The sequence below is a fragment of the Phyllostomus discolor genome, chromosome 11 (assembly GCF_004126475.2).
Source record: "Phyllostomus discolor isolate MPI-MPIP mPhyDis1 chromosome 11, mPhyDis1.pri.v3, whole genome shotgun sequence".
Taxonomy (NCBI): Eukaryota; Metazoa; Chordata; class Mammalia; order Chiroptera; family Phyllostomidae; genus Phyllostomus; species Phyllostomus discolor.
The window spans coordinates 94,991,307-95,102,039 of NC_040913.2; the positions used below are offsets into that span (position 1 = coordinate 94,991,307).

The 110,733-nt window shown below is 55.1% G+C and overlaps 4 protein-coding genes and 1 long non-coding RNA gene across 8 annotated transcripts; 3 read left to right on the plus strand and 2 right to left on the minus strand.

Annotated features, from left to right (window-relative positions):
• The first annotated feature begins 222 nt into the window (after positions 1-222).
• ERICH1 (glutamate rich 1) lies at positions 223-21,651 on the plus strand. Its single transcript, XM_036011804.1, has 6 exons — positions 223-333; positions 8,668-8,799; positions 13,709-13,852; positions 18,957-19,397; positions 20,491-20,682; positions 21,224-21,651. The coding sequence occupies exons 1-6, from the start codon at positions 309-311 to the stop codon at positions 21,391-21,393; spliced, it is 1,104 nt and encodes a 367-aa protein (XP_035867697.1). The 5' UTR covers positions 223-308; the 3' UTR covers positions 21,394-21,651.
• Positions 21,652-33,209: 11,558 nt separating this feature from the next.
• LOC114508959 (testis development related protein) lies at positions 33,210-43,763 on the plus strand. Of its 2 annotated transcripts, XM_036011805.1 has the most exons (4): positions 33,210-33,342; positions 33,788-33,832; positions 42,298-42,401; positions 43,082-43,763. In XM_036011805.1, the coding sequence occupies exons 1-4, from the start codon at positions 33,238-33,240 to the stop codon at positions 43,425-43,427; spliced, it is 600 nt and encodes a 199-aa protein (XP_035867698.1). In that variant the 5' UTR covers positions 33,210-33,237; the 3' UTR covers positions 43,428-43,763. The 2 variants fall into 2 exon arrangements, with proteins under 2 accessions (XP_035867698.1, XP_028382858.1); XM_028527057.2 differs by lacking the exon at positions 33,788-33,832.
• A 2,616-nt stretch (positions 43,764-46,379) lies between these two features.
• On the minus strand, positions 46,380-63,210 carry FBXO25 (F-box protein 25). 2 transcript variants are annotated; one of them, XM_028526735.2, is made up of 11 exons: positions 63,068-63,210; positions 58,550-58,690; positions 57,257-57,360; positions 56,291-56,340; positions 53,962-54,054; positions 53,202-53,295; positions 51,968-52,152; positions 50,734-50,913; positions 48,732-48,875; positions 47,235-47,261; positions 46,380-46,600 (listed from the first exon to the last, which is right to left on the minus strand). In XM_028526735.2, the coding sequence occupies exons 2-11, from the start codon at positions 58,681-58,683 to the stop codon at positions 46,511-46,513; spliced, it is 1,101 nt and encodes a 366-aa protein (XP_028382536.1). In that variant the 5' UTR covers positions 58,684-58,690; positions 63,068-63,210; the 3' UTR covers positions 46,380-46,510. The 2 variants fall into 2 exon arrangements, with proteins under 2 accessions (XP_028382536.1, XP_028382537.1); XM_028526736.2 differs by lacking the exon at positions 47,235-47,261 and having other exon boundaries at positions 63,068-63,207.
• Positions 63,211-66,746: 3,536 nt separating this feature from the next.
• ZNF596 (zinc finger protein 596) lies at positions 66,747-77,761 on the minus strand. Of its 2 annotated transcripts, XM_028526256.2 has the most exons (5): positions 75,109-77,761; positions 73,350-73,476; positions 72,766-72,861; positions 71,311-71,402; positions 66,747-70,848 (listed from the first exon to the last, which is right to left on the minus strand). In XM_028526256.2, exons 1-5 carry the CDS (start codon positions 75,118-75,120, stop codon positions 69,610-69,612), a joined length of 1,566 nt encoding a protein of 521 aa, XP_028382057.1. In that variant the 5' UTR covers positions 75,121-77,761; the 3' UTR covers positions 66,747-69,609. The 2 variants fall into 2 exon arrangements, with proteins under 2 accessions (XP_028382057.1, XP_035867699.1); XM_036011806.1 differs by lacking the exons at positions 72,766-72,861; positions 73,350-73,476; positions 75,109-77,761 and having other exon boundaries at positions 66,747-70,845; positions 71,311-72,662.
• A 10,212-nt stretch (positions 77,762-87,973) lies between these two features.
• Positions 87,974-92,357, plus strand: LOC118497470. The gene is made up of 3 exons (XR_004899992.1): positions 87,974-88,121; positions 89,583-89,586; positions 92,348-92,357. It is a non-coding gene; the product is annotated as an uncharacterized LOC118497470 (long non-coding RNA).
• Positions 92,358-110,733: the final 18,376 nt, after the last annotated feature.

Sequence of the window (110,733 nt, forward strand, 5' to 3'; positions counted from 1 at the left end):
GGGCCCCCGCGCCCGACCCACTCTCCCCCCCCACCCCGCCGCTGGGATGACCCTCTCTGATGACCCCTCTTGCCGCTGACCCCTCAGCAGCCGGGTCGCAGCGCACCCGGGACTGCAGGCGCCCAGAAGCCACGCCCACAGATTTCCTATAGCCAATCCGAAACCGCAGCGCCTCTGATAGACATCAGCGGCAGAGACCCTGGATCCGGATTGGGCACGCCTGCTGTTGTGGGCGTGACTACAGGGGCGGATGCGGAAGCGGCAGGCAGTACTCGGTCCCGGAAGGGGTCGGGGGTCGTCGGACCCACATGGCGGCGGCGCGAAGGAGGCACGGTAGGCTTGATGGGGCAGCGGGGCACTCGGGGAACCGGGGGGACTGGGGACCCGCCGACTCAGACACAGCTCTCGCCCCAAGTCCTCGTCCCGACACCCGGCCGCTGGCAGGGCGAGGGGGCGCCCCTGGTCCCGAGGTACGTCCGGAGCCCGCAAGCGCCGCCCTGTGTGTCCGGGGCCCTCGGGCAGGGCCTGGGGGCTGTGGGACCCCCGAGGCGGCGAGCCCCTTCCGGAGGAAATACGGAGTTTGCAGGCGCTCCCGACAGCGACGCGAGGACTGACCGACTGACCCCGTCACCTTAAACACAAAAGAGCAGCAGCCTCGCTGCGCCTCGGCGTCTGTATCTGCACGGCGGAGGGATGCCATTGACCCGCAGCTTTGTACATTGCAGGGCCTTCACGGATGCTTATTAAATGACAGTGTTTTTAACCAGGACCAAAGGCAGGGCGTTATGCGTTCTTACCCGGCGGTGCCTTAGGACTGCATGTCAGAGGCAGGGAGCTCGGTTCCTGCATAAAGCCCTTGAATGTTCCCCGGTAACCTGTGGGCTGCGCAGGACAGACTTGTTAGCCAGGGCCACCGGCCGGTGTGTGACTCCCCGGGACTGACTGGCTTTGTATCAGGGACCCGTCTCCCATTGCACCCACCCCCCACCCCTGGGTGCTTGGAAACGCCAGTCTCCCCTGTCTCCATCAGTGTAGGCTGTTTGTTGTTTTGTTTCAGATTCCGCATACAGGTGAGATCACATGGTGTCTGTCTTTCTCTGACTTGTTTCATTCAGCACAGTACCCTCTAGGTCCATCCCTGTTGTCTCACACGGGAAGATTCCCCTTTCATGGCTGAGTAATAGTCCATTGTGTGTGCGAGCCACATTTTCTTTTTTTTTTCTTTTTTTTTTTTTGCTTTGCAACTTCATACAATTTATTTAACCTTTTTGAGCATAATGTTACATGAGTAGCATAAAAATAATCGTTCTCAGCACATGGGGTTACTATAAGAATTAAATGAAATAATAAATAGCAGTGTATGGAGCACATATTGGTAAATACTAGTTTTGTGTATAAATGTTTGTTTTATTTTGTTTCTTTTCTGATTTTTTTTTGTGACCCACATGGTTTATTTCCAAATTTCTTTTTTTTTAATATATTTTATTGATTATGCTATTACAGTTGTCCCATTTCCCCCTTCTCTCCCCTCCCCCCTGTACCCGCCTCCCGCCCACTTTTCCCCCCTTTAGTTCATGTCCATGTGTCATACTTGTGAGTTCTTTAGTCTCTACATTTCCTGTACTATTCTTGCCCTCCCCCTATCTATTTTCAACCTACATTCTGTGCTACTTATTCTCTATACCTTTTCCCCCTCTCTCCTCCTCCCACCCCCCTGCTGCTAACCCTCCATGTGCCCTCCATTTCTGTGGTTCTGTTCCTGTTCTAATTGTTTACTTAGTTTCTGTTGGTTTTGCTTTAGGTGTGGTTGTCAATATTTGTGAGTTTGCTGTCCTTTTACTATACATGTCTTTTCTTTATCTTCTTTTCTTAGATAAGTCCCTTTAGCATTTCATAAAATAAGGGCTCGGTGATGATGAACTCCTTTAACTTGACCTTATCTGAGAAGCACTTTATCTGCCCTTCCATTCTAAATGATAGCTCTGCTGGATAGAGCAATCTGGAATGTAGATCCTTGTCTTTCATGACTTGGAATATTTCTTTCCAGCCCCTTCTTGCCTGCAAGGTCTCTTCTGAGAAATCAGCTGACAGTCTGATGGGAACTCCTTTGTAGGTGACTGTCCCCTTATCTCTTGCTGCTTCTAGGATTCTCTCCTTCGTTTTTACCTTGGCTAATGTAATTATGATGTGCCTTGGTGTGTTTCTTCTTGGGTCCAACTTCTTTGGGGCTCTCTGAGTTTCTTGGATTTCTTGGAAGACTGTTCCCTTTGCCAGATTGGGGAAGTTCTCCTTTATTATTTGTTCAAATACATGCTCAATCTGTTGCTTTTCCCCTTCCGATTCTGGTACCCCTGTAATTCGGATATTGGAACGTTTAAAGGTGTCTTGGATGCTCTTAATCTTTCCCTCAATTTTTTGAATTCTTATTTCATCATGCTTTCCTGCTTGGTTGATTCTATCTTCCTTCTGGTCCACTGTATTGTTTTGAGACTCATATTCCTTCCTTTCACTATTGGCTCTCCTCCTCGTATCTTCCTGCATCTCTTTTATGGTAACCTGCATCCTTTCATCTAGATTTCGTCCAAAATCTACCAGTTCCGTGAGCTTTCTGATCACCAGTGTTTTGAACTGCGCATCTGATAGATTGGCTAATTCTTGGTCGCTCAAAAGGATGAGTCCTGGGGGACTGATCTGCTCTGTTGAAAACATATTTTTTTTCTCCTGTCTCTCCTTTTTTTTTTTTTTTTCGGTCTGGTTGCTCTTGTTACGGTGGGAGGCGGAGCCTTAGGTGCTCACCAGTCGCTAGATTGTGACGTTATATATGGGGGCGCGGTGGGAACGGGAATGGGAGCGGGACGGGAGAAAACAATGGCATAGTTCCGTTCTCCTGGACTCAGACCCTTGTCTGGGCTTCCGGGCCGCGAGTTCTGCCCTGGTCCACAATCACTACCCCTCTGAGTCTGCCAGCCGCAGCTTGCGTACTCAGGGATCACTGCTGCCTTCTTGCGCCCCTGGATGGCTTTTGCACCGAGTTTGCACCAAACTTTCCCCCGACCTCCTCGTGCCGCCGACCCGAGCCAGCCCTGCGCCCGCCCGGTTCGTCTTCTCCTACCAGTCCGGATGAACACGTCTACTTCAGCTTCTTGGCTGCTTGACTTCCATTCAGATAAATCCTCTGCCGGATCTGGGTGTTATTCTGATAGTAAATTATTGTTGTAAATTATTGTTTTTCTAATCTTGGTTGTACGAGGAGGTACGGTGCGTCCGCCTATTCCTCCATCTTGCCGGAAGTCGAGCCACATTTTCTTTATCCACTTTCCATCCATGCACACGGAGGCTGCGTCCAGACCTGGGCTATTGTGTAAAGCTGCAGCGGACGTGGGGTGCAGATAGCTTCCCGGGTCAGTGTTTTTCACTCAGATCAGTACCCAGAAGTGGGGGTGCTGGGTCATATGGCAGTTCTCATTCTAGTATTCCGAGGAACCTCCATGCTGCTTTCGCCAGGGGCTGCACCACTCACCTTCCCACCAGCAGTGCACAGGGCTGCCTCTTCTCCACGTCCTTGCCAGCACTGGTTGGAGGTCGTCTTTTCGATGACGGCCATCCTGACAGGTGCGAGGTGGCGTCTCACTGCGAGCGAGCAGTGCACTCTCCTGATGGTGAGTGACAGGCGCCACCTGTCTTGCACCTGCTCGTCACCTGGGCGTCTTCTTCAGGAGAAAGTCTCTTCAGATCCTCTGTCCATTTTATAATCGGACTGTTTTTCGTTATTGAACTATCTGAGTTCCTTCTGCATCTCGGACACGAACCCCTTATCAGACATGCGGCTGGCAGGCATTCCCTCGTGTTGGACGGGTTGCTTTCATCTTGTTGCTGGTTTCCTTTGCTGGTCAGAAGCTTTTTAGTTTCATGTGGTCCCACTGGCTTACCTTTGCTTTTGTTGGTTGTTCCTTGGTTGTCAAGTCCAAAAAGTTATCGTCAAGACTGATGTCAGGGAGCTTTTTCTGTGTGTTTTCTTCTAGTTTTACGGTTTCAGGTACGTTTCTCACGTTACTTGGAATAGTTTGGGCCATGATGTTTTTCTCCTCTGCATTTAAAACAGGGGATTGTGGTTTTGCCCTTTGAAATGAAAAGCTGACTGGCAACCGTAGTTAAGCATTTGCTTAAAACAAGAAAAGGAAACTAATTGTCGGCAAGGGAGAATATGGGGAAAGTGAGGTAGTTCCCACGGTGCGGCTTCCTTCCTGGAGAAGCACCGTGCGGGTGCGTCCCTGCCCCTCCGGTGTCACTGAGTCCTGGCTATTGTTGGTCTGGGTGGGTGTCGGGCCCCAGGGTGGCCGCAGCTGATGCCAGGGACACCCCCTGCCTGTCTGTCCCACTGTCAGCTGCTGACAGGCCGTCTCCGGGGTCTTCGTGCTGACGGGGTCGCCCCCTTCTGCTCTCCTGCGTGGCGAATGGGGCTCCCCGTGCTTGGCGCGAGTGTCCCTGTTTCTCTAACGCCGTCCTTGTTTCTGCACCAGGGCTGTGCCCTGTGCTGGGAGCGACCGTGTCACCTGGAACACAAACCGTCTGCTTTCCAAAGCCGTTGTCAGCCCCGCAGGAAGATGAACGGAGCCTTTTCGTCGTGCGCCCAGTCAGGACACACCTTCCCTGGAAGCTGTCGCTGATGGACGTGTGACAGGGTGTGAGGGGAGCTTGGCGGTTTGAGGGCATTGTGTTTGGCTGGGGGAGGCGGTTGCTAAGTCCTGACAGTGTCGGGGAACAGAGCATTAGTGCGGTGTGTCCCCTCCTGTTCCTGGGACCTGGCAGGGCCCTCCGCTGGGACCCGGAGCCCTGAGCCACTTGGGGGGGGTGGGTTGGAGCTGGGAGAGATTTGAGTCCTGAGCTGTGGGAGCAGGACACCAGAGGCCTCCCGGCTTCCGCCCTCGCACCTCAGTGACTTGGGGTGAGTGTTGCAATTAGGGAAACGCGGGGCAGGTGGCGAGGACGGTGGCCTGGGGCCCCCCTCCCTCTTCCTCACGGTCCAGCTGCCGTTCTAGAACCCGGGGCCGCCTGTGCGTCTGTGGGAGGGAAGCGAGCGTGAAGGGGACACGCAGGACTCTTCCTCCGAGCTCGTCCTGCAGCTCAGGCCCTGAGCTCTGCTGGCCGTGGGACAGCTCAGTGGTGCTGGGGGTGCTGCGGGCTGGCCTGGAGCCTCAGCTCCGGACATTCCGGGCCGTTCCCTTGGGCCAGGGTGGGGGTTGCATCTCGGGACGGTCCGTGTGTGTTTGGAAAAGACTCAGCCCATCTGCAAGTGCAGGCTTGCAGGGGTCGGGCAGTCAGCCCCCTGCGATGGTTTGTAACACAGTCCTTGGGGTCACGGGAGAGCGTCCGACTTTGCAGCCACTGCCCTTGAGTACAAAGTGAATTTCTCTTTTTGAAATGCGCTCTGTTTCATGTGGAAAGTGTACTGTTGGTTCTGGGAGGGGTGTGTCTTGGGCCAGAGCTCGGGAACCTCTGGGAGGTGACTGAAGTGAACCCAGGAGGGCCCCTGCTCTCAGGGGACACTGGGGAGAACCCGACAGCCCTCGAGCTCAGTCAGGTAGGCCCTGGGCCGGTGCTGGCTCGGAGGAGGAGGAGGCAGAGCTGAAGGAACCTGCCCCGCGGGGACAGTCTGGGGAGGTGAAGGGTGGCTGGCCTCCACTCCTGCTGCCTCGAACTGTCAGGTCCCCTCTGGCAAAGTGCTGACCCTCGGGGACCACACAGACACCTGTGAAGTCAGTGACCCAGCGCAGCATCTGCTGCTCTATCCCAGGCCTCCTGTCCGGACCCCTGTTGGTGGCGCCTGTCTGTCTGGAGAAAGCCGCCCGTCTCCCTTGCCCTCAACACAGCTTTGCTGCTTGGGTGTCCTCGGAGCTCGATGGCCGCTCCTTTCATCCTGCCCCACCCCGCTCCCTGGCTCCCTGCTGCTGAGGCCGTGTGGCCAGCCGCTCCTCCCCAAGGCCACTGAAGGGCACTCCCGGACAGGCAGGACTTGAGTCCCAGGGTTGTCTGGGGAGCATGGGGTGCCCCCCTCCCTGGGCGAGCCCTGGGACGGCTGCTCGCCGCACTCACGAGGGCACGTGGTCGCCGCCGTCCCCGTCACTGCTGCAGCTCCTTTGTTCCGGGGCTGGTGGCGGAGAGGGTCACTGCACAGGTGCCAGCCCAGGGTGCCCCACCTGCGGGCTGATCCCGTGACTTAGTTAACTGTCACCCAGAGGGAGATGGTGACGAGCCTCTGGTTACAAGGATTAAATGACGCCGCCCTTCTCACCGCAGACCGTGGTGATGGAGGCCCTGGATCTGCCTGCACCAGGCGCGGTGCACGCTGGGGACCGGGTGCTGGGTGCAGCTAGGCCACCTGCCTTTTAGTAATTTGTTCCTGCCAGCCGCCAGGCTGGGCCTTCCCAGGGCACCGTCCCGGGAGCTGGGGGTGTGGCAGCGAGGAAGAGGGCAGCCGAGCCCTCTAGTCTGCCGGGACCCGTGGGTGCGCTCAGATGGTCAGTGGGCCTCCGTCCCAGCTGGCCGACCAGCCCTTGTCCCCTAGGCCCAGCGTCTTAGGCCTGGAGGCCAGTGTGGCGGGCCCCTTACCGTGGGCTTCCTGGGGGTGGCCACCAGCACGCATGGTCCCCGAGCAGCAGCGGTGGGACGGGGTCTTGGGGTGTCTGCCTGTGCGTGTGTCTCGGCGGGGTGTGTGTGTATGTGTGTGTGTGTGTGGGTACACACGTGTGTGCATGTGTGTGACTAGTTAATGATACAGTAAATGCTCCCCAAGAGCCCTACAAGGAAAAGCTTTGGACAAAGTTCAGAGTATTTTTTAATGTTGATGTTTGTGGAGAAAATGAGCGTGAGTGAATTTCTGCTCCTTCGATGGGGACACCACACCAGGTGGGCTGTGGTGCAGGATTTCAATTGTGTCCCTTTGAGTACTGTTTTCCTTCTAATGACTGTTTCAGAAAGTTGGCCGACTGTTGCTTCAATCTTAGCTAATTATTTTTCCACTTATAACTCTATTATGAAACCCATTAAGAAGCTATCATTACTGAATTACGAGCTATTCTAAACTCCATCTCCACGAACTGGTGCGGTGCTGTTAACTTCTTCCTCTACTCCTACGTTACCAGCGACGGCTCAGCGCTGTGCCTCGCCGAAGGATACAGTGAAAACACACACTGAACGTTGTTTTTGAGAGAGCGGTGGAGGGGCTGGCGGGTATTCAGCAGGCATTTAAATATGAGAAGAGAACACCCAGAACGTGGGATTCTGAGAAACACAGTGACCTCAAGAAGATCTGGATTTAAATGCGTAGCCCTGGTCAGGTGGTGCAGTGGGGTAGGTGTCGACCCACAGAGCAAACGTCCCCGTGTCCCCCGTTTGACTCCGGCCAGGTCACGCGCCTGGGTTGCGGGTTTGGTCCCCGGCCGGTGCACACGGGAGAGGCAACCGGTCGGCACTTCTCTCTCGCACCGATGTTCCTCCGTCCCTTCTGCTCTCTCCAAAAAGAAATGAAATCTCTGCAACAAACGAGCCAGCAAAACGGGGAGCTCAGAGGCCAGGCCCGAGGTGGGGGGCACAGGGCCGGTGCCAGCAGGGACGGGTTCTCTGTCCTCTTCTCACCGCAGGGGGGTGGGGAGGGGGCTGCTCAGGGGCAGGCTTGGAAGGGTTCACTTTCACCCTGCGGTTGGCTGTGGTAGGAGTTTGTGTTAATGTCCATTTCTGGTCTTATTTTCAGGAGTTTTTTTTTTTTTTTTTTAATGCGATGTCAAAAAAGCCAGCCAAACTCCTGTTGCACCTTCTAGATGATCTCCCTTTTCCGTTCGTGAGCCGGCTCACCGGGCCCTCTGCATGGCAGGCGGTGCACCTGCCGGTCCTGTGTATTTCTCTCTCCACGTGAGACACGACGGTCAGTGGCTGTGGTCTCTGTCGTCACGCGTGTCCTGTGAGCGCGTGGCGTCCTGCCCTCCGTGGGCATCACCTCGAGGCCCAGTTTCCGGGCTACGTCCATCCTCGTGTCCCTGCCTCAGCTCTGCCTGTGCTCCTGTCCCCGGGCCTCCTACCTCCCCAGGGGCTGTGGGTCACGCTCCTGAAGACAGGGCCACGAAGGAGCGAACTCCATCCCGTCTCTCGAGAGGGTTTCCTGTCGTTCAGGGCAGCTCTGGTGGCGGTGTTTGCTGGACAACATTCCAAGCCCCGCTCGGTGCTTTCCCTGGGGAGAGCCCCAGAACCCAGGGTCCTGTCAGCCAGGGACAGCATGGTCAGGGGAGCCCTGCCCGGGGACCCGGCCCGGGAGAGCCCCTCTGCTCCCAGACTGGTGGGCTTGCTGGGCTTGCTGGGCTTGCCCCCGAGGGGGAGTGTGGGCTGGTCAGAATTGGGCGCCTGAGGAGTGGAACCGCCTTCAGAGCCCACGTCGGGTCCGGGAGTCCGGCTCCGGCCGGTGCACAGCGGGCGGCCCAGCGCTGGGTCCCAGGGAGGTGGCCAGGAACCTCTGGGCATGGCGCTGGGGGTCCCGTCAGGACAGTCGCTTTGCTTTCTGGTGGTAATCGTAGAGCAGGCCTTTGTTGTAAGTGGACTGCGTGCGATTTGAATGAAACTGCTGTAGCCGTAACTAATTCCTTCTCTCTCTCTCTCTGTCGGTCGGTCGCACCTCAGTGTTTGTTGGAAAAGTGCTGAAGAGGCTGTTCCCTCGTGAGCCGCGGGACCAGGACGAGCGCACACCGCTGCCGGCCGCCCCCGAAGCCCCTCTGGAGAGAGCCAGGTGCCGGCGCGTCCCCCTGGTGGCAGGTGAGGGCTGTGGGTGACAGGAGTCCCAGCCGCACGGCCGGTCCCATCGCCGCCCTGGGCGTCCGCTGACCGGTCAGGTTGCTGGAAGCACGAGCGCCTGGACCAGTCCTGAGGAACCAGTGACCGCCGTTGGCTGGGCCTTCCCTTTCCAAAGGTCAGGCCTGCTGGGCCGCGCCGTGTCTCCCGGGGTCTGTGTGTCCGTGTCCTGGCCCCTGACCCCCGAGGGGCCGTGTTTGGAGATGGGCGCCTGGGGAGATGAGGTCACACAAGGCTACCGGGCGGGCCCTGACCCAGCAGGACCGCGTCCTGTAGGAGGAGGGGCCAGGACACAGACGCACACACAGCGGGCGGCTCTGTGAGCACACGGGGCGGGGGCCCCAGCACCCAGCACCATGGGTCTGCACCCCTGGCGCCGTTCGGGCCGTGGCAGGGAGGGGGCGCCGGGGAGGCGGCTTCCGTCTCCAGGAGCAGGAGCAGCCGGTGGGTCGCTGCGCTCCCTGCTGCTCTGGGAGCCTCACTGAACCAGCGTCCTTGGCCGTTTTGGAGGTGTTGTGTTTGGGGTCTGTCTGCGCTTTCTCCTCTCTTCCAACTCGACGGCTCTGATCGGCGAGGAGGCGGTGGGAGGCCGAAGCTCCTGCGTGAGGGCTCTGCCCTGCCAGAGGGTCGTCCGCAGACCCCAGAGCCGGCCCCCGGGGAGACGAGGCACTGACCGCTGTCCTTCTGTGAGGCGGACAGACAGTTCTGCCTCAGTCTCACATGGTCTCTCGCCTAAAGTAGGGGACTTTTCACTCTTTGCATCACTGTTTAAAAATAAACGCTTCTCTTCCCAAATATGGTCGTGAGGCAGCTCTCTGCATCGCTCTCCTGGTTACCACGGCAGGGTCCTTCCATGGTGCAGATGACTAACGAGAAGTTCCGACTCAGTCTGGAAGGTGTTTCATTTTACACCGCCGCGTCCATTCTGATTCTCTCAGCCACTTGGCTTCTTTACACGTGTCCCTGGCCCCCAGGTGTTGTGCAGTGGGCGTCTGCCAGGTACTGTGTTTTCTGTGGAGGTGTAGAGGCAGAAATCACAGCGCTGACCCAACGTTGATTTCAGGGGTGCTGGCAAGATTCAGAGTGTGTTTGATCAGGGAGATGCCTGGCATGAGGGAGAGAGGGGGGCACCCCACCCTCTGTGCTGGAGGCGGGGGTGCCCCACGGGCCCCCTGCCAGCCTGAGCTGTGGCTGGGCAGCCAGGGACCGTGCTGCCGGCTGGAGCTGCGTGCTGTTGGGCTAAGTGCTCACGGTTGGCTCTGCAGAGCAGTTGGAGCGCCATTGCCTGGTGCGGGGTCACAGGGGCAGGGAAGAAGACAGGGTCGCTGCATTCCCAGGGTGGGGAGCGACGCCCCAGAGGCCAGGCACGGGCACGGCCGCCGCCCCTTCCTCAGCGTCCAGCCCCAAACGGGGACTTGGACTCCATGCTGCAGTGCACGGGCCAGGCGCCCGGGTGGTTTAGGGTCCAGTCACGAGCAGCCGGGACCCGAGGGAGTCCAACCCAGCCCCCGCTCCCGGGGTTCCTGTATCCGGAGCAGCCCTGGGTTGCATGTAGGCTCAGCCCCTCGGCCTGGAGGGGCGTCCCGAGTCCTGGTCCCGTGTCTCCCACATCCTGTGTTCCCGAGGTCCCTGCTGCTGAGAGGCCTCGGCGTGTCAGTGTTGTGGGGACCCATGTCAAGGGTTGCTCAGAGCTCGAGAGGTAGGAACAGCGGCTGGAGGAGATGTGGGGAGACAGGAGCCAGCACAGCGCGCTGGGGACCCTCTGACAGCCCCTGCAACGCCGGTGCCCGTTCCCCTGCGCCCCCAGCCCCGCTCCTCGGCTCTCGGCACAGCGGAGATGGGCGGGCGTCCAGGGGGCTTCCGCACAGGTGTCCTGGGCAAAAGAGGAGAACCAGCCACGAGTCCCCGGGGGTGTGGGTGGCAGGCTCTGCCGCGTCCGTGCGCTGGAGCCGCTGGTGGGTGTGGCAGCGTGGAGTGACCACCGGCGGCCACGAGGACCGCGGCCTTTCTGGGCGTGCGTGTGTCCGTGCTGGTGTGGCCCGCAGCTCCGTGAGCACACTGGGCAGCCAGGCGTCACACGCTTGAGATGGAGGACCTTGCCCGTGGAACTTACGTCTCAGCCGAGCTGCTAAAAGAGAAAACCGTTGGGCCGTGGACGTGTCCAGACGCCCGTCCTCGCCTGCTGACCTGGGTCTGTCCTCCCGCCACTCCGTCCCAACGACGACGGCGGCTTTGCAAGGGGCTCTGGCTCCGGAGAGTGAGCCTCGCCCTCGGCTCCTTCTCGAGGTCGTTTCGGCCCTTCAGGGTCCCGTGCGGTTCCACGGGGGTCTGAGACCAGGCCGTCCGTTGCCGCAGAAGTGCCTGAGTGAGTGAGCAAGGCAGCTGGCACTCCGGGGCGACCTGTGCCGGGCCCGCGGGGCACCGGGAGGTGTCGCCGTCCCGGCAGCAGTGAGTCGTCCGGCCTGAGGCCAGGGCGCCGTCCCACCGCCCTGTCCGTGGTCTGTGATTTCTCTCACGAGAGGTTATGGTTTGGGGGCTGTTGCTTTCACGCTTGAACGTGCTCTACTCTGTGTGAGGCCGTGGTAGATGGCATCGCTTTCGTGTGTGTGTGTGTGTGTGTGTGTGTGTGTTTCCAGAGTGCTCAGCGCCAGTGCACGGAAATGCACAGAAACCTCTGACCCCAGACGAGGCATGGCTTCTGCGGTGTGGGCACACAGACTTCTGTTTGTTGGCTGTGTCCTGCGTCCAGGCCTCACATTGCTCTCGCAGGTTTGGGGGGGGCGTTCTTCAGGGTTTTCTGTGGTTGAGACCCTGTCGCCTGTGAGTAGAGACGTTTTGCCTCCTCCTGTCTGATCAGGGTGCCTTTGATGTCTCATTTTTCTTGACGAGTTTTCTTGATTTCCCCAGACAGAACTCCAGTGTGACTGGTGTGTCCGGTCTCACTGCTTGTCCTGGGGAAGCGTCCAGCCCCTGTCCCCTGAGGGCAGTGCCTGCCAGCCCTGGGTTTTCATTCACGCCCCTTGTCCCGCTGAACTTCCTTCTACTCCTCGTTCGTTGTGTATTTTTTTCTTCATGAAAGAGCAACATGCGTGGGAAATTCTGAAGGAAATGCATTATAATTTATGTGCAGCTGAAAAAAAGCATCTGGGCTAGAAGCAAAACGAGGGAATCACAATCAAATAGACGAAGAGAATCTGTGTGAAGCCACAGTGCCCCGCGGCTGCTGCTGCTCAGTCAAGTCCCGTTGTTCCCCTGCTTGCTGCCACCTGAGCCAGGAACAGGCGTCTGCCTTGTGACAGGGGACCTGCTGTCACAACACAGCCCCCCAGGAAGGGGGGAGCACCTGCAGCTGGAGGGACGCTGCTCCCCAGGGCACACCGAGGCCCAGGGGGACCTCGTGCCTTCTCTCGGTGACATTTCGTTAGGACAGGACCCTCATAGCCCCAGAAGTCAGCCTCCTATAGCCTCCTAAGGGGTGTTCTCAGTTGATGACAGGTGAGCTTTTCCCACCGCAAGACCTTCTCTGCCGGCCCTGAGCTCGTCCTGAGCGCAGAGGGCGCAGTGCTCTTCTGAGTTCCACGCGGCTGTCTCTCTGGGGAAGATCGATCTCACTGAAGGCTTCCCAGCGTCGTCCTGAAAAACGGTCAGACAGTCCATGCTCCCCGCAGCGGAGCTCTGTGGGGGCCTGTGTCCACCCCCACACCCTCCCCCATTCCAGCAGGGAGACTGTAATTAGCCACCTGCCGTCGGTCAGACTCGGGGTGAGAAGTAGCATCATAGCTTCGGAAAGGGAAACATTTAGTTTTTTAGTTACAGCTGACAGGCGGTGTTGCTTTGTGTCGGTTTCAGGTGCCGGCGTAGTGCTCAGATTCTGTCGAGTGCTCCCTCAGCCCTCCCGGCACCCACCCGACCCCGCCTGCGGACGACACAGGGTTCCCGACACCCCCTGTGCTGCACTTACATCCCCACGACGGTTTTGTGATGACGGGAACTGTATCGGTGGCGGAAGAATTTGACAGCGTTTCAAGGTTTTTACAGTTTAAATGCCTTGAAACCAAATGCCTGCACAGGAATTAATGATTTTGTGCCGTCCTTGTTTTTAAAGACTTATTTTTCTGTGCAGGATCGGGGCATCTGCTTGTGTTTGCCAGTGCTGAGTGGAATGTGACAGTTGAGGGGGTCGGTCCTGCCTGGCGTCGCGTGTCAGGGAAGCGGGGAGAGGGTGCGCCCCTCCCACCAGCGTCCCTCTCCCAGGCCCGTGTTGGAGGGGGCCTGGGTGAGCAAGGGTGCAAAGTTACCTGCAGCACGGCAGTCACAGCAGTTGTTTGTCGTGTGGAAATTTAGAATCGACCCCACGTGCAAACTTGAGGTCGGTGGTTGTTACTGGCCAATGGCACGGGCTCTTGTAGCCGTTACAAGACTGCGGCCCTCAGTCTTGGGGGCCCAGCTGGCAGGAGCGGCAGGCTGGATCCCGGTTGGGGCCCACAGTGCCCAGGCCACGGGTTCAGTCCCCAGTCGGGGTGCAGACGGGGGCAGCTGCTCGGGGCTTTCCACATCGATGCTCCTCTCTCCCTCCCTTCCTCTGTCTCTAAAATCAGTAAGCATAGCCTCCGGTGGGGATTTTTTAAAAAGACTGTAGTTTAAATATATCTTAGTGTGTTGTTTTACCCTAACATTCACCTTTGAGTGGTATTACCTGTGTAACATACAAATGTGTGATGTTCAGGTGTTTCATAATAAACCACGTGAGCACGATCCTGTGAAGACATTGCACTGAGCTGAGTGGTGCCCGGACCCTCGAACGTGGCGCGGGTGAGGGTCCCAGGACACGGTGGCACTGACTGCTCCCTGTCGTGCCCGTTTCCTCCGGCAGGTGGCGGCACTGAGGCCCCGCCCGGCAGGAGGCTCTACACCGCCGCTCCACCGCCAGAGGGCTATGTCCCCGCCCCCACGCCGCAGGAGCCCCCGGGCGGCTCGGGTTCCGAGAGCACCTGCAGCAGCGAGGAGGGCGCCGGAGGTAGGAAAGCGCTTCTCCGGGCTGATCTCACCGGGTTCAAACCTAGAGGGCAGAGCAGGCCCCTGCTCAGGCCCGTGGGGGCGGGGGTGGTCTGTGGCCCTGTTCAGATCTGGAGGTGGAGTGTGATTTTGACCGGAGACACGGCTGGTGTTAAATGCATCCAAGTGGCAGCAGTACTGGCCTTGGTTTAGGAGAACTGTTTCTTTCATTTTCCAATGTCTTCAGAATATTCTGGAATCGTCTATCGATTTTTCTAATCATGGAAATAAGTTACTTTGCATGTGTTTTGCAGAAAAATGAAGTCACTTGACTTGCTTTGTTGACTGGCGCTTTGGTCGCACATTAAGTATCTACTTTGAAAAATGAGATGGTAGTGATTTTGTTTTAATTGATTTCAAAACTTCCTTTAGAGGAATATGAATTTTAAAATTATACCCAGAAGATTTCTACCAAGCATATAAACTGAGAAACTGTATGCTTTTAATCTTAATTAGCTTGAATATCAAGAAAATGTGGTTTTCTAGCACATCGATCTTTCTGGCTTCCTAATTAAGGGGTCAGAAACTGCCCAACCAAAAACGGGGCTGTGCGGAGGGACGCTGGCGTCTTTGGAGCCTGATCACAGGTAAACAGACTAACACAAACCTGAACTGGATTCACAGCGAGCCGTGGTAGCCAGCCTGCTGCACGGCGTCCACAGCACATGTGGGGAGAACGTGCCGGGCTCTCTCACGTGCCGGCGTGCTCGGCTCTGCTGAGGACACTGGCAGGCTGCGCGGGCTGCTGCTGCAAGGACGTCTGTCTGTCCGTCCGTTCCACGGCCAGGTGCCGCGCCCCAGCCTGTTCTGTGGGGACCCAGCTGGAGTGCCATCCTCAGGAAGTGGGACGATGACGGTGCCAGCGGACAAAGGTCTCTCACAGACGGTGCAAGTCTCCCTGCCCTGAGGGCCCAGGCCCACCTCCCCGGAGAGTGATTGGCAGGGGCCTGGTCTGTGTGAGAGCAGGGAGCTGTCTCTAAAACACAGCGAAAAGGGGAATTGAATAATTAGGATCCATTCCATTTAAATTGCCATGGTAACCTGGCAGAGTTAGGGGTAACTTTTATTTATAACTTTGACTATACATTATTACAAGTTACATTTTTATAAGCCGTTTGTTAGACAAAACCTTTATGTTAATTCATTTCCTCCTCGGTTGCCAGGTTCCTGGGAGCAGCCATGCTGAGAACCTTTGGCGTAGTGTCTTTTTTTCCGGGGAGGGGTGATGGTCCCCATGGGGGCCGCCCCTTTCTCTCCACACAGAGCTCCAACAGCTCTGTGCAGAGACTGGGCTCCGCTTAGACCTGGTCTTCTGTCCTGACTGATGTCTGAGGGTCACTGCAGCCCTGCCGCCTCCCGCCCTGGCCCGCGTGCTTCTCCTGTGTTCGTGTGGCCCTCGTGTTCAGGTCAGCCAGAGTCGTGAAAGTCGAGTCCTTTCTGTGGAAAGCTGCTGCGATTATTTTAACAGCAAGCACCCTTCGAGTTTATGGCTCTTGGACACGTGTGCTCCTGCACGTTCCTAGTGGATCGTGTGTCTTAGATATCCATCCTTTCGTGCATGGACAGACCTGGGCCCTGGTTCCAAGTAGGTGGCTTCAGACCCTGTGGGCGCTGGCCGGACTGGAGAAGTCTGGTCTGTGGTCGCTGAGGCCTTTGGGGGCCGTCATTGGGAGCATCTCAGGGCAGTGCCGCTCATCTGACCAGTCATGTGTGGTTTTACCACTTGCGGCCGAGCCCAGACCAGGCCCTGGGTGGACACTCCCTCTAGTCTGCTGACCGGGCAGCCCCTGCACGGCGCACTGGCTCAGGGTGTGACGAGGTCAGGGTGAGAGTGCACAGTCTTTCATTTTTATCCTGATGGTTTTCTGAAGTGGCACTTAAAACATGACGCACGGGCAAGGGTCTCCCTCCTCGGGGGTGAGTCGGGGGGGCTGACGGCCCCCGCTGTGTCCTGCCCTCAGACTCTGAGCCCCAAGAGGGTGAACATGAGCGGTGAAGGCATCTCTCTGAGTGCATGTGAGCGACGCCTGTGTGAAATGAGCCGAGGCGACGGGGGGCTGATGCCTGCATCCAGCCTTCCGGGCGGTGCACGGGCCGGCGTCCAGGTGACAGAGGGTCCCGCAGAGGGAGGCGGTGGCTCCCGCGCTCACCGCCTGCGCACGGGTCGCTGTCAGGGCAGCAGCAGGGGGCAGCTCTGCCTCCCAAGCTCTGGGCTCAAAACCGGGGCCTGCACTTTAACCCAGCGCCCTTGTGGCCACGCTAAAGGGCCACACAGGGCAGGGCCCGCACAGGTTTACAGTTGTCCATGTGGAAAACGATGCAGTAATTCGTAACAGTACAGGAGTGAGTCTGAGTTTCGCGTGCTCACAGCCGAGGCCTACATTTGGCCAGCCTGTCTGTCCTCGGGTCACTTGGATTGAAAAGCCGCATCGTGTCCTGATGCTGGAGTGAAGTGCCAGGGCCAATTTGGCCGAGCCTGGCTGTCACAGCCCTGCTGCTCGAGCTCTCCAGATGTCCCGCTCGAGAGGTCAGAGGAGGAAGAGCATCCGTTCTTTGAAGGCAGAGTCTCCTCGCTCTGCGCCTGGCCAGGCACCCCATCCCCAGAGGCCACTGCCACTGGAGCTCCCAGCGGGAAGGTTCTGTCCTCAGCACTGGCCCCGCCCCCACCCCCGCCCCTCCACGCCTTGGTCTGCTTTTCACCTTCCGAGCCAAACCAAACCCATCCTCCCTTCTCCCAGGCCTGGCCCCCTGCTGGCTGTCCCACGGCCTGGACGGACATGCTTCTGTCGACAGACCATCATGCCTGGGCACGAGACTGCAAGTCTGAAAGTCTCACCTTGCTCAGTGTGCTCAATTGGTACTTGTTAGTACAGTGTCCTGAATTTTAGGCAGATAGTACTAGGGGTGTCCAACCTTTCAGTACCTTGGGGCCACACTGGAAGAAGACCTGTTTGGGCCACACCTTGAGTGCATTGTGACACAATCACAAAAAGCCTCAATGTTTTAAGTAAATTTACAATTTCATGATGGGCCGCATTCATAGCCATCCTGGGCCTCAGGTTGGATGCCCAGACTATAAGCATCTGATATTATTTTAACTCTTGACCTTATATGCATGACTTAGGTCAAGGTTAAATGTAAGTTACTCCCCATTACTTAGCACCTGGATCTCATGGATATTGAGGGTGATCATCTCGTTTGTAAGCCTTAGCATTGATTCCACAGTAAGACTCCTGTCCCTTTAAAACATTAGCTTGCTTCCAGGTGGTGTGGCGCAGCTGCACAGCCGGAGGAGCTGGAGACTGTGGCTGTTTTGGTGTCTGTTTCCACGACAGCACCTCATTGGGACGTGGGTGCCAAACAGTGGTGGAGAGGGTTTTGACAAATGGTGGTTATTTTTGAAATCAGCATGTGTGAAAGGAAAGGTACACTTTGGGGATGGCAGCTTCTCAGATTTGAGGTAGTCAAACCTCTGGTTCCCCAGTGCAAATGTTCTGCAGCTTTTCTCGTGCCCCGGGGGTCTGAAGCAGGTTCTGGATGCTGGAGCCGTGGGCTGCCCGGCCTGGCACAGAGGCAGGCTCCACCTGCGCGCCAGACCAGACCAGGGACGAGGGAGTCCCGCAGGCCCAGCACTTAGGCACTTGGCCACGATGCAGCCGTGTGTGTGTGAGGAGCAGGGCCCTCTCAAGAACGGAAAGCAGTCCTGAGCTAGAGATTTTGGAGGTGCCCCCACCACACTGTTTCCTCTGCACTCCCTTGTTGGGCTGTCCCGGCCACGCACAGTTCACTCCTGTCGGGGACACAGAGCCGCTGTGTCGGGACAGAAACAGTCTGTCTGCAAGGGTCATGGTAACGACTTTCCTCAGTGCTGCCTGGATCCTGATGATAGCACTTGGAGGCATTGGGCGGGGCCTCCACGTTGGCCCTGTCAGGGGAGGGGCTCGGGGACCGCTGTCGCTCTGGTCTGCTTTCCAGGGTGGCTGCTGTGTCCTATCAACGTGGGTCAGGCCAGGCAATAACTGCAGAGAACAGGGAACCACCGAGCCGCCACTGAGCTGCTACAGCCCACTCAGCTCCAGGTTGTGGGTGTAGAGGTGTCTGAGCTCAGGACAGGACCCGGAAAGACAGCGTGTTGTTTAACACGTGAGTCTCACCTAGACTCGGAGCTGAGGAGGCAGCATCATTCCCACCTTGCGGATGGTGAGACTGAGACTCAGGGCTACCTCGTATGTTGGTGTTACAGCCCTCCATCATTCCGGGGTAGGCTGGCCATAGGGGCTGTCGCTGGAGTCAGCTCGACACCAGCAGGAGCCTCCACTGTGAGTGCAGTGCAGAAAACAAGCTCACTGAGCACAAACAGCTCCGTGGTGACACAGCTCCCCCAGCCCGGCTGCAGCCAGGGAAACACAGCTCCCAGAGCCCCCGCAGAGCTGGCTTTTATGGACAGAAGTCCTTGTCCCTGGCCCCTGATTGGTCCATTCTCATGCAAATAAGGGCTACAAATTCTTGCGCTTTGGTTGGTCCAAAGGGTACTGTTTTGATTGGCCAGAATAGAGCAACTCTGATTGGCTGGAGCTGCACAGCTCTGATTGGATAGGGAAAGCCTCAGTCCTATTGGTTGAAGTAGGATTCTAGGAGCTCCTATATAAGGGCTGCTCAGCTGAGCCACAGCGCAGGTGGGTAGTTCAGGGTGGGCTGCTCTCTGGGGTGCAGTTGGTGGGAGAGGGTCCTGGGCAGAGGTGGCTGCTAGGCTCTTTCTGTTTTGTTTCATTTCACTTCAGTTTGAGCCCAATTAGTAGGCGTCTTTTTTCCCCAGGGTTCACAATCTGTACCTGCTTTTTCTTTTTAAGAATAAGTAAACTGTTAACTTTATTGTAAGTCTCAGAATCCTTGGTAGTGTAATTATTTGAAATACAGTTGAGAATCACTGTATTCTTATAAAATCCCTTTTCTACTAAAACTACAAGATCCTAATGGGAAAGTGTATTTAGGTTAATATGTTTGCTGTGGGTTACTGTGCAAACAGTATACAGAAAATTGTTGTATTAGCATTTTTGCCTTTATAGATCAAGATCCTCATGATCAACCAAAGAGGAGAAGAAGAAGGAAGCAAAAAACAAAGAGAACATTAAAACCCAACAGCGTTCACGTGGAACAAGCAGAACTAGAGAAACAGCAGACTTTCCCACAGGAAACATTGCAGCCATGTCACACAGGTGACCCCACGATGAGCAAAAATAAGAAAAGGAAACTGAAAAAGAAACAACAACTGAGAAGGAAGAAAGCAGCCGGCTTCCTCACGAAAGCCTCCGGCATCAGCTTCCTGTACGAGCCCAGGGAGGACAGCTGTGAGCCGAGTGACGTGGGCGAGGGGGACCTGGGGGACTCGGGGGACGCAGGGGACGCAGGGGACTCTGAGGCCGAGGAAGCCGGGGCGGACGCCCAGGAGAAGGCAGATGGCATCCTCGATTTTTTGAAGTCCACACAAGAAATGTATCTTTATGATGGTATGACTTTTTCTGTTTTTTTTTTTTTAATAGTAGCATCTATTTATTTGGGAATAGAAACAAATATAGTATCGCATTTAAATGTTTAAAATACAAGACGTTAAATGTTTATTATTCAATACGAACCGTTCGTTTTGAGGCACAAATGAGAGTTCGGCTTCATCTTGCCAGGCTCTGACCAGCAGTAGCTCAGGCCTGGGGGGGGGGGGGGTCAGCGTAGCACCCTGGCCGCAGCGGCCGCCTGGCCCTCACGCCCCAGGCCGGCCGAGGGGCACGCTGTGGTCGGCTGTGGTTCTAAAGAAAAGGTGGGCGCCGATCCGGGGCTCTGCTGGGCCCCGGCTCAGACCGCAGGGCGCGTCTCCGAGATGAAGTAAGAGCAGGCTTACACTTGCATCGAGGGTCGGGATCGATGGGGACGTGGGGGACAGAGGGAACACGGGGAGTTTCGCCCTTTCGGTGGCACCTGTTAGAGGACAATGCGACGGAAATCCTAGACCTGGACACGCAGCAACCCACTGAGAACAGGAGTGGAGACAAGAGGATTAGTCCCCAGGGATGCAGGGGCGGACAGGGCATGGGAAGGGCGCGCAGGCGGGAGGGAGACGGAGGGCGGGGCCAGACACCTGTGCCCTGGTCCCGGTAGGCGGGGACGCTGGTTAAGGAGTGGGACTTGGCCGTGTTTCCCAGCCAACAGAGGCCACAAAGTCGGAGATTGAACAAGTCCCGTGACCTCCACGTAGGGTTAGTGCGGCGAACACCAGCCCCTCCCACAGCTCTGTGGTCTGCGGTGGGGACGGTGACGCGAGTCCTCCCTGCGGTGGTCGCCGCGCCTCCCGGTTTCCATGCTGCCGAGGGTGGCCGGAGCGCAGTCTGCAGAGCTCGGTGTCCGTGTCCTGTGCGTCCACCCACAGGGTCCGGTCACGTGAGTAGGCTCCAGGTGCCCGTCATTCACGCGCAGAGTGGTGCTTAGGTTGCCTCTTGGGGAAGCTTCTTCCGCCCCGTCCCCACCGCGGCGTCGGAGGAGCAAGCGCCGGGCGGGTCCTCAGTCCGCGGGAGCGGAGATGAACGCGCGTCTGCGGGGCTGTCTCTGCAGGCGCCTCCCCTGACCCCGACCCGGCCTTCCTGGGCGCCGCCGAGGCGCTGTTTACGGGCCTGGAGGCTCGCAGCGTGTGCGCCGCCGACCTGCTGGGCCTGGAGCAGCTGAAGGCGCTGCTGCTCCTGCAGGATCCGGGGAGGCTGCAGCGCGCCCTGCAGGCGTTCGTGGAGCACTGCGCCATGCCGCCAGGTAGAGCTGCCGAGGGGTGGGAGCTGCTGGGCTGCGCCGCCAGGAGTGCGGGCACCTGCATGCAGCAATGTCCGCCGTGGAACAGCCCACGGCGGGGGTGCGGGAACACCCGCGCACCGACACTGCGGGCTTGGAGCTGCCACCTCTGAGCACCCCGTTTCCTTACTTTAAAGGGAAGTCCCCAGGGCCCGGCCTCCTGAGACGGGGGAGTGCCGCGCTCTCCCAGCACCAGCTCCAGCGCTGGAATTCGGCCGGCTTCTGGCCAGCGTGGGGTGCTTCACGCCAGCCTGTGTGTGGTGTTCCGTGGGCTCGGACGCCGGGCTCGTCCCACTGTGCGGTGGTCCCGAGCCTGGGGGCTCACGCCCACCAGATGAAACAGCAGGCGTCTGTCCCTCTGTCTGCGGAGTCTGTCTGTCACGCGGCATCAGCGTCGCGTCTCAGTCAGTGTTCCCTTATCTCAGAGCTGACCTCGGGCCCCAAGGCTCACGAACACCTGCCGGACAATTAACATTTTTCCCTTTTGTTCTTTTTCGCTCTGCAGACCAGGCTGGCGTGGTCTCAGCGCTCTTCAATTACTGGGCCACACACATGTTCCCCGAGGGAAGCCGGGAAGGGGGCCGGGGCCCCTGGCTGCCAAGAGCTGGGGCCCCGCAGGGAGCCTCGGGCAGCCCGGGGGGCCCGGCGGGGCGCAGAGAGGATGGCGCTGCCTGACCCGTCCTCGTGCCCCATGCGGCCCTCGCGCCTGCGCGTTGCTCCCTCCGCCTGCGTGAGGGGACCAGGCCGTCCGAGACCCCCGGGACAGCGGGGGTAGAGTGGAGCCTGCACTTTTGAAAACTGCCTTTGTCTGGAACCACTGCTCAGGGGTTCTGTTCTTCTAATTCCTGTGAGAATAAAAAATGTACATTCTGTTACGCTGAATAAACTGTATAGTTTGAGGCTGGTGCATGTTTTTATAAAGCTTTGAACCACCCTGTACCTGAAAGTCTGTTTTGGGGGGCACTCCGTGGGTGTTAAGGGGCTGCCGTTTGAGCCCTTGGAGTCCAGTTCCCTGTCCCACCCAGGGAAGGACATCGGGGACGCCCTGCCCCGGTCTCGGAGTGGTGGTTCGGTGATGGCGTGTCCCCCGGACCGTGTGCAGAGTGCGTGTGGGAGGCTGTGGGACGTGACCGTGGGGACGGCCGGTACCGGGAGCCGGGTCCCGTGCACACCAGTGACCCTGGAGCGCACATGGCGCGTCAGGCTGGCGTGGAGTTGCACCTCACTGAAAACACACGGGGCTGAGCCAGGCGTGAGTGCGATGACAGTTAGGGCCAGGACTACAGTGGCCTGAGAGGCTGAGGAATGGCCGTCGTGCCATAGCAAGGGACACGTGGCCCTTTTGTCCCTGCATCCCCTGCGCTCAGCCCGTCACCTTGAGTGGAGACGGCGTGCTGTGAGCACAGGGAGCCAGCCAGCACTGGGCCGGGGGGGCGGCACGGCCCCCCAGCGTTCTGCCGTGGCTCAGAGACCACCCTGCGGCCCTGCCAGGAAGGTCTGCAGGCTTTGGGCCCAGTGCCTTCAGGGCCCGAGTTCCCTTCCAGGGTCTCCCGTGTGCACGTCCCGTGTGAACGGAAGGGGCCCTCGGCTGTCCTGCATCCCAGGGCCCGGGAGCACAGAGGGAGCCTCCCCGCTGCATGCACCAGAGCCCGCTCCCTGCTCTCCTGGTGGTTTTTCCGGCAGGGGAGCGGCAGGTGGGACTGGGCGCTGCTGGGCCCTCGACCCAGACGCTGTGGACGGAGGCTCACGCTAGCCGGTGGAGGGACCAGGCGTCCAGGTTCCTGGGTGGCTACCACCCAACGGGGGGAAGCGGGGCTGTTTCCACCGACAAGGACGGCTCAGCAAGGGCTGCCCTCCCGCTGTCCTCCCGGGCAGCGGCCACAGCCCGGCTCCCGGAAGTGTCCCCGCCACCAGCGCCGGGCTGCCAGCTCACGTGTGGGGTGTCCGACACCCCGGTCCCCAGACCTGCAGGCGGGCAGAGCAGGTGTGCGCGAGCGGCCCAGCCACCTGTGCCCAGGTGACACCACACTGACCAGAGCTGGTGCTCCATGGAGGATGTTGTGGGAAACGCTTTTCTGAGACACGGGAACTAAGACCTGTGCGGGGCACGTGCCAGTGCACTGGCTACCGTTGCGCACTCGCTGTGGCTCCGTCACTAGCACTCTCGCTCCCACACGCCGCGTTCTCCCCGGGAACGTCTCAGTGGCCGCTGCTCCGTGGAGACACACCCACAGGACTCAGGCCAGATTCCACGCCCCTGAGCAGCGTACCCCCACCCAGACAGGGGCGCCCCCACTTTTGCATGGCGTGACCTCTCCAGGGGGTGCCCGTCATGCACTCTCGCCAAAAGCGAATCTTCCGTATGAGCTTTTCTGTGTTTTCATTTAATTAGGAGTTTGCCGGGGCAAATGCGACCTCCACAGCTGGCGGCCGCAGGTGGGGGGTTCGGTGTGGAGACGCAGGGGCAGGGGGACACGCTCGCTGTGACGGGGCAGGAACCAGGGAAGCCCTCCCGGAGGAGGCGGCGTTTGGGATGAGCCTGAGGAGGCACGGCAGCCATCCCCGGGCAGATGAAGTGATTAAATCAGAATTCAGATAATCTTGGAGAGCAGGCCTTGTCGATGGGGAGCAGAGGGGCCTTCGAAGAGACGCTTCAGGGTGCAGCCATCCACCTTTCCACGCTCATTACAGCCAGCAGACTGCAGACGGGTGTAAGTATACCTGCTTCGCATCAGTTTTCTCCGGGATTACTACTTCTAGGGATTCCCTTTTTTTTTTCCTCTCATTTTTCATTTTGAAAGTGCTGCCCTCGTAGCGCCGTTGATGTTTAGCCACGAAGGGGCTTCCTAAACAGCAGAGTGTGTTCAGGCACACAGAGTGCTCCTGTGACATTGTCGATGACAAACAGGCTCAGGCCCGCCCCCGCAGCAGCCCTACAAAGCCCCCTCCTCGGGCAGCTCCCCAGGTGACGGCGGAGGTGGAGGGCAGTGGCAGAGGGGGTGGTGCTGCCCTGTCTCCCTGGCAGCGGCGGTGTGCCGGGGGCCTCCGGACAGCAGGCCAGTCCAGTGCTGACGGCCAGCGGCCCCAGAGCAGGGCCCCCTGCGCCTCAGCTGCACACGGGGACACAGTGGGAGGTGAGTTAGGCGCCTTCTTCCTTAGATCACTGAGTCTCAATCTAAACTCCTCTTTCCCGGAGCCTGTGCTCCGGTTCAGCTGCTTTCCCCCACCCTGGGCGTGGGCTTCGGAGCCTGAGACCAGAGAGTTCTTTCAGGAGCCTGGGCGGGAGAGGGGAGGGGCTGTGACCAGGACTCGCTCCTCCAGACGAGGACACGGGTCCAGAGTGGGCCCCCGCCCTCCGGGCCTGGGTGGCACAGCGGAACGCTGCTCGCTTGGCCCACTCCCATCTGTGCACAAAAGGAATCCGTCCGCGGAATCTCGGCATCAGAGCTCTTGGTAATAACCGAGCTTCCTTCAGCTGGAAACTCAGTCTCTGCCCGCTCCCCAGACCAAAACATCTCAGCTCGCTGAGGAAGGAAGGAAGGAAGGAAGGAAAGGGCTCAGGAAGGACCAGGCACAATGGTTTCAGTGCGGCCGGAAGTCCGCCGAGTTCAGCAGCTCTGCAGCGCCGGCCGGTCGCCGGGTCAGTTGGCCGGGCGGAGCGTCCAGGTGGGAGCCGGCAGCCCCGGCTCTGCGGCTCTCTGGGTTTCTCGGGGTTGTCTGTGTCCCGCCTGCTGGTCGATGGCTGAATGCGTGTGAGCTCTTCCTTGTCACTGCTCTTCCAATTAGCTTCTAACCTCGCCAGTTCCAGTTCGGGGGCAACGCGGCTGGACAGGATGGTTACTTTTTAAAAGGCAGAAAAAACAGCGAACCGAAGAATTCTTACACAGAAACAGAGATTCAGAAGGAGGCTCCCCAATGCAGCGAAGGTCATCTGTGTGTGTCAGCTTGCCGTGGCCGCCGGGACACGCTCCCACAAACCTGGTGGCTAAAAGGACACGTAGGATCTTGCTGTTTGGGAGCCGGGTCTGGAATGGGTCCCGGGGCCTGATGGCAAGGGGGTGTGGGGGGGGAGCACTCCTGCAGGTGCGAGGGCTGGGCCTGCTCCTGGACCCCGGGGCTCCTGGCCGCTCGAGCTGCCGCTTCTCCCTCTGTCCTTGCTGGACTGCCAGCCCCCTTCCTGGCGAGCGGCCCACCCCGCTGGCCCAGCGCTGTCTCCGTAGTCTGAGGTCCACATTAGCCAACAGCCTCACCTGCCGCCTTTCTCCCCTGTGCCCACCCCCTAACACACTTGCAGGTTCTGGGGGTCAGGAGGTGGGCTGCTGGGGGGCCCTGTGCTCGGGGGGGGGCTCGTGTTAGTGCTGCTTTACTTTAGTGCCTTTTCTGTATTCTTCTCTAAATGAACACGCACAGTGTTTGGAGTAAAAGTGTTTGTTTCCTCTCCTCCTAAACCTGGGAGGAACCTTCCTAGACCTGAACGCAGTAAGCATCCTCGTCACATCTTGACGCATGGACGTGCCCTGTGGGTTCTCTCGAAGGGCCGCCCTCCCTGCCCTGCCGTCCGTGTTCCGGAGGAGGGTCCGTCTCCCATCTCGCCTGTGCCCGCCTCTGCTGGCCACCTCTCCGCCTGGAACCGTGGCCCCTATAGGGGCGCCTCGTCACTGCGGATGCCTCGGCCAGCACCTGTCCACCTGCGGGTCTGCCCAACACCCTGTCACGCCTGCACCTGCTGCTGTTGGACGGGAGGGGGCTTTCCAGTCCCCGCTCGCAAGCCGGCTTCTTTGTCCCCGAGGAACTGGAGTGGGTGCGGAGCTTCCTGCAGACCTGGAGGGTCCCCACCACGTTGCCCGTGCACTGCAGTGGAGCACACACTGTCCCCTGCTCCTCTCCAGGCCCCGACTGTCCTCGGCCTCTTCAGACGGGACGCCCGAGCGAGCGCAGGTCTGTGGTCCTGGCTCTGCCCCCACCGGACAAGCAGGGCTCCAGCTCACACTCCACCCCCGAGTCCTTGCACGCCAAGTCCTGGGGTGTCCACTGAAGGAGCGGAACGCGCCTCCCAGAATGTCCCACATGGGGACTCTGACCACTTAGAGTTCAAGGCTCTGAGACGTGCAGGTCATGAAATTTCCATGAGGAACGCCAGTGCCCAGATGGACCCTGGTGTCCCGGTCACGGTTCCACAGGCTGCTCCCCAGCCCACGCCCCCCGGCTCCTCCACACCCCACAAACATGCCTGTGTCACGGAAGTATGTAGTGGGGTGCTCCCCGCCTCTCTGGGTCCCTGCTTTGCTGCTGTGTGCACAGAAAAATACTGGGTTGGCCAGAAAGTCCATTACATTTTCTCCATGAAATAAAGGACACATTTTTTTTTCATTTTCACCAGAAACTTCATTGATTTGGATATTTTGAGTATGTCAGCTATCTCCCGCTATTGGCTTCTAGTGGGCAGAGGCCAGGGGTGCTGCTAAACATCTTCCAGTGCATAATAGCCCCACAGCAAAGGGTTATTTGGCCCAAATGTCAATAGTACCAAGAAACTTTGCAAACCACTTTTTACACACACAGTCCCAGCACCTTCTCCACACACTGCACAGATCTTTTCACATTTCCGTTGCATTTTTACCTTTCTTGAAATAATAAAGCACAACATGCTGAAAATGTTGCATATCTTTTCATCTTCAATATTAAAATGGCTGCACAAAAATTCACCAAAGTTTTTTTTAAAAGCACGCTGATATGACAGCTGCCACAATATAATCTAACAAAATTGTTTGGAATAAAGTTAAAGATGACCAAGCGCTACTAGAGCCAGGGAAACACTGAAGGGACTTCTCAGCCAACCCAAGGGTATGCCCCTAGCGCTTCCTCCGGAGGAGGAAGGGATTAATTAAAGTCGCTGACCTTTCTTCTGGCGACAGAGAGGATGCAGAGTGACTGGGGGTGGAGGGGCAACCAACCCGGAGAAACGGTTGTCCTGGGTGGAGACAGTGAGGGCGGGGGGCCCTCCTGGGAGGGGCAGGTGGAGGTTCCCTCCTCGCCTTCTGCTCGGTTTCCAGGACGGGAGGGGCGAGGCTGTGTCAGCACCTCATTCAGGGCCCTGTGCGGACTGCGGAGGCGCGGGGGTGGGGGGGGGGGGCAGTGGGGGGCCGCTGGCCCGGAGCGCAGGGACCCGGCGGGCTAGTGCCCAGGAGCAGTGGAGCAGGGTGTGCTGGACAATCTGACCTAAGGGGTTTCTGCTGAAGGCAGCCAGTGATAAGATCCATTCGCAGCTGGTGGGAAGAATTTGACCGGACAGCAGGTGGGGGTGTGACTCAGCAGGGTTCCACCTGGCCAGGGCCGGACGGACGCAGCAAAGGTCAACCCTAGAGGGGGAGGCCGAGGAGCCGGACCCTGGGTTTAAGTCTATTAACCCGTGAACGAGTTCGGACCCACAGCGCCGCGTTGCGCGCAACCGGAGCGCGCGCCCGACTGCGCAGGGCAGCAACCCCCAGGCCGAAGTCACCATGGAAACCGAGGCGCAGAGCGTCAGTCCCTCCCCCAACGCCTCCCAGCATGCTCTGCGAAGGCAGCCCTCCCCCGCCCCAACCCCTGCCCTGCCCCGGACCAGGGTGCCGGGTCGCACGTGGCGGTGGGTGGACTCGCCGGGAGTCACAGCTGGTATGCAGAAGGGTCGACAGTATTTGCCAAAGAACATTTTAATTGGAAAAATGTGGGAAAGTAGTCCTGACCCATGTGGCTCAGTGGGTTGGGAGGCTTCCCGCAAACCAAAAGGTCCCCCTTCAATTCCTTTGAAGTCAGGGCACAGGCCTGGGTTGCGGGTTTGGTCCCTGGTGGGGCGCGCGCCACTGCAACCACGCAGTGATGTTTCTTCCTTTTTCCCTTCCCCTGTCTCTAAAAATAAATATTTTTTTTAAAAAGAAAAGTATACAAAACAACCAAAAAACAATTTTACACTATCATACATGGGATTGTTACTCATACCGTGTGCCTTGTGTTTACAGAAACGCGAGCTTGCGGCCTTCAGCGTCTTTCTGTGTGAGTTTGGATACCGTCACTGGGGTGCTGCAGGGCTTTAACGTAAAAATAAGAAAGAACAAATCCATCTAATTTTTATCTGCTGCAAATTCCTATCGCAATGTGCAAATTGTTCATGTTTTACACAGTAGTAACTTTCTTAAAAACTCAAAACAGCGAATGCTTCCTGAGCACTTTGCATACATGGTCGATGTATACATGTCTCGTGTCTGCCGCGTGTCACGGATATACCCACCCGTAGTAATGCATGTGCACAGCCACATGAGCCAAAGTGGAATTTCCCCCCAAGCCGCTTCCCGCAGGTGAGTCTGGCAGGTGCTTGCAAGGCTTGTTTCTTCCCAGCGCAGCTGAGGCTGTAACCCAAGGCGACGTGCTCCGAGTTCCGTGTTCTTTCCGTTACGTGAGACAATGCATGTGAAGTGCTAGTAAAACCACTGGTATGCAGTGAGTACTCCAACGTTGGCTGTGGTTTTTAGTTTTATTTCTACTAATTTTTAAATTAAGAGAATTAGCTGAGGAATTAGTGACTACTTCACACGTATTTTGTCCTCCTCACTATACTAAGTACAGGGCGTATGGGACGTGTTTGAGAAAGTCTCGAGAAGGTTGGAAGGTGCAGAAGGTTATTTTAACAGACACCCAAGGGTGGCGCAGAGGAAGCAGACCGGGAGGACAGACATGAATTTTCACGTCAGGGTATGCACGCCGACCTTCAAAGCCACACTGACCCTAAAGTTTATGGAGCACCTTGCCCCTCCAGGTGTCGGAGAGGAGTGTCCCCTCCACGGGGTGAGTGTGGCCACCAGCATTGGTCAGGCACACCTGCCCAAGGGGTGCTCTGGCCGGGGGGACCGTGTCCCCAGACAGGGGGCCTGGCCCATTGCCTGGGAACACCACCAGTCCCACCCTCCTGTTTGGGAGTGGCCTCTGCCCCCCCTCCTCTGGGAAGGAGCTTGCCACTTGCTGTCTCCTGAGGTTGTTCATTCTGTCCGCAAGCAGCCTGGATTTCTGGAAAGTTCTCTGTGGCACTCCACACTGTACTTGCATTTAAAAGTAACTTTGCCAGAATGCAATCACACTGAGTCCAGCCCCCACTCACAAGTGGCATGGTTGGTTGCTGTTCCGGAAGGAAGAATTTCTATGCCTGCGAATGTTCATCAGCTCCATGAGCCAAGACGGGCAGTTCAGGTTGAAGTCAGCTTCTTCAGGCAAAGGGCGCAGGGAACAGGAGGCTCTTTCACATCCAGAAACGGATCCTCTGTGTGAGGGTGGTGTAACCGAATGCAGGCCCAGCTGCCTGCGCTGCGAAAACCGATACCCGGGAGGCAGGTGCCAATGTAAAGGAAAGGGGTTTACTTTCACTGCTGGCCACCTGGAAGATGGGGACTCGGCTCAAAGCCCATCCCCCCCCCCCCTTCAGTGGAGGCAGAGGCTTTAGGAGGAAGGCGAGGGGAGCAGAACAAGACCATCAAGGGAGGGTCTTGAAACGTTCTCCACCTGCAGACAAGCACCGTCCATCCCGATAAAGGCAAGTGACGGCCCAGTGTGTGTCACCGTGGTTTAGTCATCCTGGCTTGTCATTTCGGCCTCAGGTCATCCAGGCTCCACAGCTGAAGGTCAGCAGATCCCGGAGCTGGGATGCCTGGAGGTCAGAGTCTGTGTCTTCAAGTCAGCCCCTGGGAGTCCTGAACAAACAGGCTGTTCACCTACAAGCCACACATTAGTCAGAATCCGCACTTCCAGAAACAGGGTGGGAAGGATGGTGGGTGGGGGTTCCAATTTCCCACAATTACAATTTTCCACTGTTATAGGCCCCCTGGCCAATCTCTCTTCCATGTCTATGGAAGTTAGAAGGCTTTAGCCAAAACATTTAAGAAAATTAGAAAAAATCAGGATACAGTGTAGTTCATAGGCGAAAAATAAAATTTTAGAGACAATTCACTGAATTAGAGTTTAATATTTATAACTATGCATAATGGATTCTATTGAAACATTTTTCTCCTAAAATCACCCTCATTTTTATCAAAGAGCCAAATCAAGACCAATTCATTTCCTGCATTAAGGCCATTTCGGTCTGACCTGATTATTTGCATGAACTCAATAGCAACTGATCGCACAGGCCTTCCCGTGTACACTTGCTGGGATGCGGCAGGGGGTTTGTGGGCTGAGCTCTCATTAGCCTCTCGGGGCAAAGAAACCAAGCCGCACAGTGGCCTTCGAGCTTTGTCTGCAGTGCCTATGCGTTCGGGTAAACTCAGGTTCTGGAGCTCCTCAAAATGCCTTGGTTGGGGTTCTTCCTTGCCATCTCCCAGGAAAGCAGCCTTCGCCCCTTACCTGAAAGCCGCCATGAACCTTCTGAATAAGCCAGGAGCCAGGCCATGTCTCCAAGGGGCTTTTATTGGCTCCAAAGTAAGTCTGTATTCCTTGAAGCTTTTTGCTGCCATTCAGAGTCTAGGCAGGTCTCTGGCAGACACGACCTTTTGGTCAGAGTCTTGGTTAATAAATCCACAATTGGAAACTGGAAGATATCAGATTTCTATTAGATTCATGCAAATAAATGTACTGCTATGAAAAATAATATACTCATTAAGAGTTTCCAAATTCTGGACAGATCAGGTGGAGAGAAAAATATAAATGCTTCAATATTGCTACAATTTACCAAATTGGTATATGAAAACAAGTTTTTTTTTTAAACATCAACAAGCACCCTGGCTGGCGCAGCTCAGTGGATTGAGCGCGGTCTGTGAACCAAAGTGTCGCGGGTTCGATTCCCAGCCAGGATACATGCCTGGGTTTGCAGGCCATAACCCCCAGCAACCGCACATTGATGTTTCTCTCTCTCTCCCTCCCTTCCCTCTCTAAAAGTAAATAAATAAAATCTTTTAAAAAATTAAAAAATCAACAAGCATCACTTCATTTTACAAAATTTGTAAGTGAATGAATGATGGTGGAATTTCTAGAACTTAAGAGAAGCACTTCTCAGAACTCCGGAATGCCTGAAGCGCCCCTCTCCACCCAGAAATGATGCAGAATGTTGTTTAAAATGGCCTGGAATTTAGCTCTCTGGTATAGGATGCCTGGCTTGCTCCTTCCAGACAGCCCTGGGTTTGCAGGAGCTTGCTCTTTAACTGACAATGGAAAGTTCGGAAGCGCAGGAATGTGGCTATGCCCGAGGAAGGAAGGCAGCGGTGGGCACAGGCCCTGTGCTCTCTGTGTGAATGACAAGACCCGGGTTACTGGCTGAAATGTCCTGAGTTGGTTTTCCGTTTTGTTTGCAGTGTCCTTGAAGGCTGTGCGTCTGGATCCTGGCTTTGTTCTGTAAGCTGTTTCACCGCGCTGGCGCTGAGCGGTGTTTGTGTGACCGCGCCAGCGGGCCTGGGTGCGAGCTCAACACATTCATCGTGTGTTGGTAGTGGGTCCTGTAACACCCCCCACCCCGTCTATGTACCCAGTTCTGTAAGCCCTTTAAGCCCAGAAGGCTAAGCTTATTTGGCCTGGTTTGAAAAGGTGTGTCCATATAAATTTTTAACATTCTTATATATTTCCATGAAGGAAGTTTCTAAATTTAATTTCCACCGGGTAGAGTATTTTTTAGTAGGTATTCTGAGGTTTTACATCTGTGTGTAATATCTGTGCTTGGTGGGTCCAAAGACACTTGGGGTCCTGGTGTGCCCGTGCCTGCATGTCTCACGCTTCTGTGACTCACCGAGAATGTACGCTATCTTTGCTTTCCGGGTGTCTGGCTGGAATTTAAACTTTGACTTCTCCCACTCGGCCCCTTGGCCCTTCCAGGTCCCACCCACACACCCGCGGAGGCCTCTGAGCCCTCCTCACAGGGGTCCGTGCTTGGGGCTCCCGTGGACCGCCCCAGAAACTCAGAGCCTCTTTTCATTTGAAAATTTTTGCTGCTGATCACTTCCGAAAAATAAATTCAAAGGGTACATTATTTTTTTTTAGTAGTAAACTTACAATGCTTAAGAAAAATGTTTCCAGAAACATACAGTTCTGGGATTTCTTTATAAGTGGCGCATGAATATATATATATACTTCGTGTGAAAATGTACACAGTCCTGAAGTACAACGGGTAAAACGCTCTTCCGTAAAGTTAACGGGCTCGACGGGAGGGCGCGCACTAAAACTTGGTAGAAGCTGACTAATAGGACAAATCGGCCTCCGGCAGTGCCAAACGTGGACACCGGTCCCTTTCAGGACACGCCTTCAAAAATCGTTACCACTTTGATGGGCGGGGGAAAGGCATTTCGTTAGTTTGCACTTTTCTTTTTATAATGGAGTTGATACCTCTTTGTATTTTGTTGTCTGGCCCTTTTCTGAGACAGAAACAAGCCATGTTGGGCTTTAGAGCGGTGACCGGCTCCTGCTCGGACGCTCCGGGCGGGGTGCAGGCAGGGGGTATCCGGTTCACTGTGCTGCAATGTTAAGTGCGATCTCGGCCACCCGCGGGTCGTCAGGTTCCCCGTGCCCTGCGCCGCGCTCTTCTCGCAGGTTTGGACACAGGTCACCCACCTACTTGGACCGAAGGCGCAGATGCTGGTGCATCCGACGCACCTGCCTGCTCGCCATTGTGGGGCTCATCCCGCACCTGCAGGTCCCATTCCCCAGGTCTCCGCCGCCCAGACACTGGAAGCCGCTCGGCCTAATCCGGGGGCTCGCTGCGCCACGTGACCACTGGGTCCCAGCCCGGCCCGTCCGGGGCGCACGCACAGCCGGATACCTGGGGCCACAGCGTCGCCGGCGGATGCAGTGAGGCCCCTGCGCGTGGGTGGACCTCGCTCCAAGGACACAGCGGTCAACAGCCTGCGGCGTCGCCTTTCTGAGCGAGCCGGCCGCCTACGGGCCCCTTCCTGTGACCGTGTCTCTAGCCCCCGGCGCCCCCGCCCCCTGCCGACTGTGGGCATGCGCACTGGCCCTCCTCGCGTCCCGCGGCCGTTGCCATGGGTACCGGAGTCCGGGCGCCCCGCCCCCAGCGCCAGCGCCAGCGCCCCGCGGACGTGGCCGCGCCCCAGGCAGGGTGAGGGGGTCGGCCGGGATGGGGGCGGGGAGGTGGTGGGGGCGGGGCCTCTTCCTGGGTGGCCCGGGCGGGGCGGGGCCTGGCCGCGGGGCGGGGGGCCCCTTGTCGGCCCCGGGGGCCTGGCCCTGGATTGGCCCGGTTGGGGTTGGCTCCGGGGCCGGGTCCTTGCTGCGCGGGGTCCAGGGCGAGGACTGTGGGCCTAGTTGGGGGCGGGGACCCCGTCCCGAGTGGAGGTGGGGACACGCGGTGGGTCGGAAGCTTGGCGGGATAGGGGGCGCAGGGCGGGTCCGGTCCGGGAGGGTGATGTGGCCCCGCCCGCCGATCCGCGCCCATCCCTGCCCGTCCCCGCCCCCCTCGCGGCGTCCCGGCCCCGCAGGAGCCGCCGCCCGAGCTTCCGCGCGCTGCAACCAGCCGGACAGGGGCGCACGGACGCGCGGACGCCGGAACCTGGCGGGAGCATGTGGAAGCTGGGACGCGGTCGGGTGCTTTTGGATGAGCCCCCAGAGGATGAGGATGGCCTGGCCGGGGGTCCGCTGCCGGCCGCCGACACCACCTCGGCGCAGGTGAGGGGAGCGCAGGTGGGGGCCGCTCAGGTGACACCTGGGCCGAGCAGACCGTGGCGCGCAGGTGAAGTTGTGCAGGGGCGCCACGCAGGGACGGGGGCGCAACGTAATGGTGCGCAGGTGCGGCCTGGCCCCTGCGGCCCGTTTGTTAGTCTTCCGTGTTGTCCACCCCCACTCGAGATCAGGAACGCTGGGCAGGGGAGGGGCACCTGCGACGCTCGCGCGTGGCTGGGGCCTTGCGGCTGCGGTGGACGCTGCATGGGACTTTGGCAGGTCGCCCACGCGGGGCGAAACAGCGAGCAAGGCCCCAGTCGCTGCGAGCTGCGCGCGCCCGCCTGCGGGACCAGAAAGCTCTTGGCCAGCACAGCAGCGTGCCAAGTGGACGCGACGCTTGTTTGGGTAACAGCTATTTCCCTTTCTTAAACCTTTGATTGTCTGGAGGAAGAAGACAGATGACCTTTCTACAGAAAATGGAGACACTGCCCTGCAGGTTCGGAGACATGCTTGGAATGCTCAGAATTCGTTCCTTAAAGAGGGTCCTAGGTGGATCCAGTGTGCCGTGCCTACCCGCTCCCCCCTTTTTTTCAATGCGCTTAGCATCTTCATTCCCTTTCAAGGGCCCAGGGTTCGGGTCAGAAATTCAGCGCTCTCTTTTGAAGGTGGTCAGAAAATCCCTTTTTTTGCCAAGTGTTTGGGAACTGCAGCTGTGCGAGGAGCTGTTAGGAAGTTAGAGACGACGCGTGTCCTTCTCCTTCTCGCGACTTGTGAGGGCTCCGCCGGCGGCTTCTGTTAACCCGCTCGTGTGAGCAAGCCTTTAAGTACGCTTCCTGCCTGGACTTCTCTCCGAAGTTACTTTGTGAGAGTATCAGTGCTTGCCGCAGTTTTTAACCTTTTAAATCTCAAAACTGGACGATGGGAATTTATATGTGGTTACAGAGTAATTTAACACTCTAAATGACTATATTGATCAGAGATAAGGAGTATTATTCCTGGATGAAATCTTTAAACATTTTAAAATTGATTTTCCTGTGTTCTGCTTCTCTTTCTCCTGATGAAGCCTAAAAACCTGTGGTTTTTCCTCTCACTTTTTATTTTGAAAAACTTATAACACAAGAAACATTGGAAGAACAAGCGATTGAACGATATACTCCGTCTAGATTGGACCATTAGTAACGCATTCATGGAAGGTTTTTTCCGGTCTTCTGGTTGACAGGATGGCCTGTACCCTTTTGCTGTCTTTTTTGTGTGTGTTTTACAGATGACGTGGTAGGTACCCAGCAGAACTGCGCACCCTCTGCCCCCACTGGCACTGCCTCCCCCATCACCACCCTGTCCGTGCGGCCCCGGGACCTGCAGGACAGCCCCCCAGGACAGCCCCCCAGAGCCCCTGGTTTCCCTTATAGTCGTTTTGACGAACATAACGTGAAATGTATCCAAGATTATCATGGCACATAGTTTCACTGCCCTAAAAACTTCCTTGTTCCACTTACTCATCTGTCCCCCAACCCCTGATCTGTCGCTGTCCCCACAGTCTTGCCTTTTCCGGGACGTCACAGGGTTGGAATCATGCAGTATGGCCTTTCCAGACCGGCTCCTTCACTCGGTCACACGCGTGTCAGGTTCCCCCACGTCTCTTCCCGGCTTGAGAGCCGCTCTGTTCTCAGTGCCAACACCGTCCCGCTGTCTGGAGGGACCTCGGTTTGTGTGTCCATCACCCACTGATGGGCATCCTGGATGCTTCGTGTTCCTGCCGCTCTGTGTGGAGCTGCCGTGACCTCTGTGTGCGGGTCTTTGTGTGGACGTGGGGCTGTAACGCAGATACACGCCGGGGAGTGAGCTTGCTGGGCTGTGTGGCAGGGGCAGGTGTAGCTTGTGGGGACCACCCGCAGTCCTCCCAGCCGGCTGCCTGTCTGCGCTCCCGCCGGGACCGAGTGCGAGTCCTGCCACTCCGCGTCCTCGCCGCCCAGGGTGTGGTCAGTGCCCAGTGTCGGTCGTTCCGATGGGGGTGTCGTGGCCTCGCTGTGGTTTTCGTTTGCATTTCCCTGGTGACGCATGAGGCTGGACATCTTTTCATCTGCTTACATGACACCTGTGTATTCTCCGGCGAGGTGCCTTGGAAGATCTTTTGTCCCATTTTTTAATGGGTTGTTCTGTTGTTTTGTTGAGTTTTAAGGGTTCTCCTCATGTTTGGGGGGTAAGCGCTCTGTCAGATGCACGTGTTCCGGGTATTTTCTCCCGGGGCTTGTCCCCTTCACCCCTCAGCCTCGTCGTTTCGGAGCAGCAGGTTTCTGCTCCGGTGAAGTCTGGCTATCGCTTACTCCTCTTGGGAATCAAGAGCCTTTGCTGTTGTGCCTGAGCCGCCTTCCCCAGTGCCTGAGCCGTCTGGGGTTTCTCCTGTCGTCTTCTGGGGTGGGGCGGGGGATCGCCCAGCTGGCATTCGCGTGGCTTTATTAAGGGTATCTGTGGTTTAATGTGCTGAAAGCACTTTTCCACAGAAAAACAGACTAAAAAGTTATTGTGACGGGTCAGTCATACTCTAAATTTAGTTAATCCCTTTGAGAGGACTGGTCCTGATCTGAAAGCCAGTTTCTGTTAGAAATAAATGTGACAGTTCATGACGAGTCGGCCGTGAAACTCCTGCCCACAGAGTTTTACAGGAAACTGGGAAGAGGGACGGACTCACCGAGTGTGCCGTGTTCGGCGTCTCGTCGTCTCATTGGAAGGTGCTCCTGGTTCTCGTCCTCGGACGTCCAGACCCCCCCACACCACACCAGGTCGGCTTGCCCGCCCCGCCCTGCACCAGACACACAGGCTGGGGGTGCATTTGGCCTTGTTCTGCGAAGTGTTCAGTCTGCATTCAGATCTGGTGTGCGCAACTTCCTTGAAAATCAGGTCACACAGCTGTAATCTGTGTTGTTTTTAAAAAGAAAAAACTAGCTAGTGTTAGGCTCTGACAGCTTCGAGAGGTGAGGCGTTCAGAATCCCCGGGACTGGGATTAAGGAGCACTCAGTGTCCCTGAAGTGTGACAGCTGCAGCACCGCGGGGCGTGCGTTTCTGGGAGCATCTCCTCAGGCCGTAGAACTTCTTTCTGACGTGAATACACATCTATCTACCTTTCACTAGCGTGAACCGGCGAGGTTTGCGAGGTGGAGCGGTCGCTGCCATCACTGAGCAGCGAGGAGGGACTGGCGCACGTCAGTTGCGACGAGTCTCGTGTTTGCTGAAAACCTCCGAGCTGCCGTGTGTGCGGGAGGAGCCCCGGGTGGTGGGTGTCGGGCCTCGGCCTCTTTTCTGTGGGAAATGTTGTTACGTTTTTTGTGTGGCTGCCCATGAGACATCTGTGTGCACACGGACGTCTGTGTTTAAAATCACGCATGTGCTTTCCCACTGCCAGCCCCGACCCCATCCCCTCAGCGTCGTGGGTCACGCGCCAGGCCCCAGCGCGGCTGCTGGGTGGCTCGTCTTCCGGCTGTGGGCAGACACCTCGTGCCAGGCTGGGCTCCCTGGGCCCCTCCCGGCGGCCCCCGGGGTTGCTGCCCCCCTCCCCCTCAGCTCTCCGTGAGGCTGGAGAGGCCATGGGTGGCACGGAGTGCACCGGCGGCCCGGTGCCATGAGCCGGGGCCCCCAGCAGCTTCGGGCCAGGGTGCACCAGGATTTAGCAGCTTTAGATTAATGCTTTGGATAACAGACCTCAGAGAATTTTTGGCATATTTTAATGTTAAAATTCTAAGAGGCTTAGACATATTCCATAGGCATTCCCCCCCAAAAAACAACCCAGGGGCCATTTCGTGCCTCCTCAATCTGCTCCGGAGACTGGGGGGGTCGGGGCGGCGGGCCTCGCTCTGGGTCACACAGAGCCACCCTGGCCGGGCACCGGGAGCTGCCGTGCAGGTGGCTGCAGGGCAGGGGGCCGACCTTCTGGCATCTCTGGGTCACGGGGCACGTCCCGCGGTGTGGGCGGAGCCCCGAGCCCCGGGAGGGCGGGCGACGGGCCGGTTTCAGCCTGACGCCCCCTCTCTGCTCCGGGCTCGCAGCTGTGCGTGAGCCTCCCCTGAGCAGGCCGCATTAAGCGTTGAGATTGACGCCCCAGTGCCCACGGGGGTAAAGTCCTGCCTGAGAAGATGTGTTTTTACCGGTTTCTTCTAGCCTAGGATAGCGGGACTCCAGTATTCATTGAAAAACAGAAGCCACTGACCACCAACTTCGAGGGAGCTGACTGGGTTTCCCTGCGTGAACCGCATTGGACAGAGTCTAAGTCACCTGTCCCGGCTTGTGGCCGCTCCCCTGCCCCCGGCCTCAGCTGGCGCAGGCCCCGGCCCCGGGCGGCGAGGCCTGGAGGAGGCATGTGCTCTGTGGGGAGGACGTGCCTGTGCCTGGTGGGGGCGGGTGTGCGGGGAAGGCGAGGAGGCCCCGGCTTCCAGGCTCAGAGCCACAGGAAGCTCAGGAGGACTTTCATCTGCCACTTGAGGGCGGGGCGGGGGGGCAGGCCGCAGACGAGGGGCTGGCTCTGTGGCTTCCTGGCCACAGTTCTCCCGAGAGCTCCCTTCCTCACTGGCCCTGCGGACAGACAGACAGACACTACATGTCGAGGTCTCTGCCCACAAAGTCTGGTGGGGTGCTTTGAAGCAAGACCAACTGTTCTCACTTTGTTCTCACCTTCGCTTCTTCCAGGGGCAAGGAGAGGAGGGGCCCCGCGTGTGCGGGTAGGAGGCAGGCGAGCACTGGGCGGGCCGGGCCAACAGGTTTGCCTGGAGGAGGGGCCAGCCTCGGCCGGGAGCTGCGGGTCCCGTCCCTTCTGCAGAGGGGCACCGCGAGCCCCCCGGACTGCTGCTGTCGGACCGGAGGGGCGGACGGGAACTGGCTCTGGCCTCTGGAAGGCCCCTGGGTCCCTTTGCGAGCGCTAGCTCTCCGGCAGCCGCGGCAAGCACTGTGTTAGCAGGGCCACCGCCGGTCCTCACCGTGCCCTGAAAGTGGGCGCAGCGACGGCGGTTCCCTGGGGACTCGGTGCCCCGGCCCCTGGAGGCCAAGGCGGCCCGGGCCCGCGTCCTCTGCCGCCACTGCCACCGCGTCCCCTGTGGTCCGAGTGCCCGTGGTCCACGCTCGGTGCCTTTTGTCCGTGACGTCGCTGCTTCCAGCCGCCCCCAGGCTCAGGCTGAAGTGGCATCCGGCTGCACTCGGCCAGAAGGCGGGGCGCGTCTCGTGGAGAAAACCCGCGGCCTCCTTTGGGGGGGCCCGGGGATGGCGTGCCGGGCACGAGCTCGGTGGCAGCAGTGAACACTGAACAAGGCGTCTGAGTCCCAGACACGGACGCCCAACAAGGTAGGCCACGTGTCGCCTGAGTGCCGACCACGTCGATTGAGCCCAGTGGCCCCTGCGTTTCCCGGGAGAGCGGCGTGGCCTCCTCACCGGGACCTGGCGACCCATCCCGTCTGGGGCAGGTGGAGGGCTGGAGACTCGGAAGCGGCAGAGCCGCCAACAGGAGCTTGGACCCATGCAGGGAAACGCTGAGGACCCCCGAGTCGGGGCTCCCCGGGGTTTTGCAAGGGCGGCTTGTCCGAGTGGAAGGGCTGGAGGCAGACCACCCGGACAGACACAAGGGTCTGAGCGCACAGCCCTGGTGCACAGGCGAGGACAGCAGCACGGAAATGGGCGAGGGGCGCTGGCTGGCTTCCCTGGCAGCAGCCACAACAGACCTCGGCATACTCGGTCCTGGGGACCAAGGGCCAGCCCACCCTTCAGGAGGGAGGGAGGGAATGGGACGTGCGTCCGGCTTCTGCCTCACCGGCTGGGGTGCTAGCAGGGCTGGCCTGCCCTGGGTGCCTGGGCTACCGAGGTCGCCTCCGAGCTCGGCTGCTTGTTCCGGGGCCCGAGAGCCCGCTGTCCCGCAGACGGACCCCGGGAAGCAGGGGCGCCACTGTGCACGGGCCCCGAGAGGATGGTCCCACAGAAGGTTGAGGGGCTCCGGGGCCTGCAGCCATGCTGCTCGGCCAGAGTCTTCCCCGACAGGGCCTGTCCCCAGGGCCGGGGCCAGGTGGCTGTTCTCCAAGTGCCCCAACCCCAGCCACAAATAAGGAGGCGCACAAAGAAGTGGAAACGTGGACCGACCTAAGGAACAAAATGAACACGTGGAAGCTGAGACCAGTGAGTCCCTGAGGAGCCACGGAAGGGACACGTGAACACAGCGTGAGCGTCGGCAGAGGGACGCACGGTGTCACAAGGAGCTGCAAGGCGGGAGCAGAAGTAAACCGGAGACAATGTGCAGGGGAGCTGCAGCTGCAGAGTCAGACAAGCAGAAGAAGGAATGAGCGAACGGGAAGACGAGTGGTTTGGAATTATTGAGTTAAACGCAAGGAGAGAGGAGGGGACAGGACTCATAAGGCCCCGGAGACAGTGGACCCAGGCAGGCGGCCCGGCGGGGCGTGAGCGAGCGAGGTCCCTGGGGCCCACGCGCAGTGGCTTTGCCGCCTGGACGCCACGTCAGTGACTGTCGACCGGGTCTACAAAGACCCCTTTGTGCCTCCAGGGCCGCCCCCCGGCCCCCCCGCCAGCCCGCCCGGCACATTAAAGTTGCAGAGACAACCTGAGACCCGGGGCGGGGGGGGGGGGGGTGTCTCGGTGTCGGCCTCCCCTCCTGGAAGCGAGAAGGCGCTTTCCACGCCGGCCGGGTCTCGGGTTCCCTTTCCTTTTGTCCGTTTCTCGGCCTGGCCTTTTATAAAGTTTCCTAAAACGCTTGATGCTGAGGATATTGGAATTTTACCATTGCAGATTGAAAACTTCCCTAGTGTTTTGCTGGGGTTTTGTTTGTTTCCCAAGTTCACGAAGAACCATGGAGTTCGTGGTCGAAGGAAGCAGGTCTCCCGGCCCCCTCCCCACGGGGGTCGGCTCTCTGGCTTTCACTCGGGGTTTCAGCTGTTGCCCCACCCAGGCCCTTGGCTTCACTCTTCACTCACGCCCCCCCGGGGGGCGGGACGAGGCCGGGGGAGCAGCTCCCTCCACGCTGGGGGGTCAGGGCCAGGCCCGGGGGCCGTGCTTCCCCGAGCCTCAGAGAGAGAGGCCCCCGAGGGCACGGCACTGCCGGTCTACGTGGCTCGGAATCCCAGATGCAGCAGCCTCCCGCGGCACCGGGACACGGGCCTCGGTCAGCCTCGGCTCCTGGAGGGTGTTCGCTGCTGCGCTGGGTTCTGTGGCGCCGTGGCAGGAAGTCTGGTTTTCTCGCAGTTCTGGTGTTTGCGTTCTGCCCGGTGCCCTGGCTGCGGGCCCCACGCACGCCACCACCGCCCGGGCCTGTGTCTAACTCCGAAAATCCTCACCACTCTCCTGCCCTTCCCGTGGGAGTCGTGCAAGCGCTGGTGTGTCCACCGTCTCACAGCCGCGCTTTCCTTGTCCGCCCCGTGGTGGTCCCGTGCTCCGCCAGCCGCTCCCCCCACTCAGTGTGTTCCGGCTGCTGGGCCCCAGGTGGCCTGGGGAACCCCTCTTCCCTGGGACGAGGGGCCAGACCCCGTCCAGGGACCGGCCGCTGGCCTCACTTCCCGGGGCCTTCGGGGTGCCCCTCCCCCCGCCCCCAGACCGCTGTCCCGGAGCGACGGCCCCTCCTGCTGTGGGCCTCCCCCCCCCTGAGCCCTCCCCACGCCCCAGCTCCCCGAGGTGGGCACGTGGTTGGAAGTGGGTCAGCTTCTCTCCTGTGCATCCGGGGTTGCCCGTGCGTGGCTCCCTGAGAGCGCTAAGAAGGGTCATTCGGATCCTCTCTCGTCTCTGTGGCTCAGGTGAGGGACGCCCAGCAGGAGGACGGCGCGCACCCCAGGGTGGGGGCCGCACGTCTGCGCCCAGACTCGCACGTCAGCCCCGACCCTGTGTGACGGGTCAGGAGTGGGGCCCGTGGAGGCGGCGGGCCACGAGGTGCAGCCCCGGTGCCCTCAGGAGTCCCAGGGGGGCTTGCCCCACCTCAGGGGGGGACACGAGGAGACGTCACCCGCTAACCGGGAACCCTCGCCGGACACCAGGTCTGCCTCCTCACTGACCCGGCCTCAGCCGCCAGGACCGTGAGCCGCTGATGGTGGGTGGCGTCCCCGTCCGTGGCGTGTCTGTCCTGAGGACGGCCCGAGACTCGGGGTGCGAAGCCCAGCACCTGCGGGGCAGGAAACGGTGTGAGCCTCTGCGTCCGTCAGCGCCCCGCCCCCCCCCTCCCCCCCACGGTGGACTCTGGGCCTGCAAAATGAGAACGTGGGCTTCATGGACCTACCACGAAGGGACACGGATCAGTTCACGCGTGTGGTGCACGCAGACATGCGAGTGTGGACCGTGAAGCGGTCACCTGTGTCCAGCGCTGCGTCTGCCCGTGTCTCGGGCCGCGGCCGCTCCCTGGCAGGGCCTGGGCCCCGAGCCCCCCCCCCACTCACCCGGCAGAGACCGTCGCCAGTCTGACCCCCCACCACCTGCCGGGGGCTGGAGCTGCCGCCCTGCGGGGCGGAGAAGCGCGGTCTCTCGCTCACGGGCTTCGACGTGGCCCCACTCTGCTCTGAGTGGGGGCGTCCCTCTCCCGTCTGTGAGCTGGGGGGACTCGGGGGACTGTCGCGGGTGTGGTGTCTGAAAGAAAAGCCATAAACGCGGTTGAACAGGTGAGGAGTAAACCCAGGGACCGGAGTGTGACTGGCAGACACTCGGTGCACGTTTTTGGTCGTGGCTCCCGCGTTCCCGTCCGTCGGAGCAGTCGGTGCCGCCTGCTCGGGGCCAGCGCTGGGCCTCGTCGGTCCCCCGCGGAGCAGCCCCCGAGAACACCGGCCCCCCACCCGGCCCGAGGGGGTCTGCGCAGTCCCCTGCCAAGGGCCCGCCGCACGCCTTCCGAGTGCCTGCTGGGGGGGCCGACGCCCCGCCGGCCCCGGGAGCCCCTGAGGTCCTCCCCTCGCCCCTCCTGCGGCTTTCCTGCATGGAGTTGACCTCTCTCAACCGTTGACCAGGTGCAGGGGGCGAGCTTCCGGGGGTGGAAGGACGTGACCTCGCTGTTCAGCAACGACGACGAGCAACACCTGCTGGGGAGGTGCCGGTCTCCCAAGTCCAGGCGGTAAGTCCCGCCCTCGGGAGGGTGCCGGCCGGCGGCCGAGGGGTGGACAGTTTGTTTCTCAGACCCGCTGGACCTGGCAGTCGGGGTGGACCTGCGAGGCCAGGCCGGGGCCTGCACTAGATGCTTCGTGGTCCCAGAAATTCAAGGAAAAGACTTAAAAGTGCAAAGGATGTAGAAGGCTCTAGGAAATCGAATATATTTAAACTGACGCGTTGCTGCTGGTCAATTACAAATGGTTTGAACATTTTCAAAGTGTGATCAGTCCCCACCACCAGGTGGCTCTCCTCCCTCCATGGCCGATGGGGTTCTGAATTCTCATTTCTGTTCAGCAGACTGCCTGCTAGAGGCCAGAGACCGGCGTGCTGGAGGGGACGACAGGACCGTCCCCGCACCCGAGTCTGGGCCCTGGGTCCCCTCGACCTGCACTGCTCGCACCGGGCGCCCGAGTGTCGCGGCCTCCCCTCCGAGCCCTGGCTCTGCGTGTGGGTCTGTGGCCCTCACACGTGTCATCGCTCACGTGGCGTGCTGAGTTTTCCTCATTTCTCTGTTAAAGATTCACATGCGGATTAGTGTTCAGTTTCTCCCCTGTGTAAAGTGCTGTGGGAGGACTCTTGTGTTTGTGAGACGGGCAGAGGGCGAGGCCTGGTGTCTCCAACACGGAACTCTCTTGTCTTCCGCAGAACCAACTTGCGGTTAAAGGAAGAGTTGAAGACAGAGAAGAAATCCGGGTTTTGGGACAGTTTGGTTTTAAAGCAGAATTTGCAGCCCAAGAAGCCAGATGAGATTGAAGGCTGGGAGCCCCCCAGACTTGCCCTGGAAGATGTGGCGGCCGAGTCGGGGGACGGCCCGAGCTGCCGAGCCCCCCGGCCGGGCTGGGAGGAGGGGGCCACGGGCTCAGGCAAGTACACCAGCCTGGCCGGCCCGGGAAGCAGCTCGCGCTGGAGCCTCAGGGCGGCCGGGAAGCTGGTGGGCATCCGGCGCCAGAGCCGCGGCCACCTGACGGACACGTGGGAGGAGCTGGAGTGACCTCGAGCCACGCCGCCCCCACCGCCCCCGCCTGATGCTGCTGCTTCGCATCTCACTGTGCCCTGACCCCCCGGGTTTGCCGTGCCGGGGCGTGCTCGCCAGTCTGCCGGTCGCGGTCTTTCCCCGACCAAGCAGAGTGGAGTCCGCTCTGCCCGTGTCCCCGTTTGGACTTCTGTCTCGCACGCTGGGCGGTGGCTTCCAAACCCATGGTCGCTGGGGCCACCGCTGCCGTCCTGGGCTCCCCCGGGGAGCCCGCCTCGGAGGTGCGGGTGTTGGGTGCTGCCCCGGGGCACCCTGCGAGACGCCGCCTTCCCCGGCTGCAGCCCTCGGCTCCGAGGCTGGTTCAGCCTGCGACCGACCGAGGCCAGAGCGGAGCAGCTGCGACAGGCGCGCCGTCCCGGCCCCCAGGGAGCCCCGCAGAGGCCGAGTCCTGACCTGGCGCCTGACCTGGCCAGTCAGACTCGTTCTCACAAAGCAGTTACAGCTGGGAAAGCAAATCCCGCCCCCCGGAAGCAGAGGTGGTGTCTGGTCCAGCGCCGGGCGCCGCTGCACAGAGGCCCTCCCTCCGCGGCAGGTGCTGCTGATGTTCAGGGGTTGTTTTTACGCTGGAATTTTACATATCGATCTTTATTTTCTTCTAAGAATTTGTTCTTTTTTGATTACAGATTAAAGAATGCTATAGAGTGTGGATCAATTTTAATAAGCAGATAGTGCTGTGATCTTGTGTGGAAACTATTAACTCCCTCGCTGTGGGGCCGAAACTGCGCATAAAACAGGGGAAATGCCTCTTTTCTGGGACACCCAGGGCTTCGCTTTGAAAACGAGACGCGTGTCGTGTCGCGTCGTGGCTGCTGCCGTGTTGGCGTGGTGGCCCCGGCTCGGGGCCCCAGCAGGGCTCTGCTCCGGGCGCAAGGCCACGGGCCTGTCTCGGGCTGGCGTGGAAGGAGAGGCTGCGTCTCCAGCTGCAGAGAGAGAGAGCCCTCTGGTTACACTCGTGAGAGACGCCGTCCGCGCGTTGCCCAGGGTGCGCTGCGGTGCTGCCACACGTCACTGCGTGTTCGTTTCACGCCCGCTGGATGGGCCAGCACGCTGGGGGCTGGGCGCCTGCTGGGTCCGTGTGTACACAGTCCAGTGTACAGAGGCCGTGGTGCAGAACTGGGCCCCGGAAACCTATATAATCTTACTAGCCAGTGTCACCCCAGTAAGTTCAGTAAAAATTTTTAAAAAGGACGAACACCATGGCCTTTCCCTGGACTGCGTGGTGTCTGGTCTCTGAGCAATTCTGCGTCTTCTGTGTGTGTCTCCCGTGACTCCTGTCTGCTGGGCACCTCCCACCCGCCCGCCCTGCCCCCGCAGGCCCTGGGGCTCCCACCGGAGCACACGGCCGATTTCTCTCCCAGTAGCACAGTGTCGTAATTTAGGGACCAGGACTGTGACCTCACAAGGTTAACGCCCTTTCAGGAAAAGTGCCCCTGAGCCGCAGGGACTGCGAGTCTGACCCCTGGTCGGGGCACATCCGCGGATCAGCCAACACAAGCTCAAGTAAGTGGATTAACAGGTTCATGTTTTTTTCCCTCTGAAAATCCATAACTCAATTTTTTAAAAAAGAAAAATTAATACAAAAAGTACCAAAACCCGAAAGGTAATACAGGCACGGAACACACGTGGGGGGTTAACGAGCACAAACCGAGACCCAGTGCCTGCACACACTCGGAGGGAACGTGAGACCGCGCGGCCCAGCCCCCGCCTCCTGGGCAGCACCCGCGGCAGCAGGGCGGGCGCAGCGCCGCCTCCCCTTCCAGGAGGACCACAGCGACGTGGGCTCTCGCGAGCAGTCCGGAAACACCCGTGCGGGCCGACCCGTTCCCGCGTCCTGCTGCTCGGTCACCGAGGACGTGGGCGGGCACACGAGTGGGCTTCACGATGCCGCCCGTCACAGGTCGTGAGAGGGAGGCGGCGGCGAGGTCGCAGGTGGGGAGGGGCCTCACTCCCGGGCGGCGCGGAGGCCCTGAGCCCCGCCCCCCCAGCCCGTCGGGCGCCTCGGGCGGGAGCCGGGAGAAGCAGGTCCTCCGCCCTCCTGCAGCACCGGCTGGGGCACTGAAAACCCGGAATCGCCATCCACAAACACACAAAGCTACACAAAGCTACACGCGCTGACACGCTGAGAAGGAAGAGGGTAAAGGAAGGAGCAGAAATGAGTCTGCGGGCCCCTGGCCTGCGAGTGCAGGGCTGAAAGCGGGCAGCGGGCGGTGCGTCCTCCTCCCGCGGTGGCCAGCGGCAAGGCCCCCGCTCCGCGGCCGGCAGTCCCTTTGGGCAGCCAGGTGACGGGTGGTTTCACGTTGTGCCGATTTTCCGACATGGCCATGCGTTACTTTAAAGACAAAACAATCTTTAAAAGGTCTGAAAGGTTTAAACAAATGACACTAAAACCGCTCTCTCCCCTTTTCTCGGTGCGACTCAGAGCAGACAGAGTGAGGTCAGCAGGCGCGGCGTGCGGTCCCCGGAAACAGGCTCCGTCCTGGCCGGCCGGCACCCCAGGCTGCCGGAGTCCACGTGCTCCGCCGTCGCCGGCCCCTCCACCGCGCTGCCCAGGGCCCAGCCCCACCGCTGCGCGCACTCACAGCCGGATCGCCGAACGCCGGAGCAGGCCGGAGCGCCTCCTGGGGCTCGCCCTGCGCTCACAGAGGGATCGTCTGACACAACCAGCGCAGCCAACACACATCTTACGAAAAATAAATATTCTGCACAAGGTATTTACACAGATCGAGGGTTCCGTCCCCTCCCCCAAAGACGGCAAAACCCGGAAGCTGTCGCTCTCGAGGAGGGGCCTTGTTGGCCGCCGGTGTCTGTTGGGCAGAGAACCTGGGGCTGGAAATGCAGAGTCTCCTGCCGCCCAGGCTGACGCGTTTGCAAAGCTGTGGATCACCACGTGCTTACGAGAAAGGGGCTTTCTAAAGAAGAAGTTGAGTTTGCGTGGGTCCCCGGTCCGGGGCAGCTCGTCCTGGGCCTGTCCGTGATCCTCGGTCACAGGGACCCCTCGCGGCTCCACCAGTTCCGCGGCCGCTGCGCGGGGCCGAGGGCCCCTAAAACTTGAAGAGGTCGATGAAGTGCTGGGGCGACACGGGCGTGAGGCAGCTGTCGGGGTCGGCCGCGGTGCAGGGGTGGCCCGAGTCCTGCGGACGCAGAGAGAGCGGGTCACACAGGTCGGCCACCGGCTGTTCTCGTGCGCGGTCCCCGGGCCCCACGTCCCAGGCGGCCCGCGGCCGCACAGAGACTTCCGGGCGGATTTCTGCTCCAGCAGATGGACGGGCAGCTGGCCCCGCCCAGAGGAAGGGACGCCCCGTCCCGGCACCGCCCACACTCCCACTGCAGCGAAGGCCCAGGGCCGTGCGTAACAGGTTTCATGGGGGAAGACTGACAAACTTCAGAGAACGCGGCGCCCAGAGACTGCCTGCCAGCGGGCGTTAGAGGCCCGGTCAGGCGAGCGCATTCTCTGGGTGGCTGTGGCCATGGCCATGGGTGGGACGGGCCGCCCCAAGGGGCTGCGTGCTAACCGCCACCGACGGGACGCCACCGGACTCATCCAGAAGTTCCCCGTGAGGCTGAGCCTCCGCTCAGGCGCAGGGCTCTGCAGCATTTCACCAGAACCCCTTGGTGGCGGCTAAAATAAACGAGACCCTCACACTCTGGCCACTGGTCCCAGCTGCGAGCCGCTGGGGCTGCCGCCCAAGCGCACGGCGGCCCGGGCAGGGCCAGGCGGCTGCGGGGCCCACCCCGAGCGGGGCAGGGTGGGGAAGCGTGAGGTACCTTGAGCAGCAAAGCGAGGCGGCAGTCCTCGGGTGCGAAGGCGGCCGGAGGGTGCGAGGGAGGGAAGGGGGAGAGGTTAGAAGGCGCCGGCTGATGCACGCCGTTTAGGGGGACGGCTGGGACCGGCGGGTGACGCTGGGCAGGGACCTCATTGCCGTGAGCACCCCAGACCCCAGCAAGTGCCCTGAAGACCCGGGATGCGGAGACGGGCTTCAGACCCGGACACGTGTTCCGCGTCCCCCCAGGTGTCTCGGGGGACAGCGACGAGGCTGAGGCGGCTCCCCACCCCCGGGCTCGCTGGAAGGGGCGAAGCAGCGCTGGCGTGTCCACACGGGCTGACACGGAGAACAGGTGCGATGGGTGTCTGGGAAGCTCAGCCACAAGCTGCCGCGGTCTCGCCCGTGACCACGGAGCCGGAGCCCTGGCTCAGGTGTCAGCCCCCGGCTGCCCGCGGGGCGCTGGGGACGCGGCGCTGATGGCGACAGGCTATGCTCGTGTTTCTCCCTGTCACTTTCTCGAGCTCTACAACGCCTGCCACCCAACTGCCCTGCCGTGTGGGCGGGAGCCCCCGCCGCCCGTCCTCTGAACCAGACCTGGCCCCCCAGGTAGGCGGCTGCACCATCAGGGTTGTGTGGACGCCTCTGTGGCGTGCCACCAAGTGACACTTCCCACGTGTCCTCGTGTTCAGCGGCACGTCACTTGACAGACAGGTGGGGTGCTCCCAGGGAGGAGCCTGAGGCCTAGGCCAGCGGCCCTCGAGGTGCCACCGGCTCCCCGTGGGGTCGCCCAGGGTCACTGTCGGGCTCGAGGCGAAGCACGGACAGCACCACGGGCAACACAAGGTCAAGGGCGAGGAAACCGGGGTCTACTGCAGAGGGGGCTGCAGGAGCAACCCTGGGGCGGGAACCACCGGTGTGTCTGGGGGCAGCCTGGGCCGCGGGCAGTGACATGGAGGCTGTGACAGTCTGGGAGGAGGAAGGACTGACTCCTCATGTTTGTTCTCTGGGCGCAGAAACTGCCAGAGGTGAGGTTTCCCAGTTCAGGCCTCTCACCGAAGGGTCGGGTGTGTGGGTACGCCAGGGGAGTTGCTAAGTTTCACTGAACACGTGAGAAACTGCATCTTCCCCTTGGAAGCCTGGGGCCCTGGGTGGAGGCCCGTGAATGGGGCCGACCCTGAGGGCAACTGCTGGCGGCCAGGGTCACAGGGGGCAAAGGCCAAGTCTGGGGTCTCCCCTTCCTCAGACTGAGGGCTCCCAGGAGAGCTGCCAGCACGTGGCCTGAGGGCACCAGCCAGACCCATCCTGGGGACGCGCCCCCGACCACGGGGCAGGCCTGCGTCCACGGGGCCCCGGCGGCTGCCCCCGGTCCAGCCTCAGCCCCTCACCACCCTCCTCCTCACACAGAAGCCCCCATTTTTAAGCAGTGCCGCCAAAACACAGCAAAGGGACCACCCCCACTGCCCGCCCCACAGGCCCCGGAGGCGCCCTCGGCCGCTACCTTCCAGAAGAGGATGCTGCAGTGCCGGCAGAAGTGCAGGGTGTCGCCGTACTGCTCCCGCGCCGGGTAGCACTTCCGCAGCGCGAAGTACATCAGCTTCCACTCCACGCGGCCTTGCTCGGAGAGGACCAGGTGCCTGCAACACTGGGCGCACCCAGGGCCCCCCCGCGTCAGCTCCCGAGTCAGCACTCGGCCCCCGCAGCGCAGCGCCAGCGTGGGGGGGGGGGGCTGCTTGCCAAGGCAGCGGGAGCACGACACTCTGAACTGTTGGGACTGAACGTGCTGGGACTGGCTCGCGAAGGGACTAGCGGGAGAAAGCGAGTGTCCGTGCACCGGGGAATGCCGCGCGGCCCTGAACAGAGTTAAACAGACCCGGAAGGAAGCCCGTGAGACGTTACCAAGTCAAAACCACGCTGTTATGAAGTTAACAGCCACCATGCTGCACACAGAAACTGACGCGATGTGGTACGCCAGCTGCCACTGAAAAGCAGATTTAAAAAGTGGCACCTTCCGCACCTCATCTCTCTGACCAGGGGCTTGCGCGTGGGACCGCAGGGAAGACAGCGCAGCGATGGAAGCACAGCCCAGGGGGAAAGTGGGCGGAGAGCGTGAAAGACATTTCTGCAAAAACCCACAAACGGCCAGAGGTGCTCCGCATCCCTGTCCTTGGGGACCCGGGACGAGACGCCACCTCACACGCAGACACGAGGACAGCGTGACCCTCACCAGGCACCGACAGGTGACGAGGGGGAGGCAGAGCGACCCTCACGCACACTGGTGGGAGGGGGGCGGGGCGGCCGCTGCCGACGGCAGGCGGCCTGGCAGCTCCTCAGCAGCACGGGCACGGGCACCAGCTGACCCAGAGCGCCTGCTCCCAGGCCTGCAGCCGGAGACGTGCCACGAATGCCCACACGACCAGGGGGGCCAGGGAGGACGGCGCGCCGGCATGAGCCGCAGCCTGAGTGGCCCTGGGGACGTCACGTGGCAGGACAGCAGCCGTGGCTGTGGAAAACGTCCGGGACAGAAGTGGATGGGGGAGGGGGAGCCTCAGCCACGAGCCCATGGGTGGGGGTGCTCTCCAAAATCGGCTGGGAGCCGCGGCCACGCAGGCGAAGGCGCTTTGACAAGGGTGCAAGCTGGCGCGCAGGCAGCCAGGCGAGCGCTGGGCCTGTGCGAGTGCCCGGACCGCACGCGTGAACGGAAGGACCCACCAGGGCCCCGCCAGGGTAGGGGGGGCTCCTACCCTTCCTCAGCACCTCTGGGACCCCGGGGTTGGCGCAGGCCTCCGGGTTTCCTCTGGGGAGTGGGGAGGGCCCGGCCTGTGGTCCCTGAGGTGCGACCCGCACACTGGAGCCCCGCCCTCCCAGCGCCCCTGAGGGAGTGTCTCCAGCCGCCAGGCCCACAGTGGGGGTGGCGTGGCCTCCCAGGCCTGGTGGCTGTACTGGCCCCACCACGTCCCCGAGCTCACCATGCCCACTGCACACGGACTCTGAGTCCAGACTCCACCCACCACAGCGTGTCACCCACGGGACCCAGAGCTGCTCGGGGACCCTCCATCGTCCTGCCCACCCAAGGGGATGGCACTCACAGGTCTCCACCGCTCCGAGGCGCTCAGCCAAACCTGTCTCTGAGGATGCGGCCGTGTGCCCCCCATCCTCACCGCCCCGACACAGGGGTCAGAAGGTGGTGTGGGCTCTGACCCCGGGTGGTGGCTCCACTGGCGGGACCGCAGGAAGGGGGTGGGGCAGCATGCTGCCGGCCCGTCCCCGGGACCACGGCTGCCGGAGGCGACAGACCCCGGGGCAGAAAGCTCACTCCGGTCCCACCCTGTCACACGGGGTGTCCCCAAGTCACGGCTCTTTCTAAGGACGGACAACTGAGGGAACAAGCCATCGAAGGGAAACCGCTGTGCTTCCCGGAAAGTCTGGCCGCTCCCGGGGCTGCGGGCTGCACCTGTGGCCGAGGGCTCACCTGCTGCTGCGGGCGAGGCCGCTGTGCTCACCTGCTTCTCGGCGAAGTGGTACTGGCAGAGCTTCCTCCACAGCCGCCTGTCCTCGCTGAGCGCGGACAGGGCCGGCGTCACCTGGCCCAGGGTGACGATGTCCCAGCCGTCCGAGAGCCGGTACAGGATGTCGTTCAGCGTGTGTAGCGGCAGGTCGCTGAGCGTGAGCCCGTGGTTCACCTGCAGGCGGGGGCGGGGCACACGGGCCGTCAGCCACGCAAGGCCGCGGTCCCACCCAAACGCAGCTGCCGCTGCCCCACCCAGCGCCTGCGGCCCCGGAGGCGCAGTCACGCCGGGACGGCGGGAGGCGGAGGTGCCCAAGTGGACGAGACTGCTTTGTGGTGACAGTTCCTCCGTGACCGCCCACACAGGTGAGACGCGTCCACCAGGTGGCTGCACTGGAACCGGCCCCAGCTGCGCAAGCCACTCTGCAGGCCTCGGGGGCGGCGGTCGGGCCGTGTGCTGTGCTCCCGTGCCCTGCAGTCTCCACCGGGGCCGGCACGAGCCCCGAGACGCAGCTCGCCTGTCCCTGAGGTGCCTTCGAGCTTGAATCGCCAGGATTTCGAGACTCCGAGCAGAAAGCACCCCCTCCCTTGTGCGAGGGGGTGAGAGGGCAAAGGTGTGCATCCCTCCGGGAGGCAGACATGGCTCGTCTGAGGGCCATGCCCAAGGGGCCCATGTGTGCCGGGGACAGGGGGCCGCCCCTGGGCTCACACTCGTCCCTCCCTCACCGTCCCCAGGAGCAGGCGTCCCCATGACCCTGCCCAGCTCTGGCCCCGCCCCCCACAGGACCTGCCGCCCGACACACGCTCCGGCCCCACCCCCAACGCACGCTCAGCCTAGGTGCACTGTCCCCAGCCGGAAGGAGCCGCAGCCCTGAGGAAGGGTGGCTTCTGTCGGGTCTCTCCTGGAGACTCTCTGGCCCTCGGGTCTCCAGGTGGGGGTCCCTATGAAGGCGCGGGTTCCTCGTGCGGTCCCCGGAGGGCGGGGGGCCACAAGGGGCACGGACAGCCGTGCAGAACCACGTGCCTCCACTCACTGGACTCATTGGAGCCCGACACGCCTAATGTCCTCCAAAGGTGCACACGTTCACGGCCTCGTGACCCAGGGTCAGCTCTGTCCCGGAACCACCGCACTGAAGGGTTTTGGTCTGAACACACCTCGAATCGGGTGGGGAGAGGCACCACGCGCTCACCGAGCCGGGGAGCTGCCATGGCCCCGTGCAGGGTCGCACCTGCGTCACCTGAAGATCCTGCAGCTGCCGCTGCCAGGCGAGGACCGTCTCTAGCCGGCAGGCCCAGACGCCGATGCTGCCGACCAGCACGGACTTGCCGACGCCCCTGAGCAGGGCGCCCAGGGCGGCGCTCAGGTCCTGCAGCAGGTCTCTGATGAGGCGCGGGTTCTGCTGGTCCTCGAGCACTGGGGGGGGCAGGGCAGAGCACTGCTGTGGGCGGGCGCCGTCCCCAGCTGGTCGGCACACACACAGTGTGTCACACGCACGTGGCGGAGTCTCCCTCAGCCAGAGAGGGGGAGAAAACCCGGCCACGCGGCGGGGTGGAGGGACCCTGGAGACCCAGTGCTCAGCGAAGCCGCCGGGCACAGGGGGCAGGCACGGGGTGACCCCCACTGTGCAAGGGCCCCGCGGTCGCCGGGTCCCTGGAAACAGCAGCAGGCGGTGGGCCCGGGGCTGCGGCCGGGCGGTGCGAGGGTCTGGGGGCGGGGTCAGGCTGGGAGAACAGGAAGTTCTAGGGAAGGATGGTGGTGGTCACATGATAGCATGAAGGTGCTGAATCCCACTGAACCATAAGCTTAAAATTGGGTAAAACTGTTAACTTCACGTCATATACACTCAACCACAACAGAGACGACGGTCTGACTCGCTGCGACCCAGACCGGCACGCTCCAGGTGCCACAGATCCGCCGAGACTGAAGCCGGAAAATGTGCCCTGACTGGGCACCTGGGCCAAGTCTTCACCTCGGGCTCGACCCTGTCGGGCCTGTTTCCTTCGTTGGAAAAAGAGCTGGTGTGTCCCAGTGGCTGTGCACACTCACACACCCACGTGCGTGCACACACCCGCACTGGGGAAGCTACAGTTGCACTTGCTAGCCACTGAGGGACCACTGCCAACAGTGAACTGGAGAGAAAACTCCAGGGTTATCTGGAGGCCGAAGCACGTGTGCCCCGCCCTGCCGATCGGGGAAACATCCCTCGGCCAAGGGGCCTGTGCCCGGCTCACCGCCGCCTTTCCCTTTCCGGTGGCGCCCACACAGCGGCACGCTTCTTCCCGCGACACAGCACACCCCTCCCCGTGTCTCCACGGGCACCCCTGCACCCCAGTGGGCCAGCCGTCCCCCCAGCACCGAAGCCTGGAGGGAGCCCACACCACGTGGACCGGCGGCCCCGGCAGCCGGCCCCTGCCCCACCTCAGTGAGGTTCGGACGATGAGAAACATCGGTCGCCCTCTTACCCTTCTGGACGATTTTATCCAAAACGCTGAAGTAGTTCTTCTGCGCCACCCCGCTCAGCGACGTCAGCTGGGACTTCGCGATGAGCTGCAGGAGCTCGAGAGAGAGGGGAGAGGGGACAGCTGCGGCTGGGCCTCCCTCACGGGAACCCGACCCTAGGGACCTGCGGCCCACGGCAGGCGAGCGCCCGTGCCTCCCTCTTCTCCTCCGTGAGAGAGGCCCCATCGCCCCGCCTGGTGCGTCTGCCGCACGCAGCCCACCGCCCAGTGGCTGGCAGCCAGGGGGGTGGCCCTGCGTGTCCGGGTGGTGGCCTGCAGCTCTCACACTGAGACTCAGGCTCCTGGCCTGACCTCTGACCTGTCCCAGGGCCCCGCTTCCCTAGAGGACCCTCCCTCCGTCTGTGCTTCGCCTGACCGTCAGCGGGGGGGTCGGCGCAAACAAGAGCGCAGACGTGGGCTGAGGAGCCCCCTCTGGCACGGGGAGCAGGAGGCAGGTGTCCTCTGAGGAGGCGCCAGGAACGCGACGGGCTCTGTGAGTTCTGTTTCGTGCAGATTTCCCACGTCCTGCTAGCCCTCCGCGCCCGTGTAGCGGGCTCCGCTCTGCGACCCGCCACCTCCTGCACGTGGGGTGCGCCCGCCCGGCCCCCCGCCCCGAGCCCGCGGAGGCCCACCCCAAGTGACGCCGAGTCTGTCTCCTCCCGAACCCACCCCTGGCGGCCCCTCTGCACACGGCAGACGAGCGCGGGGTCACGCAGACACTCACTCGGACCACGTAGCCGAACCGGCGCACGTCCCGCACGGCGCCGCAGAAGTCCAGGCGCGTGAAGGCCTCCCCCAGCGTGCAGTAGCCGTGCCGCTGGAAGACACACGCCCGTCAGCGCTCGCCCCGGGCACGGGGCTGCATCTGCACAACATGGCCGTGAATTCTGGCAAAGCACGTTCGTCGGTGCCGTGGCTCCGTCCCTGCTTAGCGGGGGCAGCGGGGACCGGCGCTCTCCCCAAGGAGAGTGTTCTCGGTCAGCACGCCTGTGGAGGGCGTGACTCCTCTGGGGGTGGGGGTCACTAGGCCTGCAGGCCCGGGGTCTGCCCTTCGCCCTGGGGCGTGAATGCCGGCGCAAGGCCTGCCCAGCACCCCACCCCAGGACGCGGGAAGTGAGACCCGTGGGCACTGAGGAAACCTGAGTCACTCTTCTTAAGGAAAAGGACCCTGGGCCCTGGCCGCTGGCTCGGCCGGCTGGGGCATCGTCTCTCTCGACAGAAGGCTACGGGCTCGATCCCCGGCCGGGCACACACAGCAGCCACTGATCCACAGGAGCCACTGACCCATGTGTCCCCCCGCCCCTGACCCCCCGAGAGCTCACTCTCAGATCAGTGCGCACGTCCCCAGGCGAGGACCGAGTGCAGGAGGGGAACACAGCTCTCCTGCTTCAGATGCCCTCCGCTAGCGAGGACCCTATGTTCCAGGCGGCTGCACAGGCTGGTCTGTGCACTGGGCTCACGCCGCACTGCAAACCTGACCTTCAGTACGCGGAACACAAGAACACGGAGCTGTGCGATGCAGGGTCTCGGGGACGGACCACGTCGGGAGGGACCACGGAGCACCGCAGGTGAGGCGGGGACACCCGGGGCTCGGACAGCAGGCACCTGGGGAGGGCGCTGCGCCTCGTTCCACGTCCCGAGGCCAGTCCCAATGTGCGCGCACACACACCAACAACACGCATGCACTTGCCCGGGGCTGGGGGGCAAAGGTCGACCAGATAGAGAATCTGAAATCAATCCCAGCTGACGTCACTGCTGTGGGGTCCTCTCGACGAGCGAAACTCTATGTGCCGGTGAGGCGACGCCTTCCCAGGCAGCCGCCCGCCTCACGGCAGCCCCCTCCTTTTGGGGGAGTCAAGTGTGACTCACCGGGGGAACGGAAATAGCTCCTTGCAACGGCACGGCACGCCCGCCTGGTGGGGGCCTGGCGCCACACCTGAAGGGCACTCGGAGGCTGCGGGGACGGGCAGCAGAGGCACCTGGTCTGCCCGCTGAGAGGACAGGCAGCCTGACGCTGCAGAGTGACGAGCGCCAGCTCTCGGGTCTGAGCCCTGCTCGCTCCCTGGCCCTGGTCTCACCCTGCCCCTCCGCCCACGGCAGACCCCAGGCTCACAGGGCATTCTGCTCTGCTCCGGTGCAGGCCTGAGCTGCACCTCCTCTCTGTGATCAGCGTGGCAACACAGAGCGGGCAAAGGGTTGAAAAGTCTTAAATAGGCTTAAACTACATCAGGTTCTGCCAACATTCTTCTAAGGGTGCTTTCAACCGTGCAAAGGGTTGGAGCCATGTCACACGCACGTGACGACGTTGGCCGCAACTGCACGGGGCGAGTGAGTTCTCTCAGAACCTGACCCATGAGCGCCCGGGACGCCAGGCGGGGTGCGTCCCTCAGCAGCACGCCCAGAACACGCAGCGTGCGCTGCCAGGACTCAGCCACCGCTCCCCAGATGGTTTCCCCGGCTGCTACAGAACGAGGCAGATGCTGGGTTTCTCCGGCTGCACAAGCAAGGGCACGTCCCTGGACACCAGGCAGAGACACAGGAGGCCTAGGGAGCTGCGGCAGACACACTGCTCTGGGCTCACAGGGAAGCTCCTCCAGCTCAGCAGAGAGGGCACAGGTGGGCACAGGTGCTGCCTGCTGGCACGTTAGCCCCTCGGTGTGTGAGACGAGGGGGTAACACAGGGACCCCCCCCGCCCCGGCCACAGGAGGCCCGCTGGCACCAGGGGCTCTGACAGCTGCTGGGGACGGGGCAGAGGCCACGGCACATGTCCAGGGCCACACGCGTGCTGTCGTCTCAGCCTGTCCTGGGGGCACGACCACACACGTGTGCACATGGACACACACTGTGCACATGGACACACACTGTGCACATGGACGCGCACACACGCACACACACATGCACACAGAGTGACCATTCCCAAGACCCTGGTGCCGCCCTCTGTGGGAGCGTGAACCGCAGACGTGATGCTGCGGAAGAAACGAGGGATTTAACGTGGCGTCACGCAGTCGGCAGAGCCAACACGGAGCGGCGCCTCCTTGTGGTGGACACTTACTTCTCTCGTGCTGTCTTTATGGACATAGATCCACTTTTCACGGTAAAAACCTGGAATGAAAATGAACTTTGTGTTTAAGGTCTGGGGAATCATTTCACAACGAAGTTTCCGGGAACTTGAAACAGCTGCACACGTGGCGAAAGTGTCTGCTGTGTGGATGGGAGCTGCTGCCACTTGGTTTAAACGGAGACAGAGCCGCTCTGCTCCCCAGTGCCAGCCTCGGGCGTCTGGAGCGCGTCTGTGCCGGAGGAGGACCTGGGACGGCAGCAGCGCTTAGTGGCTTAGAGGACAACTGCTGTGACTGACGCCTGCACTGAGGCCACAGCACATCACTGTAGAGATGCAGTTATCACCACGTCACGTAGCTTCTAAGGAGTTCTGCTCTCCTGGCACTGCCTTCATGCTGGATTCCACTTAAACCAACTGTTTCCGTGGAATTCACGGACCACGATGGCTGTTCCCCACGGGACCCCACTTTCCTCCCCGGACTGCAGTCAGGAGAGCCGTCCCCTGCCTCACGGTGGGGCCCTGGGGCAGGGCGAGGCCTCGCACGGGGAGGAGGGGGACCTGCCTCCCACCCAGCACTCCCACCCAGCACTCCCACCCAGGGCCTCGCCCACCTCCCACCTCGTCCATGTCCTTCTCCCAAGGGCAGCATCCCCTGTACAAACGTCCAAAATCAGGACGCCTCAGCCTCAGCCTCCCGGCGTGGGAGGGAAACGCCCGTGACCCCATTCAGGCGTTCCGACACGCGGGCTCCTCTGTGGGCTTGCTGTCTTTTGTGTGTGCAAACCTCACTGAGACAGCGGCGGGGCCTCGGAAAGCGTGTCCCTGGGCCTGTGGACAGCACTGGGCGAGGCTGGCCATCACACACCTGTGCCGTCCTTCCTGCGCGCGCCCCCCAGCACCAGGCAGGCCACTGGGCGCAAGTGAACGGCATGAGATCATTAGCGAACGTGAGCTTACACTGAGGGCTGCTGTCCTTCCCAAAGCGGCCCTTCCTCCTCTTCTTGGATGCACTTCCGTGCTCTTCATCAGTGAGCATCTCCTCATCTTCACTGTTTACGATTCTGAAATAAAGACACAGGCTATCTAAATGTGTTTACAGGGAGATCTTCGTTTGCCTTTCTTTTTAAAAGCGGTCATAAATATTTGGTTTGCAATTTAGAAGATCGAAATGAAAATCATGTTGAATTCTGAAAGTGAGCAGTGGTTTTTCAAAGCAACACTTCACAGTTTGACACTACACAGCTAATACCTAATACATTTTTTGTTTGTTTTGAGAAACCTCAGATTTATCCTGGTTCTTCTGAGAATGTTTTGCTAGAAAGGGCTGGACATGTTTTAGAGTGTCCCAAGGGTCTGATATGTTCAACCGAGGCAGTTTCAGACTTCAAAATGCTCTGTTAAAACAGGAGACTGCATTATACTATAAACTCCTTGGAAAAAAATTAACGTGACCGTTGATCCTGGATACCAGTGACGTGCCACATCCCTGACACAGGCGGTGTGAGCGTCAGCCTGAGATGCTGCGCCAGGTCAGATGGAAAACAGCAGTTCTCCACCCGAAAGCAAGAGCACACACGTTCTTCTCCACCGCACGTGGGACATTCTCCGGGACAGACCATACATCGGGCCATGAAACAAGTCTTTAAAAAATTAAGTTTGAGCCCCAGCCGGTGTGGCTCAGTTGGCTGGGTGCTGTTGGAGCCTTTGGTCTGTGAGTTCGATTCCCAGTCGGGCACGTGCCCGGGTTGCGGGCTCAGCCCCGCGTCAGGGACTGTGCAAAGGGCAGCCTGTTGTTGTTTCGGTCTCACAGCGACATCTCTCTCTCTCTCTCCGTCTCTTTCTCCCTCCCTTTCCTCTCTCTGAAACAAACTAACAAACTACAAACAACATCTTGTCCTGGACCCTGAATCAGGGAGACAAATTCGGTCTCTCCTCGTGTCTCCTGGCGGAGAGACTTCACAATAAAAGCCTTTTCTCTTCTCCAAAGCTGGTGCCACGGCATGGGCTTCCGGGATCGCTGGGCAGCGGGACCTTGCCTGGTGACAAACACTGCCCCTGAGGGTGGGCACCAGGCTCCTCACCAGCCCAGACTCCAGCTGCATAACCTTGCTCCTCACAGCTGCCTGCGTGGGCAGAACCGCAGCTGGAACCCAGGCCACAGGGCCGGACAGCGGCGTGAGAACCAGGTGAAACCACACATGCCAGGTGGGCCCTCTGAGAGCGGCTCTGGCTCTGCCCGCTGCGACTCACCTGCTGTGGCTGAGGCCCTGCGGGTCTGTCTCCTGCTCGAGCTCCGCCCTCCAGGACTCACACCTCTTCCAGCCGTCCTCGGTTTTCATCCAGGTCCACCCCGGGGACCTCCAGTCCTGACCCAAAAACGGCATGGTTCTCCTGTAAAAACCATTGGTCTGTGTTAAGAAATCTGTGGAATCGGCAAGTTCCTTGTCGCTTGGAACACTTACTCATTCATGCTTAAAACGTGAGTTCTTAGTGAACATCTAAAGGTCTGCACGGGCCTTGGCCTATTAATCTCACGCCCACGGCAGACTTGGCACACCTCCCTGGTGGGGGGTTTACAGAGTACGAGACGCGTGGAAGTGTTCAGACGCCGTCTCCGAACTGGACTTAGCAGGGCCAATGAAGGCTGCTGCACGGTGCCCACGGGCCCGGAGGAGGCGAGCGTCTTCAGGAGGGAGTCTCCGTCTTCGGCAGCTCCTGGCCCCACTGCAGGCTCGCTGGGCCCTGAGCCCGAATGCGACACGAATGCTGAAGAGATTTCCCTTTGTGCCAAGCGGATCTCAAAACCGTGCTAATTTATAACCACATATTCACGTTTTCAGCCACACATTAAATTCTTGCTTTAGAAGGTGCTTAAAAGTCATTCCTTAAATCTTTTTAAAAATATATTTTATTGATTATGCTACGACAGTTGTCCCATCTTCCCCCCTTTAGTCTCCTCCACCCAGCAGCCTCTCCCACCATCATTCCTCCTTAGTGCCTGCCCATGGGTCGTATATGTAAGTTCTATGGCTTCCCATTCCCCATGCAGTTCCTAACCCCAAGTCCTGTGATGTAGGAGGTGGCAATTTAGTCTCAGAGAAAACATACAAAGGAAAATGTCTGTTAGGACAATCTTTGACTTAGTGTCCAAAGTATCTCTCAGTAGCACTCTGTGGATTCAGAATTCTGTGATTTAAAAAAAAAATCAGCCCTGGCTGGTTTGGCTCAGTGGATTGAGTGTTGGCCTGTGAACCAAAGGGTTGCTGGTTCAGTTCCTAGTCAGGGCACATGCCTGAGTTGCAGGCCAGATCCCCAGTAGGGGACACTGAAAAGGTGACCACACACTGATGTTTCTCTCTCTCTTTAAAAAAAAAAAATCAAATGGCAACCGTGCAGAATATTGCCACACAGACCAAACACAGGATCATGTATTTCAATGACAAACGTGTAAGCATAGACCAAACGCATAATTAGCATGCTCTGTGCGCCTCCCGGAGGGTGCACCATCCAGCTGAGAAACTAAAAACACAGCAGCCAAACAAATGAGACAACCCACACATCATGTAATGACATATGCAAATGTATTTAAAACACAGGAAAACGTGTACATCAGTGCGATGCTGAAATGTGAGTACTGAGTGAGTGGTAGAGAAACTCAGAGGAAAACAGCCAATCATGTGGGAAATCCATGAAGGGAAGAGTACAGGAGCCCGGCCCTGGAGCATGTGAGAATGTAGGTGATGGTCAGGTGAGGACAAAGCACCGACCACAGAGGTGGTAGGTGAAAAACTTGGGGGGGGGGGTGCATGTGACTCGCGTGAGGACACAGCAATAAGCAGACCCGGTGGGCTGAGACAGAGGAATCCACAGGAAGGCTCACAGGCAGAAGTCAAGAAAGCTGACTAGAGCCAGATCACAAGAATGTTGAATATCAAAGGGATCTGGACTTTGGTTCCTAAATAATTAAGTTATTGAGTTTTGTAGCAATGTACACAGTTGCTGTTTGGAGAACACTTTGCTGGGGCCTGTGGGATAGATGAGATGGAGGGACAGAGGCAGAAAGAACAAATAATCAGGCAAAAGAAACGTGGTGTCACCACAGCTAACAACACATTCAGACACTGTGTGACACACTGACACTGTATAACAACACACTAGCACGCTGCATGGTACACGGACATTGCACTCAGCTGTGCACGCACTGTGTCCTCTCACCACGTCACATGCGGACAGACAGGCCTCACAGGCAAACCCATTTACACAGTTTCCACTACGAAGAGTCAGCTTGGTGTTGCCAATCAGTTCTTTTACAACCACTAAAACTCTACAGATGCTGTGTTTTGACTCTGAGACTCCTCAGAAAGGAGTATGTTTGGCCTGAGTTTTTCAGCTGCTAAGTGTCTATTTCCATGGACTGGAAAGAGCAAAATGCAGCTAAATGGACCGTGGAAATTAAAACAGTACATTTCCAAGGTTTTTATTTTCAACAGAGGAAAAAAATTATATATATATTTTAGGTTTATATTTATTTTTAGAGAGGGGAAGGGAGGGAGGAAGAGAGGGAGAGAAACATCAATGTGTGGTTGCCTCTCACATGCCCCCAACCGATGCACGTGCCCTGGCCTGCAACCGATGCACGTGCCCTGACTGGGAATCGAATGGGAGATCCTTCGGTTCTCAGGCCAGCACTCCATCCACCAAGCCACACCGGCCAGGGCTCAACAGAGGAAAGTACTTGTTTCACTATAGATGTGTGTATTCCATAGATATGTCTTGTTATGCTGTTTGGATTACAATACAGTTTTACTTTAAAGTATAATCTCATACAGATCATGAACTAAAAATAAAAAGCACAGTCTCCATAAGCAGTTATTATAAACAATAACAGAACAGCCAATGGGGTGGGTGAGGGGGATGAAGATAAATTGCAATTTGAAAGGTGTGGCTCTCAAATTTTCAAAAATATTCCCAATCTGAGGCACCTAATTTAGCAAATCAGTAAACCACACGGAACTTTTAGAATGATGCTAGCCCATCACTTTTTGAGAATTTATGTATCTGTACTGCCAAAGACCTGAATTACTAGGGTTTTATACAGTCCATTACAATTGCCTTCATTTTCAGAATTTCAAAATGAAAAACAAAAACTAGAAATCACTCTTGAAAATAGTGTGTAAGAGCAACTGCTCAAAGGGTGGCTACTCAGTCGTGAAGCAGCTGGTTAGGTCTACGACTTCACACACAGTTTCGCCGACTGGTGTGAGAGCTCGGGGGGCCGAACTGGAGGAAATCTCCTCTTCCCGTGTTTCGGTGGCAGAACAGAGGGGCCCTGCAGGACTGGACCCTGTGCCGTTTGGTGCTGGGGGAGATCCCAGCCTCGTGAGTCAAACTAAAGAGAAATGTCTCCTGTTCACAGGCACACTTTCTGGTCTTTACATCTCAGTTGTGGGCCAGGCATCACTCTGAACAACATCCCTGTATGAGCTCCTTTAGGCCTCACTGCAAGGCAAGGAATGTTCTCAGCCCCGATTTGCAGGGTTGATTCTCCACTTATAGAAGAAACGAGGCAGAGAGTCTGGTGGAGCTGGCACTCCAAGGTCAATGCCCTGTCGCTGTGTCTTTGTAACAGCACCTCCTGAGCACCCTGCGAAACAGGTGTCATAAAATCGCAGAGGTTTTTTTTTTTTTTTTACATTATTAACCTTACATTTCATATATCAACAGGAATGATCTAAAGTAATGACTGACTTAAATATAAAAACACTAAGACAAGAAAAACCTGACAAGAAGAAGCATAACTAATACACTTTAAAAGGCTATATGTATTCTGCTATTTGTGTTGAAGCTGGATGGAAATGGAATGGAGTAGCCAGTTTACAGCAGTTATCAAACAGTAAGAACTGTAACTTCTGACCAAGAGCTGGTGCTATAAATACACTACAAAGAAATAAGAACAAAAGGTTACAACGGCAGTAACAGTAAGGCACTTCCAGAGAAAAAAACTGGCAAAGGAGTTTTCCCCCTTGGTTTGTTATTTTTCATCATGCATGTTGAGAAAATCCTTTTCATTGTTCTGAGAATGACTGGCCCTCAACTGGATAAGCCTTTGACCTCTGTTACTGCTTTGTTTTCCTTACGATGATCTCCCAGTAACTTGGGGTCAAACGTGACTAGGATTACAGGAGTGGAAGACTTTGGTCCGGAAAGAACACCAAGAACTGCTGAACAGAGGGCTGATGATCAAAGTGGGGTTCACCGCAAGGAGCCCTGAGATCACCCCCGACGCTTCACGGAAACCAGAGCACGGAGAGGAGGATGGGATGGAACGTGAGGGAATGAAGGGAAACGTGCGTTTTCTGACTGGGGCGGAATGGGACGGTTTGGAGGAAAAGCGGGCTTCACCGGGAAGAAACGACGCTCCAGAAGCCTGAGTTTGCACAACGAGCTGCACAGGGCCGGGGAGGACGGGTCCACACCGAGCTCACTGTGCGGGGGACGCACAGCGCAGAAACACATCACCTGCAGGACGACACGGAGGAGACAGAGGGAGCCGGGCCCCAGATGGCCCCAAGCGAACCCAGGGCCAAGGGTCCCTGGACGGGGCCACCCTGCAGGGACACACGGCACAGGACACCCCCTGCACCGAGGGCGGGAGGTGGGGGCGGGTCGAGCACGCGCAAGGGTCCCCATCGGCGCACCCAGGTTGCACCCTGGCGCATCCTGTCCCCCAAAGAAGCGCGCACCTGGGTTGTCGTGCCCCGTCCCTACCTGCGCGCCAAACGTCCCAGTCCCCGCCTGCAGCGTGGACCACCTCGGTGTCCCGTCCCCACCCGAACTCAGTGGGCGTCCGGGTTTATTGCCGGAAGTCGCTGCAGAAAGCTCCGCCCCGGAGGCATTGATTGGCTGGTGCGCCTGTGTGACCCCGTGATACCCCAGTCCCGAGACCAGCGGGGCGGGCATGCGTAGTGGGCCCTCGCCTCTTGCCCGCCCTTGGAGCGAACCGGTCCGCGCGGGCGGGGTGCTGTGGCTTCCCTTCCTGTTCCCGCTGCGTGTTCACAGCGCCAGGGCACCGAGATCCCGGTGGCCCTCGGCCTGCAGCCGGAGGCAGATCCACAGAGCAGAACCCGCTCGCACTTCCAGCCGCAGCCCTGAAACCCAGAAACCGCCGGAATTTCGGAGGGGCCGCTGAGGTTTGCTCTCAGCCCTCCTGTGCACCCGATTATCTTTTAGACGTACGTTTCAGGCCCAAGTGCTATTCAGAATGTTGTTCAGCTCTTTCTAGACGGTGGCAAATGTTCTCGAGAGGGGCCTCAACCTGAGGGTATTTCCCAAGTAGGAGAAAAGCCCGTGGGGGCGGTGGGGGCAGGTCCCTGACTCCCGCTGCAGGAGCAGGGGCAGGTCATTGGTCGGAGTCTGCGCTGCAGACCAACTGCGGGGCCGGATCCAGGAATGGCTGCTTTGCCTCTTTTTTCTCGGAGATGACGTGGGGATGGCAGTAGAGAGGCAGGAGACAGCATGGGAAGAACTCGGGCTGAGCCTGCTGTTCCTGGTCACTAGTCTAGCATCCTGGTTGCCAGCAAACGCCTCTTCACTTTTAGGGAGAATGGATAGCAAGCCAAGGCAGGGAGGAGGAGGGAGGCATGTCTCACCTGCTAACTCAGCAGCCCTGAGCCTGGTGCTGTAATACTGCCAGGTGTTCTAGCAACACAAGTTATACCATGTTAGCAAGAAAGGAGGGAAGTCCTTGAAATTCTATGTAGCATTTCCACTGTCTGGGAAAGAAAGCCTTGAAACTGTGCTTTCATCCCAAGGCCTGAAAGTTAGGAGAGGATCCACAGTGCCAAAGGAAAAATCCCATAAATGAATTTGGGCATGGCATCAACTTTAATTGACTGCCTCCTGTCATGTATCTGTTGCATAACAAGATGAACAAATGGGGTCTGGAACAAAATAAGGATTTGGGCTAACAGGCCCCCACACATACCCAAGTTTGGGTAGTCATGCCCCCCACACCCTGAAAGCTGGCACCACATCAACTTGTCAATCAATCTGTTATTTTTTTATTCCCATCCCACCTACTTTGTAAATCCTTGGAACAAAGGACTCTCTGTCTTGGCTCTCATGCCACCTGGGGGCTTGCCTGCCCTCCCTGACCCCTCCTCACCCCCCACCCCCACCCCTGCCCTGCCTTTCTCTGCTCTGCTGTGCCCTGAACTTCTTTCTGCCTTTCACCCCACCCCACCTGAGCTAGGCCCGTTGTCTTCCGTGGGAACAGATCACTAATAAAACTGATTGCACGCTAATAGGTTTGCTGACCTGTAATTCTTTATATGCGTCAGTACGAAGAACCAGGTCTCTCCCGCCAACAGTGGTCCATACCACACAGGATTTCTCCCAAGATTAAATGAGGTGTTGTGCAATTACAATAGTAGCAGCTACATGCTTTAACCTCTTACATGCTTTTAAGTTAGAAGTGGTCATGGACTGAAGCCAGCAGTTCCCCTGTGCTGGAACTGGAGCCCGACTGGGGGCATCATCTGGGTGCCTGGGTGTGCAGCTCCCCACAAGCAGCAGAGCCCCTGAGCTCCGGTCTTGCGCCTGAAAGTGAAGGTGTGTGCTGGAAAGGCTGTTGGAATGTTAAACGTGTAAATATGTCTTTCCATCTGTTCAGCAAACATTATTCTCCCTCAATCTTTCCTGCATGTTTTAGGCGGAGCGCTCATCTACATGTAAGAAGTTAGGCTACCAGTAATCCTGCTTATAGACATGTTTACCTTGATACAAACAACTCACCCTGGCCAGGAAGCTCAGTTGGTTAGAGCATCATCCTGTTACACCAAGGGTGCAGGTTTGATCCCCAGTCAGGGCACATACAGGAATCAACCAATGATGCCTCAGTAGGTGGGGCAACAAACTGATGTCCCTGTCTGTCTCTCTTCCCCCTCCCTCACCTTTTCACTCTCTTTAAAATTCACAAATAAAAATGTCTGAAACTACATACAACCCAGCACATTCTACTCAGGTATTTATCAGAGAAAAACCATGTCCACACAAAGCACACACAGGGTCTGGCAGAAGTGAGGCCTGCTTGAATGTGGCTGGTGCAGACGACAGCAAACCCATAAATACATGAAACAGAAAACTCTGTATATGATGGCATCTCACCAGTGCCCCGAAGGAGTGGTGGAGCTGTGGTCAGGGCGACGGGAGGGGAAGAGGGAAGCTGAACTCAGCATCAAGGCGCGTGTGAGCAGCTGCAGACAAGGGCCATGGGGGGCCGTGGGCGTGGGGGAAGCTGCCAGGACACTGCTCGCAGAAAGAAGAGGGGCCAGGCGGGTGGAGACGTTCCCACAGTGTTGTTTGCGCTGTTCTTTGCAAGGACGCTGAGCAGGGGCCGCCAAGTAAACTGAAACCACCCAAGAGCCTGGGAGGTTACGGGAGAACAAAGGTCCCAAAAGGAGGCCATAGTCCCAATCCCTCAATTCCAAGCAGAAGATGGAGACACATGCTGTAAGTATTTTATGGGAAGAACATTGGAGGTGTTAGCAAGAAGCATGTACAGGGAGATGCTTGGTTATCTAAGAGTGAGGGGAGAGTAAATGCCTTTCCAACTTTCATTTTGGTTGCAACCTAAGGTCAGAAATTATAGATAACAGTAAGTTTGTATGAGGTTTTTGTTTCAAAAGGGAAGAGACGTGGCAATTTAAAAATGAGTAGAAAGGATGAGATGTGGCTGGTAAGTGAGATTCGGTGTCCAGCTGATAATGGAGAGTTCCCGAGAGAGCAGGAGAGGGACACAACGAGGGAGGCTGGGTGTGTCCTGGAGTGGGAGGCCCTCCTGTTCAGGAGCAGTGGGAGGCTGTGAAGCAGCGAGTGAGGGGTGTTCGGGAGCTAGCACATCTGTGCGGCAGGCAGCGACCCCATCTGTGTGTAGAAAGCCACAGGAGGGGGTGAGGGTGTGCGCTTTGCCAAACTCACGGGGAGGCCTTGGAGCTCACTGGGTGCAGCAGGGAAAGGAAGTCACTGGGTGTGTGGGCACTTAAACCAGGAGCCATGTCCCAGTCCGGTGCTTTGTCCGACGCAGCCCTGGAATGGAGAGTAATCCAGAGTCGCTGGGATTGGCGTCTCCATGGGCAGAGGGGTTCGAGGGCCAGGTGGATGTGAGGATGGTGGGCCCCACTGAGCGTCAACTGGCGAGAGTAAATGTGGGTTAAATGGACAGTAAAAGAGGAATGTGGGGTGCAGTGGAGTCCAAATGTGTTGATGGACTACGGGTCCCCAGGTGGTAGGGGAACCTGGGCGTGGGGACCGATGCTGCGTACCAGAGGAATTGAAACTCCATTGAGCAGCTGTGCCGTTTTAGAGCCACGTGATTCTGCTCTGTAACTGAAGCCTTCTGAACCCGCTCTTCCTTGTTCAACAGGTAAGCGAACCCAGACCGCAGGGGTTGTCACGCGGACTGATAAAGCCTATTTGTGTTATTACATAACCTGCAAGCAGGGGGTCACATGCCATAAAAATGGGTTCTTTCCCTGGAATCCTGGCAGAAGGGAGCGAGTTGAACTGCTGTTGTTAAGACTAGCAGGACATGCACCTACCACACGCCCCGGGCCCAGGGGGTGGGCAACTGCCTCCAGTCCCCACCAGGGATGACCACAACTTGGCTCTCGAGCCTTGGTCCCATGGCCACTGGGCTCTGGCGCACTCTGGGGAGAGTGTGGGGCCGCTGCTGCCAGGCCAGGGGCAAGTTTCACTTGCTCAGCTGCCGGAAGAACAAATCAGGACAGCTCCGAGACCCAGCCTCGCACAGCACCCGCTGCTGCAGAGGGCCGGTGGGTGCAGCGCAGCCTGCATCCTGGGAGACGGGCTGAGTTCAAGCAAGTCACCATCTTTGCTGATTTTGATCTTTTGTGGCTGAGCCCAAATAGCCAGGGATTGGGAATTAAGGTCGTGCAAAGTGTAACTTGAAGTTCCTGAATACATGCAGATGTGGGAGAACAATTTCTGGAATTTTACGGACTTAGGAGGAAAATAGGATGGTATTTTTATGTACAGTCTTGACCAAGTGTTCAAAAATACCGGTCTTATTATTGTTCCTGTACCCGGGAATTGTGTGAAGCATTATAGCAGCTCCATGTTTGTGGTGTGCAGGTGGAAACAGACAGTGGTTATTCTTCCGCTCGAGTAAATGCTTCTCCCAGGTTGCTGGCATTTGGGTCCAGGTGTCATGAAAAGGCATTTTTATAAAACTGAAGTACAGTGAAGTCAAGTATATATAAAAGAATAGTCAAGGTTCCCTTTCAAACGCTCTCCATGTTCTCTACTATTTAGTGAGATGGGTGCCTCTGTCTGGCCAATCCAAGCCCGGTGCAAGGGCGGGGCAGCGTGCCAGAGGCGGGAGCCCGGACTGGCCTGACGCCCGTGGAACTCAGCTGCGATTAGGTTTTCCCTCGTGTCTCATGTTCCCAAAGCAGCCGGACAGAGCAGACGCGGAGCCCGGAGGGCCCCTTCCCAGTGGAGGCTGCGTCGGGGTGGAGCTGGCCGGGCTGTGTCCGCCGTCTGCGGCTGGGAGCCCGCCACGGAACGAGAGGTCAGCCAGCCTCACTCCAGCCCCCCTGTGCATGTCTCACCAAGTTCAAAGTCTCCCACCCAAGCAGTAACTTGATATACAGACTTTACCAGTGTCTGCTTTTTACTTTCCCGTTCACATCATCTCCCACGCCAGTCCCGTGAGGATGCGTGCTGCCTTCCGACACAGGGACTCAGGAGTGAATGTGCGTGATGGGCGCTGTTCACCCGGCCACAGCGACAAAGCCGCTGAACTGACCAGCCACGTCATGAAATAAATTGCGATGTGGCTTTGTTCGCCCACCACCAAACCCACGCAGGGCCGTTCTGAACGTCAGTCACTGGCAGCAACAGTGTGGAAGGAAAGGGGCCATGTGCTAAGCCTGAAAGCTCAGGGGGCCTGCAAGGCAGCCTTACAAACTCAGGGACCCAAAGCAGCCACAAAGGAGGGTCTGAAATTAAAACTTAATAACTAAAAGCAGTTTGTGGCAGGTAGTCACAGCCTAGGCTCTCTGGTAAATACCATTTTACCCTTTACCCTTCTTCATAGAGTAGCTTTTTCAGCAGATCATCTGCTAATCTTCCAGCAGCACGGCCCTCCTGGTCGTGGGTGTGTGCCACTCGCTGCTTGTTTCAGCAGCCACCAGGCCCAGAATATTCGGGCGCACACCAGGGCAGGGCGGGGCGTGGCTGAACAGTGTGCAGTTGCCGCAGGTCCAGGGCTGCTCTCCTGTGTGGTTCACTGCTTTGTTTAAAGGACAAATGATGAATCCCATGAGGTCTACACTGGTTACGTGCACAGAGTTTCTCTGACATGTGATTTCCCCATTTCCCCTCAGTCACTCATGGGTTAGATGAACTGAATCTTTATGTGGCTGAGAGGCCCCCGATTCTGCCTCCTGCCTGTGACTGCCATGGGGAGACACAGCAGGGGGCTTGGACAAGCACTTGCCCAGGGACCACCACCAGCTACCGAGGGTCTGACTCAAGCCAGTCGGCTGGACCCTCATTGTCAGTGTCCCCCACCTGCTCTCCACTCTCCCGCCTTAGTCCTGTCTAGTCCCTGCTGAGACCCAGGGATGGGCTGGCAGACTTCCATCCTCAGTTTGGATCCAGGTCTCACTGCCGGTGAGGAAAAGGCCCTGGTTCCTGCTGGGACCCCCGCCCAGGAGAAACCCCGCTGGCGGGGAACGGGGGTCAGACGGCGCAGTGCTAGCAGGAGCCTGGAGGAGGCTGGCACGCTGGCTGTGGCCGGGCCCGGGGTCGGGTCAGCCCCAGGTGGAATACGGAGCTGGTCGGAGCCTCGCCTCAGCGCAGTCAGGGGGCCCGTCACACAGCGCTCCAGAGTCCCTGCCACAGCACCCGCCACCACGTATGTGGTGAGAAGCCCCAGCCAGCAGCACCTCATGGTCAGGGTCAGAGCCCAGGTCCTGCCCCACCAGCGGCCTGCGGGCCCCACACAGCCAGCGCCCCGGCCCTGTGAGTCCACGCCCCCGGGCCAGCCTCTGACTTCTCCGTCTGGTTTGATTGACAGAACTGTGGACAAAGGCTCTCACATACCCATTCCACTTGCAGCTTGACTTCTACCAGGTCAGTCCACTGTCTAAAGACTTTGTCAGGGAAACGCTCCGCAAGTGGACTCTGTCCATTCTGAGTTAACTTCAGCTGGACAAAATACGGATGAATGAAGGCTCTTCCCGACTGATTACAAACATAGCTTTTGTTTTTCAATGTGTGAGCCCTCAAGAGTGTTTAGAGCTTTGAAGTATGGGCGGTGAGTCTTCCACATTTATAACCCTTATGGTGTGTGTCCTTCCGTGTTGTCTAAGATTAAAATACTTGCTGAAGGCCTTTCCGCACAGATAGCACCTGTATGGCTTCTCTCCGGTGTGAATCCGCTGATGCAGGGCGAAGTTGTAGCTTCTGTTGAAGGCCTTGCCACACAGGCTGCACTTGTACGGCTTCTCGCCAGTGTGAGTCCTCTCGTGTCGCCTGAGGACAGAAGAGTGGCTGAAGGCTTTCCCACACAGGTGACACCTGTACGGCTTCTCCCCGGTGTGTGTCCTCGCGTGTCGTTTCAGGACAGAAGAGTCAGCGAAGGCTTTCCAGCACGACCGACACTCATAGGGCTTCTCCCCGGTGTGTGTCCTCGCGTGTCGTCTGAGGACAGAAGAGTCGGAGAAGGCTTTTCCACACTGACGACACTCGTAGGGCTTCTCTCCGGTGTGAGTTCTCTCGTGTTTGCCAAGGTGGGAACGGTGGGTGAAGGCCTTCCCACACAGGTGACATTCGTGTGGCTTCTCCTGATTGTGAGTCCGCTCATGTTGTCTCAGGTAAGACACTTTACTGAAGGCTTTCCCACAGAGACGGCACGCATATGGTTTCTCCCCAAAGTGCGTCCTCTCGTGCTTCCTCATGTCAGAGCAGTGAGTGAAGGCCTTGCCACACAGGTGACACCCGTGCGGCTTCTCACGAGTGTGAATGACCTCATGTCGTCTAAGGTTGTAACTTTTACTGAAGGCTTTCCCACAGAGATGGCACGCATGTGGTTTCTCCCCAAAGTGCGTCCTCTCGTGCTTCCTGAGGTCAGAGCAGTGAGTGAAGGCCTTGCCACACAGGTGGCACCCGTGCAGCTTCTCTCCACTGTGAATCATCTCGTGTCTCCTGCGGTTCGCGGCATTACGGAAGGCTTTCCCACACACGTGACACGCGAAGGCCTTCTCTCCACCCTGGGCTCTGCGGTGCTGTCTGGTGGCACAGCGTCTAGTCAAAGCGCTCCCACCCTGACACTCGTGTGGCTTACTCCTCGCACCTCCTGGTTTATCCTGATCAAAGTGACTGACCACTCTTCTAAATTCTTGGATGGTGTGGGGTTTCTCTCCATTGCGAGGTATCATACATGGAGTCAATGTTAAGATTGTAGTAAAATTTTCTCCCAGATCATTACATTCAAAAGGATCTTCTTCGGTAGGAAATCTCTGCTTTTTGAAAAAAAAAATGAGACACTGTTAGAGGTTTAGCGGCATTTATTCATCCCTTCACACATTTCTCTACACATACACTGCATTCTGGAGTGATCGTTCTGTGGCAGCCCCAGGTAAAACTGTTCCCATCCCTCATATAAACGTGGGCATTACTCTCCCACGTACAGAAGGGTTTTCTCTCTTGTGGCATCCCAGCAGCAGCAGCAGCTGTGTGATTAATTTTTACATGTTAGGTTTCAAAGAGTGGTTGAACCAGGGTTATACCACTGCATATCAGATCTCAGGTTATAGTTTTGACTTCAGGTTAAATTTCTTCCCTAAAACCAAACTAACCAAAGCTTTCTCGTGCAAGAGCCCGTGGTCCCAACTGCAATCAGTCAGGTCACTATGCCAAGTGTACGACTTGCTCACCTCCCAGGGCTGTACTTGGAAGGATAGGATCACCCACACTGAACTTACCATGGCCCTGACTAGGGACATGTCCTTCCTGTGGAAACGTTGAGTGGATGTCCTTTCTTGTTTTTTAAAATCATCTTCCCTGTCTGAAATAACTGGGAAAAAAATAGACCTGCGTTATGAGGATTACAATGGTGAAGAGACCCAATGCCCATTGCAGTATGTTTCACACGTTAACACGTGAACAGGAAAGAATGTCAAAGTAGGGAATGCTTTAAGAAGAAACACATTGCATACATCAACAATTGACATTCTCTGAGGTAGAATTTGAGAAGAATGAAATGAATGGCAACTTGGGGAGGAAGAGAGAAAATTTTTGTTGAATAGGTCCATGAAAAAGGACATTTTGTGAATTAAAAAAATAAAAAACATCACTGTTATTGGCAAGTCAGGGACACAATGGGCAGTTTCATGAACAGCAAAACAAGACAGTCCCCAGACAACGAAGTGCAGAGTGACCGCAGGCAAGTTACATTCTTCACCCCCGACCTCGTCCTCAGCAGCGTCTGCTCCGTCCCCCTCACAGTCCTCCTTAAGGGCAGCCACGTCCTTGCGGGCCGCACGCCCTCACCCATGTCCCAGGGGACAGAGGCTTGCTGGGCAGAGCCCAGGCCACACCTGTGGTCCAGGCAGGCCCGGGCCTCGGCAACAGCTGGGTGCTGCTCAGCGTGCACACAGCTTGCTCCCTTTCCCCAGGTCTGCACCAGGCACCTCCAGAGGAGGTGGTCGTGACACCAACTCTGAAGCCAGCGGGCCCCAGTCCACACACTGGATGCTGCACTTGGACTCAGGGTGCTGAGACTGTCGTCTTTGGAAACCATGTCATGAAAAGAGAACAGGCAGCAAACTAGTCAAGGTGCAGAGGTCACATGTCACCATGTAGTTGAAGAGCTCAGAGCAGGTGGTGGTGGTCTCTGCCGCAGTAGCTGTTTGTAGTGGGCTTTCTCAGCAGAGACGACGGGGACATGGGTGGCCAAAGGGAGGTGCACTCTGGGACGGGGCACCAGGCTGGTGTGGATGCTGTGAGGTCAGCGCTCAGGGCTCCACCAGACCCCAGGGCTGGCTGAAAAGACGGTTACGGTTAGCGCAGGCTGGGTGCTCACTGCTGAGGCTTCTACGATACATGTCGTTGTTGTCAGCCGTGAAAGCACAGTCAGAGTGCTCCGGGTGGTGTGGGAGGTGAGGAGGGGGTCACAGGGCTCAGCGACAAGTGTGAAACTTGGCGGGGGACGGGGAAAGGTGAATAGAGAACTCCTGTGAGGACATGAATATAACCGTCCCCAAAACCAAGACAACGAGAGAACTTAAATAGAAGTTAATACCTGCAAATTTGAAGAATTTGTCTCCTATGTTTAAAAAACATGACTGAACTGAAAGATCTTCATTTACTCATGTGCAGAGCCCACTCCCTCCCCAACCAGGTGCTCCTCCCCCCGAGGCCCCGCGCAGGGTGCTCACCTGGACTCTGGCCTTGCAGCGCACCTGTCCCGTCTCTTGACAGTTGCTCTCCCTCCTTCCACTGGGAAATCACATCGGATTTGTGGAGCCAACTGCCTGCTTACAGGAAAATGACACCTGGATTTTGTTCTGTGCTGGTAACAGTACATGACCATCAACACAGGGTCAAGTCACAAGAAAGAGGAAGTTCACCATGGAGGTCAGCTTACGGAAGATTGTATCAAAAACAGAATGGACAGTTCTCCTCCAGCAAAAACATGGCTCTTGAACTTTTGCTCCAAAAGCTCTTAAGGACCTATCATGCTGATGCCCATGCCCAAGTTCAAAGACAGACTGCAGAATCATCAATATTTTCACTCAGTGAGAAAATACAAGTTTTCACAGTATTTGACTATTATAGCCAAAAAAATCCAATAAATACATCTACCAGAAAAAAAAATCTAAATTCTATGTGGAAAACAAAATGCACTGTTATTTTTAATACTGTGTACTGGTCTGACCTCAGTCCCCGCAGCAAAACAGTAATTAAAAGAAATCGACGCATTCACTTGCCCATCAAGAACAGCGAGTGGTGAGAGACTCACCGGTCGAGAGCAGGTGGCTGATGCTCTCCAGCATCACGTCAGTGAACAGCCTCCTCTGGGACGCATCCAGCAGGGCCCACTCTTCCCGGGTGAAGTTGACGGCCACGTCCTCGAAGGACACCGCTTCCTGAGGCAGTGTGGACGCCGCTTCAGACAGGGTTGTGCCCACCCACCTCTGGGGAGGATGGCGCGGGCGGGCGACAGCCCTGTGCAGGTGGCGGCGGAGTGTGCCGACGGGTCTGACAGTGTTTTGGGTCTAGTCAGGTTGTTCTCCTCGCTCACCTGGACACCTGACTCTGAGGGACACCCACAGAGACGTGCCCACTGCAAACACACAGAACTCCATTGTGAAGAAATATCATACGAGGTGTGGTGTGATGTGACCTGGATCCCGGCAAATGGGCAATCGTGACTGCAAATCACGATTATGAAATCTGCACCTGAAAGTTTGTGATTAGAACACTCTTCTCCACCAACGTCAAGGAGACCTACAGTCTCATCACAAGGAACGTAGCGTCCACTGTCAGCTGCTTTTTACCAGGACTACGGCAGACTGTCCACCTTTGTCACCTGTCCCCTCATCAAAGAGCTCATTTAACAGCTGTGAATGTTTAAAGGTCCAGTGAGCACGTGGAAAGTGACAACCATCTAGCAAACACGGTTAAAGACAAGCTCTGTGCTTATTATGCAGTGAAGGACAGAAGACGCTGAGGCGTGTCCGGAACTCTGCAGCACTGGACACGGAGCACAGAGGACATGGGATCGGCACGCACAGCCTGCCATCACCTCAGACTCCGACGCTCGCTGCGAAGTGTGGAGATAGGGCCCGGCAGCACCAGCCGGAGACTCTGGGACCCCTGTGCTGGAGGACGGGCAGGCTGTGGTCCGCCCGAGGCCTGAGCCCCCTCTCGTGCAACTGTCCTGGGACCCTGAACACCAGTTGCCCTCGCCCCTTTCGTCGCCTCACCCCGCACCCCCGAAGCCTTGACTGTTCTGGCCTCTTCGGTTCATCGGAAGCTCCCACAAGGCGCCAAGTGTCACTCTGCCTCCTGCACTGCTCCTGAGTCACAGCCAAAATGAAGGACATAGCCCTCCGTGTGCATTACTTCCACTCAATCAAGTTTGGTGAAAGGGGAATTCCAAAAAAAGCAAATTCATGATTTGGGACATAAGAATAATGAGAATTTTAGTTTTCCTTTTTAGATTTCAAAAAGCACAAACATATTCTACCAAAACTCGAGGAGGTTTGGCACTGGACCAAATCAAGGAACGAGTTCTCGCTGTGTACCTCCCCCAGCCCCGGCCAGCACCCCCAGCACCCCCAGCACCCCAATACCTGTGACACGGGGTGGACTGAGCTCACCCGTGGAAACATCCGCCTCCCTTCCCAGCTATAATATTTTGCTCCTTCCTCAATTCTGAGGCCATCACAATTAATAATATGGTTAGTGTGTAACTTTCTTGTTTTGTGAACGATGCCATGGATTAGACGGGGAAAGTGAAAGCTTTCTCATCTGTGCTGTGAACACACACACGTTGACAGAGGCTGGGGCATCCTAGTTGCCAGGAAAGAGACCACCGCGGGACCTGTCTGTGCCTCAACATGAGCATCCCAGAGTGCTGGGGAAGCCACGCTGAGAGGCAGGTGCTGGAAAAGTCTCCCGAGTGCACGCAGGACACCAGTGCCGGCAGGAGAAACACACGCGCTCTGGCTGTAGCTGAGATGCACTCTCAGTGGTAAGAGTGATAATCACCTCACCTGCGACTCCATGTCACCAGCTCAGCTGCCAACCGTCCTCTGGGTCTTCACCACACAGGTTGCAAAGCTGGGGAAGGAGAGGGAAGCCATGAGACCTCACCATCTACAGTTTCCAGACCCAGCTGTCCGGGAGCCCGAGTGCCTCCCTAGCCCAGCTGACAGCGACAGGCAGCATGGACTGAGACGCAGTGGGAAGCCCTCGCCCCCCAGGGTCAGGAGGCTGAGGACCGATGCTCCGAAGATGCTCCGCACGCCTTCGCCTTAGAGAAGCTGAGGGCTGCAGGGCTGCATGCCCACAGACCCACGATGCCCAGGATTCTCGACTCACTCTCGATCCCTGATTCATGCCACACATGCCTCTACCTCCAGCCGCCACGGAGAAACCGCTCAGGTTCCATCTTCGTAGCTTGCTCACAAGCAATGTCTCTCCTACTCCGTGCAGCAGCCTGGTCCCTCAGTGCAGCCCTACTACTCCTGCCGCCGGCCCCCGCGCACGCTTGTCCCGGACAGTCCGTCTTCTCCAGGTGAGGTTCCCCGGAACACCGAGCCCTCCGCCTGACCTTCAGGTTTGTTCTGCACGAAGATGGTTATGAACCAAGGGAACTGGGAATACTTTTCATGATAGGGTTCTTCAATTCAGTGACTTATTCCATTCAGAGGAACGGCATCCACCTTGCACATGTACCCCTGAAGGTCCCTTGCGTCAGAGACCGGCGTGTGTGGGTCACAGAACGACTCTCCCGTTCAGCGTCCTCATGGGGCAGTGGGCGTGGAGGACGTGGAAGGAAGGCATCGTGGGAGGAAGTTCGGTTGTTCCGTCTGATGTTTTAGAAAAGCGGCAGCTGCAATCCTGCCCTTACCAGTCATTGTTAGCAGCAATTTCCCCAATTTCATTATTTATTTCAGTGTGTGTGTGTGAGACAGCATGTATAAATTATGTAAATGCTCCCTTAAACCATCAATAATTGTGTATTTCACAAATGACAATAATGAGTCATAACAGAATTAGGTTTAATTCACCCATTTGTGACTTGTAACGGTAAAGTTTTAGTAAATGTAACTCTATGCTTAAAGAGTTACATATATTTGCTTCCTGATTCCTCGGAATAAACCTGCTGATTATGGCTCATTTATAAATTTAACAGATGACGTTATCTGAGGTTCAGAACTTCGGTAATGTGACAAAATCAAATGCATGCAAGCACAGAAATGCATGCAAGCACATGTTAGAAAGTGACATAGGTATAGTTTGAATTCGTCTCTGCCTCCTGAGTTCAAATTCTTCCAAGATTGCATACCATACCCAGACTTTACCTAGAATCATACCTTTAACCTTAAAATTCAGAGGCTCCACTCGGTTTTTGCGACGTAGTCTCCTTCTTGCCTTTTCACAGAAAATCTCTCCCTACGCCCATGGTCCATGGCACAGGGGACCACAGCATTGCCCCCGCCCACCTCCTCCCCTCTACTGCCCGGCTCCCGGTTTCAGCGGGTGTCGGCCGAGGTGAGCATGATCTCCGACGTGCACCTGGCCATCAGCCACGTCTGCCGAAGAAGACCCTCCTCACCAGGGCGTCTCCGAAGAGCTGTCTGCCCCACGACTGCGGCTGAGCCAGAGCAACCGGCCTCGGGTCCCATCTTGGGCACTGACGCCTCTCCCCTGCCCCCAACACTTCTGTCTGTGTGCCTCTGAGCTCACACATTCTCGCACTCCCTCACTTTCAACAGATGACACAGTTCCTGCCAAGCAGACATACCATGTGAGTTTAACATCCAAAAATGTGCAAACGTTCCTGCATTTTTGTCTACAAATATACATGCAGGTATATTTATTCGCACGCACATGCATACATGTACATGTATGAAGTTCTGGCTGAAGTACAGCGAACCACGTGAGTCGGTGGATGAGAATCTCTCTGCAGTTTGTGTGTGTGTGTGGGGGGTGCGTCTTGCAGGAACTTGTTACATTATGAAGCCCACCGGCTCCTGACCCAGTCCCCCACCCCCCAGGGCAGGAACCTGCAGAGAAGTCTGCTCCCTGCAGCCACGTGGAAGCCATGTCTCACTGGGACACGTGTGCTGGGACAGTTTAAAGTCCCCTACAGCTAGACACGCAGTGACTCTGTCCTAGACAGTTACGAGGCCAGACAAACACCATCACGTGGATGAAACGCCACTTTCGTGGGCCACTCCTGTCAGCTTCCAAGCGCTCCCTTCCATGGCAAAGCACTGATACTTCGGGTCAGAGGCACAGCTTCCCGTCGTCAGCCTCAGACGGGCTGCACAGTCAGGTGAAGCGCGCTGCACCTCGTCCCACGCCGCTCCTGACTTCTCAGGCAGTCCCCGCACGATTCACGCCGGCCGACGGCACGTGCAGACCTGGTTCCGTGCGAGCCGGGTCCCAGAGACCGGTCTGTCTGCCCTAGGGCGGGAGCGCGAGGGACTGGCTCTGGAAGCAGGAGAGGACAGCGGGCAGGCCAGGGCGGGAGGGAAACGGACCGCACAGGGCACTGGAGACGGTCACGGGTCCGTGCGCACGAACAGCAGCGTATCCGGAGCAGGAGCCAGAGGAGCCGACGGAGGGCCGACTGTCTGCCGGGGCAGAGCCGCTGCCGAGCCTTCCGCCCCCTTCGCCGCTGCTCTGAGGTCCCTTCTCGGGGCTCCGGGTTCAGAACGCGCCATCCGGGTCTTCCCGCCGCTCCGCCCCGCCCACGCCCCCTACCGGTCACTCTCCCACTCGCCCTGCGCCCACGGCACCCACCCTCCGCGCCGCCCGTGGAACCGCCCTCGCCCTCCCTCGCTCCCCCGCCAGCCCCAGCCGCTCCTCCTTTGTCCCCATCCTCTCGCCACAGGCCGACCTGCGCGGGGACGGAGTCAAGGGGCCCTCTGCCCTCCCGGGGGGACGCCGAGCCGGCGAACCCTGCCACGCACGGACAGCGGAGCGGATTTGGGACCGAAGGGTGGCAGCGTCCCGGGATGGCAGCGCCCCTCCGCAGCCTGGGGACGGCGCCTCGGGGAGGTGGTCGCCGTGAAGGCCGCCCTGGGGGCCCGCAGGACCGGGGCCGGGGACTGCGCTGCGTCCTTGGGGCGAGAAGCCACGTCTCCAACGGGAGCTGAACACCACCCGGTGCGGGGCGGCCTCGGAGTGCCTGTGACCAGAACCGGAAAGGACTCTGAGCGGCGCCGGAGCGCTCGCCGCCGGGCCTCTCGGGACAGCGGGGACCACGGGCGCACAGGCAGGGGACACTCGCGAGGACGCCCGGACCCGGGCGCGGAGGACGCTGGGGGCCGGAGGCCGGGGGTAAAGCTCGGAGAACGGAGCTCACTCACCCAGCCAGGACCCTCGCTCGGGGAAATCTCCTTCTGCGCCCACAGGAAATTGCGCCAGGTGGGGGGGCCTCGGCTGGGAAAGGCGGGTTGGAGACCGCGTGGGCTTCTAGGGGCGGGGCCTGAGGGCGGGGGCGGGGTCAAACAGGGAGGCCCTGAGCCTCGAGCAGCGCGGCCAGGGGGCGTGTCTTGAGGGGGCGCGGCCTTAGCCTCCGGCCCGGCTCCCCGTTTCTGTTAGCCGCTCCTTCCAGCCAGCGCACCTCGGGCCTCCAGGTCTGAGACGGTGGGAGTTTCTTTGGCGCCATGGCAACCTGACTCCTTACTCCTGACTTCAGTTTAAATGTTTAAGACAGTTCAAGGCAGGAGCTTAGAGTTGTGAGGCCATTTGAACCACTGACAAGTGGATGCGGTTTAAGACAAAATCTGTTTTCCGTGCTGGAGACACCTCTCCTGCGACTTCAGGGGACGCAACGGAGCCTCAGGGTCGATGACAGCCGCAGCGGGTCCCAAGCGTCGGCGGCTTCTGCCCTTGGAAGGGCCGTTCAAGTCAGCAAGGCCTGAGTGTCTGTGTTGAAGCCTGAAGCCAGCTGTGAACGTGTCCCGGTCGTCATGTTCGCGATATAATCTTCCTTGCACGTCAGTCTTCAGTTTCCGCTCCGGCCCTCTGATCTGGGCCTTAAGAACCGAAGGTGCCTGTACGACTGACCACCAGTCCTACTGGTGACACCCGCACGGATAAATAACACGGGGCCAACACAGGTGACTGTGCTATTCACTCATCTTTTGTTAATGCCAATTTCATCCAAATGTACACTACCCTCATGACAGTACTAATTAGACACAATCAGTAATGACATCACACAGAACTGGGCCCCAGGAACCCGAGTCCCAGAGTCTCAGTGTGGGAGACAGCACAGTGAGAAAGGGAGTCATCAGCGTCCTGCAAGGAAGGACCTCCGGAGCCAAGTGTCCAGCAGGGCAGAGCCTCTGGCGCCGATGCCAAGGGAGACCAGTGTGGGTTGGAGCGGCCCTCTGATGTGTGGAGCTCAGCTGTCTTAGCGGTGGTCTGGAACCCGCCTCCGTTATACCTTGAAAGTGATGTACTTCGAGTGTCTCGATAAGTGTCTTGACACCCCTGATGGACAGTGGAGAATTTCTCCAGGAGCCTGTCTGTGGGTGGTCCCACTCTGCAGGCATGGCTGTTCCGATCAGCTGGGCTGCTGTCTTGGGTGTGTCTCCTTGTCAGATGTGTCTGGCGTGCCTTACATAGTTTCCTTCTTGAACCAAAGTATCATGGCTGACTGGCAGCCATCTTGGTTGACATGAGTGACTCCACTTTGTTTTATATACTTTGTACTTTCTTGACTGGACAGATGCCATTTTATTTGTCCTACTCTCCAACAGAAAGGCACGATGACGCCACGGAATGTGATTTGTGTCTCTAGTTTGTGATTTGAGTTCCAGTTCACCAGCGAGGTGGGCACAGTCCATTCACCTTTTTGCTGCTTCACACTTGCCGATGTGACTTGTAAATTCCAGACCTCTGGGATGATTCCACAAGTGTGGATGGCATCCCATAAGTTGATTTGGTCATTAATTTGTAAGTATATGGTAGCTTCATCTTTTTCTTCATTCACAGAACTATTGGAAAGTGATACATTTTTTAAAAATCCAATGACACATTAAACAACACACAGTAAGACTTTATTCATAGGTGGGGCTGTCTCCATACTTGGCATAGGGAGCACTGCAAAAAGGGAAACAGACTGGGCTCAACTTCAAATGTAGCACAGGGAAATGGGAATTTTTAGCCAAAGAGCAGGGTAGAGAAGAGGAAACACCAGGGGTCAGGGGAATTTGGCTAAACTTGACCTTTGTAATAAGCCATAACCAAAAGAAGGAGAAGAAGGAGAAATAAGCATGACCACCCTCAAAAAGCCCATAATCTTGTTAACTAGTTTATGATCCAATCCCTGCCTTGCAAATGCATAAAAGGACTGCCAAAGTGTTCTTCTCTGAGCTCCTGCTTCCCAGTAATTGTGTCAGTTTGGCTCAAATAAATTCTTATAAACATTCTTTACATGATTGGATGTTTCTTACATCAATAATGGAGAGAAGAGGTGCAAGCCTGGGAACTACTGTATTTTTCGGATTGCAAGAAGCACTCCCCACCCCAAATTTGGGAGGAAAATGGGGGGGTGCATCTTATAGTCCGAATGTAGCTTACCTGGTTTGCTGTGGCGGGGGGGGGGGGGAGTGGTGGAGCGGGATCACGGGTTATTAAATATTGTACCACATTTTTGCTTCAGAAATTTTTCTCCTATTTTCCTGCTCTAAAACCTAGGTGCGTCTTCTAGTCCTAAAACTATGGTATTCCTGTTCGGGGACCCTTTCCCAAGACTTCCCAGTGCCCTGGAACACAACGCCCGTCTCCCTTGCCATCCACAGGAAGCCCTGCTCTTCCCTCACTTCTGCCCCACCCCAGGCCCCAGGTCCCCTCGCCTTCCCCAACGGGCCGGCACCCTTGGGAACAGAGCTGTTTCTGAACAAGAGTCACTTCACAGAGACAAGACCGGAGCCTGGACGTGCCCCCCACCCTGAGGCAGCTGCTGTCTCAGAAATGGCTGCTTCGTGTCCTGCTGGTGAGAGGTCGTGTGTGTCAACCAGCCGGCCTGTCACGGGGCTGGGACGAAGGCGAGAAAGCCGTCCCCTGAGCTCCTCAGGGAGAAACGAGGTCAGCCCCTGTGACTGCAGGTGAGGCCCCCACCTGCCACCTGCCCTCCTGTCCTCGGCGCCCAGGACAGTGGACCGGGCCGCACGGTTCACTTGCTGCCTGGGTCACAGTGCCCACGGGGCTCGCTCTCTGTGGCTGTGTTCAGTGCACGACCTGCTCAGTCCAGCCCAGCCTCTCCTCCGGCCTGCAGCGAGCCTCATGCTGGGCCCAGTGTGGATGTGCCCTGGGCACCCCGGCTGTCTGTCCTTGCCCGGGTCACCACTGCCCAAGTCGAGGGAAGGCATTCCAGGCCCAGTCTCAGGGCTGGTGCCCCGTCTGCCATCCAACCGGAGAGGACTTCTCCTTCCTTTGCCATTGTTCAGAGTGTTCATTTTTAATCACTTATGGCTCATTTAATCTTGAATGACAGTGTTTTATGGGCGTGCCTTATCTCCCCTGCCAGCTTCTGTGAACCCCAGAAGATCAGCCCTTGAGTCTGGGGTCAGCTCTCACTCGTCTCCATCCACAGTCTCAGCAGAGAGCTTGGGCATGCTGTGGAATGAATGAATTTTGATTTCAGTTGTGTGGTGGGGGGGGGTGGAAGGAAGCTTGAAACGATTTGGAAAATGGTGCGTAGGGCTTGACATTCTTGGCTCGCTGAGAAAATGCAAAAATGCACCTGTCTGCTAAGAACAGAGTCTGTACAGGAATGGAGAGCCCTTAGTTCGTCTATCTGTCCATCCATCCATCCATCCACCCAATGAACACGTATTAAGCACCTACTATGTGCCAGAAATGATGTTCAGTGTGGAGGTGCAGTAGTAAGACCTAAGTTCTAGCTCACACAGAGTCTGTTCGAGTCCAGAGAGACCGGCAACAAGCAGGGAGCTGCGCGGTGTTAGGAGCCACGGTGCACTGCAGCCAGACTGAGGTGTGTGCGGGGCAGCTGGGCAGGGTGCCACGGGAGGCCTGCAGACTGAGTGACTGAGCAGGGTGGTCCTGGGAAGACCTGGGCAAGAGCCAAGCAGAAGGGGGGGCAGATGGGACAAATCTTTAAGGCCTGGGAAGGTGGAGAGCAAGGTGGGTGCCAGGTGCAGAGGAAGCCAAAAGCAACTGGATCGTGGAGCACAGGGTGATGGGTGAAGACAGCAGTTCCACAGGGCGGTGGCCAGTGCGGGGGGCCAGGGAGCAGCAGACAGCATGGTGCTCGGGCTGCAGACTGCGGCGGGGACTGCGGTCTGGACTCTATGTACTTGTCGAGTTCGGACTTGGGCAGCTTTTCTGGGTCTTAGTTTCCTCATTTGTAAAATGCCCAACTTCCAGGGTTCTCGTGAAGACTAAGTGCTGTAATAGAGATAAGCACCCACCCTGCTGTGTCTGCATCGATGGGCACCTGTAACCCAGGTAGTATGCTGAACGCCAGCACCTCCAGGCCAGAGGTGGCCGGGGCTCGTCAGTCAGCGTGTGTCCACCTGCGTGCCTCCTCCTCCTCTCCAGGCTCCCCCTCCCCCCTCCTTCCCTCCCTTCTTCCCTCCCTCCCACTGCCCCGACCTGTCTCCTTCCGTCGTCACCTGTTCCACCTTCTGGTCTCTCTCTTTTTAACCACATTTCATTACTCTTGCTTCCTTCTCATGATTTCAAGTCCCATCATCTCAGCTACCCAAAATTTGGAGTAAAGTCATGTATAAATGTTGGTTGTTTAATATGGTTTTGTCTTCATTTACAAATCAGGTGTGTTGAATGCTTGACACATCCCTCTTAATTAAAAAGAAGGTGCAGCAGCCCCCACACCTACATCAAGTGACTTGGCACCCTGTCTGGACCTCGAATAATTATAGTTTCCCCTGAGATCACTGTCCCTGAGTAGACAGCGGCTCCTGCCATTGCACTGAAGGGCTAGAAGCAGCCTGTCACCAGGCATCTGGGGCCTGGTGCCCTGGGAGTCTCTCCACCAATGGGGAATAGAGGTCTGGACATGGTCTGAAGGCCAGGCCACTCCGAGTCACTGCAGGGACTGTGTGGATGCCTGCCCCACGATGGGGAGCAGGGCTGACAGCACAGAGAGAGCCCCTGACTCGTCCCTCTGAAGGAGGACTGCGGCCGGAGAGCAGGCGAGGGACACTGAAGGTGGAGGGAGCGCCAGCTTCCCTCGCTGCCTTTTTCTTCCATGGAGGGGCGTCCAGTGCCTGGTGGTTGCCCACGGCTAGCAGGCCGTCCAGTGCAACCTCCCCACTGGGCAGTGGGACACGGGGGACAGGGGGTGCGAGGTCCCTTGTCCAAGGCCACCCAGAGAGGCAGAGGTGAAGGCCGAGTGTGCTTTCCTCCGCACCCAGGCCCCTGGAGTCTGGCGGGAGGAACGTGGTGGGGGATGCTCCTCTGTGCTCTGTGGTCCCCGGTGCGTAGCTCCCAGCCCCGCCCTGGAGCCCCTCGGAGGCCAAGTTTGCTGTTGTGGGCTGGGCTGAAGGGCGGGGTCCCAGTCAGGCCCTGGAGGTGGCCCAGGACTTGGCCGGGGCTGCACTGGAGACAGAGCACCGGCTATAAAGCAGACAGGGCAGCGGCCCCCACCCCCTCGGAGGACCACGAGCTTCGTGGGCCATGCTGCAGCTCGAGGGCCGCAGACTGGGCGCCGGAGGGGTCGGGGAAGAGCCCCCCCCACCCCCGCCTGTGGTTCGGCCTCAGTGCTGTCTTTGCTCTGCCGAGGAAGCCGACAGACAGGCCTCCTGAGGGAGGGGTCGGGGCGCCGGGTCCTCCGCCCTGTCCTCCAGACACCTCCCCCTCCAGGTGGCCTCTTGGTGTCCCTCTTGGCCTGTGGTCTGCAAGGAACAAGGAGGCGGTGGGGGGCAGGGCTGGGAGGGCGTCCTCAGCCACGCCCGGGCTCCTGGGGGCTCGGCCGCACCAGTCACTGGGGGCCCGGACGCCAGCTGGGAACGGGGAGCACGGGCCCGAGGGAGGCCTCCCACTCGCGGGGCGGCAGCTGCGGAGAGGAGAGGAGGGAGTAGTGGGAATGCCGCCTGCTCCCCGCCCCCCCCCCCCCCCCCGGCCCAGTCCCGCACTGGAGAAGAGGCCATGGGACCCGGAAGAAGAGGCCGGGGGCCTCTGGCAGCAAGGAGCCTCTCCCTGAAACTCGCCTGAAAACCACTTGCTGCCTGACTGGCTGAAGTACTCAGAGGAACCTGGCAGCTCCCCCTTTTCCCTGAGCTCTCTCTGACCTGTGGCGGGAGCTGGGCCCCGAGTCACAGAGAAGCAGGCCCTTCCCAGCCAGTCCCACCATTTAGGGTGAGTGGACGCTGAGGCGTCCGCCTTGGGCGGTGGGGTGGGGAGAAAAGCCAGAGTGAGGAGCGACTTCTACTTTCCTTTCGGTTGACGACTGGCCATCCTCAAGGACTGTCCTGTCTAGGACGGCCCTGTACTTGTTCTAGGGATTCTGTTGTGTGTGCTTCCTTCCCTGACCCCTTTCTCCATTTCCAGGGTCACGCCCCCCCCCCCCCCTTGGTAGTACTTGAAGGTAGCAGCACCACACGGGGACTGCATGGGGGACCAGCAGCCACGAGCTCTCGCCTGGCAGGCTCTGGCCTTCCCACCCACGTGGTGGGCTCCCGGTTCCGCAGAGCCACAGTGTCCTCCAGAGGCCATCCCGCCTGCCCCAGGAGGCAGCTGCGTGTCTGCAGCCTCTGGCGCTCTGCTGCGGGAGGCTCAATGAGACACCCCTTCCGACATGGTCTGAGGCTCCTGATCCCTGAGACCAAAAAGGTGGTGGTGCCAGCCGGGTTTTACAGTCGTGCAATCTATGTGTCAGGCTTGTACAGTATGACAAAGGTGTGTGTGGGATACAAGCCTTCACTGGATCTTAATGCCAGGTAAGGGGGCGGTCAGCTCCTCCTATCACTGTGGACTTGTGCTGTGCGCACTCCAATCAAAATCAGAGAAAGGGAAGCACAGACCCATAGTAACCTCGGGTAGCAGTTACCATGATCGCAGCGCACCTCACGCAGGGACTTGGGACAAGATAGAACAGACACACACCTGCCTGGTAGGCTCACCACCGCACAGCAGGTGGCTGTAATAAAGAATTGTTACAACTTGACAGGAGTGACTACACTGTACTGTTGCTATGGGTCAAATTGTGCACCCCCCGGAAAATATGTTGAAACCCTGACCCTGTTCCTATCAGTGTGACCTGAGTTGAAGAGTCTTTGCAGGTGTGAGTGAGTGAAGGTGTGGCTGTGCCCACTTAGGACGGGCCCTGATCCCACGCGACCGGTGTTCCCGGGAGAAAAGCGGAAGGTGCGGGTGTGCAGAGGAGGGCTGTGTGGCTCTGAGGCAGGGACTGGCGGGCTGCAGGGCAGCCCAGGGGGCCCCGGGGGGAGGCCAGCAAACCACCGGAAGCTGGAAACCGTCTCAGGATGGCGGCCCCGCCCACACCTGCATTTTGAACTTCCAGCCCCGGAACAGCGAGACGTTAAATCACTGCTGCCATCTGAAACCACCTAGTTTGTGTGACTCTGTTACGGCAGACTGGGAAAATAATACAACATGTGGAATTTATATTAACATGTCCACGTCAGTGTAATAACACTTGTAGTTACACTGAATTTGGCATGTCTTCTATCAGAATATATGGTTTCTGTGTTCAGACCACTTTCTATACATCACTGAGAAGAGCAAGATCATTTAAAAACTAGGCTGTGGACTGAGTTATGAGTGATTTCAGTGATGTCTCAGAAGTAACAGCGTCTTATGCATGGGGAGTGACAGGATTAGACCCCCTAATTTAGAAGGGTCAAGCTGGCCGCCATGTGGAGGCTGGACTGGATGAGCTGGGGTCAGGAAGCAGAGGGAGCAGTGAGAGGACTGGTGTGGGGTGGTGCTGCTCTGAGCTGAGGCTCGACCCCGAGTTTGTGGAGGAGCAGGGGTGTGGGGACCAGAGAGAGGCTGTGGTCAGTGCTGCCCTGAGGAGGAAGCCAGACCGGTGCAGGAGTGAGTGCCCAGGGGGAGCTGGGCCGTCTGGACGCCAGTATGAGAGCTCATTCTGCTGAAAGGAGCCTATTTGCTGGACTCTTGATTTATTCAGCCCAGAGAAGGTAAGAAGGGACGCAGAAGGGAAGGGGGAGGGAGAGTGAGGCTGACCCCATGTTGGGCAGGACCGAACACCCCACCTCACCGAGTCCTCCCAGTGCCCTGAGAGGGCCCGTCACCCCGTCTGGCAGAGACTGAGTTTACGTTCATTTGCCTGAGGTCACCCAGCTGGTGGGTGGTGGAGCCAGGAGTCAGCTCTGCCCCTGTCTGTGACTCAGGCTCTTCTCCAGTAACTGAACTGCCACCCTGGACTCCACCCTGAGCCCCTAGGAAGCTAGTGCCAGGCGAGGCCCCCGAGGAAGGGGACGTGGATAGAAGAACAGATTTCAGACAGTGGGGGGACAGGCAGGGAGTGGAAGTGGGGAAGTCACTGTGACAGGAATCTGGTGCTGGTTGTGCTCCTGTGAAGGCCCAAACCACCTCCTCCTCCCTGCCTGCCCCCCTCCCAGCTGCCTGCCCACGTCCCACCCCAAACACCAGTGGGGTGAGTGCGTGGCAGTCTGGACCACTAGGTTGTATGCAGGTTTTCTTCAAGTGGAACAACTGAGATCTGACCCGAAGCTGCAAGGACTGTGGATCACTGAATCTGTTCAGGCATCGTGTGTGCCTGCTGTCCTGGCCCAGTTAGGCCTGGGCCCTGGACTGTGAACTGTGTTAGAACACGTCTTCAGTTTAAGTGCCTGCAAGGTGCAGATGACAACTGTTCCTGCCTCATCTAGTAAATGAGGGCAAAAGGTAAGATGAAGCACGTGACGGACTTAAAATAGGAATCACATCAAAATGAGCTTATTAGCAAGTCTGGATTCTCTTTCTCTCCTTTTGGATTCTCTTTTTAATAGAGTGGGCAGAGCCCTTAAGCCAGGAAAAGGTGGTCTTTGCTGCCACCTCGTGGGAGTTTTAGGAATTAGCTGTTCAGTCGATGTACATGGACTTCAGTGGATGTTACTGGGGAAAGCATCGAGAAGGTGCTGCCCTCTCGTGTGCACCTTGAGAATAGCACCTGAGTGGAAGTAAGCAGGAAACGCTCTTCTCTGCCGCTGGTGTGCACCTTGGGAAGACGAGTGGAGTGGAGGCCGCCAGGAGAAGCTCTGCTACTTCCTGTGCACCTCGAGAGCAGCACCTAAGAGAAAGCTGCCAGAAAACGTGTTTCTCTGCTGTCATGCAGTGTGTACCTAACTAGTGGATGACGACGGACCTCGCATCATAAAAGTGTGGCGGTCTTCGTCCGAAGGAGGTGATGTTGCGGCTGTGGTGGATTCCCGGGGAGTCCTGCAGCAGGAGCTCCCTGTGGAAAATGAGCAGGTGACTTCCAACAAACACTGACCCCCATCAGACCGACCGAAAGCCGCACGAGGGAGAGCATCCAGAGTTTGTCAGCAGAAGACGGGGAAGCCTCGGGATAAGGCAGGAGTGCACGCGTGTCTCTTGGGTGGCCAGGGAAAATCGGTTCCGGCCTAGCCAGGAGCACTCATCCGCAGTGCTCACCACAGCTTGCACCTTCTCGTGGTCCTTTCTGATTGTCTCTTAATGGAGAGAAATTTCCGTTCCCTGGAAAACTGCAAGGGGCTCCTGGAAGTCTCTGTTCCGAAAGAGAACAGTGTTGTGGAATGATGGAATGGTGAAGTTGCTTGAAAGGTGGCAGAGGGCAGAGGAGCACAGTGATGACTACATTGTCCAGTCACGTTTTTGGAAAACGAAAAGTGTGCCTGTCGTGCCATCCGACAGTAAAAAGCAAACAAAAAGCAAGCCAATAGTATGATATGTGTTCCAAGTGTCCGTTTCTGCTGCCATCTCGTGGCCATTTTGGGGAATGACACCTCAGTACAGGTCAGCAGTAAGAGTGGTTGATTCCAGTGGAATATTAATGACTTTTGATGGCAGGGGTTTTTACAAGTGCGTGTAGAAACACCTAAGTGTCAGTGCTGTCCAGTTACCTTGTCACTGGTTTCCAGATGGCCCGGAGAGCAATTAGCATATTTTAGTGACATTTCTTAGATCTGACTGTGTATAGCGATAGAGTCGGGTTTCTACAAGTTCCAGGCGTGCTTGAAAATTGCTATTTGCTTTGTTGCAGCTTCCTTAAACAACGCGGATGTGGTATCTATTTAAAATTCTCCGCCAAGAGTTAAAAGAAAGTAAAGTGAAATACAAGTGCTCCCATTTTACGTATGTGCCCCTCCAGACATGTTTATGGGCTTGATGCCTCAACTTTGCCTCGATTGCGTTTATGATTGTAGGTTCATTGTATGGGTCAAGAGCGAAGGAACCTTTCTATGAAACAATAGTTTCCAACTTTCGGTCTCTTCTGCCATCTTGTGGTCATTTTTGGGAATGACACCTCAGTTCAGTTCAGCAGGAAAAGAGGTTGATTTCAGTAGAGTATCAGTGACTTTGGATGGCAGTGGTATTACAAGTGCATTAGAAAACATCTAAACATCAGCACCGTCCAGTTACCTTGTGACTGGTTTTCAGGTTAAGGGCAAAGGGAGCGACGAACGCGTTCCACGTGATGTGTCTCGGAACCAGCTTTGTAGCGCAATACAGTCAGGCTTTGAGGAGTTGCAGGCACGCCTGAAAATCACTTGTGACTTGATTTGTCTCTTGCAGCTTCCTCAAACAGTGACAAAAGTAAAGTTTATTCAGTATTCTCCACCATGGTGTAAAATACAAAATAAAATACATAAATAAAATAAAAGTGTCATCATTTTATGTATGTACCCTTAGGGACATGTCTTGGGCCTCCTTTTTTCTTCTTTGTCTGGATGCCCTTTACTAGTTTAGTTTTCTCAAAGGGGTGCAAAACGGGTACATTTCCAGTTCCTGTTTTTAACATGTGCATTTATGGGTGACAATTACTTTCTCAAGTTGTGGTTGTAGTATGTTAAGCATATTTCAGTTAAAGTTATTTTGTATCTGAAGTGGTGGTTCATTTTGGAGATTATGTAGGTGTCTGTTTCATAAATTCCAAACAACAGAACCCACTTTCAGTGAATTCTAGATTAAGAGCTTTGAGAGCAAAAAACTCAATGTATATGATGTCAATGCTGCGATTCTGGTTGAAGCGTGCTTTATACCGGGATGGCCAAAAAAATCACTTTGGTCCCTCACCATCCCCGCCTTCACTCCACCATCATGTGACTCTGGTTCATGTACTTGTCTTAAACTTCATTTGAAACCCTTTGCTTAAAATGTATCATGACAGATGTCATATCAACCTGCATTTAAATAATAATCTCATCAAAACTGTTGAATGTGTGGCCATTTTCATACTGAAAATGGATGAACAGAAGTAATATCTTCATTACATTAGACCTTGGCATATCAAGAGGGCTAAGATGCCAGTTAAATGGAATACAAGATTTGTGGTGTGTACAAGAAGGTGGTGTGATGGCTCAAATGTGTCAGAAGTGGTTTTTCCAGTAAGAGTGAAGGTTCACGTCAGAGATTTCTCATGTGAGGGTTCCCCACACGTCAAATGGACCGGTTGCATTTGACAGCCATCCATCCAGACATTAATTGAGAACAGACCACATTGTGCCACACTGGAGGAAGTGAGATACTCAAAAAACCCAAATCAAGCATCGAAAGCCATTTCCACCAGTATGGTTACATTAATTGCTTTTATGTTTGGGTTCCACAGAAGTTAAGGGGGGAGCAGGGGGGAGCACTTCTTGACCACATTTCCCCATGAGATTCTCTACTAAAACACAAGGAAAATGTTCCATTTCCAAGACAAATTGTGGACAGGGGGATGAATCATTGATATTTGACACTAATGGGGATCGGGAGAGGTCATGGGCACACGAAGGGAACCACCAGCAGCCACTCAAAAGTGTGGTCTGGCCCTGGCTGGCGTAGCTCAGTGGATTGAGCTTGGGCTGGGAACCAAAGTGTCCCAGGTTCGATTCCCAGCCAGGGTACATGCCTGGGTTGCAGGCCATAACCCCCAGCAACCGCACATTGATGTTTCTCTCTCTCTCTCTCCCTCTCTCTCTCCCTCTCTCTCTCTCTCTCTCTCTCCCTCCCTCCCTTCCCTCTCTAAAAATAAATAAATAAAAAAAAATCTAAAAAAAACGTTAATTAAAAAAATTTAAAAAAAAAAGTGTGGTCTGCACCCAAAGGAGGTGATGCTGTGGACATGGTGGAATCACTAGGAAGTCCTGTACTAGGAGCTCCTCACCAGAAACCAGGCAGTTACTTTCAAAGTACTGCTCCCCATTGGACCAACGGAACTCACTGCCCCAGGGAAAGAGTCCTGAATTTCTCAGCAGAAGACTCATAATCATCCATCAGGAAAAGGTGAGAGAGCATGTTTCTGTTTGGTGACCAGGGGAAAACAGCTCCAGCCTGGCTGGGCAGTCCCGATTCATCTGCAGTACCACAAGACGTTGTATCCTTGGACTGCCAGGTATTTCAGCCTTTCCTAAATTCTCTTAGTGGAGAAAAATTTCCAGTCCCTGGAAAGACTGCCGAAGGCACCTGGAAGAGTTCTGTGCCCCAAGAGACAACCGTGTTGTGGGCAGATGGAATGGTGAAGCTGGCCAAACAATAGCAGAAAGCAGTGGAACTAAATGGTGAAACCACTGTCCAGTCACATTGTTGAAGAGAATGAAAAAATGTGCCTGTCATTGCGTCTTATCGGAAAACCCGAAAGAACCTTGTGGCCAAGCCCATAGTCCGGTCTGTGTTCCAAGCGTCGGTCTTTGCTGCCATCTCGTGGCCATTTTGGGGAATGACATGTTAGTTTCGGTCAGCAGGAAAAGTGATCGATTCCAGCAAATTATCAATGACTTTTGACGGCAGCGGTATTTACAAGTGCATGTGGAAATGTCTAAATGTCAGGAATGTACAGTTACCTTGTGACTGGTCTACAGAGTAATGGCCAAGGGAGCAATAAGCGTGTTGTATGTGATGTTTCTAGGAAGTGGCTTTGTAGCATAATACAGGCAGGTTTTTAGAAGTGCCAAGTGGTCTGGAAAGTCGTTTGTAATTTGCTTTGTCTGTTGCAGCTTCCTAAAACAATGCAGAGGTAAAACTTATATATGATGCCGCTACAAGAGATACCAAAAAGCAAAATAAAATATAAGTGCCATCATTGTACGTACCTGCCCCTCAGGACATGTCTATTGGCCCGTTTCCTCCGCTTTGCCTCGACTTCATTTACTACTTTAGGTTCCTCGTATGGGTGCAAAACTTGTGCATTTCTAGCTAGTGTTTCTAAGCTGTGCATTCAAGGGTGAATATTTCTTTCTGAAATGTTGCTACGGAGTATGTTTACCATCATTCAGGTCCAGTTATTTTGTAACTGAAATGGTGATTCACTGTGGAGCTTCTGCAGGAGCCTATTTTAGGAGTCCTGAACAACAGAACCTTCTGCTCAGCCATTCCCTGTGAATGCTAGCTTGAGTGCTATGAGAGCAAAAAACACGGTATAGGATTCTGAGGCTGTGATGATGGTTGGAACTGGCCTTAAACTGGTCTGGTAAAAATGTCAGTTCAGCCCCCCACCTTCCCCCAACTCCACACCCCCACCTAATTGCCTCACTCTGATCTCATATACTTCCCTTTACGTCATTTGAAACCGTTTGGTTACACTGCATTGTGACAGCTGTCATACCTGCTTGCATTAATCAAATCTGTACACAGCTGGTGAATATGTGTGTGGCCATTTTCACACTGAAGATGGAATTACATAAGCAACATTTTTGGCCCCTTAGGCTTTGTCATTTCAAGAAAGGTAAAAGTGCAACTGTAAGGCAAAGAAAGATTTGTGGAGTGTGTGGAGACATTGCTGTGAGTGATGGAATATGTCACAAGTGCATTTTCAAGTTTAATTCCAGAGATTTCTGGTGTGCAGTTGCCCTACTGGTCTGGCAGACCAGTTGCAGTGGAGAGCCATCAAGGGCCGATGTTACCTGAAGACAGACCATGCTATGGCACATGGGAGACAGGCAACATACTCCAAGCATCCTAATCAAGCGTTGGAAATCATTTGCACCAGCACAGTTAGGGTAGTTGCCCTGACGTTTGGGTTCCACTGAAGTTAAGCTGGTAGGAGGCGGGGTGGGGGGTGGGGCCCATCTTCACCACGTATCCACATGTGGTTCTCTACTGAAACATAAGGAAAACATCTCATGTCCAAAATAAATTGTGAGGGGGGATGAATTATTGATACATTAGAATAACGTGGAGTGGAGGAGATTGAGGGCCAGCAAAGGAAGCACCACCAGCCCCCTCCAAAGGGCGGTCTTCACCCAAAAGAGGTGATGCTGCCCTGTGGTGGTTTCTGGGGGGGGGGGGGGCTCTGCAGAAGGAGTTCCTTGTGGAAAGCCAGCAGGTTACTTGCAACAAGTACTGCTCCCCATCAGACCAACTGAAAGCATCACCTGAGGGAAATGGTCTGAAATTTGTCAGCAGAAGACACATACCCTTCATGATAAGGTAAGAATGCATGTTTCTCTTTGGCCACCAGTGAAAAAAGGTTCCAGCCTGGCTGTGAAGTCCCGATTCATCCACAGTGCTCACCAGACCTGGCACCTTCGCATGGCCAATTACTTTGGTTTGTCTGAATTTCACTTATTGTAGAGAAATTTCCATTCCCTGGAAGACTGCAGAAGCCACCTGGAAGAGCTCTCTGCTCCAAAAGATAACAAAGGTGTGGGGCCATGGAATGGTGAAATTACCTGAAAGGTGCCAGAAGGCAGTGGAACAAAAATGATGACGACCTTGTGCAGTCACCGTGTTTGAGGGAAAATGAAAAGTGTGCCTGTCGTCGCATCTCACAGTAAAAAGTGAAAGAACCTTGCAGCCAAGCCATTTGTGGGACATGCATTCCAAGTGGCGGTCTCTTCTGCCATCTTGTGGCCATGTTTGGGAATGACACCTTAGTGCAGGTCAGCAAGAGAAGTCGTTGATTAGTTATAGTGGAATGTCAGTGACTGTTGATTTTTTTTTAAAGACTATTTGGAGGTACAAGTCTCAGGTCCCAATGCAAGTGACCAGTTCCTTGGAACCACTTTTTGTGAGCACATCGTCTGGACCAGATACCAGATTCAGATACCGGGTGCACCATGGGTTCTTTTCTTTGGTTATATCCTTAAATTATTCTTTGTATATATAAAAGATATTTATTTCTGCATGTTATTTACCACACAATTTACTAAGTTGTGTTATTTATGATAACGGTAGGTTGATATGCAAGAGTTCTCAAGGTAAATAAGATACCATGCAATAATAAAATTACATTAGTTTAGCCATATAAAGCATGAAAAATAGAGCTTGGAATAAAGTATGAAGATATGAAGAGTTAAAAATGTGTTAGTTGTAAGTTCATTAATAATTAAATAAAATAGTGATATGATTCTTAGCATTGTAAATGAGGTCAGGACCTGGAGCAATGGTTTTCTAGAAATCAGAAAATTTTTGTCAGGGAAATCATGTCCCTTATAGGTTATCTGAGGAACTCACAATATGGCAAAGGTCCACATTTTCAAAGAGGAGAACATTTGGTGGTGAGTTCTGGAATCTAAACGAGGAAGATTGTGGAGTCTAAGTTATTTTAAGAAACAATTATTGCAGAGCGATTTATGGGCAGTGAAAAGGAACAGTGACCCTCAGTGCTGCAGTTTATCACAGCGTGGTTCAGTGTCTTAAGGTGTCATATCTTCCTTGGCTTCTGAGCTTTTGCAGGTGTTTTCTAGCCAAGGACATTCCCCCCCCGAGTCTTTGCAACATGGCTGGCATTTTATGTATGTATGTATGCATGTATTTATTTATCTGTTGTTGTTCTTTAGCTCTCATCCTGCAGGCTGCCTGTCCAGAGAGGGGCATGATTTCAGATCGAGAGTGCAAAGTCACATGCTGTTTGTATTCTAACTGACTCTTCATTGTTCTCCATATAGAGTAGGTTTCTCATTGCTGTGGATAATTCTTTCTCTTGGGAGATTTTTCCTCTGCATTGTAGGTGCTTATTAGCAATCCTTACCTCTGTTCAGTGCATGCCAGTAACTCCCACCTTAACCCCACCCCAAGGACAACCTGAAAGGTCTCCATACATGTGCCAAATGTCCCCTTGGGGGAAAAGTAGACCTGAGGTTGAAAACCACTGACCTTGAAGCTGTGATCATCTTTGGAACCTGAGTGATCGGGCCTTGGTAAGAAGTGTTTTTACTATCATTCCCTGCAAATTGTTTTCTAACTCCAATTGTGGATTATTTTTGGGTGGTTATTTAGAAGTGTACTTCATAATTTGTAAATATAAGTGTTTTCTAGTTATGTTGTTACTGATTTCTTGATACATGGCAGTGAGAGCAAGAAATATATATATGTGGACATATAAGCATATATGTGTATATATACATTATATATATGCAAATTTCAGTCCTTTACAGTTTGTTGGAACTTGCTTTATATCACAGTATGGTCAGTTTTTTAAAAAAATTCCCAGGGTGCTTGGAAAGCTTCTGTAATTTGCCATTTTGGGGTGTAGTGAAGTATGTATGCACATTGAATGCCATTTGCTTATCATGTAATTGTAAAAATATTTTTACTATTTTTTGTGGGCTTTATTGTTTCTGAAACAGAACCTGAATGACAGAGGTTTGTTAAATCTCCTCTTATGATTATTATTTCGTGTATTTTTCCATGTAGCTCTGTCCTATATAATTTTGAGTTTATGTTATTAAGTGAATAAAAATTTGGAACTAAGTGGTCAATTGAACTTTCTGAAGGAGTACTGTTATGAAGTACTCCTGTTTATGTGCAGTAGTGGTTTACATTTTGCCTTCAAGTCTGCTGTATGTTGTATAATTTTCATTTGGTTAATGTTCGTATAGTGTATTTTTACCATTCTTTCACTTTAGATCTCTTGGTATGTTGTAGATAGCTCTCAGTGTTTTATGTTAGTTATGAGTGGCTATTAAAATCAATTAAAGACTTGATTTTGGTGGAGGATGTAATGTATGGGGCCCAACATTTTTCCCATTTAGTTGTTCCAACACCTTTTATTCCATCTCAAGTATTTCCCCACAGATCTAAGGAGATATCTTTGTCATAGAAAATGACCACGGTCCCTCACATCATGGTTGCCTCATTTATGCTCTTCTGCGTGTGGGGTTTCTGACTCTCTCCTGTGAGTGAGGTTCTTCTGCCTGTGTAGGTCTGACATTTGGCCATTGTCATTTGCTAATCTGTATCATACCTGTTGGATTGTTAGACCAGCCCAAAGATTCTTGAGGTCACATGAAAGATTGTTTCTCGGCCACATAAGCAAACAGTCAAGTGTTTAATACGAGGTGAATTTGGGGAGTACATGTACATCACCATTTACTTAAGTAAGATTTAACAATTTTAGTAAAGTAAGTTATTCTCAAAACTGAATGACCATGTCCGTGAAATATGGAAGAATGTACTAATGTAGCTCGTGGATATAAATCTTCTATGTAAAGTATCACAGGCGGTCATGAGAGGGCCGGCATTTTGTACTTGGCATGTTGATGTCAAACTGGCTGTTAGGAAAGGGAAGGCTGGGAAATGACTTAGGATTCTCATCTCATTTCTTCCTAAGAGGTTTAGTTGCCACAATTTGCTTTAGGAAGAGAGCTTCACCTCAACCTCAGACAGTAAGACTCCTAGCCAGAGCTTGTTGACCCTCTTACTGTACAACTTGCATCTTGAAGTTGTGGGAGTTGCCCAACAGACATGAACGTGCCAGGTATGCTGCCTGTTTTTCTAAATTACCTGCATGTCCCCCACTTCACCTTTGAAATCTAAGACTCTGTTCTTCCATTTTCGAAGATACCCCATATACTCAATATTACCTCATTATGTTTGGTATTCATGTGAATATGAATTTTCTTTGTCCATGTAGTAGATGTTGAATTCCTCCTTTAATTAGATTGTGTGAATTTGATTGTTATCTCAGCTGTTATAATTTAGAAGGTATGACAAAAATAATTTTTTGTATCGCCCATGGTGTTGGTGAAGTGGCCATATGACATTCATGGGCGGGACACTAACTTCTGGAAAGTGCAGCTTCTGAGAGATCATGAACATCTCCTGGCAATGATAGGGGCTTAAGACTTGGGAAAATTTAGCTCAAGGTAAATAGTCATCAATCTAGCAAGTCATGTGTATGTTAAGTTTTTGTTTCAGTAACTACAGATAAGGCCCATCCTTGCCCCTTGAGAATAAGCAGCTGACCTCCTGGAGACATCTGTACCAGGAAGAAGCAAGCGACCACCCTTCCCCCTTGGAGGCAACTGTTGATTTTGAAAGGCTTTCGCTGACACCTTGTTTGCCCTCCCCCAACCCCCTTATAAAAGATCTGGCCAGGAAAGAAAGAGTAAGATGGTTTGTTAGGGTATGAACCCGCCATCTTCTCGGATCGCCGGCCATCTGAATAAAGCACCTATAAAAGATTCAATCACTGTCATTGCTTATTGGATTTGGTAGTGACAGGCAGCCCGAACACCGGTGTCTTTTCCGGTTACATATTTTGGTGAGTCCACTCCGGGACAGACTTTGGGACTCTCCGGTAAGTTTGGGTGTTTGGCGGGGAGTCCCATTGGCTGCCTGGACTGAGGGGCCCTGGGGGGCTTGGAGTCAGAGAATCCCAAGCAGCTGCCAAGTGATTTCACTTGGGGATTCTCACCCCTTGCTCCCAGCACCTCTCGTCGTGCATCACACTGGATTGAATCGTTGCGCTTTCTGGTTCAGGTTGAAATCCCGGGTCACAACTTAAGTCATCTGTTCTGTTTGGGTACCGTCTGTTTGGAGCTCCGTCTGGTCCGCAAGGACATCTGCTCTGGTCCCAAAAGGGCATCTGTTTGGAGCTCCGTGGAGTGCTGTCTGGTAATATGGGGGCGGGGAACCCTCTGTTCCAAAAAACAGCCCGCTGGGGTGGGTTCTGGTAAATTGATCGACGTATGAGCGTCTATCGAAAGCGTATGTTGTTTTGTTGTAGTACTGTTCTGTTTGTGTCCTGTATAATTTAGACTCAGGAGAGTGCTGGTCACTGAATGGGTCTTTAAATTACTGTATTATACTGTAACTAAAGTTGTTTTGTCAAAATCAGGGAAGTAGGACAAATTGCCTTACCTAGAAGTTTTTGAGTTTACATGATAAAGATGCATGCAGAGTTAAAAAGGAAAAAAGAGAGGAAAGTGAGTTAATAGCTCAGAGAAAAGAGAATTTACATATGAAAGCTAGAAGGTCAGAGGAGAGGGGCCAAGAAGATCTAGGTATTAAGACCCGCTGCAGGCTGGTCAGAGTTCCTGCAGCCCCAGGGGATCCACTCCTGTGAGTGAAATGGGAAAAGTGCGCCTGAACTGGCATCGCTATCTTGAATCGGTCAAGAAACCAGATTCGGTGGAGGAAAAGCCCCCACCGGGGCAGGGCACTATCCTTTTTGGAGACTTTTCAGTGAGAGTAAGGTCAGAAGGCCAGTCTGCTAGATGTTGTCTGGCACATACTCTGTTTCCTACAGTGGACCTGTGAAACTGGAAAAGCTCAAACCCTTCTTATGGACATAACCCTGCTAAAATGACTGATTTGATTGCATCAGTTTTTGCCATTTATCATCTCAATTGGCCAGACATAGAAGCCTTATTGAATTCTTTGCTTCCGTAAGGGGGATGAGCAGAGGCTGGTGTTGGATAAGGCAAATGAAGAGGCTCGGAGTGTTGACGGGAGAGACCTGGTTCTTCTTGCTGACGCATGTGAAGAATTACATATCAGCAAATCTAGCAGTATGTAATCAGTTTATTAGTGGTCCGCTTCCATGGAAGAGAACAGGACTGGGTAGATCAGGGGGTGAAAGGGAAAGTTTCAGAGTAAGTCAGGGTGAGAAAAGCAAGAGAGGCTGGAGACCAGGGTGGCAAGCCCCTGGGCAGCCTGTGGCCAGAGGCCCTGTGGCCCGAGAGCCAAGAGCCCCCTGAGCCCCTGAGAGCGAGAGCATCCTGAGCCTCTGAGAGAGAGAGAGTGAGTCCTTTGTTCTCAGGACTTATATAGTTGGTGGGATAGGAGGGAAAAAAGTGACATATTGATTAACGGGTAAATGTGGTGCCAGCTTTCCTGGGGGAATGTGACTACCCAAATTTAGGGATGCATGGGGGTCTGTCTGCCCGAATTCTTATCTTGCTGCAGACTCCATTTGGTCATCCTGTTGTAAAACACATACGTGACAGGAGGCAGTTAATTAAATCTTGGGGCAATTTCCAAAGTTATTTATGGGCTCTTTCTGTAAGCATCAGGGACTCCCTTGTAAGACAGATAGTGATCAGAGGTGGGCAATTAACCAAACTCGAATTATGGGCTCTTTCCTGCTAATACAGAAACCTGCCTTATATTTGTAGACATTAGATGTTTGTGTTTCAAGGGTTTACAGGTTTAAATAGGAGGACAGACTGTTCTCTGGAGTATGATGTCCAGAGCCAGGCATCTGGAGTCAGGGACAGGCTTCAGACACGCAGTCCAGTGGCATGGCTTGGGGTTAGGGTTAGGGGTTGCGGTTGAGGTGGATGCCATGACTTATATTTAACTTCATTTGAAACTCTTTTTAAAAAAAATTTATTGTGACAGCTGTCATCTTCGCATGCATTAAAAAATCTGACCAGAACTCGTGAATATTTGTGTGGCCATTGTCGTATGGAAGATGGATGAACATAGCAACATTATTGGCACATTAGGGTTTGTCACTTCCAGAAAGGTGAAAACACAACTGAAATGCACAAATAAAGATTAGTCGTGTGTATGGAGAAGGTGCTGTAGGTGATGAAATGTGTCAGAAGTGGTCTGTGAAGTTTCATGCCCAAGATTTCTTGCACAAAGGTGTCCCACGGGTCTGGCAGACCATTTGCAGTTGAGAGCCACCGAGTCCAGATGTTAACTGAGGACAGACCATGTTATGTCGTGTGGGAGAAAGGTGACATATTCAAAGTATCCAGATCTCGCATTGAAAATCATTTGCACCTACACGATTACATGAATTGCTCTGATGTTTGGGTTCCACAGAAGCTAAGCAGGGAGGCGGGAGCTTTCTTCACCTCATTTCCACATGCGGTTATCTACATAAACATGAGGAAACCATTCTGGTTGCAAGCAAATTGTGAGGGGGTATGAACCATTACAATTTGAGAATAACACGGAATGGGAGAGATTGTGGGCCAACGAAGGAACCACCAGCAGCAGCCCCTCCACAGGGCGGTCTTCATCCAAAGGAGGCGATGTTGCCTGTGTGGTGATACCAGAGGGAGTGCTGTAGGAGGAGCTCTTTGGGGAAATTCGCAACTCGTGCTGCCCCATCAGACCCACTACAAGCACCATCTGAGGGAAAGGGTCCAATCAAAAGTTGTAAAAGCTTCAGGATGAGGTGGGAGCTCACATTTCTCTTTGGTGACCAGGGAAAACTGGTTGCAGCCTGGCTGCGCAGTCGTGATTCCTCTGCAGCACTTACCAGACCTTGCACCTTCGCGAGGCCATTTAGTTCAGTATTCCGAATCTCTCCTAGTGGAGAGAAATTTCTGTTTCGTGGAAGGTGGCAGAAGGTACCTGGAAGAGCTCTCTGCTCCTAAAGGTAACAGGGCTGTTGGATGGTGGAATGGGAATTTGCCTGAGAGATGGCAGAGGGCAGTGGAACTGATTGGCGATGACATTGTGCAGTGACATTTTGGGGGGAAAATGAAAAGTGTGCCCATCATTGCATCTTACACTAAAAAGTGAAGAAACTTTTTTCAGCCGAGCCATTAGTGGGATATGCATTGCATATGTCGGCCTCTTTCGCCATTTTGGGGAAGACCCCTTAGTGCAGGTCCGCAGGGAAAGTGGTTGGTTGCAGGGGGAATATCACTGACTTTTCACAGTGATGTAATTTAGAAGCGCAGTTGGAGACGTCCAAATGTCAGGACTGTGCGGTTACTTCATGTCTGGTCTCCGGATATCAGCCTAGGGAGGAATAAGCGTGTTTTATGTGATGTTTCTTGGAACTGGCTTTGTAGCCGATAGAGGCAGGTTTTTACAAGTGCCGAGCGTGCTTGAAAATCATCTGTGATTAGCTTTTTCCATTGCAGCTTCCTTAAATAACGGGGAGGTCAAATGTATTTGAAATTCTCCACCAGGAGGTAAAAAAAAGTAAAGTAAAATACAAGCGCTCTCATTTTATATACATGCCCCTCAGGAGGACATGTCTATGGGCTCGTTTCTCTCCTTTGCCTGGACTTCATCAACTATTTTAGGTTCTTGGTTCCGGTGCAAAAGTTGTGTATTTCCAGCTTCTCTTTCTAAGCTGTGCATTCAAAGGTGAAGAGTTCTTTCTCAAGTTTTGGTATGGAGCATCTTTACTATCAGTCATGTTGAGTTCTTTTGTTGTTTTTTATTTACTTACTTTTATTTAGTTTTAAAGTGTTTTGCTGATTATGCTATTACAGTGTTCTCAATTTCCCCCCTGTACTCCCACTCCGCCCTGCACCCCAACCCTCCAGCTCCTTCCCCTTAGTTCATGTCTGTGGGTTGTACATATGTCTTTAAGTTCTCTGTTTCCTATATCATTTTTATCTCTCCCCATCTGTTTTATACCTGCCAATTAAACTTCTTCCCTGTACCTTTCCCCGTATTCCTCCTTCCCCCATCCCCACTGAAATCCCTCCACATGATGTCCATTTCTCTGATCCTGTTCCTGTTGTAGTTGTTTACTTAGTTTTTGTTTTCATTGTTTTTCTTTTCTTTTTGGTTCATTTGTCGATAGTTGTGAGTTTGTTGTCATTTTACTGTTCATGTTTTTTTTATCTTCTTCTGTTTCTTAGATAAGTCCCTTTAACAATTCAAATAATAAGGGCTTGGTGATGATGAACTCCTTTAACTTGACCTTATCCAGGAAGCATTTATCTGCCTCTCATCTCCAAATGAAAGCTTTGCTGGATAGTCATCTTGGATGTGGGTCCTTGTCTTTCATGACTTGGAATACGTGTTTCCAGCCCCTTTTTGCCTGCAAGGTTTCTTTTGAGAAATCAGCTGATAGTCTTATGGGAATTCCTTTCTAGGTAACTCTTTCTTTTCCTCTTGTTGCTTTTAAGATTCTCTCTTTATCTTTAAACTTGGGTAACTTAATGATGATGTGCCTTGGTATGTTCTTCTTTGGGTTCACCTTCTTCAGGAGTCTCTGGGTTTCCTGGACTTCCTGGAAGTCTATTTCCTTCACCAGACTGGGGAAGTTTTCCTTCATTATTTGTTTAAAGAAGTTTTCAATGTCTTGCTCTTGTTCGTCTCCTTCTGGCTCGCCTATAGTTTGGATATTGGGACATTTAAAGTTGTCCCAGAGGTTCCTAAGCTTCTCCTTTTTTTGAATTCTTGTTTCTTCATTGTGTTGTGGTTGGATGTTTATTTCTTCCTTTTGTTTCAAGTAGTTGATTTGAGTCCTGATTTCCTTCCTCTGACTGTTGGTTCCCTGCATATTTTGTGTTGGGAACCACTGTGCCTGGTATCAGAAGCTGTAACCCTCCTAGGCTAAGGCTAAGGGAACGCCCTTGAAACCATCAGCCAGCAAGGAGACAAGCTTATCTCCCTGACAGGAGCGCCGCTTCTGCTCCTTTGTACCTCACCCAGCCTCGACCCCAATGCTTGGTCGGTTAGCCAATGAGGGGTAAAATTCCCCAAGGGGGGAATGACCCCAGACAGGCATGATCACGTGGGAGGTCCCCAAAAGAAGGACTTTGGGGGCTACGGCAAAAGGGGGTGATGGACTCTCGCCCTTTGGCTTTGACAAAGCCCGAGTCCTCCTGCTCTGCAAGAAAATCTCTTAATCTCTTGGCTGCCTTACTTCCCTTGCTCCACCTAAGCCTGAAACAATGACAGGGTGGTGCCGCCCTGTGCTGGAAAGGGCGGATTGCCCCGGTGATCAGGCCTAAGAAAGAACATGTAAATTCCTGTGAAACCATCTTTGTTTAGAATGCTCTCAGTTGAATGAGAAGGGTCCAAGGAGGAAGTTAGTTTGTTCCTCAAAGTCTTACAGCTCTTTGACCCTGACTCAAAATAGACCCTCAGAGTTCCTTGTTACCTATCATTTGATCCTTACTTCCTCGCAATGAGTAATGTGCTTTACCTGAATTCTTATGCCAAACGAACCCAATAAAAGCCAGTTTGGATGGTAAATGGACACGCTCCCCACTAGAGGGGGTGACCGTTCCGTCCCTACTTCTCCACAGAAAGTGGTCTGTCTCTGTGCATGTTTTTTCTTGAGTTTTGATGAGCCATCCACAGCGTTCCGTGATCACTGCTGGCCAGTGACCCAGGCATCAATTTTGCTTTATTTCACTTTGGGTAGTCTTTATTCATTCTTTCACTTTGTGAACAAGCTCAATCAGTTTTGTGAACATTTTGATTACCAGGGCTTTGAACTCTCCAACAGCAGACGGGTTTGGTGTCTCATCGCTTAGCTCTTTTTCAGGAGTTTTGCTCTGTTCTTTCATCAGGGCCATATTTCTTTGTTTCGGTGCACCAGTCTGGTGGGTCTGGGTGACTGTTTCTTTAATAATTTGGCTGCCAGACTGCCTTGCAGCTTGATATTCTGACACTTCTGGTTGTGTATTGATTTTAGGTCGGTTGTTATCCTCATTTTGGTTGTGCAAGGAAGTGAAGAGTTTCTATCTGTGCATCAACCTTGGCTGGAACTTCAAAGAATCTTTTTTTTTACATTTTTTAAAGATTTTTATTTATTCATTTTAGAGAGGGAAGGTGGGGGAGAGAGAGAGAGAGAGAGAGAAGCAGAGAGAGAGAGAGAGAGAAACATCAATGTGCGGTTGCTGGGGGTTATGGCCTGCAACCCAGGAATGTACCCTGGCTGGGAATCGAACCTGGGACACTTTGGTTCCCAGCCCGCGCTCAACCCACTGAGCTACGCCAGCCAGGGCGGAACCTCAAAGAATCTTATATTGCTTTTTGAAACTTGCTCCACAGTACAATACGGTCAATGTAAAAAAACCCAAAAAGTTCCAAGCGTGGTTCTGTGCTGCCGTCTCCTGTTTATTTTGGGAATAACACCTTAGTGCCAGTCAACAAGCCAAGTGGTTGGTTCAGGTGGAATGTCCATGACTGTTGATGGCAATGGTATTTAGAAGCATATTTTAAAATGTCTAAATGTAAGGACTGCCCAGTTCCCTTGTGACTGCTTTCCAGATTAGGGCAAAGGATGCCATAAACCTGTTTTATGTGCCATTTTTCAAACACACTTATAACTTGTGAAAACCTAACTCTATTACGCTACAAAGCCAGTACCAAAAAATGCCACATCTCAGATATTTCCCCACAGATCTAAGGAGATATCTTTGTCCTGGAAAATGATCACAGCACCTCTCATTATTGCTGCCTCGTTTATGCTTTCTGTGTGTGGGGTTTCTGACTCTCTCCTGTGAGTGAGGTTCTCCTGCCTGTGTATGTCTGACATTTGGCTGTTTTCATTTGGTAATCTGTGTCATAGCTGTTGGATTATTAGAGCAGCCCTTAGATTCTTGAAGTCACAAGAAAGGTTGTTTCCCCACCACATAGGCAAGTAGTCAGGTGTTTCATAGGAGGTGAATTTGGGGAGTACATGCATGTCAACATTTAGTTAGGTTAAATTTAACAATTTAAGTGAAGTAAATGATTCTCAAAATGGACTGATTATGTCAGTGAAACATGGAACAATGTGCTAATGTAGGTTGTGGATATAAAACTTGTATGTAAAGTATCAGAGGCGGTCATGAGAGGGCTGGCATTTTGCACCTGGCATGCTGATGTTAACCTGGCTGTTAGGAAAGGGAAGGCTGGGAAATGACAGGATTCTCATCTCATTTCTTCCTAAGAGGTTTAGTTGCCAAAATTCGGTTTAGGAAGAGAACTTCAGGACAATCACCTCAGCTTCAGACAGTAAGATTCCTAGCCCGAGCTTGTTAACTCTGTTACCGTATTCCTTGTGTTTTAAAGTTGTGGGAGTTGCCCAAGAAAAATCAACCTGCCAGGTATGCTGCCCTTCTTTCTAAATTAGCTGCATGTCCCCACTTCACGTTTGAAATCGAATACTCTGTTCTTCCATTTTCTAAAATACCCCATATGCCCAATATTACCCCATTGTGTTTGGTATTCATTTTAATGTGACTTCCCCCTTGCGCATGTATTAGATGTTGAATTCCTCCCATTAATCAGATCACGTGAATTTGATTGGTATCTCAGGTGTTAGAATTTAGAAGGTAAGACAAACGTAATTTTTTAGTGCCCCACAGTGTTGGTGAACTGGCCATGTGACATTCATGGGCGGCACACTAACTTCTGGAAAGTGCTGTGTCTGAGAGATCATGGACATCTCCCGGCAAGAGTGAGCATTATTATTATGTTTTGCTCTACCAGTCTTTTTGGTGTATTTCTGCAGGTTTTGATATAATTTAGTAGTGCCATGAGTTATTTTCTTCCATTGTACACTTACATTGTCATGAAAAGCTATTTCTGCCACCAGCTGCTTGGACTTAGAGAGTCAGGAATGTCCTTTATCAGCTCCTGGGTCTTTTCACACTGTGAGGACTCGCTTCTGCTCCTGCATCTGGCAGCTGGGCTCCATTGCCCAGCTCCAGCTCTGGAGTCTGGCTGTGGGGTTCTGGTTACAGATCTGGGTTCTGTCTCCTGGGTCTGTGGGCCGGTGTTCAATCTGTCTTTGGCCGTGTGTCTGGGATCTGGAGTATCTTTGGGTGTAGCTCCGTGCCCTGGATTAGTGTGTGGGGTCCGTGTGCAGCTCTGGCTCTTAACTCTGATGTGTGAAATCTGGTGTCCAGCGTTTGTCATCAGTCTCTGGTGTCTGGGGTCAGGTATTCAGGGTCCATGGTCTGGCCTGGGTCGTGGGAACAGTTTTGGGACTGGGGCAGGTTTCTGGGGTTCAGCTTTTGGTTCTAGGTCTGCCCTGGGTCCCTGGTTCTGGAGTCCAGGGCCTGTGTCAGGTTCTGAGTCTGTCTGTGGCATCTGGTGTCTGTGAAGTGATGGTCACTGGCTCCAATTCAATGCCAGCAGGAGTTCCAGAGCTGGGGTGTGGGGAATAAGGAAACTTTTTAGTGCGAATACCTCTGTTTTGGTACTAATGGCTGTGAGTGCAGCATGGCTGTTTCCGGGTGAATCATGAAGCAGCAGCTCTGTGGGTCAGCCCAATGCTGCTGCTTAGTTGTGAAGCCTCTTGGCTGTGAGGGGGTCCTGGAGTGAGGCAGCCTTGGGGCAAGTTCCCCCTCAGCCTGTGCTGGTCAGCACTTCTCTGCCCATTCAGGTCTGGTCCCATCGTTTCCTCACAAAGAAGTGCGCTTTGGAAAAGGGGCCCCTCTGAGTGAGGTGATCGGGCTGGGTGAGTAGAAAAAAAGCCTCTGGTGTCACCACAGCAGTCTAGGTTATTTGTATTCTTAAATTATGCCAAGTTTTCCTTTCATAACTTTTTCTTTCTTTCTTTTATTTCTTTCTTTCCTTTCTTCTTCCTCTCCCCAAACTGAGACTGCCTTTTTTGTGGTAACTTCCTTAAATTATACAGAAAAATAAAAAGTAATTCAAAATCCTATGCAAACAGGTAATAACTGCTATTGCTTTAGGTATATACCCTTACAGATATCTCTCCCTGCCTATTTCCATTCTCTTAGTTTCTCTGGATTTAATTTATTATTCTGGGTTTGTAGTATGGATGCAAAACATGTGAATTTTCAAGTGTTTCCCCCTAATGTGCAGATGTATCACTATGTTTACCCATAGCTTTTTAATGTATTGTTTTAAATATTATTTGGTTGAAATGATGTTTTAACTCTAACTGTGATTCTTTTTGAGGGATATTTAGAAGTGTATTTCATAACTTCTAAATGTAAGAATTTTCTGGTGGCCTTTACATCTGATTTCTAGATTATCTACAATTAGAGCAAGAAACTTCATGTAATTGTAATTCCTTGAATTTTTTTGAATTTCATTACAATATGGTCAATGTAAAGAATGTTCCAAGCGTGCATCTCTGCTGCCGTCTCGTGGTCATTTTGGGAATAGCACCTTAGGGCCGGTCTGCAGGAAAACTGTGCCAAGTGGGTTATCTGTGAATGTTGAGTCCAGTGTGTCGCTTCTCATGGTGTTTCTTACATCCTTACTGAATTTCTTGAGGTGGTCTGTTGTGTCTGAAAGAGGAATTCTGTATTATTGATGAGAGGGTTGTTAAATCTATTATGGTTTTAGATTTTTGTTTGTGTCTGTGTTCTGCATAATTTAAGTTTTACGAATTTGGACTTCCTGGTAAATGAAACTCTTTGATAGGAAGTGCTCTTCATCTCTAGTCATGCTTGTTACCTTGAATCCCACCGCATGTGATTATGTAATTTTCATGTGGTTTGTGTGTGCATAAAATAGAGGGTGGTGAAAGTAGGTTTAGAGTTGTGCGCATGAGAAACAAAATTTATTTTTGCCCTATTATTTAACAATGATGACATTATTTTTCATGTGAACAACTGTAAAGCTGCGTTTGCACCATCCCGTGTACCTGTTCCTATTCTTTCACTTTGTTTTTTCACCCCACGTTTTAGGTAATTCATGTTTTCTCCCAGTTTGTGTCTTGTCCTTTTATTCTCTGAACTTCTTCAGAGTATTATTTAATTTTGTAAAGTATACATTATTAATGTATTTCTTTGTTACACTTCATGTCCACAAGTATACATGACTCCTGGCTATTTTTTTTTTTAAATGGACCACTCAACCTCAAGCCTACTGATGAGGGGCGGGGCCTAAGGTCAGAGGCAGGACTGGGCTGGAGGTGGGAGTGGGCCACAAATGGGGCGGGGCTGGGTGGGAGGCGTATTTAGGCTGGCGAGCGTGAGGGGCCGGCAGTTCTGGTGGAGAGAGGAACAACTATGGGGACTGGAGGTTAGGCAATGCTGGGGCGCCACTCTCCGTGGGCAGGAGATGATGCTCTCGGCCTAACGTGATGCAAGCAAGGCGGTCCAGGGGCAGGAGGTGAGCTGCGTCGGGGCTATGAGGTGAGAGAGTTGGGGGGCAGATACAACCACCCTGTGGGGAGCAGAAAACGGGGGCCAGACTGTTTCTGGGGTACATGTCTCGGGTCGTAGTTTAACTGACTATTTCCTGTGGGACCACTTTTCTATGTTTATCTGGATATTTCTGTTGTAGATAACTGTGGTACATGGATATACAAAGGGAGCCATTGTGAACCCCCAAACAAGACAATATTTTTCATTTGTTCAAGTTTCTGTTACTGTGTATCAATTTCCAATTTCATTCGTACAGATCCTGTACATTGTAGTTAAGTTTATTCCCAGGTTGTTTTTTTTGTTTCTTTTTTTTCTGTTTTGTTGCTTCTGAGTCTTTTCATAAATTTATATCTATAATTTTCTGTATCTGCTTATTTTTCATGTAATTTCCCTATCATTGTAGTGAATTCTGTTTGTGATACTTTTCCGTTGAATCTCATGAGTTACGAGGGTAAACTTGCTCTCATGCAATAATGATCATTCCATGGTTGTAGCTGTAGGTGACCTAGAAATAGTTAAAGCTTGAATGAACACATGAAGAAGTGAGGTAATGTGAGGAGTTAGGAAAATTGTGTTTGTTAGTCATGAATATGTTAACGACTAAATAAAAGAGCAACATCTTTCTTAGCATTTTAAAAGAGCACCGTGTTCTAGAAATCAGAAGTACTTTGTGACAGGAAGTGTGCCCCCCCCCCCAGGTACTCTGAAGAACACAGAATGTAGCAAATGTCCACATTTTCAAAGAGGAAAACTTTAGGTGGTGAAATCTGGAATCTAACAGAGCAAGACTCTTTGTTCTAAGTGACACTATGAATCAGTTATTAAAGTGATGTATGAGCAATGGAAAGAAGCAGGGATCCTCCGAGGACTACTGTGTTTAATCACAGTGGGATCTGGTCTCCTAAGTGGACAGATCTTCCTTTGCCTCCTGACCTGTAGCCTAGGACTCTTCTCCCTGACAGTTGCAAGTTGGCTGGCATTTTCTTTGTTCTTTCAGTTTCAGCTTCAGGCATCCTGTTCCAAGAAGGGCAGCCCTTGAGAGCTAGGATGCAAAAGGATATACTGTTTGTATTCTAATGGAGTTTTCATGATACAGAGTAGGGTTTCTCATTCTCAGAAGTATGGACCTTTTGGGCCAGAGAATTCATTCTCTTGGGGGATTGTCCTCTGCATTGTAGGTGCTCTTTAGCATCCAATACCTCTGTTCACTGCCAGCAGCCTCGCTTCCCTTCCCCTCAGGACAGTCTAACATGGCCGAGAACATCACCTAAAGACATCTTAGGGGCAAAAAACACCTTTGGTTGAGAAGCAGTTTGAAGGTGTTATCATTTTTGAATCCAGAAAGATCTTGGTCTGGTATGCAGTCTTGTTACTATTTTTCTATGCAAATTATTTTCTACTCTGACTGGGATTTACGTTGTGAAGGTATTTAGAAATGTATTTTAAAACATGTAAATATAGGGGCTTTCTAGTTACCTTATGACTGGTTTTCAAATTAGTGGGAAGGAGAGCAATAAGCATAGTTTGTGAAGACATTTGTTGAAACTTGCTTTATAGCTAAATTTGGTCACTTAAAAAAGTTTCAAGCGTGCTTGAAAAGCATTTTTAATTTACTTTGTTGCTGCTTTGTCAAGCAATGATAAAAATTTTATTCAAAATTCTACTCCAAGAATTAAAAAGAACTATGATTTCTTGTAGATACACTGGCAGATACATCAATGTGCACATTTCTCTCTACTTTCTCTGGATTTCATTTAGTATTTTAGGTTATAAGTATGGGCACAACATTTGTATATTTTCAGCTTTTATTTGTGATATTGTGCATTTAAGGGTGAAGATGTTTTTCATGAGTTTTGGCATATGGTATCTTTATCCCTATTCAGTTTATTTTGTAATTCAAATTGTTCTATTTTTGAGGTTATTTGTAAGTGTATGACATAACTACCAAATATAAGGGCTTTCCAGTCACCCATTTGTAATGCATTCTAGCTTAAGTGCAATGAGAGCACTTAGAGAAACATATTGTATATAATTTTTTTGACAGGATAGACCTGGCTCTTGCTGATGCATGTAAAGAATTACATATCAGCAAATCTAGTAGTATGTAATTCATTTATTAGTGGCCCACTTCTATGGAAGAGAACAGGACCGGGTACAGTAGGGGGTTAAAGGCAAAGTTTCAGGGCAAAGCAGAGTGAGAAAAGCAAGAGAGGCTGGTGAGCTGGGTGGTAAGCCCCTGGGCATCCTAAGGCCGGGTGGCCTGAGGCCCTGTGGCCGGAGAGCCAAGAGCCCCCTGAGCCCTAGAGAGAGAGAGAGAGAGAGAGAGAGAGAGGGAGAGAGAGGGAGAGAGAGGGAGAGAGAGGGAGAGAGAGAGACTCCTTTGTTCTCAGGATTTATATAGATAGGATGGAAAAAAAGTTACATAAAGTTACATACTGATTAACTGGTAAATGTGGTGCCAGCTTTCCTGGGGGAAGGTGACTACCCAAATTTAGGGATGCATGGGGGTCTGTCTACCCGAATTTTTATCTTGCTCCACACTCTATTTGGTCATCCTGTTGTAAAACACATAGGTGACAGGAGGCAGTTAAATAAATCTTGGGGCACTTTCCAAAGTTATTTATGGGCTCTTTCTGTAAGCATCAGGGACTCCCTTATAAGACAGATAGGTAGTTGAACAGAGGTAGGCAATTAACCAAACTCGATTTATGGGCTCTTTCCTGCTAATATAGTGTTTCTTGTGATATTGAAACACTTGGCAATATTATCAGAACAGGCTTAGGACTGCTGAGTTCATATGTGAGACTTGTCTCCTTCCTCCTCCCTGCCTCGGTTTACTACTTATTCCACCTAATTGGTAAAAGGCGTTTCCTGGCAACCAGAGTGCTAACTGCTGGCCAGTGACAGTATTGCAGTGTCAGAGTTCTTCCTATGCTTTCTCCTGCCTCAATCCCAGCTGTTAGAACATTGAAAGTATGACAAAAATAATTTTTTATTCCGCCCTGGCTGGTGTAGCTCAGTGGATTGAGCACGGGCTGCGAACCAAAGTGTCGCAGGTTCGATTCCCAGCCAGGGTACATGTCTGGGTTGCAGGCCATAACCCCCAGCAACCGCACATTGATGTTTCTCTTTCTCTCTCTCTATCTCCCTCCCTTCCCTCTCTAAAAATAAATAAATAAATAAAAAGAGATGATTAAAACTAAAAAATAATAATAATTTTTTATTCCCTCACAGGTTTGGTGAGCCGGCCGTGCGACATTTGTGGCTGGGACATTAACTTCTGGAAAGTGCAGCTTCTGAGAGATCATGGACATCTCCTGGCAAGAGTAAGCATTATTGTTATTTTTTGCTCTGTCAGCTTGTAACTGAAAAAGACACCGGCGTTCGGGCTGCCGTTCACTACCAAACCCAATAAGCAATGACAGTGATTGAATCTTTTATAGGTGCTTTATTCCTATGGCCGGTTGATCCGAGAAGGTGGCGGGTTCATACCCTAAC

What these genes read in the sequence shown, in the direction of transcription:
- ERICH1 (XM_036011804.1), top strand. Translation starts at nt 309, where the DNA reads ATGGCGGCGGCGCGAAGGAGGCACG. An exon ending in CAGCGAGGAGGGCGCCGGAG is followed by an intron (nt 13,853 to 18,956) that starts GTAGGAAAGCGC and finishes TTGCCTTTATAG; the next exon opens with ATCAAGATCCTCATGATCAA. An exon ending in AGAAATGTATCTTTATGATG is followed by an intron (nt 19,398 to 20,490) that starts GTATGACTTTTT and finishes CTGTCTCTGCAG; the next exon opens with GCGCCTCCCCTGACCCCGAC.
- FBXO25 (XM_028526735.2), bottom strand. Translation starts at nt 58,683, where the DNA reads ATGCCGTTTTTGGGTCAGGACTGGAGGTCCCCGGGGTGGACCTGGATG. An exon ending in GAAGGACAGCAGCCCTCAGT is followed by an intron (nt 56,341 to 57,256) that starts GTAAGCTCACGT and finishes TTTTCATTCCAG; the next exon opens with GTTTTTACCGTGAAAAGTGG. An exon ending in AGGATCTTCAGGTGACGCAG is followed by an intron (nt 50,914 to 51,967) that starts GTGCGACCCTGC and finishes CCCCGCCTGCAG; the next exon opens with GTGAACCACGGGCTCACGCT.
- ZNF596 (XM_028526256.2), bottom strand. An exon ending in CAGCCACCTGCTCTCGACCG is followed by an intron (nt 72,862 to 73,349) that starts GTGAGTCTCTCA and finishes TCCTGTAAGCAG; the next exon opens with GCAGTTGGCTCCACAAATCC. An exon ending in GCTGCAAGGCCAGAGTCCAG is followed by an intron (nt 71,403 to 72,765) that starts GTGAGCACCCTG and finishes TTTTTTTCCCAG; the next exon opens with TTATTTCAGACAGGGAAGAT.
- LOC114508959 (XM_036011805.1), top strand. Translation starts at nt 33,238, where the DNA reads ATGTGGAAGCTGGGACGCGGTCGGGTGCTTTTGGATGAGCCCCCAGAG. An exon ending in CCGACACCACCTCGGCGCAG is followed by an intron (nt 33,343 to 33,787) that starts GTGAGGGGAGCG and finishes GTCTGGAGGAAG; the next exon opens with AAGACAGATGACCTTTCTAC. An exon ending in ATGGAGACACTGCCCTGCAG is followed by an intron (nt 33,833 to 42,297) that starts GTTCGGAGACAT and finishes ACCGTTGACCAG; the next exon opens with GTGCAGGGGGCGAGCTTCCG.